Here is a 143,459-nt window from a genome sequence, read left to right as displayed (position 1 = left end):
CTCACCGTAGTAACTGTTGTTCTTCGAGATGTGTTGCTCCTATCCATTCCAGACCCGCCCTCCTTCCCCACTGTCTGAGTAGCCGGCAAGAAGGAACTGAGGAGCGGACGGGCCGGCTGGGGTATATATTCAGCGCCATACCGGCGCCACTCCAGGGGGCGCCCAGCCTGCCCGCCGGAGTTGCTAGGGTAAAAAAGTTCCGAGAGGCCGTGCACACGCGGCGCGCACACCTAACTGGAATGGATAGGAGCAACACATCTCGAAGAACAACAGTTACTACGGTGAGTAACAGTCTTTTCTCTGCCCTCTCCCACCATGTCCCTGTGCACCTGCTCACAGCAGGGAGTACTGGGTGAGTAGACCCTACAGTCCTTGATGCCCCAAACTCTGGCTGAGGAAGGCTAAGCAGGAGGGGCAAAATGGACAAAGAAGGGGCATGATAATTTCACCCTGTAGACATAATTAAAGTCGTATAACAGACCTCCTCAGGAACCTTGTGACCTTCTCTGCCTGGGGGAATCTAGCTTCTGAGTATAGTATATACTACGACTAGCCAGTGTTAGTGTGATACTGTCCTACTCCATTTATACATGTACTAATGTACTGCTGTTTCTGAAGGGAGAACAATACATCTCTGGGCTATAATTAATTTCCTTTTATCGTCCAATAACACATTTTGAGCCCAATCTCACATTGAAGTCAATGGCAAAATTCCCATCGTTTTTCAGTCTGAGCAGGCTCAAATCTTGGCTGCTTTCTGGGGAGGAAGGATGAGGAAGGTCTGAGAGTAGCAGGACACCTGGGTTCTGCTCTTGGCTCTGCTCCCCACTGGGTGTGTGGTTTTGAGCAAGTCATTTCACCACTCGAAGAGAGTGACACTTCCCTTATCTCACAGGGGCTGTTTACAGCTTGCATTAAATCGATGTTTGCAAAGCACAATGAGATCCTGCCATGTGTGCTGTATAAAACCAAACTTGTATGACAACAGACTGCATGATCATATTTATGTAACCTTGTCCAATCCCTTCGCTTTCTGTTCTCTCCCTTGCTTGGAATTTCCAATCTGAGACTGTCAGATCTTTGGTATAAGGAGCATATCTAAATATCTGTTCTACAAGGTGCCTATCAGATCTCTGGGCACTGGAAATAATAGTAACACTATTAAAGGAAGAGCTAATATTTTGCTGATCAGGAGACACGGATCAGTGACATCACCTTAGTTTAACTTCGGTCAGGCTGGCGGGGGAGTGGCACTATAGGTGAAAGAAAGCAGAAAGTCAAATATAGTAAAAATCTTAAATAATCAAACTGTACCATAGCGACAATATGGATAGAAATTCCATACTTGAATAATAAGAGTGTGGCAATAGGAAATACACTACCAACCACTTGGCCAGGATAGATATAGCCATTGTGAAATGCTCAGAGAGATTACAGAAGCTATACAAATAGAAAACTCCCTAATAATGGTGGATTTCAACTATCCCCATATTGACTGGGAGCATGTCACCTCAGGACAGGATGCAGAGGTAAAGTTTCTAGACACCATTAATGATACTATTTGGAGCAGCTAGCCCTGGAACCCACAAGGGAAGAGGCAGTTCTTGATTTAGTCCTAAGTGGATCACAGAATCTGGTCCAAGAGGTGAATATAGCTGAACCACTTGGTACGGGTGACCATAATGTAATTAAATTTAACATCCTTGTGTTGGGGGAGAAGGGGAATATCAAAGAAGCCCAACATAGTAGCATTTAATATCTAAAAGGGGAACTACACAAAAATGAGGACTCTAGTTAAACAGAAATTAAAAGAAACAGCCTGTGATACAGCAGAGCCAGGGCGCAGTGGGAGAGGGGAGATATATAAACCCTAGGCTAAATAAGGCGTGGTTCCCTGTAGACTAGGGAAGGTTACTACTGGTTAATTGGAGCACCTGTAGCCAATTAAGGCCCTGTCAGGAACCTGATAAACCCCGCCCTGGTTCGGGCAGACAGGGTGGAGTGAGGAAGGAGAGAGGGCTGGAGTTTGGAGGTGGGTTATGGAGAATTGAAAGACCAGAGAACTGGGGGATGTGAGACCCTGCCACAGCTTCAAGGACAGAGGGTAATGAGGGTAAGAAACCTGCTGGGATTGAGAGGGGCTGGGGCTCAGAGTGAGGAGCAAACCCAGATTGCTTCCTTTCTCTACCACCTTCCCAGGCCACTAGCAGGGCCCTTGGTGCCTCAAGAGCAGGGGCAAGGGGTGGTGTCCTAACCCAGCCTTTCCCCACCCCAAAAAAAAGCATGGAACCCACCATACCAATATTGGCCACTTTGTTACAAGAGTTAAATGCCTGTAAGCTGCATGGAAAATTTTTAACAACACCATAAAAGAGACTTAAATTAAATGTATATGCCAAATATTTAAAAAAAAAAAAGTTACAGGACCAAAAAATGCAACCATGGGTAAACAATAGAGTAAAACAGACAATAAGAGGTAAAAACACTTCCTTTAAAAACTGGAAGTTAGAGCCTACTCAAGAAAATAGAAAGGAACATAAACTCTGGCAATTCAAGTGTAAAAGTATAATTAGGCAGGCTAAAAATAATTTGAAGAGCAACTAGCAAAAGACTCAAACTAACAGCAAAAAAATGTTTTAAGTACATCAGAAGCAGGAAGCCTGCCAAACAATTGGTGGGGCCACGGACAATTGAGAAGGCCATTGTGGAGAACCTAAATTAATTCTTTGCATTGATCTTCACTGCAGAGGATGTGAGGGAGCTTCTCCACACTTGAGCCATTCTTTTTAGTTGACAAATCTAAGGAACTGTCCATGTTGAGGTGTCGGTAGGGCAATTTTGGGAATACATTGATAAATTAAACAGTAATAAGTCACCAGTACCAGATAGTATTCACCCAAGAGTTCTGAAGGAATTCCAATATGAAATAGCAGAACTACTACCTGTGGTATGTAACCTATCATTTAAATCCATTTCTGTAACAGATGACTAGAGGATAGCTAATGTGATGCTAATTTTAAAAAAAGGCTTCATAGGCAATCCTGGCAATTACAGGCCGATAAGCCTAACTTCAGTACCAGGCAAATTGGTTGACACTATAGTAAGGAACATAATTATCAGATACATAAGTGAACATGACTTGTTGGAGAAGAGTCAACATGCCCTTTGTAAAGGACAATCATGCCTCACCAATCTCTTAGAATTCTTTGAGGGGGCCAAACAACATGTGGATGTAACTGGAGGCTTAGAAGGCCAGGTTACCTAGTGGTTGGAGTACTTCACTTCCAGCCCCCTTATCAGATACCTCAGCCTTTAAGGCAGGGAGGGTAGAGGACCTCCCAGCAGCAAGTCTATACCCACTGCCCTGGGCTACTTCCTACTGCTGTCCCTTCAGTTTGGAGCATGGCCACTATAGTCCAAGTTGCTGTCTCTAGTAGCGCCCCCTGGTGGGCCCTGGGTAGCATCCTGCTGCGGTCCCAGATTCCTCCAGGTTGGGCAGCCATAAGTTTGACGGGGTTGGAACCCCCACAAGGTCTCTACACTTCTATCACCCAGGTTCCTCTTAGGCCAGGTGCTCCTAGGAATCTTTCTCAGTCTCCTTTGGCCAGGAAGACACTGCTTATTTCTTGGTGGCTTCCTTGGCTAGGCTGGTGATCCATCTCTCAGGTAGGGAGGCAGCTAGCGCCTGCCTCTTCGCCAGTCAGCCTCATACTGAGCCAGGCTCCATACTTTTCTCTCCCCTCCAGATCTGGCATTGCTGCAAATATAATAAGGTGGGGCTAGCTGGGCCCACAGGCTCTCTTTAACTGCTAGTGTGCTGGCAAGCAGTTTCTCTGCTTCACGACAGTGAACAAGAGTGATCCCATGGGCACAGTATACTTGGACTTTCAGAAAGCCTTTGACAAGGTCCCTCACCAAAGGCTCTTAAGCAAACTAAGCAGTCATGGAATGAGAGGAAAGGCCTTCTCATGGATCAATAACTGGTTAAAATACAGGAAACAAAGGGTAGGAATAAATTATCAGTTTTCAGTATGGAGAGGTAAATAGCAGCATCCCCACAGTGATCTGTACTGGGACCTGTGCTGCTGTTCACCATATTCATAAATGATCAGGAAAAAAGGGGTAAACACAGAGGCAGCAAAGTTTGCAGATGATACAAAATTACTCACGATAGTTAAGTCCAAAGCAGACTGTGAAGTGTTACAAAGGGATGTCATCAGGGGTGAAAGTAACTCACAGGACTTACCGGTATGGCCGGAGTCCGGAGGGGGCGTGGCCTCATCCGGAAGAGGCGTGGCCTCAAGATTTAAAGGCTGTGGGGCACCAGCAGTGGCTGGGAGTCCCAAGGCCTTTAAATCACCCAGGGGGCTCCCAGCTGCAGAGGTGGCTGGTAGCCCCCAGGGCAAACTAAAGGTCCCGAGGCTCCAGCTGCCGTGGAGCTCTGGGCCCTTTAAATGCTGGCCCCAGCCTGGCCGCCGGAGCTGCGGGCTGGGATTTAAAGGGCTTAGGGCTCCCCACAGAGCCCTTTAAATCCCTGCCACAGAAGTCGATGCAGTCCGGCACGGTGTACTGGCTCTTGCCGCTATGCCGTACCATACTGTACCGGCTTACTTTCACCTCTGGATCTCACAAAACTGGGTGCCTGGTCAACAAAATGGCAGATGAAATTCAATGTTGATAAATGCAAAGTAGTACACATTGGAAAACAATTGCAACTATACATATAAAATGATAGGATTTAAATTAGCTGTTCTCATTCAAGAAAGAGATCTGAGTCCTTGTGAATAGTTATCTGAAAACATCCACTCTATGCGCAGCAGCAGTCAAAAAAGCTAACAATGTTAGGAACCTAAGAAAGGGATAGATAATACGACAGTAAATATCATAATGCCATTATATAAATCTGACACACCACACCTGGAATACTGTGTGCAGTTCTGGTCATCCCATCCAAAAAAAGATATTTTAGAAATGGAAAAAGTACAGAGAAGGGCAACAAAATAAGGGTATGGAACAACTTCCATATAAACACAGATTAAAAAGACTGGGACCATTCAGAGATGACTAAAGGGGGCGATATACTACAGGTCTGTAAAATCATGAATAATGTAGAACAAGTAATTATTTGCCACATCACATAACACAAGAATCAGGGGATCACCCAATGAAATTAATAGACAACAGATTAAAACAAACATAAGGAAGTACTCTTTGCACTATGTACAATCGATCTGTGGAACTCATTGCTGGGGATGTTGTGAATGCTAAAAGTTATCTAATTCTTTTTTGAACCAAATTATAAGTTCCCGAAGGATAGGTCTAACAATGATTACCTAGGCCTTGTCTACACTACAAGACTATTTCGAATCTACTTAAGTCGAATTTGTGGATTCGACCTTATGAAGTCGAATTTGTGTATACACAGTAAATACACTAATTCGAATTTCTGAGTCCACAGTAACGGGGCTGGCGTCGACTTTGGAAACGGTGCATTCTGGGCAGCTATCCCACAGTCCCCGCAGTCCCCGCTGCCCATTGGAATGCTGGGTAGAACTCCCAATGCCTCCTGGGGGAAAAATGTGTCGAGGGTGCTTTTGGGTAACTGTTGTCATTGAACCGTCAATCACGCCCTCCCTCCCTGAAAGCTCCGGCGGGAAATCTGTTCGCACCCTTCTCTGGTCGGTTACAGCTCGGACGCCACAGCACTGCGAGCATGGAGCCTGCTGCGATCATCGCTGCACTTATGGCCGTTGTCAACTCCTCGCACCTTATCGTCCACCTCTTCCACAGTCAGCTGCTGAGAAATCGGGCGAGGAGGCTCCGGCAGCGCGGTGAGGACAGGAATTCACAGAGTGGCGCAGACCTCTCACAAAGCAGGGTACGCCGCGCCGTGGAGATCATGGTGGCAATGGGTCAAGTTCATGGTGTGGAATGGCGATTCTGGGCCCGGGAAACAAGCACGGACTGGTGGGACCGCATAGTGCTGCAGGTCTGGGATGAATCACAGTGGCTGCGAAACTTCAGGATGCGTAAGGGCACTTTCCTTGAACTCTGTGACTTGCTGTCCCCTGCCCTGAAGCGCCAGGACACCCGGATGCGAGCAGCCCTGAGTGTGCAGAAGCGAGTGGCCATAGCCCTCTGGAAACTTGCAACGCCAGACAGCTACCGGTCAGTAGCGAACCACTTTGGCGTGGGCAAATCTACCGTGGGGGTTGCTGTGATTCAAGTAGCCCACGCAATCGTTGAGCAACTTCTCTCAAAGGTAGTGACTCTCGGAAACGTCCAGGACATCATAGATGGCTTCGCCGCGATGGGATTCCCAAACTGCGGTGGGGCTATAGATGGGACTCACATCCCTATCCTGGCACCAGCCCACCAGGCCAGCGAGTACATTAACCGAAAGGGCTACTTTTCAATGGTGCTGCAAGCACTGGTAGACCATAGGGGACGTTTTACCAACATCTTCGTTGGGTGGGCGGGCAAAGTTCATGACGCGCGTGTGTTCAGGAACTCTGGTCTGTTTAAATGCCTCCAGGCAGGTACTTTCTTCCCGGACCACAAAATAACGGTTGGGGATGTGCAGATGCCTACAGTGATCCTCGGGGACCCAGCCTACCCGCTAATGCCCTGGCTCATGAAGCCCTATACAGGCGCCTTGGACAGAGAGAAGGAACTCTTCAACTACCGGCTGAGCAAGTGCAGAATGGTGGTGGAGTGTGCTTTCGGACGTCTCAAGGGGAGATGGCGGAGCTTACTGACTCGCTCGGACATCAGCGAAAAGAATATCCCTGTAGTTATTGCTGCTTGCTGTGTGCTACACAATCTCTGTGAGAGCAAGGGCGAGACCTTTTTGTCCGGATGGGAGGTTGAGGCAAATCGCCTGGCTGCAGTTTACGCTCAGCCAGACACCCGTGCCGAGAGAATATCCCAGTGGGAAGTGCTGTGTATCCGGGAGGCTTTGAAAGCAAGTTTCCTCGGAGAGCAGGGTAACCTATGACTCTCCACTTGCTTTCAAGAGAAACTGACCCTGGGCCTGTGTCTGTATGTGTCGATTTCGATCTGCGGTTACATACCCCGTTCTCCAAGTTTCCCCCACTTCCAAAGCACGTTTTAAAGCAAATTAATTGTTACACTCATTATTAATAAATCTTTGTTTTACTTTGCAGTTCTGTTCAGGTGTTGAAACATGGACGCATACTGTGCTGGGCACGGTGTGCACTGATGTACAGACCGCTTGTTCCATAGAGGAATGACATCCTCCTGCTCCTACATAGGTCTCTGGGGTGGGGGACGGTTGCAAGTGGTTGTGCATGAAGGGGAGGGATTGCAGGAAGGGGTGGGTTTGCAGGAAGGGGCGGGTTTGCAGGAAGGGGCGAGTGGTGCCTTCTTTGGATAGGGGTTTGGATGACGGCAGTGGGCTGCGGGTTTGGGCGTAGGAAGGGGTGTGGGGGAAGGGTGAGTATCTGTCCGTGGATGAGGGCTCTTGTTGGGGCTCAGGGCAGCGGAGAGGCTCGTTGCTACGGTGGAAGTGCATGGTAAGGGCAGCGTGCCTTAACATTAAGGGGGTGGCAGGTGCTAGGACCCTGGACAAGCATACACATCACAGAATGACCCGGGGCAGCATACACCACACAGAGTGACCCTGGTGCCTACTGACTGCAGTGTGTGTGTGCCCTGCAGTTGATCATGCCCCCAAGTCTGTACCCTGGTAATGTAGGCTATACCGTGCAATTATAAATCCCCTCCCCCCCATACACAAAAAAATCCTCTGACACGAAAGACGTGACCGAAACAGTGAATAACAGCAAACAGCTTTTAATAATCTAATACACAGTGGGGGGATGAAACTTGGATTTGGGACTGGGTGAGCCTGTAAGGGAAGCACTTCTACAAATTTATAGCGTGAGAGGTGTGTGGTACATTAGCGCTATGCAGTGGTGCAGTGACAGTTCTCACGGCCCCTACCGCCCCTCCATCTTGTTCTTTTGGGTGAGGGGGGGCAGGACTTCTTGGCGGGGGAGGGCGGTTGCAGATACACTGCAGGGGGGCTCTGTCCTCCTGCCTGCGGTCCTGCAGAACATCAACAAGGCGCCGGAGCGTGTCCGTTTGCTCCCTCATTAGCCCAAGCAGCGTTTGAGTCGCCTGCTGGTCTTCCTGCCGCCACCTATCCTCCCGTTCGATGTGTGTGCGATGCTGTTGACATAGGGTCTCCCTCCACTGTCTCTGCTCTGCCGCCTCGGCTCTGGAGCAGGCCATCAGTTCCGCGAACATCTCGTCCCTAGTCTTTTTCTTTCGCCGCCTAATCTGCGCCAGCCTCTGCGAGGGGGATGCCGGGGCAGTCCGGGAAAGAGCCGAAGCTGTGTGATGGGAAAAGTAACTGATTTCCTTGAACAGATACATGTTTGCGAACAGTGAACACAGTCTAGTCAGTTTCTCTGAACAAGACCATACAGGGCAACAAGTCTCACGAGATCTCAGGACAAGTTCGAGATTTCGGAATACGCTCTCATTGGCTGCGGCATTACACAGGAGAGCGGACAAGTGGGGAGAGACAGCTGAATCCGTCTAGCAGACAGTCCTGGTAAGCCTTACAGTACATTCTGCTTATCAGTTAATGGATAGCTGTGCCCTCCCGCTAAAGGCAATCTGGAAATCATATACTCTGACCCTTTTCCAGCCACTCCCGCCAGTGCACGGGAAAGATCAATGTATGCTTTTCCTATGTGGCCTACAACACGTGGCTGTTAAGCGAGGGTCATTGTTATGCAAAGTAAAAGTCAACCATTCACAACAGTAACAATACACTAATTGCCCTAATTAGATGCAGCATTTCATGAACGAGATCACCCTGATGCGGGTCCCTCGGAGTCACAAAGAGCGGATGCTAAGGGAAGCCCTGCAGAGACCAGGACCATATGCGGCCATGCTTGTGGAGGCGATGATTCCCATCTACATAAGGATGTCCTGGCGCGGAAGAGTGTGCTTCCACGGAGCACCCAACAAGGCACCTCTCCCCAGGAACCCTCCTGCGGAGGCTTTTCGAGGACCTAAATGAGACCTTTCTTGAATTGTCCCTGGAGGATTATTGTTCAATCCCTATATGTGTGGACCTACTTTTCATATAGTTTTTCATTGAAAATTTTATATATAGTATTTCTATTTTTTTATACCTGTTTTATAAAAAATAAATGTTTACATGTTTATAGCACTTACCGCCTGATCCTTCCCCTGATTCAGAGTCCGGGTTAACGGCCGGGGAGGGTTGGTAGGGGATCTCTGTGAGGGTGATGAAGAGATCCTGGCTGTCAGGGAAAGCGGTATTGTGTTCACTGTCGCCTGCGCCGTCCTCCACAGACCCTTCCTCATCTTCCACATCGGCGAACATCGAGGAGGAACTGTCCAGGTTCACTATGCCATCCACTGAGTCCACGGTCACTGGTGGGGCAGTGGTGGCAGACCCACCTAGAATGGCATGCAGTGCCTCGTAGAAGCGGCATGTCTGGGGCTGGGCTCCGGAGCGTCCGTTTGCCGCTCTGACTTTTTGGTAGCCTTGTCTCAGGTCCTTGATTTTCACGCGGCACTGCATTGCATCCCGGCTGTATCCTTTCTCTGTCATTGCTTTGGAGACCTTCTCGAAGGTCTTTGCATTCCGCTTGTTGGAGCGCAGCTCCGACAGCACAGACTCCTCGCCCCACACACCGATCAGATCCAGGACTTCCCGGTCTGTCCATGCTGGGGACCTCTTTCTATTCTTGGATTGGCCGGACTCCTCTGCTGGAGAGCTCTGCATCGTTGCAGGTGCTGCGGAGCTCGCCCCGATGTCCAGCCAGGACGTCAGATTCAAAGTACCCAGACAGGAAAAGGAATTCAAATTTTCCCGGGGCATTTCCTGTGTGGCTGGTCAGAGAATCCAAGCTCGGACTGCTGTCCAGAGCGTCAACAGAGTGGTGCACTGTGGGATAGCTCCCGGAGCTACTAAGTTCGATTTGTATCCACACCTAGCCTAATTCGAGCTAGCCATGTCGAATTTAGCGTTACTCCACCTGTCGGGGTGGAGTACCGAATTCGAACTAAAGAGCCCTCTAGTTCGAATTAAATGGCTTCCTGGTGTGGACGGTTGAGCGGTTAGTTCGAATTAACGCTGCTAAATTCGATTTAAAGTCCTAGTGTAGACCAGGCCCTAGCGACACCCCGTGACTGTCAATAGTGGAGGGACAGAGTGAGGGCACCCAACTGCATCTGTGTTACTGAGCATGCTCAGTCCATGTTAACATGCTCAATACAAGCCAAGCAGCAAGTCTGGTGGGACATGTGACACTCACTGCATGTCCCCCCACAGGTAATCTCTGCTGTTAGTCAAGATAATCAGGGATGCAGCCCCATGCTCTGTTTTCCTAGGCCTCTGAATGCCAGATGCTGGGACTGGACAACAGGGGATGAATCACTTGATAATTGCCCTGCTCTATTCATTCCATTCAAAGCATCTGGCATAGGCCAGTGGTGAAAGACAGGATAGTGAGCTAGCTGGACCATTGGTCTGACCCTTTATGGCCATTCTTGTGTTCTTTTGTTATTTCAGAATGAAATAGAGACTGCAGCTTCTGCATATTATGGGGTGAGGGGGAGGGAGGGAGAGAGATTAGCAGAAGGTGAGGGTTTTCTGTGAAGCAATCAAAAGGTAAATTGCCAGTGTGTGGTACAATCACTAAAGGCTTCCAAGGTCAATTCTCACTGAACAGAACAGAAGTTGCTAATGGATGTGTAATGAGCTGTCAAAAGTGAATTCCAGCTGGCAGTGTCCCATAGCGAGAGCAGCAGTGGTATGTGCCTGATCTCATGGATAATATAATGGAAGCTTTATTCGGCATACTTATGGCTTTTATGCATTAGAAAGGGATACAACAGGTGTCAAAACCAAAAAAAAAAATAGCCTTCATTACAATTCAGGCTTAGTGATTTACACTAGAAACTTAAAAGGAAGTTGGAAGCCTTCAAAGGGAGCCCAGGCCTAGCAGTCCAGGGAAACCAAGCCAGATTCCATCTAGCTTTACTATCGTATTCACAATCGCAAGAACTACAGTCCTAATACAGTTGAACCCTGTTATCTCGACGGCCTAGGGGTTTGCCAAAAGCCGTCGAGATAACCAATGATCGAGATAAACCCCTATCCACCCCCCCACCCCCTCCCTGCCCCCTTACCGCGCTGCCTGCACGTGGCTGGATCCGGCAAAGCGGAGCCGGGCGGACGGGCAGGCGGCGAAGCGGAGCCGGGCGGGCGGCAGGCGAAGCCGGGACCAGGTATGTGGGGCGGGGACGGGCAGGGACCAGGTATGCGGGGGCGGGCGGGGACAGGCAGGGACCGGGTATGCGGGGGCGGGGAAGCGGGGACGGGCGGGCGGGGAAGCGGAGCCGGCGGGCGGGCGGCAGGCGAAGCCGGGACCAGGTATGTGGGGCGGGGACGGGCAGGGACCAGGTATGCGGGGCCGGGCGGGCGGGCGGGGACAGGCAGGGACCGGGTATGCGGGGGCGGGGAAGCGGGGACGGGCGGGCGGGGAAGCGGAGCCGGCGGGCGGGCGGCAGGCGAAGCCGGGACCAGGTATGTGGGGCAGGGACGGGCAGGGACCAGGTATGCGGGGCCGGACGGGCGGGGAAGCGGAGCCGGGCGGACGGGCGGGCGGCGAAGCGGAGCCGGCGGGCAGGCGGCAGGCGAAGCCGGGACCAGGTATGTGGGGCGGGGACGGGCAGGGACCAGGTATGCGGGGCCGGGCGGGCGGGCGGGGACAGGCAGGGACCGGGTATGCGGGGGCGGGCGGGGAAGCGGAGCCGGGCGGACGGGCGGGCGGCGAAGCGGAGCCGGCGGGCGGGCGGGCGGGTACGCGGGGAACCGCGGGGCTGGGGAGCCGGGGAGCGGGCGGCTGGGGACACGGTGGGTCGGGGACGCGGGGAGCCGGGCGGCTGGGGACGCGGGAAGCGGGCGGCTGGGGAACCGCGCAGCTGGAGAGCCGGGGAGCAGGCGGCTGGGGACACGGTGGGTCGGGGACGGGCTCGAGATATTAGGGTTCGGCGAATCGACATAACGGATGAGAAACCCATAAGACAAAGAGGGAGTTTGGCGGTTCCACTTGTAAACCGTCGACTTAATAGGATTGGCAAGTTAACCGAGGTCGACATAAATGGGTTCGACTGTACAATACAAAACTGGTCACTTAAACAGTGACAGTAAAATTGTTCTTGGGAGTCATCAGTAAAGTCAAAGAGAAACCGAGATGTGTCAAAGGGTGTAATTTTTCAGCAAGATGGAAACTGCCAACAGAGTGTGCAAGAACTCCAGTCCTATGTTTTATTGGCAGTTTCCATTCAGACTCCATCCAGGGCATGAAGCATTTTTCACTTGTACCTTCTGATCTTTCCAAATGCTGGGTTCAAATCAAAAGGCAGAGATGTCTTAGGGCTTGGCTACACTTGCGAGTTACAGTGCAATAGAGGAGTCCCGGGTGCACTAGCTCACTCCCCGTCCACACTGGCAAGGCATGTAGAGCACTCTGACTCCATGGCTACAGTACTGCTGATACTCCACCTTGGCGAGTGGAATAACGTTTGGGCGCTGCGATGCCGGTGTGAATGCGGTGTTGCATTACTGAGCTGTGATCAGCCTCCAGAAACATCTCAATCCCCTTAAGTCAAGTGGCCACTCTTGTCATTGTTTTGAACTCACTGTAGGAATGAAGAGATGCCCTTTCAAAGCTCTGTTTCTGACAGCTGGCTGCTTATCCGCTCTGGGACAAAGGAACCATTACTGAGGAATGCTGCTTGCTTTGAGTGAGTGAGAGAAAGGCAGGGGAGGGAGGGAGGTCTGCTGCTGTCTGAACTTACAAGACAGCATGCTGACACACTCTCGGCCCCCCAAAAACCCTCCACATACACACAACACACTCCCTGTCACACTCCACCCCACCTCCTGCATTTGAAAAGCACATTGCAGCCACTTGCATGCTGGGGTAGCTACCACAATGCACTGCTCTTTGTGGCGTTGCAAGAGCTGCTAATGTGGCCATGCCAGTGCGCTTCCAGCTGAGAATGTAAACACAGGGTAGCATTTTCCCTGATGCTGTCTCCGAAGGCTGGTTTAACTCTCAGCACTCTACAGCTGCAAGTGTAGCCATGCCCTTAAAATAAAGCTTAAGACATTTTAAGGCTATAGTACTGAGCAGCAATAATATTTAGTAACACAATCTTCACTCTCACGTACATGAATAAGAAGCAGTAGCTTGTTTTTCAGGGCTGGCTGCAACATGCCCAAGCATACATGTTTGGAGGATGAAGATTCTATCCAACATCAACAATGATTATATCTGTTTCCTGGAGAGGAACAACAGAGGGCTGCTTTCATATGGTGAATTACAAAAGCCACAGCAAGAGGCAGCGATCCCAGGATGAAGAAGGTACACGGATGTTTAGTCTCCTCCAAACCACTGGTCTTAGTTCAGATGAGTAGTTTCACTAATAACGTGTGATTAGTGCTTCTAAGGACACTTGCTATTTATTTTGACTGTGGCAAAAAGAAAAAACACCCATGAAAATGATAAAACAGTGTTGTGTATTTGGTTGTCATGGTTTTTGGTTCCTATGGTAACTGAGTTAGATTATTAGGGGATAGCTCAGCCAGCTTCAGCCGGCTGGGTGAGTTCTCTGAGTCTGTAAATAAAATGGTGGTTTTGTTAGCTGTCTGCTGTCTGGCCTCAAGTGATTTCTTCCTAAACCGGCTGCCCCCAAGGATATAACAAGTGGCGATGAGGATGGAATCCTGGTGCTGCTCCAGTAACAGAAGGAAGTAGAAGTCAAGGTAAAGAACAAACAAACCAAAAAGCTGCTTGTTTGCACTGACTGTGAAAGTGAAACTAAAATCATGGCTACTCTGACCAGGCCACTGGAACCTTTTGATGAGAATACAGAGCAGTGGCATGTGTATACTGAGCGTTTTGAGCTTTTTTTTATTGCAAATGACATTACAGAAGCGAAGAAGGTGCCAATATTCTTAAGTGTTGTAGGGGCTAAAACCTACTCCCTGCTACGCAGTTTACTACACCCTGTTAAGCCAGCAACTAAATCTTACAGTGACATTGTGGAAATCCTGGGGTCCCATTTTTCCCCAAAACCACTGGTAATTGCTGAAAGATATAGGTTCCACAAAAGAGACCAAAAGGAAGATGAAACAGTTGTACAATTTGTAGCCATTTTAAAAAAGCTAGCAGAACACTGTGAATTTAATGAAATGTTAAATGATGCCCTGCGTGACAGGTTAGTGTGTGGCCTCTACAGTGAAGCTATACGGAAGCGCCTACTGACAGAGGCTCAGCTTACCTTACAGAAGGCTGTTGATATTGCTGTCTCCATGGAACTGGCTACAAGGGAGGTGCAATACATCGGTGCATCCCCTAGGGTGCAAAAAGTGTCACAAGAACCGACCCACAAAACTGTGCAGAGTCAAGAATGTTACTGCTGTGGTAAGCCGGGTCACCAGGCATCAGAATGCTGGTGTAAGGACCTGGTGTGTCGACACTGTGGCAAAAAGGGACACATTGAGTGTGCCTGTAAACAAAAGAAAAAGAGGCCTGTGGTCTGGCCGACAAAAAGAGGAACCTTGCATACCCTAGAGCAGACCCAGGATGATCAAGGTGACACCTCAGTGCAAGAGAAAGTGCCACTGCATGTTTTGTCTTTGGCAGTGGGCTCACATGAATACTGGGTAACCCCGTTATTGGATGGCAAACGTATACGCATGGAACTGGACACCGGTGCAGCCGTCTCACTGATCTCCGAGACTGTGTATAAAGAAAAGCTACAGCATCTTCCGCTTAAGGCAACAAAAACTGTTCTGAAGACGTATACGGGAGAAGCTGTGCCTGTGCTGGGCAATATTGATGTTAAGGTGGAGCTCAATGGACAGGTGGCTAAATTGCCACTGTTTGTGGTGAGAGGTAACTACCCAGCCTTAATGGGTAGGTCTTGGCTTGGGAAGATTCAACTGAACTGGGCAGAAGTGCACCGGATGACTAAAGAAGAAACCAGTCTAACCCCTATACTAAGGAAACATGCTGCTGTTTTTGGAGATGATTTGGGAAGTATGAAGGGAATCACTGTGACATTGAACATTAAACCTGACAGTCCACCAAAATATCTGAAAGCCTGAACTGTGCCATATGCCATCAGGCCAAAAGTTGAAGCAGACCTGGAGCGCCTGGTCACCAATGGAGTCCTAATACCAGTTACCCATAGCTCATGGGCCACTCCTATCGTTCCAATCGTGAAGAAAGATGGCTCTCTCCGGATTTGCGGTGATTTTAAAGTCACTGTCAACCCAGTGTTGTGTGCAGAGCAATACCCGCTTCCCCGCATCGATAACCTCTTCGCAGGCCTGGCTGGGGGACAAAAGTTCAGTAAGATTGATCTGAGTCAAGCATATTTACAGATGCACGTCGATGAAAAGTCCCAAGAGCTGTTGACTATTGTGACTCATAAGGGGCTTTATCGATACTGTCGCCTACCCTTCGGAATAACGTCTGCTCCCGCCCTGTTCCAGAGGGCTATGGACCAGATCTTGTGTGGCTTGTCAGGAGTTCAGTGCTATCTGGATGATATCCTGGTCACTGGAAGAAATGAAGAGGATCACTTAAAGAATTTAGAGGCTACCCTACAAAGACTGGAAGAGTATGGCCTACGAGTTCGCAAAGACAAGTGTGAATTCTTCAAGCCCTCTGTTGAATATTTGGGACACATCATTGATTCTGCAGGTCTTCATAAGGCCCCTGCAAAAGTTAAAGCTATTGTGGAGGCTCCCCCACCTCGAAATGTAAGCCAGCTGCGCTCGTTTCTAGGACTCCTGAACTATTATGGAAAGTTCATCTCACAGTTAGCCACACTGCTAAAACCGCTTCATGAGCTCCTTGGGCAGAAAAAGGCCTGGAAGTGGACTGAAGCATGTGATGTTGCATTTAACAAAGCTAAGGATGCATTGCTAAATTCTGAAGTTCTAACGCACTTTGATCCATCCTTACCACTGCAATTGGCCTGCGACACCTCCCCTTATGGAGTGGGAGCAGTCGTGTCACATATTATGCCTTCAGGAGAAGAGAGACCTATTGCTTTTGCTTCACGCACTCTAAGCAAAGCAGAAACTAACTACGCCCAAATCGAACGTGAGGCATTAGGAATTGTTTTTGGAATTCGGAAGTTTCATCAGTACCTGTTTGGGCGAAAGTTTACTCTTCTTACAGACCATCGACCTCTGACGTCAATTTTTGGACCCTACACAGGCATTCCCCCATTAGCTGCTAGTCGTATGCAACGTTGGGCATTGTTACTTTCAGCACACACACATGAAATCAAATATCGGAAATCCACTCTACACGGCAATGCAGATGGCCTCTCAAGGTTGCCTTTGCCGATCAAACATCAAGATAGTGCCCAAAAGGAAATCTTCTACTTTGAACAGGTAGAGAATACACCCATCACTGCTACTCAGATAAAGAAGGCAACCCGCGTTGACCCAGTATTGTCCCAAGTTATGGACCTGGTGATGCATGGAAAATCTTGACAAACCTCTCCGGTCTCATCTGACCTTGTTCCCTACATGTCCAAGCGGACGGAGTTATCGGTCCAATCTGGTTGTTTGTTGTGGGGAAGACGTGTCATTATTCCACCACCACTGAGATCACAGATGTTAGAACAGCTACATTCCGGTCACTGTGGAATAGTGCGCATGAAGGAAATTGCACGAAGCTATTTTTGGTGGCCTGGATTGGACAGCGCTATTGAAGAGAAGGCAAAAGCTTGTATGTCATGTCAGGGTGTGAGGAATGCACCCCAGTGGGCACCCCTACACCCATGGGACTGGCCTGAAAACCCGTGGCAACGTATTCATGTTGACTTTGCTGGCCCCCTTGAAGGAAGCATGTTCTTGATGGCAATAGATGCCCATTCTAAATGGCCAGAAGTCTCTATAATGCAGTCCACTACTGCAGAGAGTACTATCCAAAAACTACGAGGACTCTTTAGTTGTTTTGGTCTGCCAGAACAACTTGTGAGCGACAACGGACCGCAGTTTGTCTCTCAGGAGTTTCAAAATTTTATGAAGGCAAATGGGATACACCACATCACGTCAGCACCATATCATCCATCCACCAATGGATTAGCGGAAAGATTTGTGCAGACAATGAAAAACGCTTTGAAATCAGCAAGGGGACAACACTCCATTCAAAAGCGTCTGGATACCTTCTTACTTTCCTACCGAAACACACCTCATGCTACGACCCAGGCATCTCCGGCCTTTCTAATGATGGGACGACAGCTGCGCACTTGCTTTGATCTGCTGAAACCTTCTGAACCCAGACAAACTGTGCAACATCAGCAGCAATATCAAGTCATCAGACGGGCACCCAGAGCAAAAGACCGAACCTTTAGCCCGGGACAGACAGTTTTGGCTCGGAATTATACTTCCAGAGCTAAATGGGTCCCGGCCACAGTCATCACTCAAACAGGACCTGTTTCCTACACAGTCCGGACTGCAGAGAATCTTACCTGGCGGCGACATGTAGATCAGCTGTTGCCAGGTCATGCCAGTCCTCAGGACACATCTGCAATTGAGGGGTCTGACTTCACTTCTTCTGGTGAGACACCGAATCACGAATCACCTATTCCTGACTGTCCTCCTCCATTACTGCCGGCGGCTGAGATGCCCCTTTGCCCAGCACGAGCTGATACCACCTCCTCACCCGTTCGTGCTGCGGACCCTGAGCCCATGGTACTTTCGGGTGCAACAACACCAGAAGTTCGCCGTAATCCACCTAGAGACAGAAGGCCTCCTCATCGGCTGGATCTTTAGCTAGGGCGAACCCATGGTTATGGGGCAAAATAATCCCCAGGGTTTAGCCGGGAATGGAGGCAGTCTACCCTCCTTCTCTAGTCTAGTGTGTGTTTTATTTAGGGGATGTTCTTATTAGGGGGGAGGAATATGTTGTGTATTTGGTTGTCATGGTTTTTGGTTCCTATGGTAACTGAGTTAGATTATTAGGGGATAGCTCAGCCAGCTTCAGCCGGCTGGATGAGTTCTCTGAGTCTGTAAATAAAATGGTGGTTTTGTTAGCTGTCTGCTATCTGGCCTCAAGTGATTTCTTCCTAAACCGGCTGCCCCCAAGGATATAACAAACAGCTACTCTCAAAGTGAGATACATCCTTCTACAGAGAATTTGACAGAGTCCACCGTGGTATCCAGGGTTAAGGAAATACTTTGCACTTATAGAGCACCTTTCATAGGCCTGACCCTACGTCACTTCAATGGAGCAGAATCAGAACCTAGCTGAGGAACTTCACGTATTTTACACACTAATGGATTAAGCCTTACAATACCAGCAGTAGGGCAGAACAGTATCACCCCGAAAGAGGATGAAACAAAGGCTGAGTGACTTGTCCAAGGTCACACAGGATGCCAGATTTCCTGATTCCTAGGCCTGTGCTTAAACCAGAAAATCGTTTGTCCCCTGCAGTGATTCTTTGTGATAAGACTTATGTTAGGCTTAGTCTCAAACAGAAAATCATTATTACTCTATATGCTATGCTATTCGTTACTATGGCAAGGAATGCCAGACAGTGCAGAAGAGATTGAAATGGAAGTGTTGGTGTATGCTGGGAAGTAAATAAACCACAACAGATGGCAGGATGGGTGAATGATACTGTGATGGGGTATACAGGCCCTGCACTGGAGATGAAGGGGTTAAGGCAGCACTCTTAACAGCGGAAGCTCCACCCCCCTCATCCCTGCTGAGAATGTGCCAACTTCTCTAGCAGTATAAAAGGGAGAAGCCCAGTCAGGGCTGACTGCAGAGGAGGAAGGATGCACCTTGTTGGGTCCAGCTGAGGATCACTGGAAAGCCTGGACTTCAAGAGCCAGAGGGGCCGTGCCCTAGACTGATGCCCAAGTGTCAGCAGCTGCCCCAGGGAGGTTGCAGCTGCCAGGAGCAGTGCAGCCTGCTGAGCCCAGAGACACTGACACCCAAATCACGATGCTAGGACTCATAGTAGGAAGTAGCCATCGGGGGACTAGGCATTGTCCCCTGAGGAGCTGCTGTGTTTTGCTCGGACCCACCCACACCGACTCAGTAGTTAACCCATTCACCACTGTCAGGGCCCGTGGGAGTTGGTGGAGTTGGATGGGCCTGGGTTCCCCTATCCCTTGCCACCTCACCCCTGGGGTGGCAGTTCCCCTATCTGAGGCTGAGATGCCTGCATTGGTCTGCCATCCCTCAGAGATAGGATGGCAGACTGTTTGCATTCTTCCCCACCAGAGAACTGATCTCCCTCGAGGGATTATGGTTCTGCTCAGACTGCAGGCTGGGGTCTCTTTCCCCCCCTGCCCCACAACTGTTTGTGGTGGCAGCCCACCAAAGCCTGATTGCCTCCGGCCACTAGGCCCGCATCCCTGAGGCAAAGGCAGCTCTAGTGATGCGATTGTGGGGCCCGAATGCCCTTCCCCCCACCCCCACCTCAAAGGGTGACAGAGTATACAGGCCCCACAACAGATACAGAGAGAGACAAACACACATGTTAGAAGCAGATATAGTTAGGCTGTAAGATAGAGGCAGATAGTTAAGGCAATGGACACAGATTCTCCAAACATCTGAATGCAAATGGCATATCTCCATGATATCACTTATCTCACTGTTCCACACACAAAGAATGTTTTGCCTAATAAAGGAAACTATTTGTCAATAATAAGTTAGTTCTTTACTGTAAGGAATAATGCAGAAGTGCTGACTGTGGGGAAGCTATACAGAAAGGTATAGGAGCACTGGGGAAGCTATACATGATGGTATAGGAGCAATGGTTATGGGGAGCTGTAGGGACTAATTTAAGAGCATGGACTCTGCAGGGGCTGTACAGGACGGTATAGAATCTCTGGGGAAAATGTCAAGACTAGTACGGGAGTACCGATTGTGGAGCAGCTGTGTAGGATGGTACATGAGCATTAGTGGTGGAGAAGGAGTCGGCATAGGTGCAATCTAAAAAGAAATATTTTGGGGTGGGTGAATGAGAATTCATGAGTGCTTCAGCCAGTACTTCAACATGACAGTACAAAACTAGAGAACCATGTTCCCTGTATCACCCCTGCGAGTGGTGTGTGTGTATAAGAGCAGCGGCTGTGATGTAGTTGTAGAAGATTTAGGGGGCTGTATGCAGCTACACAAGTCCTAATGTCTCCTAACTGGAGTCTATGTAATAGGAGTGATGGTGTTCACAATTATTCCAGTGCCGTCCCTTTCCAGAAGGAGTCGTTGTGGTAGATGGTGTAGGATTGCTAGTGGAGGGGAGCTCACTAATATCCTTGTTCCAGCCTAAATGTAACCTCTCTGTCTGGTGTTTTCCCCTTACCGGTCTAATTCAAACTTGACACTGGACCAGCAAATATGTCCTGCCTTTTCCCTCCCTCCTTCTCTCTAAGACACTCAGGGTTTGTTCCGGAGCTGTCCTGGCACTGCTAGGTTTGCCATAAAATGGACTATTCTTGTTTAAGTTGGCTTCAGCAGCAGGTTCTGGAGAAAATTCCAAGGATCCTTCACCTGCAGGAAAAATATCAACAGCCATTTAAAAAAAAAAACCACCTCATTAAATGATTTAACGAGACCATGCAGCTTGGAGAACATTAGCATTTTCCTTTCCTTTCAAATCCAAGTCCAATTTCCTCTCGGCTTTAAACTAGGAGGATATTTCTTTCGCTCGTGTTATTTATTGTTTGAATTCCTTTCCTGGTCTGAAATTAATAAGATGAGCCAGGACTCTAGTCTACACACGCAGGTAAAGTAAGTACAACCTAGGGAGATCAGCAGGCACAGGGATGAAGGGCTAGCTAACAGCAAGTCAGCCAGACAACTGTCTAGGTGCATAGAAAAATACAGAATACAAATACATAATAGTAAATGGACAGAAAGGGAAAAAAAGGTGGAGACAGGCATATTGTGCACAGTTTGGGGATTCTTATCGAGGGGAGGATATTGGAGAACTGAAAGGTACAGCTGATGTTAGGGGTGATTCAGGAGCTTGGGGGTTATAGTCATGGTGAGAAGTTAGTGGGGGGAAAACCAGGCTTTTCCATCTTTTAGACTAGAGGAACTGAAAAGAGCAGTTGGGAGATTCTGAGCTGTATAGGGAAGGTGGATGATGAACAACAGTGTGAGAGGGGAACAGGGTCATAACCAAAACAGTTTAGGTGAAAGCTAAGTAATCCTTGATCAAGAAAGGAATTCAGAAGAAGCTGCTTTAGACAGAGGGCAATTAATGTGTGGGAAGCATTCTGCCAAAAGCAGCAACTGTGCATAAAGGAGTTATGCAAACACATAGGGAAAAAAAAACATTAGAAGGTGCCTACATTAACTTTGTAGGATGAGAGACCTACATGGACTGCTCTAGGCATAGAGAAATATTGTCTGGACAATGGGTCAAAACAGCTCGTTGACTCAGTTATACTGGATTATTAATGGTATCACTTCAAAAAAGGGAGATGTCATGGTTCATAGGGATTTGTGCTGGATTTAATATTATTCACCACAGCATGGAGGAGTATGTAAATACAACAGTGATTGCGTGTGCTGATGATATACAAAGATGCATGGCAAATACCAAAGATGATTATTTCATTGGAGGTGTGGTAACATTTTTTAACTTTTAAATGATGAATTTTTACAATTAAGTGTTTGTGTTTGACATACTAGATGGTCAAAAAGAGGCTGATCTGGACAAGTGGGAGATTTCGCCAAATTTCTATGAGATAAGCTTTCAGAGAAAGAAGCACCTCCACCCCCTCTCTCCCGTTTGATTAAGAAGGATGGCCTAGTTTAATTCTAGGTCCCTCTCAACATTATCAAGGTGGGTTTCTATATCAGGCAGTTTGATAAACACTTTTGAGAAGCAATTTATTTATTAGCATCTGCCTGAAGCATTGGACATGTCAGATCCATAATACAAATCCAGTCCTGAGGACCTCCACTCAAGTGCCAGCATGAGGCCAGGGGAAGATGGAGGTTTAGCCTGAGCCTTTTCTTTTCCAACACTCATCCTGCTTTGGCTGCCACACACAGGAAGTGACCTTGGAGGCACAAGAAATAAGGGATATTGAACACCATGCGACAAGAAGTTGGGCAAACAGTTTTCTTTCAATGCCAACTGTTCCTAGTTAAGAAGTTAAGGTCTATCTGGGCTGGAGTATCTCTTTGTTTCCCACACTGAAATCAGCTTTTCCCACTACCCACTCTAGAAAGGAGGAGAAGAACCATTGCATGTTGGCACTGCCCTACCAAGCTATATTTTCTATTCCTTTTGGTTTAAAAACATAAAGAGCATGCTAAGCAATGTCTGAAAGAGGAGCATAAACTGCCTCACTCGCTCTTGGGAATAGCTAGGCATTCCCGGGCAGAAAACATTTTAAATGTGCATTATCCTGACTAGAGTTCATTTATTTATATAGTAACACCTACCTCACTGGACTTTTGCTTCCTCCTGTGGGCCAGAGATAGTACCTTTGGGCCAAAGAGAGACTAGTGGCTGCAGCACGCAGGAATATGCCAAAATTAAATGGCAAATTTATCTATTTAAAGAGACTGCATGCCTCACCAGACCATGTTTCTTGGTCAGCATCCCATATTTATCCTGTAATTACACCTTCACACAAAGGACATCTGTAAGGCTGCTTTTTTTTTTTTAAAGGGCACAGTTTTATTATATGCCCTGTTTTCACTGTAATGGAATGCTGGGGGAAGGGCGGGGGGGGGAAAGAGAGAGAGAAGAGATCCCTTAACGGGAGTGCTCTCATTGGAAACTTTCCACATGTGGAGAAGAGAGTGCAGCAGGTACCCCAGTCCCCCCTCATCCCACTTCTCTACTCCTTAGTGAAAAGCACCCCCTGACACACCTTCTAGCTCTCTACTTCTTAAGGATAATTAATAGCTGATATTATCTTGCACCTCCAGTCAGTTCTCTGTCCCTTAAGAAGAAACATCAGCTAACTAGTCTACCTTCTAGTTCTTCACTCCTTAAGCAGAACCATGATCAGAATTTCTTCTCACCCCCACGCTCAACCCTACTTCTAGTCCTTAACCCCATAAGAAAAATTAGCTCATCTCCCTACGTATCCCAATCATATGGGGCCTGATGTTCAGCCATGTCAAGCACCAAACTCCATTTGAAGTCAATGGCAACTGCAGGGGATCAGCACTTCTGAAAATCATAGTATTCGGGTAAAGGAGCTTCTGTAGGCTTGTGTGTGTGCACACGCAGTACGTTGGCACGGTTTCCCTCCTTTGTGCTCTCCATCTGCATGTGTTATGCCATGTCCTTCTTGCATCTTAAAGCACGAGCTGCTCCCGCCTGAACTAAAAGACCCAGGTCTGTTTGCCAAAGCTGTAGCAGGCTCATCAACTTGTATACAAGTTGAGCAGCATCACTAGTGTGGGTACATATGACCTACTCACATTTTGCAGGCCCTTGAACTTATTTCCTTCCCTCCATACCATGCAGTGTAGGGCCACAATAAGTACTGGGCTTCATCTGCAGCAAGGGAATTTAGGTTAGATATTAGAAAGTTTTTCCTAACTCTAAGAGTAGTTAAGCTCTGAACTAGTCTTCCGGGGGAGGTTGTAGAATCCCCATCACTGGAGGTTTCTAACAACAGATTGGACAAACACCTGTCAGGGGTCACCTAGGTTTATGTGGTCCTGCCTCAGTGCAGGGCCTGGACTTGAGGATTTCTCAAGGTTCCTTTCCAGTCCTACGTTTTTATGATTCTGTGAAATTGTATGCTGCTGCAGTAAGCTCTGGGAATGTTCCCACAGAGGAAGTGTCCTTCTCATACATGGGAGGGAAATTCTACTCCATGGTTTTATACCTCTGGGTTTCCTTAACATGATACTTTACCAAATGCCAGTCTTGACATGGAGAAACAAATTCTTGCTGGAGTGAAAGGGGTTTCCCTCTCCAATCTCCATGTTCATTCCATCTTCAGCTTCCTCACTTTTTCAGCTCTTTTCAGAAACACCAGCCTTTCTTTGGTGACTGGGAAGGACTAGTAGGCATCTGATTTGATTCAGCGTAATATCGGAATATAAACCAAAGAGGGCAGTCCTATTCTGTTTCTAATGCAGATGGCCACAGGCAGGGTTCAGCTGAATTTGGAAAACTCATCACATTTGTAACAGTGGGTTGGATTGAAACTCAGATGCTCAGTCACAGCACAAGGAAAGCTAATACCCATAAAAGAGCTATCAGCTCTCCTGTTTTATATAGGGGAAACAGAAAATAGGAGCTGAAGGGCCAAGGTAGGGAGAGGTGTTTGATTTTATAGCATGTGTTTTGCACACAGAGTGTGGGGAGAAGTGGGGAGAGAGACAGGAAGAGTGTAGGAACTTCTTAAGAGCCCTTCTGTCTCAGCAGTCTAGGCCAGCCACAGAGTGTACAGTGAGCTCCTTCCTCTGTCCATCCTGCTGCACAAAGCCTTTTTTATAGCACTGGAACAGGGAGAATAGTCTTGTGGTAAAACTGAGGACAAACTGGACCCCCTGTTGGCAAATAACCCAGGCCATTTTTTTCACTGCATATTAGACACAAAGATTAGTTCAATATTTTAGAAGGGGCTTGATTCACCCTTTGGGTTTTTCTGTGTCAGAATCCCTTTTCCAGTGGGATTTCTGCAACCCTGTATGATCTCTCACGGACACACATGCGATCAATAAATAGATGTACTGTTCCTAACCTCACCCAACAAATATAGGACTATTTTGGCCTAGGAGTGTGGGATGTGGAAATGAGCCTATGACTAGGTCTCTCTGGCTGATGTCACAGAAAAAATGGAAATGAGAAGTGAGTTGTTTGGAAAAAGAATAAATAAATGAAGTTTGTTGGTTTTTGTTAAAAGTGGGATTTATTTATAAAGCAAAAATAGCCAGTGTTGTTTTTGAGAGAACAATCAGAAACTAGGCTGAACTTGTTTTTTTCCAGAGAATTTTCTGTCCTGCTTTAACCTGATTCGATCCCCCAGAATATGGGCACAGATGCCAGAGATAGCAAAGATCTATTAGATCATCACATCTATTCCCATGCAAAAGCAGGGTATAGTCTCCTGACAGTTGTATCAGACAGTATCCGTGATCACAGCTAACAGGCCAAGAAAAAACAATGCAGTTGGTCAAACAAAATTAATCATTACTTGGTTGATCTCCATCCCCAGACACACAAACACTCCTTGATCGATTTCCTCAAAGATATCTACATGCCACAAAATGCATAGCTAGACTTTCATACAGTCCCCTGTTGTGGTGATGAACCTGACATTGCAGTTCATTAACAAATTGATCACTAGAAATGGGTCAAACATTTGTACTCTATACTGGTGAGTGGGCTTTTTTCCTTTCCTTCTTCGAGACCGGAAATGATGTCCATTTAAAGAAGACCCTTTTGTTCTTCTTCGAGTGATTGCTCCTATGCATTCCAGTTAGGTGTGCGCACCGCGCATGCACAGCTCTTCGGAAGATTTTTACCCTAGCAACTCTGGCGGGCTGGCTATAGCGCTAGATATATACCCCAGCCGGCCCGTCCGCTCCTCAGTTCCTTCTTTCCACCCGTGACGGCCGTTGGAACAGTGGAGCGCAGCTTAGCTGACCTCCACTTCCCTAGCTACTCGTAGTTTTCTCTCGTTCTGTTTATAGTTGTAGTTAACTTTGTTTGTTTGTAGAATAGTATAGTGTATTTATTTTACAGGGGTTCGGGGTTTATCCCCTTCCCCTCACCCGGTGCCGGGTCCGATGCCCAGTCCACAGGGTTTTCTAATGCTCGGCCGGCCACAAGCCGCTGCCGACAAGAGATCCTCTCCTAAGTGCCTCAGGGGATCTCCCCTCACAGATAAGTGCCGCATTTGTGAGGCCTTTAACCGTAAACAAAGGGGAGCGGGGCTTTCATCTTAAACAGCTCCTGAGGGAGGCAGCTCTTGCTCCTCCGCTCTCGGCGCCGAGCGCTAGTTAGTCTTCAAGGCGCGCTCCCTCGGCACCGGATCGCCGGTACCGCCAAGGCCTCCTGGCACGACCGTCGCTGGCTCCGACGTACCCTCGGCATGGACCCCTCTCCTGGAGGATGAAGAGGCACAATATCCTTGCTGCATCCGAGCCGCCGGCTCCACAGCCGAGCGCTATGCTCAGTCGGATCGTCCGGCACCGATGTCTGCCGCGGCACCGACAATACCCGCACATTTACTCCGGCCAGGCAAGAGCCGTCGAGTCCGGTGCTGGAAAGCTCCCCGGTATGGACCGTGGTCGAGCTCGCTCTGAAGCTGCGTCCGAGATGCCTGCTCCGCAGCCGAGCGCGATGCTCCGTCGGATCGCCCAGCACCGATGTCTGCCGCAGCACTGACAATACCCGCACCAATAACTCCGGCCAGGCAAGAGCCGTCGAGTCCGGTGCTGGAAAGCTCCCCGGTACGGACCGTGGTCGAGCTCGCTAGGAAGCTGCGTCCGAGCCGCCTGCTCCGCAGCCGAGCGCTATGTTCAGTCGCATCGCCCGGCACCAATGTCTGCCGCGGCACCGACGATGCCCGCACCATTAACTCCGGCCAGGCAAAAGCCGTCGAGTCCAGTGCTGGAACACTCCCCAATATGGTCCGTGGTCGAGCTCGCTATGAAGCTGCGTCCGTGGTGCGAGCTATGGTCGAGCTCACTATTCCCTCCATGCCGGAGACAGTGGCCACGGCGAGGGAGCTGATTGCAACGACAGCGTCTGCGCTGCCTGAACCCCCGGCACCGCCGGTGCGGGTTACATAGTCGATGGGCAAGCCTGCCTTGATCAGACCACCCTCTGTCGGCACCGCAGAGCGGCACCGTTCACGATCGCGGTCCCGCAGATGTTCTCGGTCCCGTCACCAATCTAGGTCCCGACGCCGCTCGCAGTCTCGGCACCGTTCTCCATGTCGGTACCAGTAGTACTCGCGGCACCGGTCAGCGTCCCGTTCGCCGGTCCGGGACAATCAGCACCAATCCAGCTCCCGGCACCGCCCCAGGCAGCGGGACGCCCGTAGCCACTCCTGATCATCGAGCCTCGCACTCTCGGTCGACCGCCCGGCACAGCTCCAGTGGCAGGTCCCGTTCTTGGTACCGGTATGTCTCCCGGTACCGATCCCTGGTGCCGCATCGAGCGACGTCAGTTAAAGACGGAGACTCTACCAAGGGCTTTTCAGCTCCTCCAGGGCCATCCAGCCATGCATCAGTGTCGTCCCGTGCGGACACGTCATATGCATAGTACTCTGTTTTCCGATGTGCCCTCCAGAGCAGGGGTCTCAAACTCAAATGACCCCGAGGGCCGCATGAGGACTAGTGCATTGGCCCGAGGGCCGCATCACTGACACGCCCCCTTGCTGCCCCTGGCCCCATCCCCAATCCACCCCTTTCATGAGGCCCCGCCCCTGCCCTGTCTCTTCTCCACCTCCTCCCCTAAGCGCGCGGCTCCCCGCTCCTCCCTCCTGGAAAGTGCTAAGCGCCACCAACAGCTGTTTGGCGGCTTGGCGGCGGGAAGCGTCTGGAGGTAGGCAGAAAAAAAATGAAGAGTAATATAGTAGTATAGTATTAAAATATAGTATGCTATTAAAAGTCAATTTATTAACTTTTTTTATTAACTTCTTTAACTGTAATGTGAAACATCAGTGTTAATTTTGACAGTCATTTCATTTTTGGCCACTTAGCTGGCAGCGTTTTGCATCAACCAGAGCATCAATATTAGGTTTGATATCCTGAGACGAAACCAATCTCAGTGTTGCTTGCAAATGTTCATCAGTGAGCCTTGACCTTAACACAGATTTGTTAATCTTCATGGAAGAGAAAAACTGTTCACATATATATGTACTTCCAAACATTGCCATTATCCTTGCAGAAGCAGAGAATAACATGGGAAATCTTTCTTGTGAAAGAAACCTGTAGAATTCTGGAATTCCAACATCTGTATACTTCTGCTTCAAAATCGTGTCACACTGAAGCTCCACTAACTCCATCTGCATTTCCTCTGCAACATTGTCAATTTCAACAGCAAATGGTGTGGGAAAAAAGTTGAAAATGTGGTTCAAGTGCCTTGAAATCTTTAAACTGCACATCAAACTGTTTGTGTAAGTTAGAAATGATCTCTGCATATTCTTTCAAGGATTTGGGTTCAACTTTTCCTAAGGAATTCAGAGTTGAGAAATGGACCAAATTGCCAGCAGTCAGCTGTTACCCCCATAAAGTAAGCTTGACTTTGAATGACTTAATACTGTCATACATCTGTGTTATCACCTGTTTTCTACCCTGAAGTTTCAAGTTCAGTGCATTCAGGTGATCAGTTACATCTGTTAGAAAAGCAAGGTTGCAGTTAAAAGTGGAATCAGCAAGCTGTGGAACCTCCTTGCTATTCAGTTTCATGAAGGAATCAATCTCCTCTTTAAGTGCAAAAAAACGCTTCAAAACATTTCCACGACTCAGCCATCTAACTTGAGTGTGATACAGAAGTTCCCCATATTCACTGTCCATACTTGCTAGAAAAGAAGTGAACTGTCTGTGATTCAGCCCTCGTGCACGTATAAAATTAACAGTTTTAACAACTACATCCATAACTTCTTTCATTTGTAGACTTTTACTACACAGGGCTTCTTGGTGCAAAATACAATGTATACTGGTGAAGCTAATTCCTGGTATATTGAGGCTGTTCAGTTTGGTCTTCAATAATCCAACCACACCAATGTTTTCAGAGCACATTGATGGCGCACTGTCCGTAGCCAAAGATACGAGTTTGTTCCATGGCAGCGCAGCTTTTTCAATGCACTCTTCCAATCCTTGAAATATGTCACGTCCCGTTGTGGTACCCTTCAGTGGCATTAAGTCTAGCAATTCTTCAGTTATATTCAAATTGCAGTCCACACCTCTAATGAACACTGCACACTGTGCGGTATCTGATACATCTGTACTCTCATCAAGAGCAATTGAAAATACTTCAAAGTCTTTTGCCATTTGAATCAATTGTTTTTGCACATTATCAGCTAAATCTGTTATCCTGCAGGCAACTGTATTTGCAGACAAGCTTATGCCTTCAAAAACTTTCCTCCTATCAGGACATAAAATTTCACTGGCCTTCATAAGACATTCTTTTATGAATAAGCCTTCTGTAAAAGGTCGCGATGATTTAACTATCATTTCGCTTATCACAAAACTTGCTCTTACTGAATCTTCGCTAGACTTGTTAATCCCTGAAAATAAATTTCTTTGCTTGGCAAATGCTGCTTTAAGTTGCTGAACTTTTTCCTCTCGGATTTTTCCGGTGAATGCATCATATTTTTCACGGTGCATCGTGTCATAGTGCCAACGCACGTTATACTCCTTGGGAACAGCAATCGTTTACTGACAAATAAGGCATTGAATTTTATCTTTTACCTCTGTGAAAAAATATAAATTCTCCCATTTGTCTTGGAAAACTCTCTTTTCTTCCATGAGTGTTCTTTTTTTTGACGAAGTCATTTCCAAGCAGTTTTAATAAATATATACACTCAGTAATGCACCTCACTCAAAGGACAAAACACGCACTTAGATTTACTGCCTAAGGCTCTGGGCTGGAGTTTGGGTGAGGGAGGGGGTCTGGAGTGCAGGCTCTGTGCAGGCTCCAGGCTGCGGCAGGGGGTGGGGGTGCAGGCTTTGGGACGGAGTTTGGGGATAGGAGGGGTGCAGGGGTGAGGGCTGTGGGGCTGAGAGTGAGGGGTTTGAGGCATTGGAGAGGCTCGGGGCATTGGAGAGTCTCAGGACTAGGGGGGAAGGGCAGCCTGCCCTGGCCTTAGTGCAGGGGGGCGCTAGGACCCTGCGGCAGCAGGTGATGCCGGAAGCCGGCATAGCGGAGGAGTGGAGTCAGCGTGAGCTCCGGGGCGGTGAGGGGGCAGCAAGTGGGGGCCGGGAGACACTGGGGGGAGGCGCGTGGGGGCGGCAGGTGGGGCCAGGGGAGAGACCCGGCCCCAAACATTGGGGAGCAGCGCGCGGGGAGCTTAGGCACAGAAAATAACTCGGGGAGGGGGGCGGGGGTGAGGGGAGTTTGGCGGCGACAGGAAGTAACTGGGGGAGCTCCGCGGGCCGCAGGGAAGAGCTCCGAGGGCCGCATGCGGCCCGCGGGCCGCATGTTTGAGACCCCTGCTCCAGAGTCTTCCAGGAGACCTATCAGTGGTCATTCTGGACGCCTTGGGTGTACTACAACGCCAGAGGCATACCGGTGATCCCATCTCGCTCCGTTCCCTCGGAGCTCTGGGTGCCAGAGGCGACAATTAGTCGTCCCCCTCCGACCGGTACAGAGCAACCCCCGGTTCAGCACCGGGCTCCCAGATCCCACCGGATCAGGAGGTCGTCCAGGAGCTCGAGCCCACACAGGACCCGCTTGTCCCTGGCCTTTCTTCTTCCTCCTCCCCAGATGAGGCGGGGGCAGGAACATACCCCTCCGGCCCTCCTCTAATCGAAACGCAACCAGCCCCTAAATCCAAAGAGGCTGGGCGTGTGGTCTTACTGGGCCATAAGATGTACCCGGAGGGGGCCCTGCAACTTCGCGTAGCGAACCAGCAAGTCCTGCTTAGCCGCTGCTATGGGTGGCGGTGGGCAAATTTACAGAATCGGTTCTTCGGAACTCCCGTCAAGAGTTCGATGCCCTCCTGCATCAAAGGACGGAGCTGGAGAGAGCTTCCCTCCAGGCCTCGTTGGACGCAGCTGACTCTGATGCCACGACTCTGGCCTCGGGTGTTGCCACGAGGCGCGTTTCATGGCTCCAGTTATCGAGCCTTTCCTCGCAGCTGCGGCACACTATACAGGACTTGCCCTTCAACGGCACAGGCCTGTTCTCTGAAAACACTGGCCCTAGGCTGCAAAGCCTAAACGGCAGCAGGGTCACTTTGCGCTCTCTCTCTCGGCATGCACACGCCGGTGATTCAGCGCCGACGTTTTCGTCCCCAGCCTCCGCTCTTACCCTGCGCCTTGACAAAGTCAGGACTTTGCCAGTGGGCATGGCTTACACGGTCGTGGGCATCAATCAGGACCCCAAAGGGGCCGAAATTAGGGTCCTTCTGACCACCAATGCGGCAAAAGCCTACCCATCCTCGTCCCTCCTAAGGACCCCCTCACGAGCGAGTCCTCTGGCAAGAGGTGCGGACGCTCCTCTTCATCGGAGCTATACAGGAGGTACCTAAGGGCGAAACCTAATCCCCTAGGCGAAGGGAGGTCTCAGACCTATCCTAGACCTGCGGGAACTCAACAAGTCACGATGCAGATAAGTTCCGCATGGTACCCGGGGCGACCGTCATCCCATCCTGGGATCCCGGAGACTGGTACGCCGCCCTCGATATGAAGGGCGCGTGGTTTCATGTCGCCTTTTCTCCTCCACACAGAAGGTACCCTCGGTTTGGGGCCTACCGTCATTATTCCCAGTATGCGGCCCTCCCGGTTGGCCTCTATACAGCCCAGGGGTATTCAAAGTGCATGGCTGTAGTCGCCGCCTTTCTTCGCCACCGTCGGATACACGTCCTCCGTATCTAGACGAGTGGCTCATTCAAAGGACCACCGGGCCCAAGTTACCAGTCATGTGGGCATCAACACGAACCTATTCCTGTGTCTAGGCCTGATGATCAATAGAAAAATCCACTCTGCTTCCCACACAGGGAAGGGAATTCATTGGGGCCGTCCTGGACTCCAGACTCGCCAGAGCCTGCTTACCTCAGCCTTGGTTTCAGGCGAGGGTAACAATTGTACAAGGTCTACGGACCTTCCCGCCAACTTTGGCTCGCACTTGCCTAGGTTTCCTGAGTCACATGGCTGTCGGCACGTTTGCAGCCAAACATGCCAGGCTTCGCCTCCGTCCACTTCAATCGTGGCTCACCTGGGTGTGCCACCCGGGCAGACATAGCATACTCGTGGTCGTCTCGTTCCCCCCGAGCATCCTAGGCTCCCTCGACCGGGAGTCAGCGCCCTCCCTGGTGTATCCAGGGATGCTGTTCCATTCATCCCTCGGGGTCCCTCAGGACAGACACCCCAGCTCTCGGCTGGGTGCGCACCTGGCGTAGTTTCGCACTCACGGCCTTCGGTCAGCGCAAGAGCTGGCCTTACACATCAATGTCCGAGAGCTGAGAGCAGTCTGCCTTGTGTACCAGGCGTTTCAGCTGGCGGGTCGTCTCAGCAGATCCTTCCTGTCTCACAAGTGGTAGTTTCCTCCGGACTTTATCCATTCCGTTTCCGGAAGTGGGTCTTTCCCCGCATAGCCCTCCTCGCTCTCGCGAGAACGGAAAGAGAGAGAAATTCTCCTCGTTCCAAGGCCTCTCCCCAGGCTCGGTCTTGGCTGATCCACGGCCTCAGGAAAATCCTCCATCTGCCATACGCTCTTCCACTGTCCCCGCTGGTTCACAGGGTCCTGCTAAAACTCTGCAGGGACAGAGCGCCCCTGATCGTGATCGCTCCAGCGTAACCCGGGCAGCACTGGTACCCCATGTTGCTACACCTGTCGGTAGCAACCCTCTTGGCCCAGACCCCATGACGCGGGATCACGGCAAGCCTCACCACCCGGTCTTGTAATCCCTGCACCTCACAGCAGGGCTCCTGCGTGGCTAAACTGATCCGAGTTACGTTGTTCTGCCTCGGATCTACAGGATTCTCCGGGGTGGTAGAAAATCTTCCACTCGGTTAAACTATCTGGCCAAGTGGAAGCGTTTCTCCTGCTGCTCCAAAACACGCTATGTTTCTCTCGCCAAGGTCCCGCTCCATTCCATCTGGTTCCTCAGGGCTTGGAGCGTTTATACCCCCCCCCCCCCCCCATTGGGGCCCCGCTATAAACCTGGCTCTTCACTCTGGTTCTAACCAGTTTTATGACTGCCCTATTCAAGCCAATGTCAACATGCTCATTGATATACCTGTCCTGCAAGGCAGTTTCCTGTAGCCTTCCCGCGGCCAGACGAGTCTCCGAGCTTCAGGCTCTCACAATAGGCCCAAGGTATACTGTGTTCCTCAAGGACAAGGGCAGTTATTACCACGTCCGACCTGCCTCCCTAAGGAGGTGTCGGCCTTTTATATCTACCAGGATATCTTCCTTCCGGTCTTCTTTCCGAAGCCGCTCTCTTTGCAAGGGGAGCAACAATTGCCCTCCTTCGACATCCGTAGGGCATCCGCAATCTGTATCTAGCGGACAGAGCCCTCTCGTAACGCCCCCAAACCTTCGTCGTACCGGCATACCGGACGAAGGGCATACCTGTCTCCTCCTAGAGGATTTCATCTTCAATGACTTTGTGCATCTGCACCTCCTGTGTTTTGGCCCATGCTCCACAGAGCCACCTTACTGCACATTCCACCAGGGCTCACGCTTCTCTGCTGCCTTCCTGGCTCACATACCCTTTCAGGGGATGTGTTGTGCACCTATCTGGTCCTCAGTCCACACCTTTGCCTCATTGGTCCAAGAGTCCAGAGCTGATGCAGCCTTTGGCTTAGCAGTTTTGCATTCTGCAACATCTAACTCCGACCCCACCGCCTACGTAAGGCTTGGGAATCACCTAACTGGAATGCATAGGAGCAATCACTAGAAGAAGAAAAGACGGTTACTCACCGTAGTAACTGTTGTTCTTCGAGATGTGTTGCTCCTATCCATTCCAGACCCGCCCTCCTTCCCCACTGTCGGAGTAGCCGGCAAGAAGGAACTGAGGAGTGGACGGGCCGGCTGGGGTATATATCTAGCGCTATAGCGGCGCCACTCCAGGGGGCGCCCAGCCGGCCCGCCGGAGTTGCTAGGGTAAAAATCTTCCGAAGAGCCGTGCACGCGCGGCGCGCACACCTAACTGGAATGGATAGGAGCAACACATCTCGAAGAACAACAGTTACTACGGTGAGTAACCGTCTTTTTTTGTTGCAGTGAGGTCTATAGGTCACCAAGCATGGACTGCGATGGTTCAGTCTTAGCCAATTCTAGGACGTGGCATTATAGGGGTGAGGGCAGGGCCAGTGCAAGGAAGTTTCGTGCCCTAGGCGAAACTTCCATCTTGCGCCCTCTCCCCCGCCCCCGCCCTGAGGCGCTCCCCCCGATGGCAGCTCCCCCCCCCGGGGAGCCATACAGCACCTCCCCACCCAGCTCACCTCTGCTCCGCCTCCTACCCGAGCATGCCACCCCCACTCTAATTCTCCTCCCAGGCTTGCGGCACCAAACACCTGCAAGCCTGGGAAGCGGGAGAAGTGGAGCAGCGACCGCGCGCTCAGGGAGGAAAGCTGTAAAAAAAAAATTTGGGGGGCACTGCTTTTTGGCGCCCCCAAATCTTGGCGCCCTAGTCAACCGCCTAGTTCACCTTAATAGTAGCACCAGCCCAGTGTGAGGGAGACCAATCCCTTGAACATTAACAACAATGCCATACAAAGGTGGTAGCTCATTTCAACACTAGGAAAAGAATCATAGAAACATAGGGCTGAAAGGGACCTTGAGAAGCCATCTAGTCTATCCCTCTGAGCTGAGGCAGGACCAAATAAACCTCGAGACCATCCCTGACAGGTATTTGTCCAAAATGTTCTTAAAGCCCTCCAGTGATGAGGATTCCACAACCTCCCTAGGTAACCTATTCCAGTATTTAGAAATATTTTCTTAATATCTAAATGAAGAACATTTGATCACCATCCTCTTTATAACAGCCCTTAACATATTTGAAGACTATGAGGTCCCCACTCAGTCTTCTCAAAACTAAACATACCCATTTTTTATAAAAACCTTTCCTCGTCAGTCAAGTTTTCTAAACCTTTTATCATTTTTGTTGTTCTCCTCTGAACTCTCACCATTTTGTCCCCATCTTTCCTAAAGTGTGGTGCCCAAAACTGGACATGGTGCTCCAGCTGAAGTCTTGCCAGTGCTGAGTAGAGTAGAACAAGTATCTCCCATGTCTTACATGCAACACTTTTGTAAATACGTTCCAGACTGATATTAGCCTTTTTCACAATTGCATCACATTGTTTACTGATACACAATTTGTGATCCAGATCCTTTTCTGAAGTACTACTGTCTAGCCCAGGGGTCGGCAACCTGCGGCTCCCGGCTCGCCAGGGTAAGCACCCTGGCGGGCTGGCCCGGTTTGTTTATCTGCCGCGTCGGCAACTTCGGCCATCGCGGCTCCCACTGGCCACGGTTCGCGGTCCCAGGCCAATGCGGGAGGCAGGAAGCGGCGCGAGCCGAGGGATGTTCTGGCCGCGGCTTCCTGCCTCCCGCATTGGCCTGGGACCGCGAACCGCGGCCAGTGGGAGCCGCGATCGGCCGAAGTTGCCAACGCGGCGGATAAACAAACCGGGCCGGCCCGCCAGGGTGCTTCCCCGGGTGAGCCGGGAGCCGCAGGTTGCCGACCCCTGGTCTAGCCAGTTATTCCCTATTTTGTAGCTGTGCATTTTTTTTCTTCCTAAATGTAGTACTTTGCACTTCTCATGATTGAATTTCATCTTGCTGATTTCAGACCAATTCTCCAATTTATCAAGGTCATTTTGAATTCTAATCCTGTCCTCCAAAGTGCTTGCAACCCCAATCAGCTTGGTGTCATCCTCAGATTTTATAAGGATACTCTCCACTCCTTTACCCCAGTCATTTATGAAAATATTGAATAGTACTAGACCCAGGACAGAGCCCTGTGGGATCCCCCAAGATACATCCTCCCAGTTTGACAGAAAATCATTGACAACTACTCTGAGTATGGTTTTACAACTGGTTGTGCACCTACTTTGTCATTACATTTATACCTCATTTCCTTAGTTTGCTTATGAGACTGTCATCTGGAATGGTGTCAAAAGCTTTATTAAAATCAAGATATTACATCTACTGATTCCCTACATCCATTAGGCCAGTAACCTTATGATAGAAAGAAATTAGGTTGGTTTGGCATGATTTGTTCTTGACAAATCTGTGTTGACTATTCCTTATCACCCTATTATCCTCTAGGTGCTTACAAATTGATTGTTTAATAATTTGTTCCAGTATCTTTCCAGGTGTTGAAGTTAGGATGATGGGTCTATAATTCCCCAGGTGGTCTTTGTTCCCCATTTTTAAAAGGTAGGTACTATGCTGCTGTTGTTGTTAACAACAACAATAATAATTAAGAATAGTAACACCTAGCTTTCATAGAGCACTTTTCATCAGTAGATCTCAATGAGCTATACCAAGGAATTCAGCATCATTTCCCCCATTTTACAGATGGAATTTGTGTAAAAGAAATAGACAGAAATATGTTTATCTAACAATGAGCAGATAAGGAAAATATGGCATTTAGCAACCAGAATGAAAACAAGGATGGGAAGGGGCAAAAGTGGGGTAACCATCCTACTATACACTACAGTGTATTCCTGTGTGTGCATGTTCATACATCACCGGGGCTGAACCTAGTAAAAAGAATGAAGCAGACACTGCTTGCTGCAGAATTTGGTATTTTATTAGATTGCTAGTCAGATATTTTCATTGATTTGTAGATTATAAAGACAGAAGAGACCACTGAAATAATTTAATCTGAAAAGACGGTTACTCACCTGTAGTAACTGTTGTTCTTCGAGATGTGTTGCTCCAATCCATTCCAGTTAGGTGTGCGCGCCGCGCGTGCACGGCTCTTCGGAAGATTTTTACCCTAGCAACTCCGGCGGGCCGGCTGGGCGCCCCCTGGAGTGGCGCCGCTATAGCGCTGAATATATACCCCAGCCGGCCCGTCCGCTCCTCAGTTCCTTCTTGCCGGCTACTCCGACAGTGGGGAAGGAGGGCGGGTCTGGAATGGATTGGAGCAACACATCTCGAAGAACAACAGTTACTACAGGTGAGTAACCGTCTTTTCTTCTTCGAGTGATTGCTCCAATGCATTCCAGTTAGGTGATTCCCAAGCCTTACCTAGGCGGTGGGGTCGGAGTGAGACGTGGCAGAGTGTAAAACTGCTGAGCCGAAGGCTGCGTCGTCTCGAGACTGCTGCACCAACGCATAGTGGGAGGCGAAGGTGTGGACCGAAGACCATGTGGCCGCTCGACATATGTCCTGGATGGGGACCTGGCTCAGGAAGGCGGCAGACGAGGCTTGCGCCCTCGTGGAATGAGCGGTGAAGCGGCCCGGGGGCACGCGAGCCAGCTCGTAGCATGCTCTGATGCACTGAGTTACCCAGGAGGAGATGCGCTGGGAAGAGACCGGCTCGCCTTTCATGCGGTCGGCGACTGCTATGAAGAGTTGTGTAGAACGCCGAAAAGGTTTTGTACGCTCGATGTAAAAAGCGAGCGCTCTACGGACGTCGAGGGTGTGGAGCTGTTGTTCCCGAGGCGAGGCATGGGGCTTCGGGAAGAAGACCGGGAGAAAGATGTCCTGATTGAGGTGGAAAGCCGAGACCACTTTTGGCAGGAAGGCCGGATGCGGACGAAGCTGCACCTTGTCCGTGTGGAAGACAGTGTATGGCGGACCTACCGTCAGCGCCCGGAGCTCCGAGACTCGTCTGGCCGATGTTATGGCGATGAGGAAGGCCGTCTTCCAGGAGAGGTAAAGAAGAGAACACGTGGCCATCGGTTCGAATGGCGGACCCATGAGTCTGGACAGGACGAGGTTCAAATCCCAGGTTGGGGCCGGACGCCGCACCGGCGGGTACAATCGGTCCAGGCCTTTCAGGAAGCGGGAGACCATCGGATTGGAAAAGATGGAGCGACCTTCCAGGGAAGGACGAAAAGCGGACACCGCTGCCAGGTGTACCCGCAATGAGGAGACCGCTAGACCTTGCTCCTTAAGGTACCAAAGGTAGTCCAAGATGGTAGGGACGGGTACGATGAAAGGGTTGAGCCCTCGTTGGTCACACCAGAGCGCGAACCTCTTCCATTTCGCCAGGTAGGTGGAGCGAGTGGAAGGCTTTCTGCTCTCAAGCAGGACTTGCTGCACGGCCGCCGAACAGTCCCTTTCTGCGTGGGTCAACCACGCAGGTACCAGGCTGTAAGATGGAGGGACTGCAGGTTCGGATGGTGGAGTCTGCCGAAGTCCTGCGTGATGAGGTCCGGCCATAACGGGAGGGAGATGGGATCCCGAACGGAGAGCTCGAGCAGCAGGGTGTACCAATGCTGTCTCGGCCAGGCCGGAGCCACGAGTATGACGGTGGCTCGATCCCTCCTCAGCTTCTGGAGCACTCTGTGCACGAGAGGAAAGGGAGGGAAGGCATAGAGGAGGTGAGTCTGCCAGGGATACAGGAACGCGTCCGACAGAGAGCCCGGCGAGTGACCTCGGAACGAGCAAAACTGGAGACACTTCCTGTTCGCCTTGGAGGCGAAGAGGTCGACCCGGGGAAACCCCCACCTCTGGAAAATCGCATGTGCAACGTCGGGACGAAGGGACCACTCGTGGGAGAGAAACGACCTGCTGAGATGGTCGGCCAGCGTGTTCTGCACTCCCGGAAGAAAAGACGCTTCTAGGTGAATGGAGTGGGTCACGCAGAAGTCCCACAGGAGGATCGCTTCCTCGCAGAGGAGAGAAGAGCGGGCTCCGCCCTGCTTGTTCACATAGTACATCGCAGCGGTGTTGTCCGTGAGTACTGTTACACAACGGCGTTGTAGGTCGGAGCAGAAGGTCCGGCAGGCGAGGCGGATGGCACGGAGCTCGCGGACATTGATGTGTAGCGCGAGTTCCTGGGGCGACCAAAGGCCTTGGGTGTGAAGCTCGCCCAGGTGGGCCCCCCAACCGAGCGCTGAGGCATCCGTCGTCAGCGTAACGGATGGGCGAGGAGGATGGAACGGGACCCCCGCACACACGACCTCCGGGGTGAGCCACCAGCGGAGGGAGTCGAGGGCCTTCCTGTTGACCGTGACCACCATGTCGATGGGGTCTCGATGAGGCCGGTACACCGTCGCGAGCCAGGACTGGAAGGGGCGAAGATGGAGTCGCGCATATGCGGTGACATACGTGCAGGAGGCCATGTGACCCAGAAGGCGTAGGCAGGAGCGCACGGTTGTGGTCGGGAAGGCGACGAGATTCCGGATTATGGAGGTCATTGTCTGGTGCCGGGCGCGGGGAAGAGAGGCCCTGCCAACCGTGGAGTCGAGAACCGCTCCGATGAACTCCAGCCGCTGCGTTGGGAGCAAAGTGGACTTCTCGGTGTTGATGAGAAGACCAAGCCGCTGAAAGAGAGACAGAATTTCTGCCATCTGTTCTATCACGAGCTGACGGGACTGAGCTCGGACCAGCCAGTCGTCGAGATAGGGGTAGACGTGCATCTGACGACGGCGGAGGGCTGCTGCTACGACTGCCATGCATTTTGTGAATACCCTCGGTGCCGTGGAGAGTCCGAATGGCAACACGGCGAACTGGTAGTGGGCGTTGTTGACCACAAACCGAAGGTAACGCCGATGAGGAGGATAGATCGCGACATGGAAGTAGGCGTCCTTCATGTCGAGGGCGGCAAACCAGTCTCCTGGATCCAGGGAAGGAATAATGGTCCCCAGGGTGACCATACGAAACTTGGGCTTGAGCAGATATTTGTTCAGCTCGCGAAGGTCCAGGATAGGACGTAGCCCGCCTTTCGCCTTGGGGATGAGAAAATAACGTGAGTAGAATCCCCTGCCCCGCCTGTCTTGAGGCACTGCTTCTATGGCACCCACGCTCAACAGAGTCCGAACCTCTTGCAAGAGGACTTGCTCGTGAGAGGGGTCCCTGAAGAGGGACAGGGAGGGTGGGTGGGAAGGCGGGGGCGAAACAAATTGAAGGCGGTATCCCGACTGGACTGTTTGAAGCACCCAGTTGTCCGATGTTAAGCGGGACCACGCCGAAAAGAAATGGGAAAGGCGGTTGTAAAATAAAGGGGAAGGATCCGGTAGGGAGAGTGATGGGCCGTCCTCGATCGTCCCATCAAAAGGCCTGCTTAGCCCCCTGCGGGGTCTTGGAAGCGGCCTGGCCCTGGTTGCGGCGGTTGCCGGACGGACGACGGCGATTTTGGGTCGGACGTCTGCTGGTGTAGGGGCGATAACGCTGTTGATAGCGGGAGGGCTGCGGCCGGAAGGGCCTGCGCTGCGTCGCCGGCGTGTGCATTCCGAGCGTGCGGATGGCAACACGCCCGTCCTTCAGGGTCTGGATCCGAGCATCCGTCTTTTCGGAAAACAGACCCTGGGTGTCGAAGGGGAGGTCCTGGAGTGTATGTTGCACCTCCGGCGGCAGGGTGGAGGACTGCAGCCAGGAGATGCGCCTCATTGTCACGCCGGATGCCAAGGTCCGAGCCCCGGAGTCCGCGGCGTCGAGGGCGGCCGTAATAGATGACCGAGAGGACTTCTTCCCCTCGTCCAGCAAGGCGGAGAACTCCTGGCGTGATGTGGAAGGCAGGAGCTCCGAGAACTTCGCCAGGGACGTCAGAATGTCAAAGACGTACCTGGCGAGGAGGACCATGATGTTTGCGATCCTCAGCTGCAAACCCCCGGCGGAGTAAATCTTACGGCCGAGCAAGTCCATGCGCTTGGCTTCCTTGGATTTAGGCGCAGCGGCAGGTTGGCCGCGCCTCTCCCGGTCGTTAACAGATTGGACCACGAGGGAGTCCGGGGTTGGGTGAGAGTAAAGGTACTCATAGCCTGATGGTGGGGCTGAGTACTTCCGCTCGACCCCGCGTGCTGTGGGAGGAATAGAAGCGGGAGTCTGCCATAGCGTAGTAGTAGCGTTCTTTTGAATGGTCCGGACGAAGGGCAACGCCACACGGACGGGCGCATCCGCACCCACCACGTTGGTGATTGGGTCCTCATCCTCCTGGACCTCCTCTACGGGAAGATTCATGGATGCCGCCACCCTGCGAAGCAGGTCTTGGAAGGCCCGGAGGTCAATGGGCGGGGGTTCGCTGGTCGCAGCCCCTGCCACCGCCTCGTCCGGCGAGGATGACGAAGATGCACCCTGCAGAACCGGCTCCGGCTCTACGTCCGGTGGGTGAGCCTCCTCCGAACCGTGCAGCGTGGGCGATTGGCGGACCGGGTGAGCAGATGGCTCGTGCGGAGGAGAGGGAGGCGGCCGACTAATAGTCGCTTCAGGGACCCTGGTGCTGGTGGTCACATCCCTCCTGGGAAACGGGATACCTTGACCTTCATGCTGTCCCCACGGGACCCAGTAGCCCCACTGCTCATGTGGAAGTCCTTGTGGGGTAGGCCACCGGTGGGTAGTATCATCGGCACCGGAGGCTACGGAAGCCGTGCGGGATGGCCAAGGCGGTGCTGTAGTGCCGACGGACTGAACCGCTGACGGCGGGAGGCCATGCACCGACGGCACCGAGGGTCGATACGCCGAGCGCCGACGGGACGGTGACCGTGAGCGTGGACTCCGACGGTGCCGGGAGCTCGACCGGCGCCGGGAGCTCGACCGGGACCGGGATCCGCGGTGCCGAGACGACCTCCGACGGTACCGACGGTACGGTGACCTGGATCGGTGCCGGGAGTGCGACCGGTACCGAGATCGAGAACTGTACCGGGACTCAGACCGGCGTCGGGATGGTGCTCGGTGCCGCGAGGAGGAGCGGCGACGAGACTCCGAGCGGCGGGACGGGGACCTGCGCCGGGACCGGGACCGGGACCTCGACCGTCTTCCGCGCCCCTCGTCAACTGAGGGCGGTCTAGTCATCCTGGCTGGCTTGCCGAGAGAGACAACAGCCCGCACCGGCGGTGCCGGGGGCCGGAGGCTCGGAGCCTCTATGAGCCTGATGAGGTCTCTGGCCGAGGAGAATGTCTCCGGCGTTGAAGGCAGCCTTGGCTCCACCTCGGTCGGTGCCGGGGAGCGTGGCGGTGCCGGACTCGACGGCGCTTGCGGAGCCGGAGTCGAGGGCTCAGGGCCCGTTTTACGCACTGCCGCAGCCACTCTCGTAGTGGACTCTGTGCGTGCCTTCGCCACAGCCTTCGCCAGTCTCTGCTTGCGTGCAGGCGAGAGCGAGCGGTGCCGGGTCGTCTTCGGCGGCGGTTTAGGTACCGTGGCCACGGTGCCGGCGCCGGTCGGTGCCGCGGGTGCACTCTGCACCGAAGAAGCCCTTGGTGCCGGCGCTGACGGTGCCGGGGGCTGGAGGGACGCCTCCATAAGGAGCTGCTTGAGGCGACTGTCTCTGTCCTTACGCGTCCGCGGCTTAAAAGCCGAACAAATGGCACACTTATCTGTACGGTGTGCCTCGCCCAGGCAACGAAGGCAGGAGCCGTGAGGGTCACCCACTGGCATAGGCCTCTGGCACGTTGAACAGGGCTTAAAGCCCGGTGCCTTGGGCATGAGCCCGCACCGGGGAGGGGGAGGGAGAAAATACTCCCCCTATCCTTATCTAAACTAACTAACTATTAAAACTAACTATACTAACAGTAAAAAACTATATACAAAACCAGTAGAGAGAGCTAGGGGTGTGGAGGACTACTGAGCACTCCACAGTTCCGACTGCCGTCACGGGCGGGAAGAAGGAACTGAGGAGCGGACGGGCCGGCTGGGGTATATATTCAGCGCTATAGCGGCGCCACTCCAGGGGGCGCCCAGCCGGCCCGCCGGAGTTGCTAGGGTAAAAATCTTCCGAAGAGCCGTGCACGCGCGGCGCGCACACCTAACTGGAATGCATTGGAGCAATCACTCGAAGAAGAACTTTTGTATATCACAGACTATATATAGAAACTCACCCAGTAATTTCTGCATCAAGCTCATAACATAGGCATCATTTGCATTTCTACTGGTTTGGTGCCAGTTCATAAATTCAGGCTATGGTTAAACTGGAGCTGGCTTGAGAACCTAGAGTAGGATTAGTGCCAGTTCATGGGCTTGGGCTAGTTTGAGGGCCTGATCTAATCGCAGAGTGGGGACAGGATTCTGGGTCTGGCTAGAACTGAAGTTGGAGCTAGTCTGAAAGCCCAAGGTAGGGTGAAGATTGAGACCATCTTGTCGGGTCAGGCGAAGATAAGGGTCGGGCCAATTTGAAAGTCAGGGTGAGGTACAGAGTTGGGACCAGATTGTTAGCTTAGGTAACTTTTAGGATTGGGTCTCGCTCGTGGACTCAGGCGAGGGTGATGGTGGGGTCAGTTTGTGCCTCCAGGCTTGGGTTTGAACCAGTTTGTGGGCATCGGCTGTGGTTAGAGTTGGCACCCATTTGTGGGTCTGGGCAAGTGTTAGCATTGGGCCTGGCTGGAGATCCCATCCAATGTTTAGGGTTATCACTCAGGAGGGTTGAGGCTGGGGCCAGCTCATGGTCTCATACAGTGTTCACACTCCAGCATATGTCACATGTGTGTACTCACAGCAATCTGCATCACACAGCTTGAAGCAGAGAGGAAGGGAGTGGGGTGGCACAACATTCTTCCTCCTTTCATCTGAGTTCAGCATGGAAGCAGAGGTGCTATGCAGCCTGTTGCACCAGTGCTCTTAATGTCAACAAAAAAGGGGACAGGAGTGCTCCAGATATAGCCCTTCCCTTTGCCCCGCTCTGTATCTCTGGTTCAGATCAGTGCAGTGAGGAGCGGGGGGAGAGGAAGCAGGCAGCCCTGTATTTTACTTTGTGGGTGTGACCAGTCCGGGGTTCTGAGCACAGCAAATGTGAGTCAAAAATAGATGGCTACTCATTTCTCCCAGACTGTTTCTGATCTCACTTGAAGTCCAAAAATGTATTTTTGCAGTACTACAGACCACTGAAATAAGACAAATCTCTCTCTGAAGCAGACTGGCCATTACTTAAGGTGTCTTGTTTGCCGACTGTAGGAAAAATAACATCAAAACAAGGAGGTATGCAACAATATTTGAAAAAGCATGGAAACATACCTACAGAGTGCACATAAGTCTTCAATCCAACCACACTGTTTTCTGCATTCTGAGTTTCTTACCATTTGCCTGTAGTTTGATGCTTTGCCTCAGAACCTGGGGTTCCTATTCCTTTCATAAAGACTCTTTTTACATCAGCTGTTGTGTTTGGGCTCATTTTTTTACATTGGCCCTGTCTCCCATGTTGGTTGTGCTCCAGACCTACAGCACGCAACTTTCATAAGGTTGTTTTGACGCAGCAAAAGTTGACCTTTGCCAAGTGCTGAAAGGGGCACTGTTGAGTAGTTTTGGTTTAAAATTTGATCTACCTTAAAAATATTTATTATCTGGTTGGAGAAATGCATTCTGGGTTCTAAGGATCTATTTATTTTCACTTACATTGTATTGACTTTAAAGGCAGGTTAAGAAAAAAGCATTGTTAATACACAAGCACATTTTTTGCCTTTCTGAGAGTTGATTATTGGCTTACATAAGTGTTCCCAGGTTGGAGAAGTCTGCCATGAGTTTAGTTAATAGGATTACAGGGATACAATTGAATTAGATTTGAAAACTCTGTGGGGCAGGGATTATATCTTCATGTAAAGTCAGATCCTCTTAGCTAGTGTACTTTGTCAGATGGAGCTATGACAATTGAAACCAGCTGAGGATCTGCCCTGTAAAGTGCCATGCCATACATGGAGCTATATAAATATTAAGATTAAAGTCTTTAAAGTAGCCAGTGAGTTGGCATATCTCAATTTGTAGGTGCCCTTCTCGAGCAGGAGAGCCATTAGCAGAATTCTGAACAGTACACACTTTGGTGTTCCTGCCAGGAGGATGGACATAATGACAAGTGCTGTGCACTTGGGCACAGGAGTATTAGGATAAGGGGAATAGTTAGCTGTCAAGAAACTGCAGCTTCTTCCCAAACCCTCTCATCCTTACTGACCAAGCCTTAGGATGTCATGACCTAACCAGTTTCCCCAGCCTGGAAAGATTACAGCAGGGTGAAATGTTAGATGGGTGTTTTTGAGGGTAAAGCACAAACCTCTTGTTAAAGGGGATGGGTTAAAAAACACAGGGTGGAAAAACAAATGTATTTATTCTCTTTGCAGGAAATGATTACATCATGCGTAAGATGTTAAGCTACTCGTTCAAAGCTCTGAAATGCTTCAAAAATAGTTAGTGTTGGGTTTTTTCCCCCCAATTATTCAGTAAAAATCAGAGTCAAATCTTTGCTTTCGGTGCTCCTTGACACTTTGTTGTATACCAGTATTTTTTAAGACTACTTCAAAAGCCTCCCTTCACATAAATCATAGATCACACTAAACAGACAGACAGATAATAGAGGTATTCGTAGTGGTGTTTTCCTGGTCATGTCAAATCCCTTTTGCACTCAGGGGAAATTCTAGGATGAATTTGTTATTTCCAATTGTAGCCGGGTGGCATGCCCCATGGCTTGAGGCTAAGCCAACCCTGATTACACCATGAGCCCCCCTTGAAGAGAATAAGGTAATTCAAATATAAAAGGCTGCAGAAAACTATGGGGAGGGTGTGGTTGAGACAAACTCAGGAATTAGAAGATGCAGGAGAAGGAAGCAAGGTCAGACAGCTGAGTTCTCTAGCCAGAAAGGGCTGCTTCAGACGGAGCAGACTGATGGAGAAAGAGCTCTAGTTGTGGCTGAAGAACTGGAGCTAGCTCTGAACTGTTGAATTATGATTTTGGACTTTATGCTGAGGACTCATTGAGGATTGGTTGGATTATTTTGTGATTCAGGACTCCGAGGTCAGAGCTTTATTTGATATTAAACCAGCCCCAGCATGGAGTGCTGTGAGCAACAAGAAAGACTGTATGGAGTGCTTAAGGGGCCTCCAAGAATGGGCTAACAGGCAGGGTACCTGTGATGTGACCCCTAGCCATGAGGAGCACTCGCTAAATGGCCATGGTGCTACACCTGGGAGCTCTCACCAGAAGTGACTCCTCTCTGAGACACAGCTCAACCCACTCATACAAATACCCTTGCTTACAGAAAGCACAACTCATCTCTCTTCCCTATGGGAACATGCTGCCTCAAGGGCTTTGTGGAGAGAGGGAGGAACCCTGTTCCTATAAAGCCTGCTCTTTGTGGCTCACAAGTGTCAATGATGAACCAAGACCATGCACTTACACCCCCACTCCCCACTTTGTGTGTGGCAGAATATGGAGGAAAGATAAGGAGAGAGAAAGTGGGGAGAGGAGAGGGCCTGAGGTGCCTTGCTTACTCAGTAACTAACAAGGAGATTTGGGAAGTTGAATTCAAAGGCTTTCACTTGCTCTGAAGTTCTAATATATGCATTGCCTCCAATTCTCCATCTTTATTATTTAAAAAACCAACCAAACAAAAAAAACCCTCCACTGAGCCTAGACACCAGTTATACACCAGATTTTGATTTTTGACTGACAAACACAGACTTGAGCTGCCCTCAACTCTCCTTCCCAGGCTGAACCTGCCAAGAGTGTGATAATTCTGCTGCAGATGGGTCAGTTATGCCCCCTGGTGGCCATGCTCCTACAGCTCTCCTGACAGCACAAGCCTCCCTGTATTGTGTCTGGCATTTTCTCTTGTTATTCTCCCCCGCCGCCCCAAACTCCTAGGGACTCTTGTGATACTCAGGTTCCTCCTCCTCTGTGCAGTAAGACTCACTTCTCCATGAGCAGTAGTTGTCAGAAGAGGTCTGCAGAACTCCCAAGAGGCCATATGTGGCCATGACCCTGTGCAGAGACACTGGGCCTCCATGTGACTTGCCTTGGCTTCCAATATATTCCCCCAATATCCACAGGGATCTTGTGGTTTGGGGAATGGGGGAAGTGAACTGTGTTGCATCCAGGATGCAGGGTCAACCCTATCCCCTGACAGAATGAGGGGCAAGCTCAGTTGCCAGCCCTTTATACAGGTGCAGCCCACGTAAGGGAACACAGGAACCTAAAGAAAGACATTACTCCTGTCACTTCTCCAGAAGGAAAGGAGCAAGTCAGGATCCACAGTTTCACCAGCTGACTTTTGATTCCAGACTTCTTAGACCATAAGCCCAGAAAACAAACTGCTGTCTGGCTAAAAGGGGCCCCCTAACAACAGGGTTGAAGCATCAAGGTAGGAAGCTTCTTCCACATTGTCCCTTCTCTGTGGCAAAAGAACTTCTGTTCTGAGGGGCTTATCAATCCACTGCCACTCTTCTCTAGCACAAATGAGGAGGAAGGGGTCAGAAAAGAGGAGAAATGGGAGCAGGAGGAAGAGCCAAATTCTGTACTGACTTAGACTTTGTGCAGCCTTCTTAAAGATAATTGGTCAAATCCTAGCCCCATTGTAATCTATGGGAATGTTGCTGTTGCCTCAATGGTGACCAGGGTTTGGCCCAAAGTTAGTGGGTTTGCACAAGGTGTAAGAGCAGAACTTGGCCCTTAGAAATTGGAGAGAGAGAGCACCTCTGTAGAGTGATTCATATTTAGAATTATCAGCCCACAATAACTACAGTGTGGAGGAAAGCTATGTTTATCCAAGCGACTGGCTGCATTTATCTGGAATGCCATAGGACCTGGATCTCTTATGGATAATTTCTGTGCTGCAGAACAACATCACAGACCCACATTTAGCACTTCAGGATCTGATTATACCCTTTTATTGTAAATGTCTCTCTCTGCTCCTGCCACATCCTCTCCAGAGGACTGAGTCCCCTGTCAACACTGAATGTCTTCAAGGCCCTGCAGAACTCTGGCCTTTCCTCCTTATCCACTCTTGTTTCTTATTGTAAAACCACATCCCCTCTATTCTGTCAATGATGCCAGCCTCACTGCCCTGTTTGCCAGTGTCAGAGTTCCCTCCCCACTCTGAAGTACAGATGTGGGGACCCGCATGAAAGACCCCCTAAGCTTATTTCTACCAGCTTAGGTTAAAAACTTCACCAAGGCACAAATTCTTCCTTGTCCTTGGACGGTATCACTGCCACCACCAAGTGAGTTAGACAAAGATTTAGGAAAAGGACCACTTGGAGTTCCTGTTTCCCCAAAATATCCCCCCAAACCCCTTCACCCTCTTTCCTGCGGAGGCGTGAGAATGATAGATAAACAAGGTGAGCACAGGCCAGACCCTTTAGGACACTAAAAAACAATCAGGTTCTTAAAAACAGAACTTCATTATAAAGAAAAAAAAGTAAAAAGTGCCTCTGTAAAATCAGGATGGAAGGTAATTTTACAGGGTAATAAGATTTAAAACACAGAGGATTCCCTTCTAGGCAAAACTTCAAAGTTACAAAAAACAGGAATAAACTTCCCTCTTAGCATAGGGAAAAGTCACACGTTAAAACAAAAGATAAGCTAGCGCATTTCCTTGCTATTTTACTTACAATGTTTGTAAACCTAGATGCTTTTTTCAGGTAGAGTTTTAGGACATGGTTTTTCCTGCCCTGGTCTCTCTCTGTCCTGGAGAGAGCAACAAAGCAAGCACAAATGAAACCTCCCCCCACAGATTTGAAAGTATCTTCTTCCCTTATTGGTCCTTTTGGTCAGGTGCCAACCAGGTTATTTGAGCTTCTTAACCCCTTACAGGTAAAGGAGGGATTTTATGCTACCCTTAGCTGTATGTTTATGACAGACAGTTTCTTCCACAACCCTCTCTCTGCTTTCTTCCCTAACTCTCCTATGCTTGACAGGCCTTTCCTGAGATGGTCTACAAAGGCTCTATATTCTCCTCATTTAAATCCCTCTTGATGCCCCAGTTCTTCCAGGATGCCTGCAAGGAAATCCTCTGATCCAACTCTCATTGAAGTCAATGGGAAGACTCGTATAATGTCAGTGGAAGTAGATAAAGAACTGGAGACTTGTTCCAATCCGCAGTGAACTGTTCCTCTGTGTGGAGGAAGGAGGCTGAAGTAGGGAATTAGTGTGAGAGAAAGATGAGAACTGAATTGGGGGGGGTGGGGGGGAAGAGGAAAAGCCAACCCCAAGATTTAAAAAAACCTATCATACCCTCATTGCTTTGCTTGTCCATTGCAACCTTAGCCCCATCCTCTGCCTGCCTTATTGTTTTGCTCCTCAGGATGTGATGTCTCCATGGTTGGAACAAATTTAGCACCCAAAATTGTGCTACCACAATCTAAATAACAAATTGTCGGATTGTTGTGCATGAGAGTGTGGGAAACTGATATGCAAGTTTCTAGGATGAGGCTAGTTCTTATCTGCTGGTAGGCAGTAATAGGATAATAAATTAAAAGGCTGTCTAGGATGATGTTACCCAATGAAGTTACAGCTGCTGCCTGTGTGTATTTTATTAACCAATTAGCAATTGCTTGATTGCTTGCTTTAAGTGTATAAAGATGTATGCTGGAGAGAAATAAAATGACTCTGCTTCAAATCAAATTGGTTGTTGAGCTTTGTCCACGCACGCCTGCGCTGCAACAAATGGTGACCCCGACGTGATTCGTATCGAATGAAAGTGTCGGTGGCCTGACCCAGGCGGAGAAGCCCAGAGGCGAACGGCCAGGAGCCTGAGCCCAGAGGCGGGGAGGAGCTGCGGCGGGGAGTGCCGGAGAAGCCTGCGAGCGTCCGAAAAGAGAGACGCACCTGAGCCCTGAGGAGAGCGGCTATAAGCCGCGGAGGAGAGGGGCGGCTATAAGTCGCGGAGGAGAGGGGCGGCGGCTACAAGCCGCGGAGGAGAAGGGCGGCGGCTACAAGCCGCGGTGGATAAGGGCAGAGCAGCTAACGTGAGTACCGCTGTATCAGCTGAAGAAAAGATAACACAGAAGCCTTTGTTGTACATTATGAACCGACAGGGGAAAAGAATCTCCCCTGCTGCACTATCTTACTTATTAAGAAGAGAGGGGGAGTTGTGGAGGCTCCTCCTGACCGGCCTTCGGGCACAGGACGAGGAGGTGCTCCGCTGGAAGCGAGCCCTGGACGGGAAGACGTTGGAGTGCATGGCGCAGGCAGAGGCTTGTGCCGTGGCCCCGGAGGTCGTTCGGACCTACAGAAGCCCGGAGAAGGCATCCTACGCTGGCTGGTCTGAGCCTGGGACAGTGCCGGGAAAATCGTTATGCTTCTCCGGTATGAGCAGCAACAGCTGGATGTTCTGACACAGGTATGGAGAGCTGCCCAAAGATCCTAGCAGCCCTGCCATTTTTGCAACCAGGAGACTGACTGCCTGGACCCATGATTCTTACTGCAAAAGACCCCTTTACATCAGGAGAAGTTTCCTACTGATGATTGGCTTAATTTTTTTTTAGCTCCATTGTGCTTTTAAACAGCAGCAAAAAAGGACAAGGTAACGTGCTGGCTAATTTTTTCCTTGTCCGCTGCAGCCCCCACGTTCTGATTATTTCCCCCGTAGAAGCTGAACCACGACGGTGGTGAAAAAGGAGAAAAAACACTTACAGTATTGACATTGCCAAAGTCCAGAAATTTCTGACTAAAAAGACATTGAGAACTGATCCTGGTGAAGAGATAAAGAATTGTACACTGGCAGGAAGAAATTTGGGACTCCTGCTGAGAAATGTGATATTACTTGGATTTTGGGATTTATTTTACAGGCTGTGCCCTGTGTTTTGGATAAAATTTTTAGCATATATTGCCCTCCCTAATTGGATTGTAAATAATATGTCCTTATTTTATTGAGGCTGAGAAAGCATTGCCGTGGGAGCTAGTATGTTTGAATTTTTGAATGGCCAGCTGATGGCCATTCGGAGTGATTTTGAGCACCAGGATAGCCCACTGCCCTTACAAATATATTAGGAGTGCCATTTGATCTGGAGTTGTAAAAATATATTTAGACACTGTTTAAGTAAAAGTGTAAATATTTGCAGTGCCCCTCCCCAGCATGTAAACCAGTTGAGTTGGGGGGTGAGGGCTTTTACATATCGAACCCTGCCGGGTTCATGGGGAGGATGAATGTGAAATTATTTACCCCAGCTTTTTAGAGTTTAATTGTTTGTTGTTTTTCAAGTTTGAGAAAACTCAGCCAACGGGTTTGTTGAGTATTCTCAAAGGGGGGAATTGTGGATTGTTTAGGCATAAATTTAGGTAATTTGGGAGAATGGCTTTGAATTTATGTGACCCTAAGAATTTTTATGTAAAGTGTTTTTGTTAGTCTGTTTAGACTTTTTGTTAATTTTGTATTATGTACTGATTATTGGCAGTTGTATGATTGTTTGATATTTGATGTAGCCCCCACGGTGGGAAAGTACAGATAGTTGTTCACAGAAGATACCAGAAAGGTAGGGGCTAGTATGGTTTAGCAAGAGGAAATATGGATCGGGCCCAGGCAGGCACGCAATAGATAGAGAACTTGAAGAGGAAAAAAGGATCGGGCCCAGGCGGCGGGCAACAGACAACAAGCTTGGAATACTGGTTGATAACCTTGAGGGTGTAGTTGATAGAAAAGGTAATTAACTACAAGTGAGTAATGTTAGGCAGAGTACAAAGTTAACTCTGTGGTTGCTGGAGGGAATAGCAGTTGAATTTTGTAAAGATGCTAAAGAGAAAAGTTTTTGGTGTTTTTGAAATGTTTGTATATAAATTTAGGCAAAGAAATTAGTTTGCAATTGTTTGGTTATAAATAATTTGTTGTATTAGTTGAAGATTGTATATTGTGCTATGTTATTGTAATTGTATTAGGCTAAGGGTATATAAGTGGTGAATTTTTTTTTGGGTTTAAAAGTAGAAGTTATTAGTAAGAACCCTTAAGCTGTGATTAGCTTTGAATTTTAGGAGTAAGCTAGGATGCAATTGTATTATGTAAATGATTTACCTGATGAAGTAATTTTTTTGTTTTGCCTGCTAGCTATATAGGGTTTTGGTATATTTTAAGTAATGATTAATTGCCCAGTAGGGGTAGTTTTGTTTTGTTTTTTAGATATTAAAGAAAATTGGTGTTAGCTGTATAGCATTTAATGTACCATGTAATTATTTATGAATTGCATGGTTATGGATAAGCCTTATAGATTGAGGAAGTATTATTTGGCTTTTAGTTTTGTTTTGTTTAATTGGTTATTGTTATTTTTTTATGTGTTTTTGGAATAGAGGGGAGAATTTCCCTATGCTGCCTTGGTGGAAAATTACAGCAGCGTGGTCACAAGAACAGAGGGATGAGATAAAGTTGTTATGAGAAAGTAGGGAACTGCCAGAGCGAGGCAAATGCCAGGTGGCCTAGCTGAGATTGTTTTCAAGGTCCCAGATGGATTCCGGCGAAGTGGGTCCGGCCTTGGCTGATTTTGGCGCAGAGTGCCATGAATACTACGGCCTTTTGCTTGCCCCATGTTGCTGCAGTGGAAGCCCTTATTGGAAACCTGCTTTGTGGGTGTTTGCATATTGGCAGAACCCTCCTGGCCCCTTGGGCCACTTGCGTTACCTGGAGGAGGGATGTATAGGTAAAAATAGGGCATTGCGGAAGATATTGTTACGGTTTAGTTAGGCAGCTGGTGTTTAGATTTGCTTTTAGTTTTGCTGTGTAATAGATTGTAGTAATGTGATGCTATAAGTTGAAAATGTTTTGCTGTGCCTTCCTTTTTTTTTATTATGAGAAAAGGGGGGAAGTGTCGGATTGTTGTGCATGAGAGTGTGGGAAACTGATATGCAAGTTTCTAGGATGAGGCTAGTTCTTATCTGCTGGTAGGCAGTAATAGGATAATAAATTAAAAGGCTGTCTAGGATGATGTTACCCAATGAAGTTACAGCTGCTGCCTGTGTGTATTTTATTAACCAATTAGCAATTGCTTGATTGCTTGCTTTAAGTGTATAAAGATGTATGCTGGAGAGAAATAAAATGACTCTGCTTCAAATCAAATTGGTTGTTGAGCTTTGTCCACGCACGCCTGCGCTGCAACAAAAAATTATTATAACAGCATTGGGACTGCTAGGGCTCACCTCACTAAAAAGAGGTTCACAACTTCTCCATTACAGGTCCGGCATTAGAGATTTGTGTTTGTTGCCTGCAATGGCCTCTGGCAAAATCCTTGGTGGTGGTTGACACAGCTAAATGAGAATTCCCCCAGGAGCTCAGCACATCCTTCTCAAGGTACACATGACTTGCAGGTGTGGTGCCTGATCCAACTGCATCAGGAATTTACTTGTGTTCTCTAGCTTCTGAAGAAAGCCTTGCCCCTCCCAAGTGCATGCATTACTGCAAACTCCCCTGCTCCCCATAGTTTTCCTAAAGTATTATTCTTCACATGAACTCTTGGCAAGCCACATGACTTCAGTATTAATGAAGCCTGTTGTTTCTTCCCTTACCCCTCCAGCCAACATAGAGCTTTGGGCAGAAAGTGAAATAGCTGCCCATTGCACAGCAGGACAGGAAAACAAAGACATGGCTCTGGCTCAGCAATTGTGCTGAGTTAGCAATCTCTCCTGCTGGGCAAGTACAATGCAGAAAGCTTCAATACCAGCAGTATTTGGGGACTACTACTCGTATATGTCAATTGGCTCTTAACTACAATGCATAGTTTTTAACTGTAGATGTCTCAGTAGGATGTCAGGCTGCTTGTCCTTGGATGTTCTCATTGTCACTCATGTAAAGTGGGCACTTCCCTACCTACATGCTCCTTTGAATGTCCCAGCTGTGGGACATCCTATTAAAGATAATTTAGAAAGGTACAGAAACTATTTGTACCCTTTTGGTTTATTTATGCTGCATAAAGAGGACTTGAAAGGCCTTAACACTTCTGGCTTGACTCTTACAACAGGAGTTCAGATCTTATCTATGCCGTCTTTCCTGAAAGATCGGGGTGAAAGTAACTTAAAGGACTTACCGGTACTCCAGAGTCCTTAGGAGGGGGCATGGCCTCTACTGGAAGAGGTGGGGCCTTTAAATCCCCGGGCACTTTAAATCACCATCAGCGGGGTCCCCAGCCTCTGGTGGAGCTTTAAAGGGCCCAGGGCTCCGCTGCAGTAGCGGCAGCCCCTGGCCCATTAAATCACCACCAGAGCCCTGACGCTGCTACCCCAGGGCTCCAGTAGTGGGGCTCAGGTGGCAGTTTAGAGGGTCCTGGAGGGTAGCAGCAGTGGGAGCCCCGAGCCCTTTAAATCACCACCTGAGCTGCGCTGCTGGAGCCCCGGGGTGTTGCATTACTGTGCTGTGACTGGTCTCTGGAAACGTCCCATAATCCCCTGAAGTCAAGTGGTCACTTTGGTCATTGTTTTGAACTCAGCTGCCTGCAGGCATGTGGATATCCCCTTTCAAAGCTCTGTTTCTGACCCGGCATGCTTATCTGCTCCTGGACACAAAGCAAACCATTACTGTGGAATGCTGCTGAGGGATGTGTGTGTGTGTGTGTGTGTGAGAGAGAGAGGGAGGCAGGGGCATCTGCTGCTGTCTGAACTTAGAAGACAACATGCTGACAAGTCTCTGCCCCCCAAAATACACTGTTTCTCCTGCCACATACACACAACACACTCCCTGTCACACTCCACTCCCCCACCCCATTTGAAAAGCACACTGCAACCATTTGCACACTGGGATAGCTACCACAATGCACTGCTCTCTGTGGCAATGCCAGAGCTGCTAATGTGGCCATGCCAGTGCACTTGCAGCTGACAGTGTAAACACATGGTAGCATTTTCCCTGTTGCTGTCTCTGAGGCTGGTTTAACTCCCAGCACTCTACATCTGCAAGTGTAGCCAAGACCTATAGACAAGGGAAAATCAGGGCTGGCAGTACTTGAGTTAATCCTGGTTAATTAGCTCATCTGATGCACACTTCTGCATGCCCTTGTCTATACTAAGAGGTCAGCAGTGCACCAATGCAGCTACAATGATTGCTGAATCAGGGTTGCTCCTAATTGGCTGCCTACATTTAAGCAAAAAAGGTCACAAACCCAAGCTTGCCTCTTTTGGTCACCTTTAAGGTGCTCAAATAGCCTAATGACACTATTGTAGAGAAGATTGCAGAGCCCACAGCTGTGTGGTTTGGCCTCTTTAACATGCAAGCATTTTAAAAAGCAGAGGCTGTGAGATAAAGATTCCACTCCAGGTATCCTGAAAGGCCATTACATGAGGCAGCCTGTTCACTTTCCATTTTCCCTGGGGCCTTTCCAGAGGGGACTCAAAAAGGCCAAAGTGTCTGGAGAAATACTTAATATACAAGATTTCAGTATTTGCCAGATGGTTTTGTTTTCACTGAAAGCAAGAGTGAAGCATCTGTTTATGTTCCTTATCTCAGGTTATCCTGTCTTCCTTGAGAGAGGTCAGATTCCCTTTGAAGGCCAGCCTCACAGTTGGAGAATTAAGTCTGCTCTAGCCTTTAGCATTGTAAAAGAACTGCTGTGCCAGCTGGCTAACCCTGGGAATGTAACAATAGTGGCAAATACAACATGGGAAAGAAAAACCAACAAATCCAATCAAATAGAATTAATCTGTACAGAGCTGTGGAGGGATGTGCTTGAGCTGGCTTGCTGTTTGACCTGCTGCCTTCCTAGGCAGGCTCGGAGCAATTCCTGCCTACCTGTTCGATAGGATGCCATTCACAAGACTGTATGCGTCATGTAACAACTGCTCTTCTAGAATAGCTTGTGTTGCAGAAGCCCAAATTACCTGCACTTAAATACAATTGCTAACTGCACAAATGGCCTCTGTGCTCTGCCTCTGTCAAAGGAAATTTAGGAGCCCAATTCAGCCCTGGTGGTGGTAGTTTTACAACTCACAACTGAAGTAAACAGCAGTTTATTCTCCAGCTGCTCACCAAGATCTACTAAAAAGGCAGATGTTTGGTGTTTTTAAATGTTTACTATGGTCCCTGAAGGCTTCCAATATATTCTTCTTGCACTTTTACCTACTAGAAGTGCCATTAGTATGATACAGATCAGAATGGTGATAGACATCAAATACCTCCCAGTAGTTTGGGCTAAATGCTTTCTGCACACAGGCAGTTTAACTTGTGGACATTCTGAATACTGAGTTTTGGGGAGTGGTTTATCAGGGCAAAGCTAAAACTTGGGCATGGTAACTGGCAAAAGTCACACATTCAGAATAAATTACCATTAGTCACTGACTGAATTATTTTAATGAAAATATCCTTTATTTGCAATGGAACAGCACAGCATAAATGCATGTACTGGCATTCAGTTAGCAGTGTAAAATCACTCCAGACTGGGGCCAGTGGATTTAGCCCCCAGCAGCAATGCAGGAGATAGAGGCAGCTGCTTTTGCTTCACTGCTACTTTCCTGTCTCAAGCGGCCTTTGCAAGGTGCAAGGCCATGCTGAACGCGCCTTGTGAGTGCTGTGACTTCCCCCTTGAACCCAAACAGCATACTGCCTAACCCCACTGCCACGTGACAAACCACCAGCAGGACTCAGGCACCCCCACATTGCTATAACTCAGCAGCTGGTTCCCTTGTTTGCTACCTTAACCCCATGCAAAAGTAACCAGCTAGCTTAGACTAGTGACCAGACAGCAAATGTGAAAACATCAGGACAGGGAGTGGAGGGTAATAGGTGCCTATATAAGCAGAAGTCCCCAATATTGGGACTATCCCTATAAAATCGGGCCACCTAGTCACCCTATCTTAGACTAGTGTTGGGCATCTAACCAAGCAGCCCACGAACAATCCCGGGTGGAACCCGCCACTCTCACGTGCCAGACCAACAGGCAGCCGAACTCTCTCTCCTGCAGGCGGAGGAGGAGGAGGAGGAGGGTTGGGCTCCCTCACGGCCTCTAACACAGCAGACGGTGAGTATCTGCGGCCTCAGCTTTCCCCCGAGGCCCTGCAACGCGCCCGGGGCTCCCGGAGCGGGCGGCAGGAGTCGGCTCAGTAGGGGAGGGAGCGGGGCTCCGTCCGGAGGCTCCGAGCCGGGTTTGCCGAGTCACCGAGAGAGGCTCGGCTCGGCTCGGACCACGCCCGCCTCCGTGCCCCGCGGAAGCTGCGTGGGAGCCCAGCTGCCCCGCCTGTCTCCTGAGCCGTGTTGCCGGGCATGAGCGGCCAGGCGGGGACGCTGGCTGGGCTTCCTCCGGCGCCCTGCCGCGTCCGCAGTGGGGCGAGCCGGGGGTGAGTGGAGCAGTCAGAGGCTGGGGCCAGCCCTTGCTCTGCACGCCGGGCAGGCTCAGCTCCTCTCGCTTCCTGCAGCAGAGGCGGGGACTCCAGTGAAGACAGACGCTGCACCTGAGCGCTGGCCCGTGGCCGCGTCGTGCTCCACAGGGCTTTCCCCGGAGGTACTGTGCTGGTTCCGGGGGTCGGCCCCGCCGGGCTGGCCGAGCGCTGCGTTATGCAATGTACTCGGCGGAGAAGTGGGAGGAGTGGCATGTTTTGTTTAAAAAAAAAAAAAAGTTGCCTCTGACTCCTAAAAGTGTGCGGCCTCCGGCCCCCTCCATTCTGAATGGAGGTGCAGCTCCCTTGGAAATTTTAGACATACTCTGAGGCCCCCCCAGGGGTCTGCAGACCACAGGTTGAAAACCATTGACAGAGACAGTTAGGAAGTGCTCTTCTAGCACAGTGGTCCAAAACCAGGGGTCTGGAGCCCTCTGGGGGGCCACGAACAGGTTTTAGGGGGTCCACCAAGCATAGCCGGTGCTAGACTTGCTAGGACCCAGGGCAGAAAGCCAAAGCCCTGCCACACAGGATTGCAGCCCTGGGACCCCCAAGCCCCACCACCCAGGGCTAAAGCCAAAGCCTGAGCAACTTAGCTTAGCAGTGCCCACTGTTGTATGGGGCCCTGCACAATTGCTCTGCTTGCTACCCTCTAACGCCAGTTGTTGTGAGGCTGCTGGGCTGTAGAGTTTTTATAGCACGTTGAGGGGGGCCTCCGAAAGAAAAAGGTTGAGAACCCCTGTTGTAGGAGATATTGGTACATTCAATTAAAATATTTTCTTACAAACATATTATTATCCCTCTCAAAACAGATTTCTGTTGACTACAAATCTCTAGCATATAGGGCCGATTCGATTCCCCTCTGCCTTTTCACAAGGTGCAGAGTGATGACTTTTTGGAGGAAGAATAAAACTCGTATCTCAAGCAACTTAATTTCTGTGTTGCTGTTTCCATCTGCATGTTCCTTGCTGCACTCCTATCAGCTATCTGGGAGGCAAGAGATAGTTTGTAAGAAGCTGAGCTGTAGAAGTGCCTGCTTCAAACTGTTCCGAAAGTTTGTCTTCAGACCATACGTATTTTGGCTTCTGTTTTACACATTGTTAGTGCTTTGAGTACATGATTTGTCTCAGTGACTTCAATGGGACTACTTAAGTCTTTGCAGGATCAAGTCCTTACTTTCCACAGGTAAGGAGCTCTTGTGACGCCTTTATTGTTTGCCTTCGTCTTAGCGTGGTGGTTTTTTTTTTCTTTTATTCTCTTTTTTCCCGAAGAAGCAGCTCTGCTATCTAGGATGGGATCCAAGCTCTCAGTGAACGACTCGGTGTGTGTTGTGATCGTTGGAGGAGGTTTCGGGGGAATTGCAACTGCCAGACAACTAAAGTCCTGGGGAATCCCCTTTGTTCTTGTGGACATGAGAGATGCATTCCACCACAATGTGGGTGCTCTCCGGGCCTCTGTACAGAGTGGTAACTTATTTGCTTTTTCCTAAAGTCTGTGGACCATCTCTGGTCCCTTGTGATATGTTTACCTCACTAGGATATGTGGAGCTTCTTTCTGAAAGATGAAATGCACAGATTTCAAAAACTCTTGTAAGATTCCAAAATAGAAAAATATCTCCAGCTGTGGTTAAACTAAATTATTTCTGTATTCTGATAAAACCTGAGACCATTACTGCCTTCTGAGAAACCTGAGCTGCAGACTTCTGAGTCACCTGCACAGTGACAGCACAAATGCAGTTGTTCCCACTAATAGTTATGTGCAAAGGCAAATCTGTAAAGTTATGCCAGCTGTGAGTTTCCCCAGGCATAGGGAACACTGTTTGCTCAGGCATTTGTGAAGATTTAAAGATACCGTAAACAAGAACGTGAAAGATGACAGCAATTTAGAGTAGCAATCTTAAGCCTCTTAGAGTAACATTCTAAGTATCAAACAGCAGGAGCATGAGCCTTGTTACTGAGATTCCTCAGGATCTTAGGGCTCATCTGCACTGGGGTTTTAGTGACATGGTTTTGCTGAGGGCCCTGCAATATTAGGTTTTTTCCTTTAGCACCCCAGCTCCAGTAGTAATGGAATTACGTGAGAATCTCAGTTTAATTACATTGCGTTTTAGCCCTTCAGGTTAGAGAGATGCTTGACAAAGTGACACCAAAAGCTCAACATCCCAAAGGCAAATAAGAACTTTCAGCTTAACTTCTAAAAAAGGCAAATGATTTTAGAGCCATTCTTCTTTAGTTGGTTTTTTGGTGGCGGGAGGAAGGACAGGGTAGGGTGTCAGCTGACTTGTGTAGCTTTGTGTGAGTGAGTGAGAATGCTTGGGACTGGCAATACTGGTGTAGCTATGCCTGTTCAATCCCCTACTAAAGACATGCTGCACGGGTATAAAATATGACTGGTAACATACTGACTTTCTCTTCTCAGTAGTGATCAGTTAGTTTAAAAAACAAAAATCCCTTCCTCTCAGCCTGCCGCAGTGTTCCAGTACATATCCTGGTCCTGGACTTAATGTAAAAAGTCATAAAAGAAATGCTGTCAAATAGCATGAGACCAAATTTAGATCTACATTAAAATGATATGCCTCCCAACATCTAATGTCTTTGTCTAATACATTACTCTGCAGCTGAGACCGTTTAAGGGGAAATAGCTCCTGTTGTGGCCCATGATTACCCTGCATGGTTGTTCTCCAGCTCTTTCATTCTAAATCTGACTGCACACCTTGGGAGAGACTTTCAGGGGCCTACCCCACCTCCAGCCAGTGGTCTGGTGTCAATATTTATTCTGTGATTCACTGTACAAGGTTCTACTAGAGGTCCATGGACCATACTCTGAAAATTGCTGAACTATCCCAAAAGTTAAGATGGCTTTGCCTTGTTGGCTTGAGTTATGGTTTTCTTATGAGACACTTCTTCCCTTGATTCCAAATGAGATTTCTGACTTGGCTACATGAGGACTTCCAGGAAAACTAATGCAAATTAAGTAGAGGTGTGAATTTGAAGTGGATTAGTTAAACAGCAGTAAACTTCTGTGTGAACATTGTTATTGAGGCTAGGTCTACACTCCAGACCTATATCGATTATAAAATGGATGAAAAATCCACACTCCTGAGCAACATAGTTATACCAACTGAACTTCCCTATATAGACAGCATTATGTCAATGGGAGAGCTTCTCCTGTGAATGTAGCTACTGTCTCTCAGGGAGGTGGATTAACTATGCTGATGGGAGAAGCTCTCCTGTCAGCAGGGGCATCTTCACGTACAGAGTTACAGCTGAGCCAGTGCAATTGCACCACAGTACGTGAAAACAAGCCCTCTGAATTAAACTAAATTAAAGGTACTTTAATAAAAGCATGCACACAGGGATTTAATGCAGTTTAACTAATCCACTTCAAATTCAGACTTTACTTAATTTGATTAGTTTTCCAGGATGTTGCTGTGTAGATACACCCTTAATTGTACGTCTGCCTTTTTCAGTTCTTGTCAACTGAAGCAAAAACTTTCTGGGTTCTACTGTGTGGCAGAGAGAATAGATGTCAAGATGCTAGTGCCCTGGAGCAGGCCTTTATTCTGTGTAACAAGAAAGCAAATTCTTATAACCAAAGGAGGGCCATTTGAATAGGACTTCTGGAAACATAGTGGAAAATGGGGTTTCTAGTCCCCCTACTTTCCTTTTTTCTTAACCAGTATATAGGTGGCATTAACCTCCTTTCATTGCAGGATTTGCCAAGAAAACTTTCATCTCTTACGCTGTGACCTTTGGGGAGAGCTTCCGACAAGCCAAGGTGGTTGGAATAGACCTACTGAGGCAGAAAGTCTTGCTGAATGATGGTGAGGTGAGTGCATTGGGGACAGACTGACTAAATGACTTCCCATGAATAATTTTACTCTGCATATGCAGCAGTGAGCAGATGATTTTCTACTCTGTCATGTTCAGATTTACTGTTTCTTTACAGGGTTTATCTCTTTGGACTGATTGCAGACTACTAGCTGAGGGCATACCACCTGAAATTCAAGGGGTGTTGAAGTTCCAACTCTTTTGAATTTCAGACATATCACCTGGATAATTGGGGTTTGTCTCTGTACCCATGTGTGGTGCAAATACTCACATAGGCACTGACTTACCGAGTTGCCAGGGGTATGTGCTCAAACCCTGCTCCGCCCCAGGCCCAACCCCCGCTCCACCCATTTTCCTCTAAGCCCCGACCCTGCCTCTTCCCGCCCTGCTCTGCCCCAGGTCTCACCCCTGCTCCACCCCTTTTCCTCCAAGCTCACGCGCCCACCCCTCCCAACTCTGGCTTGGTGTCCAGCCGCCTGACCACATCCCTGCTAGCCCCCAAATTTGCACACTCAATGCACTGGGGCAGCAGCGTGCAGCGCCAGCAGGAGAGGGACATAGACAGGTGGACGGACACCAAGCCAGAGTCAGGAGTCCCAGCCTGTGGATTCGGCGGGTTCCGGCCCCGATTTGGGTGGGCCTGGTTGGATGCCAAGTGGGTGGGCTGCGGCCCCCTGGTGGTTATGCCCCCCTGCCTCTTTTCACCCCTGCTGCTCCCCCTCTTTCCCAGCGCCTCTTACACGCTGCGGAACAGCTGTTCTGTGGCAGGCAGGGGGGAGGTGCTGACCTGGGGGGCTGCCAGTGGATGCTGAGCACCCATTGGTTTTTTTTTTCTTCCCATGGGTGCTCCAGCCCCAGAGCATCCATGGCGTCGGCGCCTATGAGTACTCAGATGTTCAAGCTAAAAACTCACTTTATGTGAGCCTCTGCAATAACTCCCTTGTTGTGCAAAGTGACCATACAAAAGAGGGCAGGGCATGACCCAAGCAAACTCTCTTTAAACCTCAAGCCATTGATTACAGAAGAGTTCAGAGTATTTGCCCAGCTTTAATTGTAGTGTTTCACCAGGGAGACATCTGCATCCCTTCGTTCCCAAAAAATGCCTCATGTGGCAGCTTCCTACTTATCAAAGTGACAGGGCGTAGGGTTGAGCTGGGAAGCGGCGCACAGCAACTATGCAGTAAGGCAGGACTGAATGCTGCACCACAGGTCCAGTCAAGCCCTCAGGCAAGCTGTTCCCTCCCTTGTTGCTGGTAAGAAATGCTGAATTAACTGTCCAGAAGTCTCTCAATCACAGGATAAACATATATGGACAGCAGCAGAGTAAGCTTCCAGGACTGCCCTGCCAAAGCATTTTAACCCTGTTCTGGAGGGACCACCTTTAAAAGGAGAGAGTAGCTATGTCTGCACCATTTCCATATGTCTGCACCATTTCCATTCAGTGTCTAGACCAGGGGTAGGCAACCTATGGCATGCATGCCAAAGGCGGCACATGAGCTGATTTTCAGTGGCACTCACACTGCCCAGGTCCTGGCCACTGGTCTGGGGGGCTCTGCATTTTAATTTAATTTTAAATGAAGCTTCTTAAACATTTAAAAAATCTTATTTACTTTACATACAACAATAGTTTAGTTATATATTATAGACTTATAGAAAGAGACCTTTTAAAAACATTAAAATGTATTACTGGCATGCGAAACCTTAAATTAGAGTGAATAAATGAAGACTCGGCACAGCACTTCTGAAAGGTTGCCGATCCCTGGTCTAGACTCTGCAGAGATGGCCAGTAAGAGGGCCAGCTCTGCTGGTAACTTGTCATGTACATATTTGTCTGTCACAACTTGGACTGAAGCCACAATACCCATTTTGCATAGTGATTGCACCTAGAAAAGAGGCTGTGATATCCCATTACTGAGACTCACCCAGTCCCCATTCATATCTTCAGATTCAATACAGGCAAACAATTACATGAGTCATTTAGTTCTGCAAAAGATGTTTGTTTTTGAACTGAGCGTTGCTATTTAATTCCAGGGCAGGGGGAGGTGTCAGAACACCACCTGCAAAGCGACTCCAGTGTTCGGTATCCTTTACCTTGGACTTCTCAAAGTGATGTCTGATCCCACTCTCTCCCCTTGTAGGAGCTTTTCTATTCTCACCTCATCCTTGCTACAGGCAGTGATGGGCCTTTCCCTGGGAAATTTAACCAGATCATTGACATGGAAACTGCCATTCAGACTTACGAAGACATGGTCAAGGAGGTGAGACTGAAAACCATCAGTGGAAAAAGTGGTGGGTGGCTCCTTTCTTTTGAGAAAGATACAAGAAATTATAGTTATGGAGAGAGCTCTTATTGGTATCCAGATGAGGGAAGATGAAACTAACAAGTGCTGGCAACATCCAAATTTGTAGTTCAGGGGTGAGTGGGGTGTTATAATGCAGTGGCACTTGGACCAGAGAGGGGGCTGGCAAAATAGATACATTTTATTTAAGTCAGATTGAAGTTTTTTTTCTTTTTAAAAATGAAACTTGAATTATTATAATTTTAGACCTTAACATATTTTGCATTAGTTTCAAAACTTTTAAATAAATGCTGAATCCATGATCCTCCATCAAAAGTTGAGTTAAAAGCTGCTTTTTAGAGGGAACCAGGGGAAAAACATTCTGACTTTTGAGATCAGCCTTTATAAATATGGCACAATGGTCCATGTAGTGTATTAAGGGATTGACCTTGTGAGGAACCCTGTGTGTGTGCTGATGGGTGTGAGAAACTGGTAAACTCATCACAGGTGTTGGGATCCGGCCTCACTCATTCTCCAGGAGACACCATCATGTATCTCATCAGGATCATCCACTGAGCCCACCTGGGTGGTGGTTTACTCTTATTTATAGTGTCTCCTTACCTGAGTGCTGATAAGCTCCGATCTCAAATTAGGAATACGTATGACTCCCACCCACCATCAAAACTTTCCAGCTCATGACAAAACATGGATCTGCCCTGTAACTACCAGCCCTTGCTTCTGGATGGTTCTGGGCACTTTGAGTAAATGGCCTTGCTTATATATGCAGACAGATATAAATCCATTAATTTCTCAACTGCCTCCTCCTGTCTCTAAACAAATAAAATATTGGAGTGCAAAAGAGATTTGGGTTACACAAGCAGAAGTCTTGGATTGTAAATTTTTTGGTTTGTGTGGGGATGGGGCACATCTAATTGAAATTAGATTTGAAATGTATTTACAAGTCTGGATAAACCAGTTTCTCAAAGACAAAGGACAAGCTGATGCCTCTAGATGGGTGTCAGAGTTAATGTGCAATCTCGTGTCAAGTGGCCATTGTATGGCAAGAAAGGGGAAGCAGGAATAAACAGATCTGGAGCTTAGAAAACATGAAACCTTTCACCATGAGACTCCATAACTCCAGCCTCACATCAGTAATAAACTTTATGTTAAACCTCAGGAAAATGCATTTCAGAGGGGAACAGGACTACAAAGTGAGGGGCAAAACACCCGAAGAGATCTTTTCCTGTAAATTTCTTTTTTTCACTTAAGACAACAAAAGGAACAGCCTTTGGGAGCAGATCCAGGCCTGAGAATTTGGTCGGCAATGTTATTGGGAACATGTAGTAAGGGACTTCACCTTGAACCAGTACTAGGAAGTGTTTTATCTTATAACCCTTTGAGTTTGAGCCCTTATACTTATACTCAAAACTTAACTACAATGAGATAAACTTGTTTTATTTTTTAATTAAACTAATCCAGTATTGGCTAAACTGAACTGTGTGGGTAACTCCATTTATGGTAGCAAATTGTTTAATATTGATCCCTTTACTGGGGCAACAGATCCAGTATCTGGACTGTTCAGGAGAGCACTAGACAGGACAGAACATATATTTTGGGGGAAAATCCAGGACTGGGATTGTGCTGGGGTCACTCTGCAAGTGGGAACCGCAGCTGGTGGAAGCCAGAGCGTGACTGGTGTGATGCTGACAGGCTGCAACTACACACAGACACTTAGGGTGTAATCTGCATACTAGAAGGCTGTTTGTGAGTGGCTCAGGTGGGAGCGCTACAGCAGCAGAGCACTGTGAGGCACCCAAGTTTGCAGGGCAGGGGTGACACAGCCCCTCACTGGTCTGGAGGGTATCCTGGAATGTCATGAGGGGAGTTCTATAACGAGGGAGAGAGAGCAGTGTGTGCAATCAGAAAGGAGCAACACCAGTGTCAAAACAGGATGGTGGTGGGGGGGGAAGGGATAGCATTCTTCAGCGTGCAGTCTCTAGTGTTGATTTCAACGCCTGAGAACTGGGGGGGGTGGGGAGAATAGTGAAGGCCTGCCATGGCTGCGGATCATAAAGAGATCTTAACTGGGAAAAATGTCAAGAAATTCCTGTACTCTGAGTAAAAAGGAACGTGCCAAATGTAAACAGAGCTCCAGGGCGATTGTCAGAACGAGACACTGAAAAATGCTCTTCAGAAGGCAACTTTGTTTAGCATGTCTACATCAATTTGGATCAACTGGTTAGCAAACTTTATTTTTGCCTCAATCTTATGGACTGCCCACCATGTCTTACTGTGCTAGTAAACACAGATGGTCATAAGCTTACCTTTTGAATGGATTACTTGTGCATTTCAAAATGTTAGCTTTCAAAATATAATTGGTATGCTAGTTTTTTGTGGGAATATATCAATTTCACTTTTACTGTTACTGCTGGACTTCTGAAATGATCTCTTATTGCTCAGTATAATCCAACATCCTAGTTTAACTATTCCTGTTTAAAGTTTTATTAGCATTTATGAATTTAAACCTATTGAAATACAAGATTTTTTTTTTGAGGGCCAAAACTGCCAAGGGTGTTTCAAGGGTAGGATGGGATTTAGAAGGTGCTTTTGGTGGGACAACTCCATCTCTCATTCCAGAGGGTAGAAGATAAAGGGTGTTCTATTGATAAGTTTCTGTGTGGACTCCACTTTAATAAGGTCTTCCTATTAAGTTGGGAAGGTGCACGGCTGGTGCTGCCAGAATGAGTGTTCTGGCTGAATGCCTCATTCTAGGTTACCTTATGCATAAAATAATGCAACAAAGAGATATGATTTTGTTTGTTTTTTGGTTTTGCAAGGTCCAGAAATCTCCACGTATCGTGATAGTAGGCGGTGGTGCTGCTGGAGTGGAGATGGCTGCAGAGATCAAAACAGAATATCCAGCCAAAGAGGTACAAGAAACAACTTACACAATAATTAATGCTCCACCAGCTGCTTCCTTCATCCGGTGACTTAAATGTGTTCTTCCACAATGCCCTTCCTAGAGCAGTTTGGGATTGCCATGGCTAAACTCCCTCACCACCATTTTCCATAGAGCCTCTCATTCAGCAAGGTTGGAAGTGGAGCAACTGTGAGCGCCCTCACAGCCAGCATTGCTGCAGTGCATCCTGGTGCTGGGGTTGGCTGTAAGCAGACTAGCTTAGTGTTCTTCCCGAGATCCTCCACTCACTCATCCATCCTACTCTGCCTTTGTTGCCAAGAACTGCATGCTGAAAGCCAGAAGGCTTGGCTATTGCTTTTGCCTGCTTGCTGGGACAGCAGTCAGACACAATCCTGTTTTAAATAGTATTTGTTCCTGGCTGACTCGGGTTTGTTTTTGTTTTCTTTTTTGTTTTTCCCCAGTTGGCTGTAGTTATTTTGCATTTGTCCGCAGGTCACCCTCATTCACTCAAAAATCGCACTGGCTGATGTGGAGCTTCTACCAAGTGTCCGGCAGGTGGTGAAGGAGATTCTTCTCAAGAAAGAAGTGCGTCTCTTGTTAAGTACGTCTTAACCAATTTCATTTAATATTTCTCTAACTCAGATCGAGACTCTAAAAATCCTCAAAGCTTCCTCCCCTACTCCCTCATCTCTAACTCCTTCTCTTATAAGGAACTATTGTCTCTGATGCTTGTTTTTGGTAAGGAAGACTGAACAGGGCTCTCATAGACTTTAAGGTCAAAAGGGACCATTATGATCATCTAGTCTGACTTCCTGCACAACGCAGGCCACAGAATCTCACCCACCCACTCCTGTAACAACCCCCTAACTTATGTCTGAGTTATTGAAGTCCTCAAATCGTGGTTTAAAGACCTAAAGGCAGTGATGAGCTGCCAAAATATTAACAACAGGTTCCCTCCTCCTCACCCCACGAGGGGGTTGTGGCTGCCCCCCCCCCCAGCCTCCTACCCCAGCCAACCCTCCATGTTCTTTGACGCCCCCCTGGGACCCCTGCCCCATTCACCCCCCCCTTCCCTGACCCCTGACTACCCCCTGCTGCCCCATCCAACCCCTCCTCTCATTCCTGATTGCCCCCTGAGACCTCTGCCCCATCCAACCACCCCTTCTTCCTGTTCCTGACTGCCCCCCGCCACCCCATCCAACCCCTGCTCCTTCCTGACTGCCCCCGAGACCCCTGCCCAGTCCAACCACCCCTTCTCCCTGTCCCTGACTGCCCCCCGCCACCCCATCCAACCCCTGCTCCTTCCTGACTGCCCCCCCCAGGACCCTTGCCCCCATTCAATCCCCCTGTTCCCTGTCCTCTGACCGCCCCACCCCTATCCACCCTCCCCCACGACCCTCCAAACTCCCCTGCCCTCTTCCAACACCCCCTCCCTGCTCCCTTACAGCGCTGCCTGGAGCCGCTCCCCCGGGACCAGCACCAGCACCGGCGCCGTGGGGCCCGAGCCGGGCCGGGCCGGAGCTGCGGCGCCAGGACCAGCACTGGCACTGGCGCTGCGGGCCCGGGCCGGAGCCGCAACTGTGGGGCCGGGACCGGGACCGGCCGGGCCGGAGCCAGCACTGGTGCCAGCGCCGCGGGGCCCGGGCTGGAGCCGCAACTGTGGGGCATGGGCCCAGCACCGGCACCCGGGACCGGCCGGGCCAGAGCCAGCACCAGCGCCCGGGACCGGTTGGAGCTGCAGCGCCGGGCCCAGAGCCGGAACCGCAACCGCGGGGCCGGGCCCAGCGCCGGAACCGCGGGGCCGGGCCCAGCACCGGCGCCCGGGACCGGCTGGGCCGGAGCCAGCACTGATGCCCAGGACCGGCTGGAGCTGCAGCGCCAGGACCAGCGCCAGCACCCGGGGCCTGAGCCGGGCTGGAGCCGCAACCGCGGGGGCTGGGACCAGCACCGGCACCGCGGGGGCCGGGCTGGAGCTGTGGAGCCGAAGCTGGGGGCGCTCGGTGGGGGCTGGGACCAGGCTGGGGCTGGGGGCGCTCGGCCGGGGGGTGCCAGGCTGGAGGGAGCCGCGCTCCAGGACCAGGAGTTGTGCTGGAGGGAGCCGCTGAGCCAGCCGCACCACCCCTCCCCCCCCCCCCCGTGCCCCAGCTTGCCTGCCTGCCTGCTGCTTGTTCAGGCTTCCTGCGAACATCTGATTCGTGGGAAGCAGGGGAGGGGGAGGAGAAAGGGGCGGAGCAAGAGAGGAGAGGGAAGTGAGCTTGGGCCGGAGCTTTTGTTAAATAAAGCCCTTTTAGAACCCGTTGTCCTGGAACAACCGTTTCTAAAAGGGCTGCTAAATTTAACAACCGGTTCCTGCAAACCGGTGCGAACCGGCTCAAGCTCACCACTGCCCAGAATCCTCCAGCAAGTGACCCGTGCCCCACGCTGCAGAGGAAGGCGAAAAACCTCCAGGGCCTCTGCCAATCTGCCCTGGAGGAAAATTCCTTCCTGACCCCAAATATGGTGATCAGCTAAACCCTGAGCATGTGGGCAAGACTCACCAGCCAGACACCCAGGAAAGAATTCTCTGTAGTAACAGATCCCACCCCATCTAACATCTCATCACAGGCCATTGGTCATATTTACTCCTAATAATCAAAGATTAATTAATTGCCAAAATTAGGCTATCCCATTATACCGTCCCTTCCATAAACTTATCAAGCTTAGTCTTGAAGACAGATATGTCTTTTGACCCCACTACTTCCCTTGGAAGTCTGTTCCAGAACTTCATTCCTCTAATGGTTAGAAACCTTTGTCTAATTTCAAGTCTAAACTTCCTAGTGTCCAGTTTATATCCATTTGTTCTTGTGTCCACATTGGTACTGAGCTTAAATAATTCCTCTCCCTCCCTAATATTTATCCCTCTGATATATTTATAGAGAGCAATCATATCTCCCCTCAGCCTTCTTTTGGTTAGGCTAAACAAGCCAAGCTCTGAGTCTCCTTTCATAAGACAGGTTTTCTATTCCTCGGATCATCCTATTAGCCCTTCTCTATACCTGTTCCAGTTTGAATTCATCCTTCTTAAACATGGGAGACCAGAAGTGCACACAATATTCCAGATGAGGTCTCACCAGTGCCTTCTATAATGGTACTAACACCACCTCATCTTTACTGGAAAAACCTGGCCTCATGCATCCCAAGACCGCATTAGCTTTTTTAACGGCCATATCACATTGGCGGCTCATAGTCATCCTGTGATCAACCAATATGCCAAGGTCCTTCTCCTCCTCTGTTAATTCCAACTGATGCATCCCCAATTTATAACAAAAATTCTTGTTATTAATCCCTAAATGCATGACCTTGCACTTTTCACTATTAAATTTCATCCTGTTACTATTACTCCAGTTTACAAGGTCATCCAGATCTTCCTGTATGATATCCCGGTCCTTCTCTGTATTAGCAATACCTCCCAGCTTTGTGTCATCCGCTGGTTTTATTAGCACATTCCCACTTTTTGTGCCAAGGTCAGTAATAAAAAGATTAAACAAGATTGGCCCCAAAACCGATCCCTGAGGAACTCCACTAGTAACCTCCTTCCAGCCTGACAGTTCACCTTTCAGTATGACCCTTTGTAGTCTCCCCTTTAACCAGTTCCTTATCCACCTTTCAGTTTTCATGTTGATCCCCATCTTTTCCAATCTAGCTAATAATTCCCCATGTGGAACCATATCAAATGCCTTACTGAAATTGAGGTAAATTAGATCCACTGCATTTTCTTTGTCTAAAAAATTGTTACCTTCTCAAAAGAAGGAGATCAGGTTGGTTTGGCATGATTTACCTTTTGTAAAACCATATTGTATTTTGTCCCAATTACCATTGACCTCAATGTCCTTTACTTTCTCCTGCAAATTTTTTTCCAAGACCTCCTTGTATGCTACAGATGTCAAACTAACAGATAGCTACCTGGATCACTTTTTTTCCTTTCTTAAAAATAGGAACTATGTTAGCAATTCTCCAGTAATACGGTACAACCCCTGAGTTTACAGATTCATTAAAAATTCTTGCTAATGGGCTTGCAATTTCATGTGCCAGTTCCTTTAATATTCTTGGATGAAGATTATCTCCCCCCCCCCCCCATTTCGTCCCATTAAGCTGTTCAAGATTGGCTTCTACCTCGGATGTGGTAATATCTACCTCCATATCCTCGTTCCCATTTGTCACCCTACCATTATCCCTAAGCTCCTCATTAAAGACCGAGGCAAAGTATTTGTTTAGATATTGGACCATGCCTAGATTATCCTTAACCTCCACTCCATCCCCAGTGTTTAGTGGTCCCACTTCTTTCTTTGTTTTCTTATTTATATGGCTATAGAACCTTTTACTATTGGTTTTAATTCCCTTTGAAAGGTCCAACTCTATATGGCTTTTGGCCTTTCTCGCTTTATCCCTACATGTTCTGACCTCAATAAGGTAGCTTTTCTTGCTAATCCCTCCCATCTTCCACTCCTTGTAGGCTTTCTGCTTTTTCTTAATCACCTCTCTGAGATGCTTGCTCATACAGCTTGGTCTACAACTCCTGCCTATGAATTTTTTCCCCTTTCTTGGGATGCAGGCTTCTGATCGTTTCTGCAACTTTGACATGAAATAATTCCAGGCCTCCTCTGCCTTTAGAGCCACGAGTTCTTCAGTCCAATCCACTTCCCCTAACTAATTTCCTTAATTCTTTAAAGTCAGCCCTTTTGAAATAAAAAACCTTAGTCCCAGATCTGTTTTTGTTTATCCTTCCATCTAGTTTGAACTGAATTAGCTCATGATCACCCGAACCAAGGTTGTCCCCTACAACCATTTCTTCTATGAGGTCCTCACTACTCACCAAAATGAAATCTAAAATGGCATCCCCTCTTGTTGGTTCTTCAACTACATGGTGAAGGAATCCATCAGCTATCGCATCCATGAAAATCTGAGCCCTATTACTATTACTAGCACTTGTCCTCCAGTTATATCTGGGAAGCTAAAGTCTCCCATGATCACAAAATTCCCATTAGTATTTACTTCATTAAAAACATTAAAGAGGTCTCTATCCATATCCAAATCGGATCCCGGTGGTCTGTAGCACACCCAAAGCACTATCCCAGGGGAGGCTCTAGTAGCTTTCTTTTCCAATGTGATTTTGCCCAGACAGACTCTTATCCATTCCATCACTTCTTATTTCTTTACAGTCTACCTCATCATTGATATACAGTGCTACTCCACCACCTTTGCCTTTATTTCTGTCTTTCCTAAACAACACATACCCTTCAATACCTATACTCCAGTCATGACTACTATTCCACCATGTTTCTGTTATCCCTATAATATCTGGTTTCACTTCCTGCACCAGTAGCTCTAGTTCCTCCATTTTGTTACCTAGGCTCCTTGCATTAGTGCACAAACATCTTAATTTTTGCCGTTTGCCTTCACTGACATTCTTTACCTGATTAGGCACAGACATTCTACCACCAGTATCACCTATTAGACTGGTATCTACACTACCCTTCCTCCGTATGTCCATTCTCCTGCCCACGGCTGTATCCTCTCTTTGTTTTTTCCCTCTCAATGTTAAATTACGGCGTGGAGATTACTTGGACATCTCCCAGCTATCTCCCTCAAATTCCTAGTTTAAAGCTCTCTTAATCAGTTGTGCTAGTCTCCATCCTAGAAGTCTATTTCCCTCCTTACTCAGGTGAAGTCCATCCCGAGAGAACAGTCCTCTGTCCATGAATGCTTCCCAGTGGCCATACATCCCAAAGCCCTCCTTATAGCACCACTGCCTGAGCCATGTGTTGATCGCCATAATCTTGTCACACCTGTATTGCCCTTCTCTAGGAACAGGCAGAAACCCACTGAAACCTGAGCCTAAGCCCATCTCAAGCCAATTAACTCTCACCCTGTCCCTGCTTGCACTTCTGCAGCCTTAGCACCTTTCTGAGCTCCAGCCCTATCATTTCAGTGTCTCCATCTCAACTGAGCTTGCTTTGCCATACCAACTCAGTGCCTCCCTCTAACCCTAAACCTTGTTCCTGCTTGTGCCACATCAGCCCCGCCCTCTCACCCCCAACTCCTATTCCCACTTCTGCCACCTTAGCATCTCCCTTGCACCTTCCTTTATAAAGAAAATAAATATTAATATTAAATGAATAAGAAACTAAATCTGAATGGCTGGGACAAAATTTTGACTATCTGTGACTTCTTGGGTCACCCTCACAGTGACCCAGCCATGCAAATGTTGTATGTTGTGAAGTAGATGTGACACGACATTCTCTAACCCAAAGGTTTTATTTCTACATACCGGTAATATGCTGCTACATACCATGTATCCCTCCACACCTTCTATTTTACAAATGGCACTTGAATGAAGAAATGGGTTTTGAGTGGCTATACGTGATAAAATACCTCTTGGGTCACCTCAGGTGGCACACCCTAACTTTTAGGGTGTGTTTACACTTGGAGCTGAGGGTGTGATTTCTTGCTTGCATAAACATAGTTGTACTAGCTATCAATGAGCTAGCCCTCTACATACAGCAGTGTAGCTGGGGTAGCATGGGTAGCAGTGAGCAGCAGCATAGGCCATGCCAAGTACAAACCCGCCTGAGCCCCCTGGGCATGTAGTTGGCGTGCCTATCCCATCCTGCTGTTCGCCAGGACTCTCACTACCCTGGCTACACTACTATTTTTTTAGTGCAGGGGTTGGCAACCTTTCAGAAGTGCTGTGCTAAGTCTTCATTTATTCACTCTGATTTAAGGTTTCGCGTGCCAGTAATACATTTTAAGGTTTTTAGAAGGTCTCTTTTTATAAGTCTATAATATCTAACTAAACTATTGTTGTATGTAAAGTAAATAAGGTTTTTAAAATGTTTAAGAAGCTTCATTTAAAATTAAATTAAAATGCAGAGCCCCCTGGACCGGTGGCCAGGACCCGGGCAGTGAGTGCCACTGAAAATCAACTTGCGTGTCGCAGGTAGCCTACCCCCGATTTAGTGCACTAACTCAATGGAATTGTTTAGTCTGCAGAAGAGAAGAATGAGGGGGGATTTGATAGCTGCTTTCAGCTACCTGAAAGGGGGTTCCAAAGAGGATGGATCTAGACTGTTCTCAGTGGTATCAGATGACAGAACAAGGAGTAATGGTCTCAAGTTGCAGTGGGGGAGGTTTAGGTTGGATATTAGGAAAAACTTTTTCACTAGGAGGGCGGTGAAGCACCGGAATGGGTTACCTTGGGAGATGGTGGAATCTCCTTCGAGGTTTTTAAGGTCAGGCTTGACAAAGCCCTGGCTGGGATGATTTAGTTTGGGGATTGGCCCTGCTTTGAGCAGGGGGTTGGACTAGATGACCTCCTGAGGTCCCTTCCAACCCTGACATTAAAAAACAAAAAAAAAACCACCAACTAAGAAACAAAATGTAGAGATGAAGTGCATGTGTCTCAGCCTACAGTTTTGGGGGTGAGAAGCAGCTAAGATGGGGATAAACACCTCCAAAATACGTGAGAGATCTTATGTTGGAAAAAGGGAGTTGTTGCCACAGGCAGTGGAGAGAACCATTTTTGCACTGGCAGAGCTGGTCCTGTGAGCCACGCATGCCTTCACCATTTCTCATCTCTCTGCATTCAAATCAGCTGCTTCCTCCTCCTTTTCCTTTCTGCCTGGGCTCTAGAAGAATTGAGAGCACAGGAGGGACAGTCTCTTTGCTCAGTTTCCGTCTGGCACCACAGTATCCCATGACAGCTGGGAGGAGCAATTACAGGAGAGTCCTGCTCAGCCCCTAAAGGTTTGGAATGGAGCATGTCAAGAGCAGATGCATCAGAGAATTTAACTGACACACTCTTAAAGCTCTACTGAGTATATGCAAACTGAGTTTTTCAGCATGGAGGGTCTAGAGTGTCTCAACAAAACAGGATGATGATTTTGTTTTTAACACTGACAAAACAACGTCCGCTCCTCAGTTCCTTCTTGCCGGCTACTCCGACAGTGGGGAAGGAGGACGGGTCTGGAATGGATAGGAGCAACACATCTCGAAGAACACCAGTTACTACGGCGAGTAACCGTCTTTTCTTCTTCGAGTGATTGCTCCTATGCATTCCATGTAGGTGATTCCCAAGCCTTACCTAGGCGGTGGAGTCGGAGTGAGACGTGGCAGAGTGTAAGACTGCGGAGCCGAAGGCTGCATCGTCTCTTGATTGCTGCACCAACGCGTAGTGGGAAGCGAAGGTGTGGACAGAGGACCAGGTGGCCGCTCTACAGATGTCCTGGATGGGAACATGGGCCAGGAAGGCGGCAGACGAGGCTTGCGCTCTTGTAGAGTGGGCCGTCAGGCGACTAGGTGGTACACGAGCAAGCTCATAGCATGTTCGAATACATGCCGTCACCCAAGAGGAAATCCTTTGCGAGGAGACCGGCTCGCCCCTCATACGCTCCGCAATCGCGACGAAGAGCTGGGTCGAACGCCGGAAGGGCTTCGTGCGCTCTATATAAAAGGCGAATGCCCTGCGGACGTCCAGGGTGTGAAGCTGCTGCTCCCGAGGTGAGGCGTGCGGCCTTGGGTAGAAGACCGGGAGGAAGATGTCCTGGTTAATATGGAAGGCCGATACGACCTTAGGGAGGAAGGCCAGGTGCGGTCGAAGCTGTACCTTGTCTGCGTGGAAGACGGTATACGGGGGGCCAACGGTTAAGGCACTGAGTTCGGATACTCGTCTCGCAGATGTTATAGCGACGAGGAAGGCCATCTTCCACGAGAGGCAGAGCAGGGAGCAAGTCGCCAGAGGCTCAAACGGCGGTCCCATAAGCCTGGCCAGAACCAGGTTCAAATCCCAGACCGGTGTAGGGCGCCGTATTGGCGGGTACAACCGGTCCAGGCCCTTGAGGAAGCGAGAGACCATCTGGGCGGAGAAGATGGAGCGGCCTTCACCGGTGGACGAAACGCAGATACGGCCGCCAGGTGCACCCTCAAGGAGGAGACTGCGAGGCCTTGCTCCTTAAGGGACCAGAGGTAGTCCAGGATAATCGGAATAGGGACGAGAAAGGGATTAAGGCCTTTCTGGTCGCACCAGATAGCGAAACGCTTCCATTTCGCGAGGTAGGTGGAGCGCGTTGAAGGCTTCCTGCTTTCAGTTAGGACTCGCTGTACCGCCTGCGAACAGTCATGCTCCGCGTGGGTCAACCAGTCAGGTACCAGGCTGTAAGATGTAGGGAGCGGAGGTCCGGGTGGCGAAACCGGCCGAAGTCCTGCGTGATAAGATCCGGCCACAACGGAAGAGGAATGGGTTCTCGGACGGAGAGCTCGAGCAGCAGGGTGTACCAGTGCTGTCTCGGCCAGGCCGGAGCGATCAGGATGAGGCGGCCCTTGTCCCTCCGAAGCTTGAGTAGCACCCGATGAACGAGCGGGAACGGAGGGAAGGCGTAGAGGAGGTGATCCGTCCAGGAGCAGAGGAACGCGTCCGACAGGGAGCCGCGGGAGCGCCCCTGGTAGGAGCAGAACCGGTGGCACTTCCTGTTCTCCTCGGAGGCAAATAGGTCTAGTTGGGGAAATCCCCACCTCCGGAAGATCGTATGCACCACGTCTGGACGAAGGGACCACTCGTGGGTAAGGAAGGACCTGCTGAGGCGGTCGGCTAGCGTGTTCTGTACGCCTGGAAGAAACGACGCTGCCAGGTGAATTGAGTGGGCTACACAAAAGTCCCACAGGCGTAGCGCTTCCGTGCAAAGCAGGGAGGAGCGGGCCCCGCCCTGCTTGTTGACATAGAACATCGCCGTCGTATTGTCCGTTAGCACTGTGACACAGCGCCCGCGGAGGTGGGCCTGAAAAGCTTGGCACGCCAACCGTATCGCCCGGAGCTCCCGGACGTTGATGTGCAGGGAGAGCTCCGGAGGCGACCAGAGGCCTTGGGTGTGAAGGTCGCCAAGGTGTGCCACCCATCCCATGTCCGAGGCATCCATGGTCAAGGTGACGGAGGGGCACGGCGGGCGAAATGGGACTCCTGCACACACGACCTGAGGGGCTAGCCACCAACTGAGTGTATCGAGGGTAGGCCTCGGGACAGTGACGATCAAGTCCATGGGGTCGCGATGCGGGCGGTACACGGAGGCCAGCCAAGTCTGGAACGGGCGAAGGTGTAACCTGGCGTAAGCGGTCACGAAAGTGCAAGACGCCATGTGGCCCAGGAGCCGCAGGCAGGACCGCGCCGTCGTCATGGGAAAGGATTGGAGATCCCGGATACAGGCCACCAGCGCCTGGTGCCGAGTGTGTGGGAGGCAGGCCCTGGCCAATTGAGAATCCAGGACTGCTCCGATGAACTCCACCCTTTGAGACGGAGTTAAAATGGACTTCTCGATGTTCACGAGAAGGCCCAGTTCTCGAAATAGGGCCAAGATATCGGTCACTTGGCCTGCTACCAGCTGATGTGATGGGCCGCGAATCAACCAGTCGTCGAGGTATGGATAAACATGCACACGACAACGACGGAGGGCTGCGGCAACAACTGCCATGCATTTGGTGAAGACCCTCGGGGCGGTGGAGAGGCCGAAGGGAAGCACCGCAAACTGGTAGTGCATGTTGTTGACCATGAAGCGGAGATACCGTCGATGGGGAGGATAGATCGCAACATGGAAATATGCGTCCTTCATGTCGAGGGCGGCAAACCAGTCTCCCGGATCCAAGGAGGGAATGATGGTCCCCAGGGTTACCATGCGGAACTTGAGTTTTAGCAGGTACCGGTTGAGCTCCCGGAGGTCTAGGATCGGACGAAGACCTCCCTTCGCCTTGGGGATGAGGAAATATCGGGAATAAAAACCCCTGCCCCGCCTGTCGGGCGGTACCTCCTCTATGGCACCCAAACTCAACAGAGTCTCAACCTTTTGTAAGAGGAATTGCTCGTGAGAGGGGTCCCTGAAGAGGGACAGAGAGGGTGGATGGGAGGGAGGGGGCGAAACAAACTGAAGGCAGTACCCGGATTGGACCGTATGCAGTACCCAGCTGTCCGACGTTATGCGGGACCATGCCGGGAGGAAATGGGAGAGGCGGTCGGAAAATAACGGGGAAGGATCCGGTGGAGAGACTGGAGAGCCGTCCTCGGGCGTCCCATCAAAAGGACTGCTTAGGCCCTTGAGGGGCCTTAGAAGGCACCTGGGACTGGTTGCGCCTGCTGCCTGATGGTCGGCGGCGAGTCAGCTTGTTCCGGCGAGTATTATAGGGCCGAGACCTGGCCTGGGTAAACGGCCGGAACGGCTGCCTCCGGAACGACTGCCTCTGGGTCGCTGGCGTGTGCATTCCAAGGGTGCGGATAGCAACACGACCGTCCTTGAGGGTCTGTATCCGCGAGTCAGTCTTCTCGGAAAACAGACCAAGCGTGTCGAATGGCAGGTCTTGGCGGGTGTATTGCACCTCTGGGGACAAGGTGGACGACTGCAGCCATGAGATACGCCGCATGGTCACCCCGGAGGCCAGAGTCCGGGCTCCAGAGTCAGCCGAGTCCAACGCGGCCTGGATGGAGGAGCGCGCGGACTTTTTACCGTCCTCAAGGAGGGCGTTGAACTCCTGGCGGGAGGCTGATGGGATGAGTTTGGCAAATTTAGATAGAGAGAGCAGCATCTCATAAGTGTACCGGGCTAGCAGAGCCATCTGATTAGCAATGCGGAGTTGCAGGCCCCCTGCCGAATAGACCTTGCGGCCCAAGAGGTCCATGCGCCGTGCGTCCTTGGACTTGGGCGCCGCCACAGGTTGGCTGTGCCGCTCCCAGTCGTTTACCGACTGCACGACTAGGGAGTCCGGAGCCGGATGAGTATACAAGTACTCGTATCCCGTGGGGGGAACCGAGTACTTGCGCTCTACGCCGCGGGCTGTGGGCGGGATGGACGCCGGCGTTTGCCAGATGGTAGTGGCGTTACGTTGGATCGTGCGTATAAACAGAAGGGCCACTCTCACGGGGGTCTCTGACCCGATCACATTGGTAACCGGGTCATCGTTTTCCACGACCTCTGCTACCGGGAGGTCTATCGCCTGCGCGATCTGACGGAGCAGGTCCTGATGAGCCCTCAAGTCGATCGGCGGGGGGTCTGCCGTAGACGACCCCGCCACAGCCTCGTCTGGTGACGACGACGAAGAGAGACCTGGGACCGTTGGCTCCGGTGGTGGCTCGTCCATCGGGTGAGCAGCCGCGTCAGTATCCGGTTGCTCCGCAGGGACCGGTAGAGAGGTCTCGGCTGGTGGCGACGGGGGAGGCCTACTGATGGTTGCCTCCGGCACCCGACGTTCGGAACCCGGCGGCCGTGGGGGCAAGGGCAGGCCCTGACCCTCGTACTGTGCCCACGGAACCCAGAAACCCCACTGTTGTGGACCATAGTTTTGTCCCCGGGGTTCAGCCCTGAGATCCGTGCCGCTGCAGACTTGCGAAGCGACGGAGGGCTGGCGCGACCACTGGGGGGCAGAGGCGCTGAATGAGTGCCCTGTGGAAGGCCCTTGCTTGTCCGCTGGCGGCGCCGTGGGACGGTGCCGGTCGTCGTGGTATCGGGAGCACGACCGGGACCATCGGTCGCATCGGTGCCGGGAAGGCGAACGACTGTGGTTTCGGTGCCGGGAAGGGCTGCGGTCACGGTACCTGGAGCGGCTGCGGTCACGGTGCCGAGAGGAGCTACGGTCGCGGTGCCGAGAGAGGCTGCGGTCGCTGCGGTGCCGTGAACGGGCCCTAGAGGCGGACCTCCTTCGGTACCGCCGACTTGGGCTTCGGGATCGGTACCGTGAGGGAGACCGGCGCCGAGATGGTGAACGGTCCCAAGGTGTCGATCTACGTCGGTACCTGGCTTGGCGGGATGGTGACCGGCTGCGGGAGTGGGAGCGAGACCTGAATTCCCTTTGACGCCGATCGTCGGCACCGGGGTGCCTCATCATGGCTGGCTTCCCCGTGGAGGGCACAGTCCGCACCGGCGGTGCCGGGGACCAGAGGCTCGGCGCCTCTGTCATGGAGATGAGCTCCCTCGCCTGCGAGTACGTCTCGGGCGTAGTCGGGAGACCGAGCTCGACCTCGGACGGTGCCGGGGAGCAGGGGGGCGCCGGGCTCAACGGCTCTTCAGGTGCCGGGCCCGTGCACTGCGCGTGCACATCCACAGCCGGTGCCGGAGGTGTTGGCAGAGGCTGGGTTACCGGTCCCGGGGTCGGAATCTTCGCAGCCGCCGGCGCAGCTTTCTTTCTGCGCGCCGGAGAAGTGGAGCAGTGCCGGGACGCTGGTGCCGGTTTTGGAGGACGGGACGCGTCCGTGCCGGGTCAACTCGGTGCCGCCGGTGCGCTGCGGACCGAGGACGGTTTCGGTGCCGCTGGGCGAAGCGCCGACTCCATGAGGAGCTGCTTCAACCTGGAGTCCCGCTCCTTCCGAGTCCGCGGCTTAAACGCCGCACAAATGGGGCACTTATCCGGGCGATGGGACTCCCCGAGGCAACGAAGGCAGGAGTCGTGAGCGTCCCCAACGGGCATCAGCCGCTGACAAGCCGAGCACGGCTTGAATCCCGATGTGTGGGGCATGAGCCCACACCGGGTGAGGAAAAAAGGAGGGCGAAACCCCCTTAATTCCTTAAACACTAACTAACTGTCTAAACTATGTACAAACTGACTAACTATATACAGAAATTTGGAGAAAACGCTAGGGGTGTGGAGGACTAAGGGAGCACTCCACAGTTCCAACTGGCCGTCACGGGCGGGAAGAAGGAACTGAGGAGCGGACGGGCCGGCTGGGGTATATGACAGACGCCATAGCGGCGCCACTCCAGGGGGCGCCAGCCGGCCCGCCGGAGTTGCTGGGGTAAAAAAGTTCCGGAGAGCCGTGCACGCGCGGCGCGCACACCTACATGGAATGCATAGGAGTAATCACTCGAAGAAGAATCTGTGTTCTAAATGTACAATCTTTATTAAAAGTATTTTTGTTAAAAATGACACACTTTGGACTCCTTAGGCTTTGGTGCCCAAGGAAGCAGCTTACGCTGCTTAGAGCAGTGGTTCTCAACCAGGGGTACACGTACCCCTTGGGTACGCAGAGGTCCTCCAAGGAGTACATCAACTTATCTAGATATTTGTCTAGTGCTACAACAAGCTACATAAAAAGCACTAGTTAAGTTAGTACAAACTAAAATTTCATGCAGACAATGACTTGTTTGTTCTGCTCTATACACAGAAATGTAAGTACAATATTTATATTCCAATTGATTTATAATTATATGGTAAAAATGAGACAGTAAGCAATTTCTTAGTAATAGTGTGCTGTGACCCTTTTCTATTTTTATGTCTGATTTTGTAAGCAAGTAGTTTTTAAGTGAGGTGAAACTTGGGGATATGCAAGACAAATCAGACTCCTGAAAGAAGTAAAAGGTTGAGTCATTGGCTTAGAGGGTAGCAACATCACTGCTAATGATCACAAAGACCTATATGCTGCTTCTTATGACAGGTGACAGAGTCAGCAACCTGCATATGCTGACTTTAAACCGATTCCAAGAGAATATGGCAGTCAAGACAGAAAAGGGCAGAGAGGTTGCTGCTGACATGGTGATTCTCTGCACTGGTATAAAGATCAATTCATCAGCATACAGCAGTGCATTTGGTAAGTTAAAACCATAGGACAGGGTGGGGCTAAGGTTCTTCAGCTCAGGTAATACAATGTTTTAAACTTTATCTCAATTCAATATTTTAGAGACGGTATACAAGTGGTATTGAAATTTAACTTGGTATAGTTAGAGCACATTTAATCTCTGTGGTTAAAGCTTATACTTCAAAAAAGAAAGTGGCCCTTCGGTGGAAGTTTGTGAAAGAGGACGTATATTTATGTACTAAGTGGTTTGTATTATTTCTTCACCTTTCCCAACCATTAACTTTAGCCAGACACCCAATATATCCTACTATTGTAGTCCTGGGTGAAATCCTGGCCTCATTGAAGTCAACGGTAAAACTCCCCCTGACTTCAGTAAGGCCAGGGTTTCACTCCTGCTGCTAAACTCATCTGTCAGTGCACTACGGTCTTGAGCCCCCCATCCCATTGTTCCAGTCCTGGAGCTATCCTATATAGAGAGTGCCAAATGTGCTAAATTTCAGCCTAACAGTTCAGTTCAGTGCTCCATGAGCGCGATGAATCCATCAGTGTGCTGGTAATACCGTGCTCTAGAGACACAGCATTTGGAGGTGAATGGGGGAAATTAGGATGGAACTTTAGTAGCTGGTGCACTTAGCAGTGGGCCTGTAACACTTGTAGGACTCTCCACCTAAATGTGAAGGGTTAACCCCTACTAAAATGCCTTGGGTGCAGATCTTCAGCTGTTATAACACTGTCACTGCAGTCAGTGGAGCTATGACACTTTACACCATTTAAGGATCTGTGCCCTGGTGTTCAGCTAATCCTACTTGGTGAATTATTTAAAAACCTATGCAATAAAATATTTCCAAGGGGATTATGTTTCAATTAAAGTATTCTACATTTTAAAATTAAAAGCCAATTGTATTATATAGTAAATATCACTCACCTGTCTTCCGTGTTTTCAAGGGGAAGACAAATAAAATGTGAGCGTTAGTGCAACTGCACATGTGAATGTGCATTTTCTTAAATGTGTGATTTAACAAGTGCACATCTAATTCAAATTTTAATGCCCTTAACCCGCTCTTCCCTTAGACAGCATTAGAAAGGACGTAGGAATTTTATATTGTACGAGTTGCACATTCAAATGATCACCTTCTGATAGAAATGGTAAAAGGGATTTGAGGGGAGCAAATGCTGCCTATTGTGCAAGGAGGATCCAGAATAGTCTGGCTCAAACTGCATTTCAGTTGTGTATCTGGGGAATTGTATCCTATGTGGCCAAAATAGAAACTAGTGTACTGTACACATACAATGAACAACTTTCAAAGGAAATTCCTTCAAGCATCTGAAAGGCACTAGTACTCTGAGGATGAAACCCATTCATTATTTACTGTTTTAAAAGGGTAATTGAGTCATCCAGGTGGAAAAAAGTTCAGATGCTTTATTCATTTTTTTTAAAACCAGTGAAAATCACCCTTTGTTCATGGAAAAGATATTAAAATTTCTGCTGAGAAAATTCATAAAAAAATTTCAAGTCCAAAGTGTAACTTATCACTTAGAAGAATATATAGTCGCCTGAAAATCGGAGCAGGGATATGTATGTGTATGAGAATTAATGTGCTATAATATAGATTTGAAATTCTGTAATTCTCACTAGAATGACTTGTTACCATTTGGCAAAGCTACGAGTGGTGTTGTTCCTCAACAACCAAATCTGTTCAGGCCACCCTTTGACTCTAGCCCTGAAAGTCAATTCAGAGAGCCTGATACTGAGAACAAAAGTTAGCATTTTCAGATCAGATTCTTGACTTGTGTAAATTGTCAGAGCTCCACTGACTTCAATTGAGCCATGATTATTTACAGTAGCTGAAGACTTGGCCCATTCTTTTCCTGGTTTGCAGACACTGTTGGACTCTCAGGTGATATTACCAGCTGAAGTATCAATTAAACATGATTTATCATGCATCACATAGGAGTGACTTCTTACAAGGCGAGTGTCATTCTCTTGCTGTGGCAAACATAAGTTAAACAACTACTTTACTGAATAGTTAATGATATAGCTTTTGGTAGTGATTCACCTGAATGCTCTGTGTCACTGGATTTGCATTGTTTTTCAACTCCTCAGGCCGTACGGTGATGCACTTTATTTTTAAACAGGGGACAAGCTGGCTAGTAATGGTGCTTTAAAGGTCAACCAGTACCTCCAGGTGGAAGGGTATGATAACATCTATGCTATTGGTGATTGTACTGATGTGAAGGAACCGAAGATGGCATACCATGCTGGGCTCCATGCCGATATTGTGGTGACAAACATCATCAACAGTCTGACACAGAAACCTCTTAAAACCTACCAGCCAGGTAAAACTGGGCTCTGCTCATAACAAGCCTTAGCTGATGAGATTCTTTCTTCATCTCTATATAGAATTACTTTGTAAGAAATCCATAACTTGCACAGGACTGTATTGAGAGTTGAAGGAAATAATTTGGATTTGAATATTGTATCACTGACATTATTCTTACTTCCTCTTAAAAAAATATTTTTTAAAGATTAAAAAAGATTGCCAACTCTTCAGCAATCCTTTTGACACAGAAACAAAACAAGCACACTATTTGATTATTTTGTACTTTGAAATGTTCTTTCCCTTCGCTGCTGATTGATTACTGTTATATTGGTAGGAGGATATGGTGGTTACAGTTTATAAAGGAAACCATTATCTTAATGAGTTGTTTATCAAACTATGACATTAAATCCTTGGAACGGCAAAATATCATGACTTAAAACTCTTATGACCCAAACCTGCAAAATCTTAATCACATGCATCGTCTTTTATTGTGCAATTTAAGTCAGTGGCATTTCTTGTGTGAATATTTACCAGTAGCCTTCCTTGCTAGCTGCTGTAGCAGTGGGATAATAGGACATCCAGAGTGCATTGCCCACTTGCTTTTGATGCCCGTCTGTGTACCTATTCTCTGGAATAGCTTTCCAGATCTTCTTAAATTACATTTCAGGGGGCTTGGATTGACCCACTCTATGCACCTCTTGTCTTAAGCCTTGGCATTACATGTCATGATGCCATGTGCCTAATTTTCCTCTGATTTATATTACTCTAAATCATGAATAATTCCATTGAATTCATGGAGGTACAGCAGCATAAAAGATAAGAATCAGTCCTCTATAAATGGAAACATCTGTTACCTGAAGGTTAACTCTGGTTTAGGAGAGAGGGAGAAAACAAGGTTCTCTTGTTTCATCTCCCACCCTTATTTCCAAATTATAAGAATAAAGGATATAGCTGTGCAAAAGCATCATCAGTCTTGTGTATTCTATGGTTCCTTGGCATTTGCAGCAGAACTTGCCCTTTGTTGAATCTCAGCCTTTCATAATAATAACAATAATAATAAAAAAAGGTGTCTACCCCGTGGTTGCAAAAACATTACAAATGTGAATCGAGTGCAACTGATGCCCATTTGAGTCTGAAAGGAGCCTGAGACTCTGATTGTGAGGTGAATTGACCAATTTAGTTAGGGCCGGGCCCCATGGAGTTTGAGATTCCACAGCTGTGGAATTTAGCATTTGTCCAAGATACTATAGAATTAATTCAGTTTGCTGCAGCCTGGTACCCAACATTTTGTTTTCTCCCTCCTGGCCCTTAAGGACCTGTTTGGAAGTCCTTTTGCTCTGTACAAGGGGGAAGTAACTGGATAGCAGTGCATGCTTCCTTCATTGTTATGTAGAACCAGCCAGCGTGGGATCTGGGAGCCAGAAGTGCTGGCTGGACAGCTAGACTACCCAGAGAACAGAGCAGTGGCTGAGGCCCACGGAGATGAGAAAATGAATTGCTGAAGCTGACAAGCTTCCCACTTCCCTGGCATGCATGGGGGAGGAGATTCTAAGCCAGGCTGCCCAGAAAACACTATGACTGAATCCCACAGAACTGGGCATTCTAGAGAATCAGCAACAAAAATCTTTTATTTCTTGCCATGTAATTTGGTCCCATTGTGCTATGAAGCACATGGGTGCTGATTATGCTGTTTGATCTCATTTGCAACTTTTTTGATGGCGAACTGTGTATGCTTCCCACTTCTAGGATCACTAACCTTCCTGCTGTCGATGGGCCGGAATGATGGGGTAGGCCAGATTAATGGATGCTACGTGGGACGTCTTTTGGTGACTATTGTCAAGAGCCGGGACCTTTTTGTTTGTAAGAGCTGGAAGACTATGGAACAGACTATGCCCTGCTAGATAGAAAGGATCATGATGAAGTAGCAAGAGAGTACATGTATCAACTGGCATGAATAAAGCTGGAAAAGAGTGTAAGGTGCATCATTACCAAAATGACACAAGCTATATGGCTATTTGACTGATATCAATACTGCACCAAAACATCATGTATTACGAATGCCATTCTTTAGCATGGTGCATAATAATAACATAAAGCCCTCTTTTTAAAGTGGCTCTCAGTTATGTTAAGTGGATCTGCACAGAAACTGTATTTCTTGCTGAAACTTTTTCAAAACACAGTTCATGTGCTAAGAAGGAGCTGAGAAAGGAATTCAGTTTAAATGGATTTTAAATTTAAAATAAGTAGCAGAATAAGCTGTTTTCAAAAGTCCATTCATTTTTGTCTACCAGTCCTCTTTTTGAGTGAAATGTGTGATATGTTATCTCTGCAAGTCCACTACCCTCATTTGCTATTTTTGCTCAGTTTGGTTTAACAGCAAATCCTATCTCTTCACAACATAGAGAGCTGCTTTTGCAGAATTTATAGTCCAAGTGAAGGCCTTGGGTTGCCTAAGTCTTCAAGACAATAATACTCTGAGTCTGGCCCTCAGAACAGATGGCTGCCATCCTGAATTGATGCACAGCATTGCACCTATTACCTGGCAAAAATTCCACACACGGTCTAATTCAGTGTCTTTTATATGGCAGTATTTTGTGGCCACATATTTGGTACTGTCTGTACACTAAGTATTCACATGTCAAATATTTCCACACGAGGTATTGTTGACTTTCATTTTAAGGCAAAAGTGTCTGCAGTTAGGGTACGGTTTATAATAAATACACTTGACACATTTTCTTTTCTTTTTTCTTATAAAACAAAAAAACAAGATGAAATATTCTCAGTAATTACAGAGATTATTATGGGGTAAAACAAAATAGAAGGTCCTAGTACATCTTTAAAATTCTCTCTTCAACATGGAATGTAGACAAAAAAAATTAACATTTTGCCATCCACCGTCGAAAAAAGAAAGGGGAACAAAGAATTGTGTGTGTGTGTAAAATTCAAAGCTACAAATCTAAAATGAGTCCTAAACTAAAAAAGCAAGACACATTTAAACAAACTTTTGAAGAGAGCTGGCAAATTAACTACTCAAGATTTCTTTAAGGTGATATAAAATGGTAGGGGGTATCTATAGCAAGAATTAATCACAGACTAAACCCTCTCCTCCATAGCAAAGTTCTCCATTAAGTCACAAAACATCAAACTACTAACATTCCCCCTCTTCACCACATTTTAAAAATAAAACCCACCTCTAATTCTTTAATGCTACTCAAATTTATGTTGAAAAATAAAGCTTCATTTGGCTGCCATAGCTACTTGGTGTCTAGCTTTGCCATTTCTTGCACGTAGATTCCGATGCTCTCACTGTCAAAGAGCAGAAAGTAAATGTTCTTCAGGGAGGAAGAACTAGTGTCATCAAAATGGGTGGAAATGGCTTTGAGAGTCACCTGGGCTGCGGTCTGTTTTGGGAAGCAGTTTCTATGCAGCAGAAGAAAAGGAAAAGAGGAAGTTAGTCTCAAATTTAGTCATTCTAATTGTGCATGGAAACACTGTACTCATGACACTGAAAAGAACAAAATGCATTTTCAAAATGAGTGTATATATACTATTACATGAGAAATCCTGCATTAAGGCAACGCTAATTGCAAGTATAAAACACACAAGTCAAGAAATAAAACACTAGTTTTTCACAACATGAACTCAATGACACTGTATTATACTCACCAGCAGCAGTTACTATAACGTTGCAAAACAGTTTAAATTATTATTAGTTTTCACACATCTTTCTGAAATGTTCATTTTTAGGGTTGACCTTTTCCATCAATGGTCTATGCCTACATTTTTTTTTTTTTCAGGCATAGAAGTTCAAGCAACTCACCCCCCCACCCCCCACTCAAAGGGGAGTGCAAAAATATTTTCTCATTGTAAAACAACAAACCCAAACACCCCCTCTCTTCTCCTTTTAAAAAAAAAGCCAGCAAAAATCCCTAACATTCTTTTGAACAAAACTACAACAAAAATGTTTGAAATCCGAAACTTGGTATGGATATAATTCTCAGGACTAGTTCCTTTGCTTGTTTAGCAAGATGTATTCTGAAATTTATTGTAAGTGAAAGTAAAAGTTACTTACCTTTTCAGTAACTGAAGTTCATTTGAGATGGTTTGTCCATATATATTCCATTCTTGGTGTGCATGCTCCCTATGCAGGTGAGATTGGTGTCTTGGCCAGCAGTGTCTGTGGGGGCTGCGCCTGTGCCCTGCATGTTCTCATGCTCACATACGGAGGACGTAAAGGATGGTGTGGGCCCAATCGTCACTCAGATCCTTCGCCACTGAGTTCCTTCACCACTGCAGAATCCCAGTGCAATAGGACTCCATAGTAGTGGGAAAGGAGGGTGGGTCAGGCAATATACATATGAATAATACATCTTGAACTCCAGTTACCTGTAAAGGTAAGTAACTTTTCTTCTTCGAATGCTTGTCCATGTATATTCCATTCTTGTTGACTTCCAAGTAGTGATCTGATGCGTGGAGGTGGGTGCTCATAGTCCATTTAAATAAAGATTGCAGCACAGCTCTGCCAAAGGAAGCATGAGACCTCAATGCTTCCACTATGAAGTAATGCTTGGTAAAATTATGTACTAAATCCCAAGTAGCTGCCTTAAAGATGTCCAAAGTGAGTGCTTTACAAGGAAGCAGCAGAGGCTGGCTGTGCCCTAGTAGAGTGGGCTCTAATATAAGTGGGGGTTCTAAACTAGTTAACTCCATAATAAAGCTTAATACACCCTGAAACCGGTACACTGGCCTGAAATCAGTTGACCTTTTCATTCTTTCAGCTAATTCTATCAATTATTTTGGGAAAGTTCTGAAGGGCTTGGTCCTTTGAAAGCAAAATGCTGATGCCATGCAAACGTGTAAAGTGTGCAACCTAGACCCTCCTTGATTAAAATGCAGTTTGCGAAAGAATACTGGCAGACAGATCATTTGATTCAAATGGAAGTCTGAAACTACCTTGGGTTGGAACTCGGGAACTCTTTTGATACCAGGTGTATGAACCCTAAGACAGTAAAGTGTGATTTGGGAATCTTTCCACGTGTGAAGCATATCGGCAGTCTTAAAGCTAAGACAGTCTGAGCCCTCAGAAAGAAGATTCTCCACAGTTGTCTGCCAGAACTTTGGAGCCAGGGTGCCCATCCCATAATTTCTGGTGTTGCTGTGGATTGTAAAGCAGGGTCAGAAGCGCCTAGAGGTACCTGTAAGGATGTTCTAGCTATTAAGTCTCCTTTTGTAACTAAAGATTTAAATTCCTCTCTGCTTTTCTGAGGTAGCTTATCAGTAAAATCCAAAAATTTGTTTTAGTTCAAAAAACCATAACCATCAATGCTTGATAATTCAAATTTCTGAATTGTAAGATGGTAGAGAAACACTCATGACCAAATAAGTCAAGGGATTTTGGGTCCTTTTCACTTGGAGCAATTCTTGGTTGATACTCGGTGCTCAAGTAACCTCTGATGCTCTAGTCTGAGTACCTGAGGCAGCTAACTTTAGGTTGCCATACAATACCAAAGTCTCACACCATTCTCCCTCTATGCTCCCACAGTACCCAATTTGGGCCATGGAGCCTCTTCTGAATCGGAGCAGTACGTAGACTTAGACATCTTTTAGACTTTAGAAGTTCCCGGAGAGGATCTATCTTTCACTTTAGCAAAGCAGCAATGCTCCTTTTCCTCTGAGGACTTAATAATCATCCTACTGGAATCTGAAGATGGAACCTCGAATCTAGTGGATCCATAATTCACTGGAGCACTTCTGGATTATGGTGGAACTTGTCCATCTGTGCCCAGATCAGAGGTTGGTCCCATGGAGCAGTCTAATAAAAACATTTTTAGATTTGCCTCCCTAGATTTGAAAGTCCTTTTAGAAAAGGATTTGTACACCAAGCATTTACTGGAGATACGGGATTCCCCAAATAAAAACATCAGGAGAGACAGGAATTGCTGCCTCACAAAAGAGGCAATATTTAAAATCATGTGCTTTAGGATGAGACATCCCTAAGTGCCACTAACAGGAAAAAGATTTCAGTGAGGAAAATAATGAAGAAGGAACATAAAAACTTCCTAAACTATCAACAAAAGAAAGCCTATTCAGAATGTTCCAACAGGTAATTATCCAACTAATCCCAAGTATCCTAATGAACACTAATAAATACGTATTACATTTAGAGATTATGAAAGAAGTGATACATTGAGAGGGAGACACTGGGGGCTCCGTCTCACAGCCATGGATGGTGAGATGTGGCAGTTGGGCCCTTCCGCCCCTTACGTCTTTAGGACAGAAGCACCAGGACAGTTGGCACATGTGCAGCCCCAATAGACTCTACTGGCCAAAAACTCCAATCTCGAGTGCATGGGGTGCGTGTGCACCAATCATGGAATATATATGAACAAGCACTCTAAAGAAGAGGGTCATAGTGGAGATTACACTAATTTGAAAACTAGAAATCTAATTTATTTTAAAAGCTACAATTTAATAATAAAAAGAGAGAATACTAGTGACCTATCAAACCTAACTCTGACTAAAACACAGTCAAACCAAGGATGGAAACAGTGAATGAAACAACACATGCATTAACATGATATTCTATTTCCATTTACATTTATATCCTGATCCCTTAAAAATATGATCCTAATTTGAAAAGTGATTATGTAAAAATAGCATATTACTTATCAGATCAGCTCTTTCTGTGCATTCAGCGACACATCTGCTCATTTTAGGAGTAAAAATAAGGGTTTTTTTAACCTTTTTTATTCCTATTAACACAGTAGAGCCAACACAATGAGAAAGAGTAAGATAGATACTCCTTCTTGTAAGTAACCAACAAAATCATTTACTTCGATCCAATCATTTAAATCTCTACAAACTCAAACATAAAAGATTGTGCAAGTGTAACTAAGGGCATCTGCTGCAGTCAGCAGGGTTGCATAAGTGTAAATGAAGGCTTAAATTGGTTTGCATAAGCTTTGTTACTGACAGAGTCCAAAGTGGGTTAGTGGGCAGGCAGTTAAAAAAATAACAAAACACTGTTTTTACTTGTCAACCAAGCACATCTGATCTGCAAATTATTGGGATACAAACCTGCAATCCCACAATGATTTTTTACAGTTGCTTTTCAGAGCAGAATCACACTCCAAAAACAAAACAATTTTTATCTAAAAGAAAAGATTTTGAACAACGATCTTGTTTAATGAGTGTTCTTGGGAGAAACCTATATAAACAAACCAAAATTTACCATCTTCTATCAAACTGCTTAGGCATAGACTAGGTGCTTGGTTCATTATTATTTATATCCAATTTTATGCTGGCATTGAAGCTAACAGAGTTTTATAGTGAGAAACATCATTGTGAGATTAGGTAGCATAAAAAGGAAGTAACAGTCGTAAATTAGGCCCAGAGCTTAAAAGAATTATTCACCAACAACACAAAACATAGTTGGTAGGCCCAATTTTTGATCTACCAGATTTGACACTCCTTTTTATTAGATTATGTTCTACATAATTTATTATAAAGTGTTTTTTATTGATATCTTCATGCAAAAATGACACTTCATATCATTTTACTCAAGAAGAGCACTTTGTGCCTGAACCTGCACCACTGAAGTCAACTGGAGTTTTGTTACTGACTTCAATGGAAGTGGAATCTGGCCTCTATAATAATCCCCCTTCCTGCCACAGATGCCATTTACAATAGTCAATTTGCAATAATATATCAGCCTCTTCTGGATAAAGATTCGTACCTGCCACTGGGGAGAGGTGGGAAAGCCACAGATTTCAATTTCTTGTCTTCTGCAGCTGTTAAGCAGTTCTTAATAGTCTCCTCAAGTTGCTCTTCACATTTGTCTGAACCCCACTGTGGGATGTGACAATGGATCACAAACTTTGCTGCTAATCCACTGGACTGGCTGAGGGCAGCTAATACATAAAGAAAAGGTGATGATTAGTTTCTAATATAATCATTTTACAATTTATCACACCTTCCATCCCAAAGCACTTCACTCACAACACTAATTATTGTTCACTCCAGAAAACTTACAAGAACATTAAGGCTGCAAAATCAAGCACTCAAGAATTAGGATATGTTCCAGAATTAAGGTTGCACTTGCAACCTTAACTGCCCCCCTTGTGCTATACGTTAAGATACAGTTGTTTAATTACATGATCAGATACTTTCCCCACAGGATCCGTGCCTCATTCAGTGAATGGTTAGTTATTTAATATTTGTCTTTATCCTCATTCTGTGTGTGGTCTCAGGCCTTATTTAACACACATTCAAACTCTGTACTGAATACAGTATTACTAATTTTCTGATGGGCATTTCTATGGTATTCTCTCAATTATATCTGAAAGCTCCACAGATTTTTAATGAATTTATCTTCACAGCACCTTATTATTCCCATTTTACATATGGGAAATAGAGGCACAAAGAGATTAAGATCAAAAGTATCCAACAGTTTTGAATGTCCAGCTTGAGGCACCTGGGAGGTGATTTTTCAGAGTACTTAATATTTTGATGGCATTTTATATGTTGAAAGTACAGTTCCAATCAACTTCAGTTGCAGTTGTGAGTGCGTAGCACTTCTTCAAATCTGTCATCACGTGTCTCACATTGGCCACCCAAAAAACGAGGAACATACAATTAGTGCCCAACTATGAAAAGTATGGTTTAAGTGACTCGCCCAGGATCACATAGGAATTTGGTGGCAGAGGATGCAATAGACTCCAATTCTCTGGGGTCCCACTCAACTTCAAGGAAATGGATAAAGTTTGGCAAAGTTGTAAGCAACTGAAAACAGGGTCTTATTTGTAGATTAGAAGGCCAGATGAAACCATAGTTATCATCTAGTCTGATCTCCTTTATAACACAGGCTATAAAATTTTTGCAAAATAATTCCTGGACTATATTTTAGAAAAACATCCAATCTGGATTTAAAAATTGCCAGTGATGGAGAATCCACCAGGACTCTTCGTAAGATGTTCCAATGGTTAGTTATGCTCACTGTTAAAAATGTACACCTTCTTTCCAGTCTGAATTTGTACAGCTTCAACTTCAAGCCATTGGCTCGTGTTATACCTTTCTCTGCTAGATTAGAGATCCCATTATTAAATATTTGTTCCCCATGCAGGTACTTATACATGTAATCAAGTCACCCCCTAACCTTCTCTTTGTTAAGCTAAATACATTGAGCTCCTTGAGCCTATCAGTATAAGGCACATTTGCTAATCCTTTAATTATTCTCGTGGCTCTTCTCTAAACTCTCCAATTTATCAACATCCTTGAATTGCAGACACCAGAACTAGACACAGTATTCACAACAGTGCCAAAAACATAGGTAAAAAAACTTCTCTGCTCCTTACTCATATTATAATGGAAATTATTGAGAAACCTTAACTATAAGTGGTGCTATTTAAAATATACACAAGAATTTTCTGATCTACCACTTTAACATACAGTCAGTCACCTTTAGGATGGAGCACAGTATTACAGGAGAGCTCCAGCCATTTAAAAAACTTTTTGTGTCATACATTAGCATCTAAAATAATGAAAGTGGCAATTTTAAAAATACCAACATAGCATGTGACAACACAAATGGTAAAATACATTCATTTCATTATCTTCCCTGGCAACAGGTTACCTGTATGAAGACCATTTATTGTCCATTGATGTTAATGGGTAAAAAAGTAGTTTACTCCAAAAGCGTTTAAGAATTAGTGTGATAGTGAGGTAAAATAAGTTGTAGCAAGTCTCCCAATGGTAGTGGTGGATGGCCCTTTGCTTTTAAAAAAGATGGTTACTCACCGTTGTAACTGTTGTTCTTCGAGATGTGTTGCTCCTATCCATTCCAGTTAGGTGTGCGCGCGCCGCGTGCATGGCTCGTCGGAAGATTTTTACCCTAGCAACACTCGGTAGGTCAGCTGGGTGCACCCTGGAGTGGCGCCGCTATAGCGCTATATACCCCAGCCGACCCGTCCGCTCCTCAGTTCCTTCTTGCCGGCTACTCCGACAGTGGGGAAGGAGGGCGGGTCTGGAATGGATAGGAGCAACACATCTCGAAGAACAACAGTTACAACGGTGAGTAACCGTCTTTTCTTCTTCGAGTGATTGCTCCTATGCATTCCAGTTAGGTGATTCCCAAGCCTTACCTAGGCGGTGGGGTCGGAGTGAGATGTGGCAGAGTGTAAGACTGCTGAGCCAAAGGCTGCATCGTCTTTGGACTGTTGCACCAGTGCGTAGTGGGAAGCAAAGGTGTGAACGGAAGACCAGGTCACCGCCCGACAGATGTCCTGAATGGGGACATGGGCCAGGAAGGCGGCAGAAGAGGCTTGCGCTCTTGTAGAGTGAGCGGAGAGATGACCAGCCGGAACCTGAGCGAGCTCGTAGCATGTCTTGATACATGCCATCACCCAGGCCGAAATCCGCTGGGAAGAGACCGGCATGCCCTTCATGCGATCTGCTACCGCCACAAAGAGCTGAGGCGAACGGCGGAAAGGCTTCGTTCGCTCTATGTAAAAAGCGAGGGCCCTACGCACGTCGAGGCTATGAAGCTGCTGCTCCCTACGAGATGCATGCAGCTTCGGGAAGAAGACTGGGAGGAAGATGTCCTGGTTCACATGGAAAGCCGACACCATCTTAGGTAGAAAGGCGGGGTGTGGCCGAAGCTGCACCTTGTCCTTATGGAAGATAGTATACGGCGGGTCAGCCGTTAGGGCACGAAGCTCAGAGACTCGTCGCGCCGAAGTAATCGCGGCGAGGAAGGCCGTTTTCCAGGACAAGTAGAGAAGGGAACACGTGGCCAAGGGCTCAAAGGGGGCTCCCATAAGCTTGGCTAAGACCAAGTTCAAATCCCAGGTAGGAGTAGGGCGCCGTACCGGAGGGTATAAGCGTTCTAGTCCCTTTAGAAAACGGGAAACCATGTGATTGGAGAAGATGGAACGTTCCCCTATGCTGGGCCTAAAGGCGGAAATTGCCGCCAGGTGCACTTTCAAGGAGGAGATCGCGAGGCCTTGCTCCTTGAGGGACCAGAGATAGTCCAGGATCTTGGGAATAGGGATCAGGAGAGGGTTGAGACCTTTCTGACTGCACCAGAGCGCGAAACGCTTCCACTTAGCGAGGTAGGTCGACTGAGTGGAAGGTTTTCTGCTCTCTAGGAGCACCTGCTGCACTGCAGCGGAACAGTCCCGCTCTGCTTGGGTTAGCCATGCAGGAGCCAAGCCGTCAGGTGGAGGGACTGCAGGTCCGGGTGGCGAAGCCTACCGAAGTCCTGCGTTATGAGGTCCGGCCATAGCAGGAGGGGAATAGGATCCGCTACTGAGAGGTCGAACAGCAGGGTGTACCAGTGCTGTCTCGGCCACGCCGGAGCAATGAGAATGAGGTGGGCCCTGTCCCTCCGGAGCTTGAGCAGTACCCGGTGTACGAGGGGGAACGGAGGGAAGGCATACAGCAGGTGATCCTTCCACGGGAGGAGGAATGCATCCGAGAGGGAGCCCTGGGAGCTGCCCTGGTAAGAGCAGAACAGATGGCATTTCCTGTTCTCTCTGGAGGCAAAAAGGTCTATCCGGGGAAAACCCCACCTCTGGAAAATTGTGTGCACCACATCGGGACGAAGCGACCACTCGTGGGAGAGGAAAGACCTGCTGAGGCGGTCTGCCAGTGTGTTCTGCACTCCTGGGAGAAACGATGCTACTAGATGGATGGAGTGGGCTATACAAAAGTCCCACAGTTGCATCGCTTCCGTGCAAAGCCAGGAGGAACGTGCTCTGCCCTGCTTGTTGATGTAGAACATCGCTGTCGTGTTGTCTGTGAGGACGGACACGCAGCGACCTTGGAGTTGGGAGCGAAAGGTCTGGCACGCCAAGCGAACCGCTCGCAGTTCCCGGACGTTGATGTGGAGGGTCAGCTCGCGGGGTGACCAAAGGCCCTGGGTGTGTAGGCCGCCGAGGTGCGCACCCCACCCCATGGCCGAGGCGTCCGTAGTTAAAGTGATGGAGGGGTGAGGGGGGCGGAATGGAACCCCGGCACACACCACCCCATGGTCCAACCACCCGTTGAGCGAAACGAGGACTGGTTGCGGAATCGTGACCACCGTGTCTATCGAGTCCCTGTGTGGGCAGTAAACCGACGCCAACCACGTTTGAAAGGTGTGAAGGCGGAGTTTCGCATATGGGGTCACGAAAGTGCACGCTGCCATGTGGCCTAGGAGGCTGAGGCAGGTGCGCACCGTTGTCGTCGGGAAGGACTGCAGGCTTCGGATGATGGAAGCCATGGCCTGGTGTCGAGGCAGAGGGAGGCAGGCCCTGGCAAGATTGGAGTCCAGGACCGCGCCGATGAATTCTATCCTCCGCGTTGGAGTCAAGGTAGACTTCTCGGCGTTGATCATAAGGCCTAGGTGTTGGAACAGGCCTAGGATCTCGGCCATTTGCTGCGCTACGAGCTGCTGGGATGTTCCGCGGACCAGCCAGTCGTCGAGATACGGGTAAACATGTATCCGGCGACGCCACATGGTTGCGGCGACCACCGCCATGCACTTGGTCAAGACCCTCGGTGCCGTGGAGAGGCCGAAGGGGAGCACCGTAAACTGGTAGTGCTGGTGGTTGACGACAAAGCGCAGGTAGCGACGATGAGGAGGGTAAATGGAAATATGGAAATACGCGTCCTTCATGTCGAGGGCGGCAAACCAGTCTTCCGGATCCAGGGAGGGAATAATGGTCCCCAGGGTTACCATGCGGAACTTGAGCATGACCAGAAATCTGTTGAGCTCTCGGAGGTCGAGGATTGGTCGCAGACCTCCCTTCGCCTTGGGGATTAGGAAATATCGGGAATAAAATCCCCTGCCCCGCATGCCTTCCGGCACCTCCTCTATGGCACCCAAACTCAACAGAGTCTCGACCTCTTGCAAGAGGAATTGCTCGTGAGAGGGGTCCCTGAAGAGGGACAGCTAGGGTGGGTTGGAGGGAGGGGGCGAAATAAACTGGAGGCGGTAACCAGACTCCACCGTGCGAAGTACCCAGTCGTCGGTTGTTATCTGGGACCACGCTGGTAGGAATTGGGAGAGACGGTTGAAAAACAACGGGGAAGGATCCGGTAAAGAAACTGGTGGGTCGTCCTCGGGCGTCCCATCAAAAGTTTTGTTTGGGTCCCGAGGTAGGCTTAGAGGGCGGTTGGGACTGGTTTCCCTGATTGCCTGACTGCCTGCACCGGTTCACTCTGCCCCTGCGCCTATTATCTGGCCGCGGTCTGGGCTGGTTGAATGGGCGGTACGGCTGTGGCCGGAAGGATCTCCGCTGGGTAACAGGCGTGTGCATGCCCAGGGACCGAATGGTGATTCGACCATCCTTGAGGGTCTGCAGTCGTGAGTCTGTCTTTTCAGAAAAGAGACCCTGGCCATCAAACGGCAAGTCCTGGATGGTGTGTTGGACCTCCGGGGGCAGCGTGGAGGCCTGAAGCCATGAAATTCTCCGCATGGTCACTCCAGAGGCCAAAGTCCTGGCTCCTGAATCTGCAGAGTCCAGAGAGGCTTGGAGGGCCGAGCGGGACGCCTTTTTACCCTCCTCAACAAGGGCCGTGAACTCAGGCCGGGAGTCGGATGGCACAAGCTCAGAGAACTTCGAGAGGGACACCAGGGTGTTATAGGTGTACCTACTGAGGAGAGCCAGCTGGTTGGCGACTCTCAACTGGAGGCCTCCGGCCGAATAGACTTTACGGCCCAAAAGGTCCATACGCCGCGCTTCTTTGGACTTGGGCGCTGGCTGGCCATGTCGCTCACGGTCGTTAACGGATTGGACCACCAACGAGCATGGAGCTGGGTGCGTGTAGAGATACTCGTATCCCTTGGATGGGACCGAGTATTTTCTCTCCACCCCCCGAGCGGTGGGCAGGATGGACGCTGGTGACTGCCAGACAGTGTCCGCATTCCGCTGGATAGTGCGGATGAAAGGCAGGGCCACACGAAGAGGCGCATCTGCTCCGATTATGCTGACGACGGGGTCATCATCCTCTGCCACCTCCTCCACTGGCAGATTTATGTTTTGGGCCACCCGTCGTAGCAAGTCCTGATGGGCCCGGAGATCGATTGGTGGAGGGCCCGAGGAGGACGCCCCAGTGACGGCCTCATCCGGCGAGGAAGAGGATGATAGACCGGGGAGCAGCGTGTCCGGTGGGGGCTCGTCGAGCTGCTGCGGGGCCTCAGTGACAGGGGGATGCTCCGCATCCGTGGATGCCAGCGGCTCCTCTACCACGGCTGTGGGAGGAGGTCTGCTGACCGTAGCCTCAGGCGCTCTGTGGTCGGATGCCCTGGAGCGCTGAGTGGAAAAAGGCACTCCTTGAGTCTCATGGTAGGCCCATGGAGTCCAGAAGCCCCATTGAGGAGGACCCTGGTCTTGCCCTTGAGGCTCTGTGCGCTGATCAACTGCGCTGTCTGCCTGAGAGGAGACGGACGGCTGTCTCGAAGGCCACGGCAGTGCTGAGAGACTTTGTGACTGTGCCGTCGACGCCGCCGGTCTGTCCCTAGGCGGTGCTGGGGAACGGTGCCGGTCTTAGCGGTGCCGGGAATGAGACCGGGACCATCTACCGTGCCGGTGCTGGGAGGTCGACCGGGATCTTGAGTCCCGATGGTGGGAGCGGCTACGGGAGGACCGGTGCCGGGAACGGTACCGAGAGCCGGATCGGTGCCGATAGCACCTGTCAGGAGACCGGGACCGGGATCGTCTCCGCGAGTACGACCGGTACCGCGATGGAGAGCGGTACCGGGACTGCGAGCGGTGCCGAGATCTGGAGCGGCGAGAACGGGAACGCCTCCGGGACCGGGACCTGGAGTAGCGTCTGTCCTGCCTGTCAGGGGAAGGAGGCTGCATGATAGCCGGCTTGCCCACTGACTTAAGAACCCGCACCGGCAGTGCCGGGGGTTGAGTATGCGTTGGCTCCGTCAACGCTATCAGCTCTCTCGCCGTCGAAAAGGTTTCCGGAGTCGACGGGAGAGCGAGCTCGACCACGGTATGCACCGAGGAGCAAGGAGGTACCGGACTCGACGGCCCTTGCAGTGCCGGAGTCAATGGTACAGCGCATGGTTTATGCGCTGCCGGAGCCGGTGGTTGGGCGATAGGTCCTGGTGCAGAGACCTTGGAGGACGTCTGCGAAGGCTTACGTTTCCTCGAGGGAGAGAGGGAACGGTGCCGGGGTGCCGGTGCCGGCTGCTGCTTCTTCATGGCCTCGGTACCGGAACGGCCAGGAACCGCTGGAGCGCTCCGCACCGAAGAGGTCTGTGGAGCGGCTGGTGTCGGCACCGCAGGGCTAAGTGCCGACTCCATCAGGAGCTGCTTCAAACGAAAGTCCCGCTCCTTCTTTGTCCTTGGCTTAAAGGACTTGCAAATGCGGCACTTATCAGTAAGATGAGACTCTCCTAAGCACTGCAGGCTTAGGAGTCGTGAGGGTCTCCAATTGACATGGGCCGCTGGCAGGCTGAGCACGGCTTAAATCCCGGTGCCTTGGGCATGAGCCCGCACCGGGTTGGGAAAAAGAAGGGCTAAGCCCCTCGATTTCCCCTAACTAACTAACACTAAATACAACAAACTGTTTAAACTAATCTAACTATTTAAGAACTATATACAACAAGTATGAGATAGAAACAGTGAGAAGCTAGGGCTGTGGAGGTCAACTAAGCACTCCACTGTTCCAACGACCGTCACGGGCGGTAAGAAGGAACTGAGGAGCGGACGGGTTGGCTAGGGTATATATCTAGCGCTATAGCGGCGCCACTCCAGGGGGCGCCCAGCCGACTCACCGAGTGTTGCTAGGGTAAAAATCTTCCGACGAACCGTGCACGCGGCGCGCGCACACCTAACTGGAATGGATAGGAGCAAACTTTTTGTGTCATACATTAGCATCTAAAATAATGAAAGTGGCAATTTTAAAAATACCAACATAGCATGTGACAACACAAATGGTAAAATACATTCATTTCATTATCTTCCCTGGCAACAGGTTACCTGTATGAAGACCATTTATTGTCCATTGATGTTAATGGGTAAAAAAGGTAGTTTACTCCAAAAGCGTTTAAGAATTAGTGTGATAGTGAGGTAAAATAAGTTGTAGCAAGTCTCCCAATGGTAGTGGTGGATGGCCCTTTGCTTTTAAAACTAGGCTATTTATTTGGAGGATTTTTAAAATGAGACTGTTTACAGCATCCAGTCTCTGTGGTTTTGAGACACTAGATTGGACAATGTATTAGCAAATGTATTGTAGGGAACATTGGATATAATCTTTTTTCCATCTTCAACCCCTGTAAATCGGTTAATTTTGTTCACAAGTCAGATGCAACCTCTACAAAGTAAGCTCAGAGCTATACATTGCCACAGGTATTTTAAAATTTCCACAAGTATTTCTTTCATAATTATATTTTTGATAATATAGCTGTTGTGCCGGGGTGGGAGAATAGCAATTTAAGGAAAAAGATAATCACAAGATTTACATCTATATTTATATTCAAACAATTAAAGTATAGTTAGGGAAAACTTCTGCTTTGATTATTAGTTCTAATAAAATTGGTTTAATACAAGGTAACTTATGAACTACTGCTCTTTTTATACTGAATATATTATACTGCGAGCTAGATCCTTAACTATGGCTGAGGAACACCCAATGTGCAAATCTGGGGGTGGAGGATAGGTCAAAAGTCATAAAGCTCACCTTTGCATTCCCCCAATCTTGGGGCTGCCATGGGCAGAAATGGTCCCCTGGTGTAAGTTAAGGCAGCCTAACTACTGCCATGGGGCTAAAAACCAAAGCCATGTGATGGGCACAGAACAGGGGGATCCTAGCCTGCTCCGTGTCATCCAGGTATATCCCCTATACCAGCACCAGTTAGGAGGAAGGCACAGGAGCCTCTGCATCACCAGAGAGATTTTTAAAAAAATATTTCCTAGTGTAGACAAAGCTCTAGATTAACCCAAGAACGGATCAAAGTGGCAGGAGAAAGGAATGAGTATTTGGGAGGAGGAAAAGCTGATATATTAAAAAAGATAAAATAGCGCCTTTTTTACCTTCAGCAACTTCCAAAGGTCCTTGTGATTTGCGGAGCTCCTTTACTGTTTCTAAAAATTCTTTCCCTCCAGCCTTTTCCAAGGCCTTGCCTGCAAGGAAACAAAGCAAAAGGCTTTTATTTGAAACAAACAAAACAAACTATATTTCTTTTAAAAAGAAAATACAACTGCAAATTGTTTCAAGAACAAAAGTTATACATGTATTATCTTGATTCACTCTTATTCGCCAGGATTTATTTATCAATCCTAAACTACTTGTTATTATTAGCACTTATTTTTATTAACATTTATGCATTTTACAAGAGCCAAATGAATAAATGTTTGTTAACATGTGTGAACTAAAAATGTACAAAAGAAACGTATGTTTAAACCATGTGGAATGATCACGTATTCTTCACCTTGAACAAACTAAAAAATTCCCTCTTTCCTACTTCACTCAGCAAAAAGAGGTTAGTATATTAAACAACCAAGAGGAAATAATGTTGTATTTAACCTTTTAAAAATGCATTTTTGTAAGTGAAGCCTGTTCAGTTCTCCGGATATATCATAAAAATGAGATTCTGACATCGCAAACAGAAAGCCAAGTCTATTTTTTTCCCTGATATAATAATAATGAAAAAGTGAGAGGATATACGTGAATGGAAAATTTAAAAGGTTTAAATTTGCTAAATTTTTCTAAATGCCAGTTACATTTGACCATCATTGTTCTTAATATGCATAATTAAATTGTCATCTCCCGATAATATGAGATACCAGCAGAATGACCTTATTGTTAAAATCTTGAAGTTAAGGTATGCTTTTTTGTACTGTCCAACACATCTGCTTATTATTTGAGTTCTTGAAAATAACACAGCATGTAACACTTTTTTTTTACTGGTTTTGGTACATTGAGTTAGTATCTCATTATTTGAAGTACCTGAATTTTAGTTCTCTATAAAATATGCCATCTTTTTTATAGTATAGGTTTAAAGAAAAGTGTATAGTAGGCTTTGCTGTACTTGCTCCTCAGATAGCGCTGAGAAGGATGAAAGCATGGGAACCAGATCTCTCATATAGTAACTCCTCCCTTAACATAGTTATGTTCCTGAAAAATGTGACTTTAAGCAAAACCATGTTAAGCAAATCCAATTTCCCCATAAGAATGAATGTAAATGAGGGGGTTAGGTTCCAGGGAATTTTTTTTCATCAGACAAAAGACTATATTATATATATACTGTGACAGATCCAGACAAGTGGGGTACAGGAGTCTGTTAGAGGGCAAATATACTGGTCACTGGCTGAGTAGTTTTCTGTTCCCTGAGTGACCAGAGCAGAGGCTGCACTAGAGTAATCAGGAACCTGCTAGAACCAATTAAGGCAGACAGGCTGATTAGAACACCTGCAGCCAATCAAGGCAGGCTAAACAGGGCACCTGGGTTTAAAAAGGAGCTCACTTCAGTTTGTGGTGCGTGTGTGAGGAGCTGGGAGCAAGAGGTGCAAGGAGCTGAGAGGGAGAGGGAGAGTGAGAGGGTGTGCTGCTGGAGGACTGAGGAGTACAAGCGTTATCAGACACCAGGAGGAAGGTCCTGTGATGAGGATAAAGAAGGTGTTTGGAGGAGGCCATGGGGAAGTAGCCCAGGGAGTTGTAGCTGTCATGCAGCTGTTACAGGAAGCGCTATAGACAGCTGCAATCCACAGGGCCCTGGGCTGGAACCTGGAGTAGAGGGCGGGCCTGGATTCCTCCCAAACCTCCCAACTCCTGATCAGACACAGGAGGAGTTGACCCAGATTGTGGGTTCCACCAGAAGGGAAGACCTCTGAGGCGAGCAAATCTGCCAATAAGCCCAGGACCCACCAACGTAGAGGAGGAGCTTTGTCACAACACACACACACACACACACACACACACACACTCTATAAGTTTTAAACAAACAATTTAATACTGGTACACAGTAATGATGATTGTAAAGCTTGGTTGAGGTGGAGGAGTCAGAGGGTGGGATATTTCCCTTACTGCTAAATGATGCACTAGCAATTGGCTGAGCCCTCTCTCACTCTGCAAGGCAGCAGGAATGGAGGGAGATATGCACATTTCCCTTAAGTACACTGCCTTGTTCATTAGATCAGTTTGCTGAGACCACAGTTGCTGCTAAAAAGCTCCCTCTCTCCTGAGCCCTGCTCTATGGAAGATGGGGTAAGTGGGGTGCAGGAGCAGGGGGACACCCTGACATTAGCCCCCCTCTTCCTTCCCTCCTCCCCAGCACAACAAGCAGGAGTCTCGGGGAGCAGCTCCAAGGCAGAGGGCAGGAGCAGCACGTGGCAGTGGGGGGAGGGACACAGCTGAACTGCAGGCAGCTGCTGCACAGGGAACTTAGGGGAGCGGGGAGCTGATGGGGGGGCTAGCCCCACCAACTAGCTGCAACGGGCTGCTCTTCCTGCAAGCAGTAGACAAAGCAGGCGGCTGCCAAATGACTTTAAAAGGGAGTATTACATAACTTTAAATGAGCATGTTCCCCAATCGATCAGCAACGTAACAATGTTAACCGGGATAACTTTAAGTGAGGAGTTACTGTACTAGAAACTATCGTAAATAAGATGTGCACAGGGTATGAAAAAATTCTAATCAAAATACAAAATGTGCCTTGCAAGAATTTTCCAAGAATACCCCAAAACTGCTAACCTAAAAGCCAGGTTCAGCAATTTAGAAGATGACACACAGTGCTTATTGGCAGAGAGATCGCTACTCTGCAACTTCACTTCAGTTCCCTGGTGAAGAAAGTGGACAATCAGGAAAATTATGCCAGCAGAAATTGTATTTTATTGGACTTCCAGAATCAGCTGAGGTAACTGATCCAATTGCTTTTCTGCAATCATTTATAAAACAAACAAACAGTTGAGATGCCAGTGGGGATGAAATCCTTGCTGAATGATTATATAAAGCCCTGATCCTGTGCCTATTTCCGGGATCCTGACTGCAATTGATCTTGGGCAAGTAACTTCACTACCCTGTGCCTCAGATTCCCCACTTATAAAATGGGGATAATGGTACTTCCTTATCTCACAGGAGTGGTGTTAGGCTTATGACACTGATGTTTACAAAGCATGTGAGATCTACAGCGAAAGACATGATAAGTAGTATTATAAATACATTTCATTTCCTTCTGAGCTTTTTCAAATGCAAATACAAAATAACTGTAATACAGAAAGGGATATATGAAGAGATTACTCACCTTATGCAGTAACTGCATTTCTTCGAGATGTGTGTCCCTATGGGTGTTCCACTTCAGGTGCGCATGTGCCTCTCAAGCCCTTGATCGGAGATTTTTAGTTAACCGCATCCGTTCAGCATGCATATGCACCCAATGCCTCCTCATGCTGAACACCGAGGCTATATAGGAGTGTGCAGGCAAACCAAAATGAGTTCCTTCTCCACCCAAACATCCCTTATGGAACAATCTGAAGCAGAGGGGGAGGAGGGCAGGCAGTGGAGCATCCATAGGGGGACACATCTTCAAGAACCAGTTACTGCACAAGGTGAGTAACCTCTTCCTCAAGTAATGTCCCTATCGGTGCTCCACTTCTGAGCAGTATCCCCAGATGGAGGAGGGAATTTCAGAATAGAGTCCAGAACTGAAGACAGTACTGCAGAACCTAGTGCTATATGGAATCTAACAGTTTGGATCAGGGCCTAATGTTTCAAAAATGTATGTATTGAAGCCTGTGTAGTGGCTCTACATACAGTCGAACCCATTTATCTCGACCTCGGTTAACTTGCCAACCCTATTAAGTCGACGTTTTACAAGTGGAACCGCCAAACTCCCTCTTTGTCTTATGGGTTTCTCATCCCTTATGTCGATTCCCCGAACCCTAATATCTCGAGCCCGGCTCCCCGCGTCCCTGACCCACCGTGTCCCCAGCCGCCCGCTCCCCGGCTCTCCAGCCGCGCGGTTCCCCAGCCGCCCGCTCCCCGCGTCCCCAGCCGCCCGGCTCCCCGCGTCCCCGACCCACCGTGTCCCCAGCCGCCTGGCCCCGCATACCCGGTCCCTGCCCGTCCCCGCCCGTCCCCGCATACCTGGTCCCCGCTTCGCTTGCCGCCCCCCCGCCCGGCTCCGCTTCGCCGGTCCCCGCTTCGCCGCCCGCCCGGCTCCGCTTCGCCGCCCGCCCGCCCCCGCATACCCGGTCCCTGCCCGTCCCCGCCCGCCCGCCCGTCCCCGCATACCCGGTCCCTGCCCGGCCCCGCATACCCGGTCCCTGCCCGGCCCCGCCCGCCCGCCCGTCCCCGCATACCCGGTCCCTGCCCGGCCCCGCCCGTCCCCGCATACCTGGTCCCCGCTTCGCCTGCCGCCCGCCCGCCCGGCTCCACTTCGCCGGTCCCCACTTTGCCGCCCGCCCGTCCGCCCGGCTCCGCTTCGCCGCCCGCCCGGCCCCGCATACCTGGTCCCTGCCCGTCTCCGCCCGCCCGCCCGTCCCCGCATACCCGGTCCCTGCCCGTCCCCGCATACTCGGTCCCTGCCCGTCCCCGCCCACCCGCCCGGCCCCGCATACCCGGTCCCTGCCCGTCCCCGCCCGGCCCCGCATACCCGGTCCCTGCCCGTCCCCGCCCGGCCCCGCATACCTGGTCCCCGCTTCGCCTGCCGCCCGCCCGCCCGGCTCCGCTTCGCCGGTCCCCGCTTCGCCGCCCGCCCGGCCCCGCTTCGCCGCCCGCCCGGCCCCGCATACCCGGTCCCTGCCCGGCCCCGCCCGCCCGCCCCCGCATACCCGGTCCCTGCCCGTCCCCGCCGCCCGGCCCCGCATACCCGGTCCCTGCCCGTCCCCGCATACCTGGTCCCCGCTTCGCCTGCCGCCCGCCCGCCCGGCTCCGCTTCGCCGGTCCCCGCTTCGCCGCCCGCCCGTCCGCCCGGCTCCGCTTCGCCGCCCGCCCGTCCCCGCATACCCGGTCCCTGCCCGTCCCCGCCCGCCGCCCGGCCCCGCATACCCGGTCCCTGCCCGTCCCCGCCCGCCCGCCCGCCCCGCTTACCCGGTCCCCTCTTCGCCTGCCGCCCGGCCCCGCTTACCCGGTCCCGCTTCGCCTGCCGCCCGGCCCGCTTACCGGGTCCCGCTTCTTTGGCTGCCCAGCTCCGGGTCCCCGTCCCGCTTCGCCGGATCCAGCCACGTGCAGGCACCGCGGTAAGGGGGCAGGGAGGGGGTGTTGGAGAGAGGGCAGGGGAGTTCAGGGGTGGGGGGGTGGATAGGGGTTTATCTCGATCATCGGTTATCTGGACTATTTTTGGCAAACCCCTAGGCCGGCGACATAACAGGGTTCAACTGTATTTCAGATATTGGTACATTCTTCAGTAGTGCCATAGAAGTTGCTTATGATCAGGTTGAATGTGCTATAACCCTCTGGAGGGATGAACACCTGCAACCTTATAACAAGCAATAATACATCCAGAAATCCACTTCAATAGTCCTTGACTAGAAATTGAGGCTTCCTCGAATCCATCTCCAAAAGAAATGGTGACTTTCTAAATTGCTTGGTCCTATCTAAGTAAAACACCAATGCCCTTCTAACATCCAGGTATGTAAGCAGGATTCCTATAGGGAACTGCGGCTTCGGGAACTCCAGTAGAACTTCAGGCAAGAATTTATGGACGTTAAGAGACCTTGTCCTTAAAGAATGCCGTGAGATGGCAAGAGGCCTGCCATCAAAGCTCCAATCTCCTTGACACTTCGGGCCAACGTGATGGCTACTAAGAAGACCGTCTTCATAGACAAATGCAAGAGTGAACAGGTTGCCATAGGTTCAAATGGAGATCTCATAAAGTACCAGGTTGAGGTCCCACATTGGGATGGGGTCCCTAATCTGCGAATAGAAATTCCCCAGACCCTTACAAAACTAGATGACACAGGGTGAGCAATATGGAGAACTCTTCTACTGGAGGTTAAAAGGCTGATATTAAGGCCAAATGGTCCTTAATTGAGCTAACTGATAACCCTGATTTCTTTAGATCCAACTGGTAATCCAGGATGACTGAAACTGACACAGATTCAAGCAGAAGGCAGCGACAACACAAATGGAAGAGTCTCTTCCATTTCTGCAGGTAAGTAGTACAGATTGATGTCTTCCTACTATTCAGTAATACCTGCTGTACTTCTGAAGAGCAGGAGGATTATAACCCTGTGAACCATCAAGGAGCCACGCTCTGAGGCAGAGAACCACTAGGTTGGGAAGAAGCATGTGACCCACATCCTGTGATAGCAGACAAGGAATGGTTGCGAGCTTGAATGATGATTGGGCACATGGGTGAAGCAGGTAAGAGTACCAATCCTGTCTCAGCCAGATCAGCACTGTAAGGATAACTCTGTCCTATCACATAGGACCTAATCGCATCAGCCACACTATCAGAGGCTCGTTCACCTGCACATCTACCAACATGATATGTGCCAGCAATGCCCCTCTGCCATGTACATTGGCCAAACCAGACAGTCTCTACGTAAAAGAATAAATGGACACAAATCAGACGTCAAGAATTATAACATCCAAAAACCAGTTGGAGAACACTTCAATCTCCCTGGTCACTCAATTACAGACCTAAAAGTCGCAATATTACAACAAAAAAACTTCAAAAACAGACTCCAACGCGAGACTGATGAATTGGAATTAATTTGTAAACTGGACACCATTAAATTAGGCTTGAATAAAGACTGGGAGAGGATGGGTCATTACACAAAGTAAAGCTATTTCCCCATGTTTATTTTCCCCCCCTACTGCTCTTCACACCTTCTTGTCAACTGCTGGAAATGGGCCATTTTGATTACCACTACAAAAAGTGTTTTTTTTCTCTCTCCTGCTGATAATAGCTCACCTTAACAGATCACTCTCATTATAGTGTGTATGGTAACACCCATTGTTTCATGTTCTGTGTGTGTGTGTGTGTATATATCCCTACTGTATTTTCCACTGCATGCATCCGATGAAGTGGGTTTTAGCCCATGAAAGCTTATGCGCAAATAAATGTGTTAGTCTCTAAGGTGCCACAAGTAATCCTGCTCTTTTTGCTGATACAGACTAACATGGCTGCTACTCTGAAATCTGTCCTATCTGATCTTGTTCATCACCCTTAATATAAGTGGCATTGGAAGGAATGCACAGAACAGTCCCCTTCTCCAGGACAGAAGAAAAACATCTCCCAAGGAGTGGTGGCCTTCTCCGGGGACAAGGATGAAATATGTATTTGAGTGGTAACCTCCTTAGCCTCCTGTTCCTCAATTGTTTCCTCCAGTGGGGGAGACAAGTTGGGGATGGGAGAGTCAAACAACTCTGGCCTCCCTATGAGATGGTACCAGTGGTCTGGCAAATTGCTTTTAACAGGCAGCCCAATATGCCCCATTGCGGGGCCCATACAGAAGTGGGTGTGGCATACAGGATTGGTTCCACCACCCTTGATAGCAAGCGTGATCCTCCCTATAACTATCAGACAAAGGCTTCCTGGAGAGACATGTCTGAGAACCTTGAACAGAAATAGAAGAGACTGACTGAAAGTCTTCCTCATCTTCCTCCATCAAGTCCAATGGGGTAACACCCACAGAAAACGGTGGAAAGTCCTGCAGTACCAGAGGTGGTAATCCAGAGATCAGGGTCTCAGCACCTACAGATGCTCAGTACCCAAGAGGAGTGGGGACTCTCGCTCATCTGTTATTGAGAGGTCCCTTGTATACCTAAACTCCTGCGATCCTGAGTAGGAGATCGGTACCAATGCAGTAGCTGCACTGACAGAGTTGCTGATGGTACCATTGGTGGGCATAAAAAAGTTGATGCTAATGATACCTGGCACTGTTACATGCTTGGTGCCAAGGGTGCCGGTACCGATGGCTGGGCAGAATACACAGGTAACAGCTGGGATGAATGCAAAGGTACCAATGGCTGGGCCAAACCCAATGGTTCCCATCCCAAGTGTCTATGCTCGCCCTCCTTGCTCCAAGATGGTAATGAGGTCTTATCAGAGCAATGTCTCTGGGACTCCAGGACTTCACAGACCTGCCGGTACCAGAGGAGGAGTCCTTTGAGTCAATGGTACCAAGCTAAGAAGCTAAGGCTTCAGAGACTGTAGATCTCTCCAGAGACCTGGTCATTTTTGGAGCTGGCTCCTTAAGGTAAGAGTCTGTGCTCCTGTTTTTGGAAGTTTTCCCTGACACTTCCATCTCCCCTTTCTTAGGAGAAGGTTGTGCTAAGATAGAAGAGGTGCTGGATCTATCCTGAGATAGATGAATGGGGGTGACTGCAGAGCGGGAGAGGTTGGGAGTCTCCTGACCTGGCTCAGACGATGGTTGAAGGAAGCACTCCATGATTAATTTGATCTTAATCTCCCTGTTCTTCCTTGCCCTGGGCTTGAGGGCTAGACGGAAGTTGCACTTCTTTGTGATGTAGGACTTCCCCAAGCAGTGGAAGTATTTAGACGGGCTGTTGCTGACCAGTATAGTCTCTGAGCAGGAAAGGCAGCGTTTGAAGCCTGGAGAAGCCAGGCATGTCCTGCCAGGAGGAAACAAGTCCCCTAGAGGGAAAGAGAGGAGAAATGATCTTCTTCCCTACTTAACTGTACTAACTAACTATAACAACACTGAAACTAACAACTAACTACACTAAGTATTCTAAGAAAGATAAAGTGAGGCATGCTCAAGGGGGACACATCAAGGCTCCGTCTCAGATCAAGGCAGTTGAGAAGGAACTGAGGGCAGTTCATCTGTGCACTCCTTTATAGCCTCAGTGTCAACACGAGGAGGCATAGGGTGTGTGGGCTGAACAGGCACTGCTAACTGAATCTCTGATCCAGGGCTACAGAGGTGCATGCGCACCTGAAGTGGAGCACCCACTGAGAAAATACTTGAAGAACAATTGATTATTTAACTGCGTTAGCACCCATGGATTCTAAAAAGATGAAAACTTTTAAAAGGCAGTAATAAAGGATCACCTAGGTCCACAATTAGGCTGTTTATACTACAGCCTATGTTGGTATAACTTATGTCGCTCAGGGGTGTAAATATTCCACCCCCTTGAGCGACATAAGTTGCACCAACATAAGCATTCATGTTCACAGCCCTATGCTGGTGGAAGAGCTTCTCCTGCCAACGTAGCTTATAGCACTCACAGAGGTGGGTTTTTTATGCTAACGGGAGAGCTCTCTCCCATCAGCATAGAGCATCTTCACCAGATGCACTGAATCAGCGCAGCTATATTGGTACAGCTGTGCCGCTGCAGCGCTGTACGTATAGACATACCCTTAGTCTTAATACTACGGACCACAGAAGATTTAACAAGTCTTGACTTGGAAGGGAGAATGATAAGATATCAAACCTATCCTGTTTTAATCATGGCATTTGTCATTTCATCTGTATGTTAGCTATTATTCGCAATTCACCGATTAGCTGCAAATATCTGGAGCGGCCATCCCTGCTCAATTCCAGCTTGGTTTTCAGGACAGAAATGAAAGAGTATTAAATTTCAGCAGTCAGCCAGTAGACCAGATATCAGTCCAATGCTAGATTTGCCTTTGCTGCTTCCAACAGAGCCTTACCTATTTCCTCCTTAAGGTCTATTTCAGCAGTTGTTGGGTGAACAATGCCTTCTACTTTCATGGAGCCAATATGGCTGACATCACTTTGTGTCAGAGAAAGCTGCAAGATGAGAATGAGAATATAGAAAGAATTAAACTAATAATTTTAACCGTGAAACCATTTTCATACCAAATTACTGTAAGAGAAGACAGATGGACCCCACTTTCATGGGTCATTCATTTTACTGTAGTCAAGTTGTCTGATTCCAACTTTTAAACTTTACTTTTATATGCTCTTGGAGTAGACCAGGCCTAATTCCCCACCCACACATCAATCACAGAACTGGAAACAACCAATAATTGAAGCCTTAATGAGAGTTCAAAAAGCTATTCTACAGACTCTACAGTCTCATTTCTCTTTTTGTTCAATCTCAACAACAGAAAAAAGGACAGAAATATTGAGATTATCACACAAAAAATGACATCACAGCTCTATAAGCTTTGGAAACTCATCATTTGCACGTTAAGTAGAGTTTGCTGGAAATTTGCTCTTAAATTCTGTGAGTACTTCATGTGCAGTGAGCATGCTCCCTAACCTCCCTGAGTCTCCCTACTTCATTCTGAAGCAGAAATACAGACCTGAACTTCTGGATGATACACAATGGAATCTTCTGCTATTGAAAATGCCCTTTGGTCTGGAGAAGATATGTGGGGCTGGTAGCCAGAAAACAATGAGTTTTACCAATTCCACTGAGTGGAATTCTGTGCACTTCACAACTGTTATTATTGAGCAAGGCCTAATAGCTCTATTCTAGGAGCAGGCTAAGTATCAGCCCTCTCCATTTTACAGAAGTAAATGGGAGGCTGCACAAAGTCACATCTGGTGGAATTGGGAACCAGGACCCATATCTCAAACACAGCAGACCCAATGCTCATCCACTTAGCTACACTATTGCTCCAAAAGAACCTGCCAGATTTATGTGCTGTGGTATGCAATCTGTAAATTAGGGCTACTCTTTCATATGCTAAAGCTTGGCCCAGCAGGGGCTGAAGAACCAGGAGTGGGGGCCAACATGTCCAGTTTCTGGTGAATCAAACCAAACTGACGCTGGAGTACTGAAACCTGAGAGAGCTGCTGTTGGGTTGGTGCCAATGCCCAAGTCTTGCACATGGTCCTTGTGCCTAAGGGGTCCAGGCCAACAGCTGTAGGTGCTGATCTCAAATGGAGCCAGCGCCAAAGAGGGCCTGATAAAGCATACATATGGCTCCAATTATTGAGTATTTTTAAAAGGTTCTGAGATTCATAAGGCAGGGCATGCAACTGCTACGGGGGGGATCTTCAGAAGAAATTTCATGAAATATATTTTTCTTTGAAACATCCTACCCTTTAAAATGAAAAAGCTTGAATGATGTCTCCATAGTTAAGTCTGTAAGAAATTATGCAGTATCTTTCAAATAGAATGATAATAAGAGGTTAAGGAAGCTAAAAAAAATCCTGACCACCATGCAAAACAAAAGAGGAAGGCGAGAATTTTGTTAGACAGTTTAGCTGGACAATGTGGACATGGCAAAATCCTGTTAGAAACATCTTAGAATTCTGGCCAGCCAAACTGTTAGAAATCATTTTAGCTGGAAGATTAAACATGGTTTGTTAACATAACGAGAAGCAGCGTAGCTAGGCCTTAACTAAACACAGCCCCCTCTTCTCCTATCGCCATACTGGGAGACCCAAATCATCATTTCACTCTCACCAGGAAGAAAGAATATCCAGTCTTGATCTTGAAAACCTTCAGTCTGCAGACAAATCTTATAAGGGCCTAATCCAAAACCGACTGGCGTCAATGGGGTTTGGATCCAGCTTTAAATCCCAAACAACTGAGCCAGAATGCTGGGGGAGAGCTTGTGTTCATGCAGGATGGGAAATAGTCTCTTGCTGATGTTAGACTCCATGGTGCGATCATATCTTACAATATAACATATGTTCTCTGACTTCTATTACCTTCTGTCCTGGAACGAGGCTCTTAGAAGACAGGATGGTGAATCCATCCCCAGGTCCATCCTCAGATGTTGAATTTGAGGCCCCTTCTTTTTCATTCTCCTTCTGCTTGCTCTATTGGGGGAAAGAAGGCAAAATGAAGCAATAATAGTCAGGAAAAAGAAGTCTGTGATTATAATTTTTCAAAAGATAAAAGCAATGGTCTCCATCTAAACTTCATAGGATGACAACCAAACCATAGCTTTTTACTATCCCAAAGTTATTTATTAGAAGAGTTTTCTACTATTTATTAAACATAGTAAAAGTAAAGGTGGAGCACAGTGGAGGTATGTGGTACTGTAAGATTTAGTAATACGTACATATGTCTGCAGCTTATTGAGAATTTTTGTTTTTGTAATTTTACTTATGCTGCATTAATTTGTGAGTATTCAAACTAAATAACAGCTAAATGCTCTAATTTATATGGAAAAACAAACAGGGAGCAGCCACTAGAACTTGAAAATAAATCATAATCCAATGGCACTTTTATCACATAATTACCCATCAGACAACCACTCAGATGACCTAGATGAAAAGTTACTCACCAGTAACTACAACGAGGAGTCCTTGTGGCACCTTGGAGACTAACAAATTTATTTGGGCATAAGCTTTCGTGGGCGATACCCACTTCATCAGACGCATGGAGTGAAAAAAAATAGGCAGGTTCAAATATACGGCACATGAAAAGATGTGTTATGTGCTGTATATTTATACCTGCCTACTTTTTTTCACTTCATGCATCTGATGAAGTGGGTTATAGCCCACGAAAGCTTATGCCCAGATAAATTTGTTAGTCTCTAAGGCGCCACAAGGACTCCTCATTGTTTTTGCTGATACAGACTAACACGGCTCTGAAACCTGTCACCAGTAACTGTAGTTTTTCAAGAGTGTTGCATCTGCAAATTCACACCTGTGGGATGCACCCCTTGGTGCAGCCTTGCTTCAAGAATCTTCTAGGGAAAAAACCATGCCCCTCACAGCTCTGAACATTCAGACCAAAGGATGTAAGAGGCCAAGTAGACCAACACCTCAACTCCTCCTGCTGAACCCCAGAGTTTTGAGAATGTAGAATTCCGAATAAGAGGGGAAGGTGGCTAGTAATGTGAATATGTATAGTTATTATTCTCAGATACCTACAGTTATTGTTAAGTAATTCTACTTTCTTCTTAGAGGTGGTCTCTGCATTTTCTCAGCTGTGGCAGTATGGCAAGCAGTACAAACCCAGAAAGACAGGCTGAGCAACCCTAATTAAGCAAGGATTGCAAAGTAAGTATTGTATCTAAGTGCCAAGTCAAGAACATAGTACTGCATAAAGGTGTAAACAGAACTCCAGGGAGCAGCTCTAGTAGTTTTCTATGATGAAAACATTATAGAAGGATGAATTGATACCACTGTAGCCTTTGTAGAGGGAGCCCTAAAGTGCTCAGGTACTCTAGCTAAGACGTAAGTGCATAATCTCATCCATTTCAATGGATGATGTACGGAAATGGCATTATCTTTACATTTATCCCCCAAGGCTTCAAAAAGTCTAGGCGATGACCTAAATGATTTAGTCCTATCCAAACAAAATCTCATAGACCTCTTAATATGCAAAGTTTGTAGTCTCATTAGGTTTTGGAAAGAAAAACCAAATGAGACTACAAGAGTAATGTTTTGAGTTAGGTGGAACTCAGAACCCCCTTCAACTTCTAGCAATGGGGAAAAAAAAAACCAATTAGATACGTGCTCCGCCTGAGGGGTGATTGACTGATGGCCTCCTGCTAGACAGGGACAGAGGTAGGTGATGATCCATTAGATACCTGGACCTTATAAGCAGACTAAGGAAGCTCAATAGGGGAGAGACTGCAAAGAAGGCAGGACTCTCCTGCAGGACATACAGGAAGCAGGGTAGGCTCCTATGGTGGAGAGCCTTAAACTAGGGCCTGCAAGTAGCTGGGAGATCCCTAAGGGAAGCAACTAGAGACCCCAGAGAGAGGAGTCAGTGGAGAGAAAAACTTGCTAGACAAGAAGCAACAGAGAAAGAACTCTGCAGAAGGTTAGGGTCCTGTCGGGGAGGCCCTGAGGTAGGTCCAGTAAGAGCACTTCAGTGGACCCTGAGAGGGGCGGAAAAGTTATTAAAGATTTACTTGGCCTTTGTTGCACCTTTTTGCTACCTTGGAATGGGTTTTAAACTTCTAAGTGACCTGACTAAAGGACCAAGCCAAAGAAGACCCTAGAAGTGACCAGTGTGCAAAGACTAGTGGTCTGCAAGGAGTGTTAGAGATAAGGATCTCTGGCAGCACTGCACTCTAACAAAAGGGTGAGTTACGGTGAGTACATTTACTACTTTTGGTAAAAACTTTGGCTGGGGATACAGGACAGCTTTGTCCCCATGGCCTAGAGAGTGAAGGAAAGTTTAGCAGTCAAAACCTCCAACCCATTCATTCTTCTCATAGATGTAATTCCAATTAAAAATATATATATTTTAAAAGCATTGAAATCATGTCTCCACCAAAAGGTAAGAGGAGAAGATGGAGACTGATGTGAATATGTGGAGACATTACTCTGAGAGAATTACAAAAGGCTGATATAATGCATCCTTTTCAGCACCAAGTATATATCCCATGTCAGGACAAGTTCTCTGACCACTGGAAATCTGACCACTGGAAACCAGAAAGCCTGTCATAGTAGTGTGGCTGAAAACTTTACAGTTGTTAGCTAGCAGGTGGTGATGGTCTGCTGCTTTGTTGTTGGACTTCTTGGGAAGCAGGGTGGAAAAAATAAGGGTGGGTGATGAGGAAGTGTGTTTTATATGCTAGAGCATCCTTCCCACAAAGCTGTTGCAGGATCCTAGTTACAGTATGGGTTTTTGTAAAGGTATCGTAGAAGGTAATGTGAAGGTACCTGTACCTGAAAAGTATCCTTTAAGCACTGACTGCCACAATTCTGGATGCTCATTACAGAAATAATCCGATGGCTCATTTCTCCACTACCTTCTACTATTTTGAGAGAAAATCCTGGACCATGTACTTCTCACTCATTATCAACCCCTACCTCCCACTTCCAGTTGTCACAAACAAGATATCAATCAACTAATAAGCAATGGGAAGGCATCCATCTAATTTCTCCTATTCCCCTGTATCATTCTTCATTCAACCAGTCTCTCCCACTTCCCAAAACACCAAATCTAGTTTTTGCTTACCTTTTTGGGTGCACGGGCTTTGGTAGCCTTTGCTTTCTTTCCACTCTTCTTGCTCACCAAGGATTTCCTCCCTCTCTTTTCGGGAGATGGGGAAAGGATAGTTTCAGATTTGCCTTTAGCACCTCGTTTTTTGGCAAGAAGCTCTGGTTGAATTCTGGGCAGGACCCCTCCACTTGCAATGGTCACTCCTTTTAGCAACTGCAGGGAGAGGCAGTGTAAAGAAGCATGACTTATCTGATTAAAATCCATCATTCTTGACTAGAACTGTCCTCATAGACTACACTGCACAATACACAAGTTGAGTATACAATATTTAAAATGCTCATTTTATTCTATTTGTTGCATTTGTACTGTAACGCTCATACAAAAGTAACAATGCACTTCACAATAATTATTTAATAGTAAAGGTAAACAGCCTGAAATTAAAGGATGTTGGCTAGGGATACAGAATTACAGACATAAAAGCAATTAAGGAATTCTCCATCTGCCAAGCCTAGTATAAAAAATAACTCAGCTATGGATCAGATTAATTAACTAGAGATAGAGTACTGCTGAAACTCTAAGTGACAATGATAGATTCTGGCATTATTTATGGGAGCACTGAAGGAATGGGGTCCTGAAGTACGCCCAATAATATCTCTCCCACAAAGTCAACTACGCATTCATATATTACTGACAAATCACTTGACAGAACATGCAGGTGCCCATTTAAGACATAAAGAACAAGGGATTACCTACAGTGTCCTTTTCCATTTCTTACACAAATAAGAGTCCACGGCATAAAAGTCGTTTTTGTTCTTATGTTGGCGGGCAGATTCTTGTTTCACTTTCTGTTGTAGGAACCATCTTGGACTCATCTGAATACCACACTGGACTGTTTCTAAACTTTAAGTATGGCAGCTGTACTTGAGCTACAGTGTACAGACAACCAAAAACTAAAAGCATACCTGATTCAGTTCCTCATCATTGGCAACTGCCAGGAGGATGTGTCTGGGGGCAATTCTTCCCTTTTTGTTGTCTCTTGCTGCATTCCCCGCTAGCTCTAGTATTTCAGCTGCAAACACATTGGGGGCAAAAATCAGCAACAGAAAAGCAACAAATCTAACAAAATTGGAGTGCAGGCTTTCTTCAGGGAATAATGAAGCATCTTGTTCCCCACTCCAGAATCTGATGTGCAGTATCACAGCATCTCTCTAACCAACTTCTGTAAGGTATCGTTTCCAGATGTGGGGGTTTTTTTGGCTTTAAAGGGACAACAGCAAATAACTGAAATCCCAGGTTTGACCTACTTAGAAATTATCCTACTATGGTGGCAAATGTTCTCAAGATAAGAACAGCCTGACTTTCATTTACAGTAATGCCACTTTATATCGCCAAAGCAGTGTAAAGTGGCTTCAGTGTAAAGGAAAATCAGGCTAAAAATCTTTTTATTACAAATCTACCAGGCCTTACTGAAAAACATAGAAACAAAACAATAGTCAATGTTTATGTCAAATTACAAAACCTATTTTGTGATCCTTTACTACTTCTCTAAACAGACACTGTAAAAAGCTAGGGTGCTAAAAACTGGTTCATGTAATTCTATATTGCTTTCTTCAAATGTCAAGTTAAAATGCTCTTTCAAAAAATGTCAGCAGCCCAAAATTCACAAGTAATCCTACAACAATAAAACAGTGTGAGCAGCCAATGGAAAAAACAAAAATTTAGTAGAGAGTCTTGATGGTGAGGATTCTTAGGACTAGAGAAGCAAAAATGCTGCTGGCAAGGAGTGAGGTGCATTGATAGAATTATGGTGAAGGCCAGCAGAATAGAACAGAAAGGAAATGCTACGGGTCTAGATTGAGGGGCACTGACAAAGCTGTGTGAAGATTCATTTTACATAAGGAAGAGTTTTGGTTTGGATGCAAGTAGGTAACTTGCTACCCAGATTCTGACTGCATGAACTGTTGGTTGTGAATCCCTTCCAGAAACTCCAGGGACTGATGGTCATGCCATAGTTCATGTGAAAAGTAGTGTCTCTAGATTTGCAATAAGGTTTCAGCTGTGACCTGCAACCTCAGTTACCTTTTTTGTGATTTATCTAGATGTAACACACAGGCAGATGTGATTTTTCTTTATTTGCTACAATTTTTTTAAAAACAATGTTCAACTCAATCAGTGGGACTCATTAACTTCTCAAATTTAACCTTGTATATAGTGAAAAACAGGAAGAACCTGTTCCTTGGGCAGGTACCTCTACTAGTATATTAATGGGGAGGGAGGGTTGTTTGGTTGGGTATCTTTTTGCATTAAGCAAGCATCAAAATAATATTGGAGCACTGATTCATTTTAAGAATGTCTAATGTCCCGCTCTTCCCTTGCTTTTTTTTCTTTTGGTAACTGGGGTTCACGTCACAATTGCATCAGTCCTTCATTGATGACACTGTACTTTTTTCTCATAAAAAAAAAAAAACGGCAAGAGGTACAAATACAAAAATCTCCAAGGAAAACTCACTGGAAATCTATAGAAAACTACTTGGCTTATCATCCAGGGACAAGAGCAAAAAGCACAGGTGCTGGAACTAGGGGTGCTGCCACACCTCCTGGCTTGAAGTGGTTTCCATCATATACGGGTTTACTATTTCGTTGAATGGCTCTCAGCACTATAAAAATTATTCCAGCACCCCTGACAGGCAGTTTAACTCCACAGGAGGAAAAGAGGCCTTCAATCCTGCAAACCTGTCCTCCAGTTTTTACTACTTAGTGTACAAAATAAACCCTAAGCAGCAAAATATGAATGTTAAAGCTGTAAAAGTTGTTCGAAATTATTAGTAATGAGTTATGTAAAAAACTATTAGCAGCTGTTTAATATATAAACTATTAAACACTACCTATGTTAAAAGAACATTATTAAAGTTGCAAAATCAAGCACTCAAGAATTAGACGCTAGAATTAAGACTGCCTGTGCGACCTTAATCTGGCTCCCTTGTACATATACATTCATCCCAGTGCAGGTTCATCTTGTGCACTGAAGGAGGCAGGGGACCTGTGGAACATTTAGTTTGCACAGGCAACCTTCATTTTGATGTTTCATAACTTTTGACTGCTTGATTTTGCAACTTTAATAATGTTCTTTTAAACACTGGCTGCCAGTCTCCTCTCACGGGGCTCCTCGTCCAATCCCAAACTCCCCCTGGCTCCTTGTCTCAGTAGCTCTGCCCAGCCAGTTTTATTTCCCCCCCAACACTCGATCGCCTTGTCAGATCTGTCTCTCCCCCACACCTGCCCATTCTTCCTGACTAGTTCCTAGCCCGTCTCCTTGTCCAGCCAGTTCCAGTTTCTTCTGTCCGATCTCAATGCTCCTTCCTCCCCAGCCAGATGGCTCCTAGTCCCAAACTGCCCCCCATGACTTCCAGTTTATCTCCTAGTTCAAGCAGTCCAAACCTCCCTTCCCCCAACTTCCAATCCCAATCTTTTGCCCAACTATTCCCAGTCTGCCTTCACTCCCCCGGCTCCTAGTCTCCTATCCTAACCAGTCCCAATCTCTCCCCTCCCCTCCAGTCCCAATCTCACCAGATTGCTTGTCCTATACAGTAGAACCCATTTATCTGACCTTCCATTATCTGGTTCTCCTTATTAACTGAACAACCAGTGCACACAGGTCCAGAATAGGACTGTGTAAGTATGGGTTTATTTACGTATGCAAACTTGAGATTTTGGAACAAACAACTTAATTGATAATATATTAGAAAATGAAAGAGAGGAAGGCACAATCACCATTTCAGACTTTGAGTCTGTTTCTCTGGAGGTTGGATCTTTTACCTGTGGCATTTCATTCTTAACTTATTTTTCTGGATTTATTATTTCTTGCAGTTGGATGAGCCATAGGTGAACAGAAGTGCTTTATTTAAACTTAACTGTATTTGTACCATATAAATGATATTTTTCCTTTTAACTTCAAAACCAGTGTTACATAAAGGTGAATTCTGATTCCAGAATTGCTTTATGGTGAATATGAAAGTGTCACCGGCATTTTGCTCCCTCCTGTTATACATAACCAAATGCCTGAAAACTAGACTTGCTTATTTCTTCAATGTCTCAAAATAATCCTTCTGTATTATGCATTTGAAAAGGAAACTTATTCCTTATGATTTTTTTGACAAGGAGAGGAGTTATAACAGAGGGTGCATCAAATATGTGTAAAAGGGACTAGATAGCAATTGCTAGACACATATGCTGTTACGTGGGCAGGCAGGCTCCATGCAAGTTTCTCCCATGCAGTTCTTGCAATAAACTGTAATTGTGAATTGCAGCACACTCAACTAGTCCAGGCCTCAGACTCCTCACAGTTCTCCTAATACACCTCAGTCATCAACTGTGACATCCCTGTAATTCCAGCCTGAGCCCTTCCCCCAACTGGTACAATGACAATTTGCTAAGGGGCTATTTTGTGATGTGGACAAATTTATATTATGGTGAAACTGAGGCTAAATTCTTCTAGATCTTAATAAAAATATGAACTTGAATGTCTTGATAGGGGAAAACCTAGTGCAGCAACAGCAACCTGCTGTGTCAGTTCCCCCACCCCAACCTTGGTACCTTATGTTCAATTTCATGGCACCACATAAAGCTTAGGTATTTACTAAAGTTAAAACACATTCTCTAACATCATTAAAGGTAGGTGTGGGTGGGTGGGGGGGCAGGGCTTGTGGTGGTTGGGTTTTTGTTTGTTTTCTGGACATGTAAGCAAGCAGAAACTGTTTCATAACAAAGTTGAACCACAAGCACATTTCACAGCCACTTTAACAAGTTTTGGGTTTTTTGTTTGGGGTTTTATTTGTGGGCTTTTTTTTTGGTAAGGGTAGATGAGGTTAAAGAGAATGTAGTTTAATTTAACTAGAACATGCTATTAGAGTAACGTGAATTCTCCTTTTTTCTCCTCTGTTATACTCATCCAACTCTCTTGGAGTCCTACATCATCACATTGGTCTCTCTTTTGTGAAAAAAGTACTCAATGCAACACCCTTTATGGCCCGTCACACTTTTAGATCAGGCAAAGAGATCATTGCAGAACAGTAACACAATCCTTCCACATAGAGATCAAGCATGCTGCCCCTGCTGCTCCAATATGTGAAGGAATCCACCTCAGCCCATTAAATGCATTTTGGTATATTCTATACTCTTTTAGAGCTTGTTCCCTCGCCCCACCCACCCCCTGCCAGTGTGCATAGCCCATGGACTGCACTTGGCTCTGTACATGATCAGCACTTCTAAAATGAAGCTCTTAATTTACCTGCTAGGTATTCTATGACAGCTGCCATGTAGACTGGCGCTCCAACACCTATCCGGTACTTGTATGTTCCTTTCCTCAAGTAGCGCATCATCCTCCCCACAGGGAAAATAACGCCTGCCCTGCTTGAGCGTGACATTTTGGACATTTTCTTTTTCCCACTTCGGGCAGACATCTTGCTGCTATATTCCTTTCAATTTGCTGACAGAAAGTTTTTATTTACTTGCACCTACACAAAAGCTGCAAGGGAAAAGAGATGGATTGACGGTGAGTATAGCAGAAACTTCTACAGAACAGTATCAACATAAACTTGCTTGTGCTTTCTCACAGAGACATTGATCTGGCCACAATACAGATATTAAAGCAGAAGCATCACTTATCAAACAGCATACAATCTGAGCACTCAAAACACTATAATCTCTGTTCTTTTGCACACTGTATATTAAGACAGAAATAGATCAGAAAGAGCAGTTTGGGGCATACAAGAAAACTGAATGCACGTTAACTGATTATAATAGAAAAAAATTGCTGCTATTCAATATATCTGTAAACATCTCTTTGTTGTGTATAGCAGGTGATGATGCATCTGCAGTGGAAGGATTTAATTCTTGCTAAATGTCTTAAAATCAATTTACAAAGTGAGGGGGATATTTTCAGCATACCATGGTGGGAGATAGGCATGTAACACTCATCATTATTTAATGAAGTTTCATTTGGTTCTGTTTGTTACGGTAAATAAAACTACATAAATAAACTACATTAAAAGAATGTTACAGTTGCAAAGTAAAACACTAAAAAATTAGGGAATGCCAGAAGTGAGGGTGCCCATGCAACCTTAATTCAGCTGCCTTAATTCAGCTGCCAGAAGTGAGGTTGCCCATGCAACCTTAATTCAGAATGTGGATTATACAGTCTTGCATTACATGACCACAGACTTCTATTTATTTTTTCCTTTACGGCCCCGTCTCATTAGTACACAAAAAAGGCAATGCTTACTGAATGGGTAGTTATTAATATTTCTTTTTATCCTCACCATTTAGTGTGTGGCTACATGCTTTAATTACTGTATAGCATTCAAAACCTATGTATGGACTTTTTTATGGCACTCATCATTGCATCTGAGTGATTCACAAATGAATTTCTTTATAAAACACATATCAGATGGGGTGGTATTATTCCCATTTAATTGATGGGGAACTGAGAGATTAAGGCCTATGTTGTCAAATACGTCCACTAATTTTGCTGCCCAAATTTAGATGCTTAAAATCTGATTTTTCACAGTAGTTGGTATTTTTACAGTACTTCGTATGTTCAAAGCATAGCTCCCATTAACTTCACTTGCAGTTGTGACAGCTCAACATTTTTCCAAATGAGGCCCCCAATGTCTCAATCAAGTTGGGCACTCAGATAGGGAGGAACACACAAGTGGCCACCTGTGGAAAATTTTGATTTTAGTGACCTGCCCAGCATTCCATTGGAACTCTGGCAGATGCAGATAAAATCCAGTTCTCAAAAGTGGCATTCAACCATCTTAACCATGAAAAAGACGGTTACTCACCGTTGTAACTGTTGTTCTTCGAGATGTGTTGCTCCTATCCATTCCAGTTAGGTGTGCGCGCCGCGCGTGCACGGCTCTTCGGAACATTTTTTAGCCTAGCAACACCGGCGGGCCGGCTGGGCGCCCCCTGGAGTGGCGCCGCTATAGCGCTAGTTATATACCCCAGCCGGCCCGTCCGCTCCTCAGTTCCTTCTTGCCGGCTACTCCGACAGTGGGGAAGAAGGGTGGGTCTGGAATGGATAGGAGCAACACATCTCGAAGAACAACAGTTACAACGGTGAGTAACCGTCTTTTCTTCTTCGAGTGATTGCTCCTATGCATTCCAGTTAGGTGATTCCCAAGCCTTACCTAGGCGGTGGGGTCGGAGTGAGACGTGGCAGAGTGCAAGACTGCGGAGCCAAAGGCTGCATCGTCTCTGGATTGCTGCACCAACGCGTAGTGGGAAGCGAAGGTGTGGACAGAAGACCAGGTGGCCCCTCTACAGATGTCCTGAATGGGAACATGGGCCAGGAAGGCGGCAGATGAGGCGTGCGCTCTCGTAGAGTGAGCGGTAAGACGGTTAGCTGGCACACCAGCCAGCTCGTAGCATGTTCTGATGCATGCAGTGACCCATGAGGAAATCCTCTGAGAGGAGACCGGTTTGCCTTTCATGCGCTCTGCAACTGCTATGAACAGTTGTGGCGAACGCCGGAAGGATTTTGTTCGTTGTATGTAGAACGCAAGGGCCCTGCGGACATCCAGGGTGTGCAGCTGCTGATCCCGACTCGAGGCATGAGGCTTCGGGAAAAAAACGGGAAGGAAAATGTCCTGATTTACATGGAAGGCTGACACCACCTTAGGGAGGAAGGCCGGGTGAGGCCGAAGCTGGACCTTGTCCGCATGAAAGATTGTGTACGGAGGACCGGCCGTCAGGGCCTGGAGCTCGGAAACTCGCCTCGCTGAGGTTATGGCAACGAGAAAAGCTGTTTTCCACGACAGGTGGAGCAGCGAACACGTAGCCAAGGGCTCACAGGGGGTTCTCATGAGCCTGCTCAAGACCAGATTCAGGTCCCAGGGCGGAGTCGGAGGCCGCACTGGCGGGAACAAACGCTCTAGACCCTTGAGGAAGCGGGAAACCGTCGGATCGGAGAAGATGGACCGGTGACCGACGGGCGGCCTGAAGGCAGATATCGCTGCCAGGTGCACCTTTAACGATGAGACCACGAGACCCTGCTCTTTAAGTGACCAGAGGTAGTCCAGGATCGTTGGGATAGGTACGACGAATGGATTCATGTCTCTCTGGTCGCACCATATGGCGAATCGCTTCCATTTAGAGAGGTAGGTCGAGCGAGTGGAGGGCTTTCTGCTCTCCAGGACTCGCTGGACCGCTAGCGAACAAGCCTGCTCAGCGTGGGTCAACCACTCAGGTACCAGGCTGTCAGATGGAGGGATTGCAGGTCCGGGTGGCGGAGCCTGCCGAAGTCCTGCGTTATCAGGTCCGGCCATATGGGTAGAGGGATGGGATCTCGTACCGATAGCTCGAGCAGCAGAGTGTACCAGTGCTGTCTCGGCCAGGCCGGAGCGACGAGTATGAGGTGGGCTCTGTCCCTCCGAAGCTTGAGAAGCACCCGATGTACGAGCGGGAACGGAGGGAAGGCATATAGTAGGTGACCCGTCCAGGGGCAGAGGAATGCGTCCGACAGGGAGCCCGGGGCGCGACCCTGGTACGAGCAGAACTGGTGGCACTTCCTGTTCTCTCTGGAGGCGAACAGGTCTATCCGGGGAAACCCCCACCTCCGGAAAATCGAATGTACCACATCTGGGCGGAGGGACCACTCGTGGGACAGGAACGACCTGCTGAGATGGTCGGCCAGCGTGTTCTGCACCCCTGGAAGATAGGACGCCACCAGGTGAATGGAGTGGGCTATGCAGAAGTCCCACAGTAGCATTGCCTCCGTGCACAGCGGGGAAGATCGGGCTCCACCCTGCTTGTTGACATAGAACATCGCCGTTGTGTTGTCCGTCAACACTGCGACACAACGCCCTTGGAGACGGGAGCAGAAGGCTTGACAGGCGAGGCAAATCGCCCGCAGCTCCCTGACATTGATATGGAGGGAGAGCTCTCGGGGCAACCAAAGACCTTGGGTGTGCAGGTCGGCTAGGTGCGCCCCCCCACCCCAGCTTTGACGCATCCGTGGTCAGAGTGATGGATGGTTGAGGAGGGCGGAAAGAGACTCCGGCACACACGACTGCTGGGTCCAGCCACCAGGTGAGCGAAGCGAGGGCTGGCTTCGTGGGTGTGACTACCATATCGATGGAGTCGCGGTGGGGCCGGTACACTGACGCAAGCCAAATTTGAAACAGGCGAAGGTGCAACCTCGCGTACTGAGTGACTAACGTACACGAAGCCATGTGGCCCAGAAGGCGGAGGCAGGAACGCACCGTTGTCCGTGGGAAAGATTGTAGGTCTCGAACTAGAGAGACCAGAGACTGATGCCGAGGTTGGGGCAGGCAGGCCCTGGCCAAATTGGAATCCAGGACCGCACCGATGAACTCCACTCTTTGCGAAGGGGTCAACATCGACTTCTCGACATTTATCATAAGCCCTAGACGCTGAAACAGGGCTAGGACCATGGCCATGTGGGACGCCACCAGTTGGCGGGATGGTCCTCGGACTAGCCAGTCGTCGAGATAGGGGTAGACATGTATCCGACGACGGCGGATGGCCGCGGCCACCACTGCCATACACTTGGTGAATACCCTCGGCGCTGTAGAGAGGCCGAAGGGTAGCACTGTGAACTGGTAGTGCGTATTGTTGACAACGAAACGCAGGTAGCGCCGATGAGGAGGGTAAATGGCGACATGAAAATACGCGTCCTTCATGTCGAGGGCGGCAAACCAGTCTCCCGGATCCAGGGAGGGAATGATAGTCCCCAGGGTCACCATGCGAAACTTGAGCTTGACAAGGTATTTGTTGAGCTCTCGGAGGTCGAGTATGGGTCGTAGACCTCCTTTCGCCTTGGGGATTAAGAAATATTGGGAATAAAATCCCCTGCCTCGCAGATCGCTCGGCACCTCCTCTATAGCACCCAAGCTCAGCAGAGACTCGACCTCTTGTAAGAGGACTTGCTCGTGAGAGGGGTCCCTGAAGAGGGACGGGGTGGGTGGGTGGGAGGGTGTGGGCGAAACAAACTGAAGATGGTAACCAGACTCTACCGTGCGTAGCACCCAGTTGTCCGATGTAATCTGGGACCACGCCGGGAGGAAGTGGGAAAGACGACTGAAAAATAACGGGGAAGGATCCGGGGGAGAGACTGATGGGCCGTCCTCAGGCGTCCCATCAAAACGCCTGCTTCGGCCCTTGGGGGGCCTTGGAAGGCGCCTGGGACTGGGTACGCCGATTGCCCGATGGTCTACGGCGGTTCAGTCTGCCCCTGCGTGCATTGTCAGGCCGTGACCTGGACTGATTGAACGGGCGAAAGGGCTGCTGCCTGAAGGATCTCCGCTGTGTCGCAGGCGTGTGCATGCCCAGCGTACGGATGGCAATGCGCCCATCCTTAAGGGTCTGGATTCTGGAGTCCGTTTTCTCCGAGAATAGGCCCTTGGTATCGAAGGGCAAGTCTTGCAATGTATATTGAACCTCTGGCGGCAAGGTGGACGATTGCAGCCAGGAGATCCTTCTCATTGTTACTCCCGATGCCAAGGTCCTGGCTCCGGAATCTGCAGAGTCCAGTGAGGCCTGAATGGAGGACCTGGTAGCTTTCTTGCCCTCTTCTAGCAGGGCTGAGAACTCCTGCCTGGAGGATGTGGGAACCAACTCTGTAAACTTAGAGAGGGCCACGAAATTATCATAGGCATAGCGGGCCAGGAGAACCAACTGATTGGCTATGCGTAGTTGGAGGCCGCCAGCCGAATAGACCTTTCGGCCCAACAGGTCCATCCTGCGCGCGTCCTTGGACTTCAGTGCTGGCGCGGGTTGCCCATTTCTTTCCCGGTCATTCACTGACTGTACAACTAGGGAGTCCGGTGCCGGGTGGGTGTACAGGTACTCATACCCAGTCGGGGGTACCGAGTACTTCCGCTCCACTCCGCGGGCAGTGGGAGGGATGGACGCAGGTGACTGCCAGAGTGTGGTGGCATTTCTCTGGATAGTCCGAACAAAAGGCAGGGCCACTCGCATGGGGGCCTCCGCTCCGACCACATTAGTGATCGGGTCCTCGTCCTCGATGACCTCTGCTACCGGGAGGTTGACAGCTTGTGCCACCCGACGAAGGAGGTCCTGATGGACACGTAAGTCAATCGGTGGGGGATCGGATGACGAGGATCCCGCCACCGCCTCATCGGGCGAGGAAGAGCCCTGATCAATGGGAAGTAGCTGAGGCTCGTCCATGGGGTGCGAAGCCGCCGCCTCCACGGGATGTTCCGCCTGCACCGGCGGCGGTGGAACCTCAACCGGAGGCGATGAAGGGGGCCTGCTGACGGTGGCTTCCGGCACCCTGTGGTCGGAGGGCCCCTGTCGCGGGAGGGAGGGGGCGCCCTGAGCCTCGTGACAAGCCCAGGGGGTCCAGAAGCCCCATTGCTGAGGACCAAGGTCTTGTCCTTGTGGGTCCGCGCGGTAATCTGCACCGCTGCCGTCGTGTGAAGCGACCGACGGTTGGCAGGAAGGCCACGGGGGGGCAGAGGCGCTCAGGGACTGCGCCATCGATGCCACCAGTCTGTCCGTGGACGGTGCCGGGTACCGGTGCCGATCGTCTCGGTATCGGGAGCGCGAGCGGGACCTTCGACCGCGAGAGTACCGGGAGGTCGACCGCGATCTCGACCGTCGTCGACGGGAGCGGCTTCAAGAACGGCGTCGGGAGCGGTGCCGGGATCTGGACCTTCCTCGGTGCCGACGGTCCGGAGAGTGGGACCGGGACCTGGAACGCCTCCGGGACTATGACCGGTACCGCGATGAGGAGCGGTACCGGGACTGTGACCGGCGCCGAGAAGGAGAGCGGTACCGGGATGGAGACCGGTGCCGTGACCTTGAACGGCGGGAAGGTGACCGTCTCCGGGATCGGGACCGGGAGCAGGACCTGGATCGCCTTCTATCCCGTTTGTCAGGGGTGGCAGGCCGTACCATGGCCGGTTTGCCCACTAACGGAACAGCCCACACCGGCGGTGCTGGGGGCCGGAGGCTCGGTGCCTCTGTTAGCTCTATGAGCTCCCTCGCCGTCGAGAACATCTCGGGCGTGGACGGGAGAGGCAGCTCGACCACGGTTTGCACCGGGGAGCGCGGGGGTACTGGACTCGACGGCCCTGCTGGCGCCGGAGTCGACGGTACCGCGCACGGTCCGTGCGCTGTCGAGGTCGGTGCCGAAGGCGCCGCTACTGGCTGCTGGACCGGCGGCCTCGACGTAGCAGTATCTACGGCTTTGGGCTGCGGCTTCCGTTTCCCCGATAGTGAATGGGAGCGGTGCCGGGGCTTCGGTGCCGGCTGCTTCTTAACAGTCTCGGTACCGGACCGGCCGGGGACCGCTGGAGCGCTCCGCACCGAGGACGACGGTGGAGCTGAAGGTGTCGGCACTGCAGGGGTAAGCGCCGATTCCATGAGGAGCTGTCGTAATCTAATGTCCCGCTCCTTTTTCGTTCGCGGCTTGAATGATCTGCAAATGGGGCACTTATCTGGTCGATGTCCCTCGCCGAGACAACGAAGACAGGAGTCGTGAGGGTCCCCAACCGGCATGTGCCGCTGGCAAGCCGCACAGGGCTTGAATCCCGGTGTCTTGGGCATACGCTCGCACCGGACGGGAAAAGAGGGGCTAAGCCCCCCTAATTCCCCCTAATCTATCTAATGACTACTCAACTAACCAATTTTAACAACTAACTATGTACATTAAACACAAAAGTAGAACCAAGGTGAGCTAGGTAAGTGGAGGACGACGAGCACTCCACAGTTCCAACTGGCCGTCACGGGCGGGAAGAAGGAACTGAGGAGCGGACGGGCCGGCTGGGGTATATAACTAGCGCTATAGCGGCGCCACTCCAGGGGGTGCCCAGCCGGCCCGCCGGTGTTGCTAGGCTAAAAAATGTTCTGAAGAGCCGTGCACGCGCGGCGCGCACACCTAACTGGAATGCATAGGAGCAATCACTCGAAGAAGAACCATCCTTCCTCTTCTTACAATTCCATGCCTCGTTCACTACACACCTTCCCACTATGACAACAAATGTGGTTGGGGTCCTACAGACAACAGCCTAATTCACTACTCAACCCTAATTCATTCCTTGAACTCCATCTACCTTGTGCACTAAATGAGGCAGGGTTCGGTCAAAGTTGGGTGGATTTTCAAAGGTCTCCTAGCACCATAGCAATCCTTCTGACACACCTCAAAGCATGGAGGAAGAGACGGTTACTCACCGTAGTAACTGTTGTTCTTCGAGATGTGTTGCTCCTATCCATTCTAGTCAGGTGTGCTTACCGCGTGTGCACGGCTCTTCGGAACTTTTTTACCCTAGCAACTCCGGCGGGCCGGCTGGCGCCCCCTGGAGTGGCGCCGCTATGGCGCCTGTTATATACCCCAGCCGGCCCGTCCGCTCCTCAGTTCCTTCTTGCCGGCTACTCCGACAGTGGGGAAGGAGGGCGGGTCTGGAATGGATAGGAGCAACACATCTCGAAGAACAACAGTTACTACGGTGAGTAACCGTCTCTTCTTCTTCTTTGAGTGATTGCTCCTATGCATTCCAGTCAGGTGATTCCCAAGCCTTACCTAGGCGGTGGGGTCGGAGTGAGACGTGGCGGAGTGTAATACCGCGGAGCCGAAGGCTGCGTCGTCTCGAGACTGCTGCACCAACGCGTAGTGGGAGGCGAAGGTGTGGACCGAAGACCAGGTGGCCGCTCGACAGATGTCCTGGATGGGAACATGGGCCAGGAAGGCGGCGGACGAGGCGTGCGCTCTCGTCGAGTGAGCAGTGAGGTGGCATGGTGGCACGCGAGCAAGCTCATAGCATGTCCGAATGCATGCTGTAACCCATGAGGAAATCCGCTGCGAGGAGACTGGCTCGCCCTTCATGCGGTCGGCGACTGCTATAAACAGCTGGGTCGAACGCCGGAAGGGCTTCGTCCGCTCGATGTAAAAAGCGAGCGCCCTGCGGACGTCGAGGGTGTGAAGCTGTTGCTCCCGAGGCGAGGCATGCGGCTTCAGAAAGAAGACCGGGAGGAAGATCTCCTGGTTCAGGTGGAAGGCCGAGACCACCTTAGGGAGGAAGGCCGGATGTGGTCGAAGCTGCACCTTGTCTCCGTGGAAGACAGTGTAGGGTGGACCCACTGTTAGAGCACGGAGCTCAGAGACTCGTCTCACCGATGTGATGGCGACGAGGAAGGCTGTCTTCCAGGAGAGGTAGAGCAGGGAGCACGTGGCCATAGGCTCGAAGGGCGGTCCCATGAGTTTGGTCAGGACGAGGTTCAAATCCCAGGTCAGGGCAGGACGCCGCACCGGCGGGTACAGGTGGTCGAGTCCTTTAAGGAAGCGGGAAACCATCTGGTTGGAGAAGATGGAGCGACCTTCCACAGATGGGCGAAAGGCGGACACTGCTGCCAGGTGCACCCTCAAGGAGGAGACCGCAAGACCTTGCTCCTTAAGGTACCAGAGGTAGTCCAGGATGGTAGGGACAGGTACTACGAATGGATTGAGTTCTCGGCTATCACACCAGAGTGCGAATCGCTTCCACTTCGCAAGGTAGGTGGAGCGAGTGGAAGGCTTTCTGCTCTCAAGCAGGACTTGCTGCACCGCCGCCGAACAGTCCCTCTCTGTGTGGGTCAACCACGCAGGTACCAGGCTGTAAGATGGAGGGACTGCAGGTTCGGATGGCGGAGTCTGCCGAAGTCCTGGGTGATGAGGTCCGGCCATAACGGAAGGGGGAGAAGATCCCGAATGGAGAGCTCGAGCAGCAGGGTGTACCAATGTTGCCTCGGCCAGGCCGGAGCCACGAGTATGACGGTGGCTCTGTCCCTCCGAAGCTTCTGTAGCACTCTGTGCACGAGCGGGAACGGAGGGAAGGCGTAGAGGAGGTGAGTCTTCCAGGAATATAGGAAGGCATCCGACAGGGACCCCGGCGAGTGACCCCGGAACGAGCAGAACAGGTGGCACTTTCTGTTCGCCTTGGAGGCGAATAGGTCTATCCGGGGAAACCCCCACCTGCGGAAGATTGTGTGCACGACGTCGGGACGGAGAGACCACTCGTGGGAGAGGAACGACCTGCTGAGATGGTCGGCCAGCGTGTTCTGCACTCCCGGAAGAAAGGACGCTTCCAGGTGAATGGAGTGGGTCACGCAGAAGTCCCACAGGAGCATTGCTTCCTTGCAGAGGAGGGAGGAGCGGGCTCTGCCCTGCCTGTTCACGTAGAACATTGCTGTTGTATTGTCCGTGAACACTGTCACACAGCGGCCTTGCAGGTGGGTGCGGAAGGTGTGACAGGCCAAACGGATCGCTCGCAGCTCGCGGACATTGATGTGCAGAGCGAGCTCCTGGGGCGACCACAGGCCCTGGGTGTGAAGGTCGCCCAGGTGAGCTCCCCAACCGAGCGCTGAGGCATCCGTGGTCAGAGTGGCGGACGGGCGAGGAGGGTGGAACGGGACTCCCGCACAGACGACCTCCGGGTCTAGCCACCAGTTGAGGGACTCGAGGGTTGGCCTGGAGACTGTGACCACCATATCGATAGGATCTCGATGCGGCTGATACACTGTCGCCAGCCAGGCCTGGAACGTGCGCAGGTGGAGCCGCGCGTACGCGGTGACATACGTACAGGATGCCATGTGGCCCAGGAGGCGGAGGCAGGATCGCACCGTCGTGGTCGGGAAGGTGACGAGGTTCCGGATGATGGAGGCCATTGTCTGGTGTCGAGAACGCGGCAGGCAGGCGCGGGCCAACGAGGAGTTGAGGACCGCTCCAATGAACTCCACCCGCTGCGACGGAATCAAGGTGGACTTCTCGGCGTTGATGAGAAGACCGAGTCGCCGGAAGAGGGACAGGATTTCTGTCAACTGGCCCATTACCAGCCGTCGAGACTGTCCGCGAACCAGCCAGTCGTCGAGATACGGGTAGACATGTATCTGACGACGGCGGAGGGCTGCGGCAACCACTGCCATGCATTTGGTAAACACTACGTACTAAACAAACTATATACAGAGAACAGTAGCGAGAGCTAGGGTGGTGGAGGACAGAGAGCAGTCCACAGTTCCAACTGGCCGTCACGGGCGGTAAGAAGGAACTGAGGAGCGGACGGGCCGGCTGGGGTATATAACAGGCACCATAGCGGCGCCACTCCAGGGGGCGCCAGCCGGCCCGCCGGAGTTGCTAGGGTTAAAAAGTTCCGAAGAGCCGTGCACGCGCGGCGCGCACACCTGACTGGAATGCATAGGAGCAATCACTCGAAGAAGAACTAGAGTTTCTCAATTAAAAGGCTGTAAGAATTTTTTTAACATAGGCAAAGCAACATATTTCTCCCCTAACCTCATTCTCTAAAACGGTTGAACCATTTTTGTTAAAAACCTAGCCTAAGGGCTTGGCTACACTTGCAAGTTAGAGCACATTAAAGCAGCCCCGGGCACTCTAGCGCACTACCCGTCCACACTGGCAAGGCACGTAGAGTGCTTTGATTCCAGGTCTATAGCACTCCTGGTACTCCACCTCAGCAAGAAGATTAACATTTGGTGCGCATTGGCTTAAACGCCCAGGCATCGGTATGAACGAGGTGTTGCATTACTGCGCTCTGATCAGGCTCTGGAAATGTCCTATAATCCCCTTAAATCAAGTGGCCACTCTTGTCATTGTTTTGGAATCAATGCAGGCATGCCGACATGCACTTTGAAAGCTCCGTTTCTGACAGCCGGCATGCTTATCTGCTCCGAGACAAAGCAACCATTAGTCTGGAATGCTGTGTGTGAGAGAGAGAGGCGGGGAAGGGTGGAGGGGGGTCTGTTGCTGTCTGAACTTACAAGACAGCATGCTGACATGCTCTCAGCTCCCCAAAAACCCACCCTCCCCCCCCATACACACAACATACTCCTCCCCACCCCCCTCATTTGAAAAGCACGTTGCAGCCACTTGCATGCTGGAATAGCTACCACAATGCACTGCTCTCTGTGTCCATTGCAAGAGCAGCTAATGTGGCCACGCCAGTGCGCTTGCAGCTGTCAGTGTGGACAGATTGCAGGACTTTCCCTACTGCGCTCTACGAAGGCTGGTTTAACTCATTTGGGAAACACTGACCTAGAGGAATCCTCTCTAAAGCCCTGTCCACGCTACATCTTCTAACTGATTTCGTAACCAATTACTGACATGGCTAAATGTAGCTTGTGTCCACATACAAGTACCTAAAAGTAACAATAGTCAGTATCACCCGCTCACATAGTTGTGGTTCCTATAACAAGTTCAGCACACTGTTTCTTTGCAGGATATTCAGGATACCCTCACTGGGCCCACTTACCCAGTTTGGCTGGTCCTCCTTCCTCCTAGCTTTTGGAGTGGTTTGAGCATTGGCCTGCTAAAACCAGGGTTGTGAGTTCAATCCTTGAGGGGGCCATTTAGGGATCTGGGACATAAATCTGTCTGGGGATTGGTCCTGCTTTGAGCAGGGGGTTGGACTAGATGACCTCTTGAGGTCCCTTCCAACCCTGGTATTCTATGATTCTAACTCAAAGCGCTCTACATCTGCAAGTGTAGCCAGGCCCTGAGGTAGACACCAGTATAGAAAATTGCAGCCCCAATGATTAAGTTTGGCAGTTATAAGCAATCAAAAGCAGAGTGTTAGGGTGGAAGGCAAGCTGAACTACCTGTAGTTCACTGTCTGTTCACTGTTCATAGTAGTTCACTGTCTGTTCTGCCTCTAATAACTATAGGGAGCTGGATCATCCCTTGTGAATGTGTACATAATTAAATTTCGAAGGATTAGATTTTTACTGGTTGATTTCAACATACACACGCAAACCAATGAAAAATATTTCTATCCATAATTTACAGATAGACAAAGTAAAAAATATGCTGCTGAGAACATAGTTTCATTTAAGGATATTTACCTTGTATATTCTGACATGTGATATTGACAATTTGTCTTTTAACACTTATAAAGCTATAACCTTTTAAATCTCAACGTCTACGGTCACTTCATAATTATTGTCTGACTCCTCCTCCCATAATTTCCTGCAATTCTGAACATTTAAATTGATAAAAATAAGTTATAAATAAGCATCGATTTTTATCCACTGAAATTATATTAAAAAAAAACCCTCAAATTCTGCCAAGGCTATATTTAGCATTCCTCCTTTCCATGTGGCAGAGAGTGAGAGCCACCTCTGTAACACTCCTACTTGCTATGTCTTATGTGAATGGAGGTCCATTAAGTTCAGGAGGTAGAACTGAGGTAAGATAGGGAGAAACAGGGAGCTGTACTCCACAAAACCACCCCTCCTTGTTCTGCTCCTAATTTTTCAGCTGGAACTCTGGGAGGCAAATTATATGGGTCAGAGGTATATTAACACCCTCCTCTAGGTCGCCTTCACAGCTGCTACTGAGCAGCCACAGGAGCCAACCTCCATGCAGCTGGGAGGAGGTCCCTCATCTCTCGCCCTAAAGGGAATGATTAACAGTTTTTCTGCCCCTCTGGCTTCCTTCTGCAGAAGTTTTCAATGGGAAGAGCCAATCTAGGCTAGGCTTAAGGAGCAAAGAAAATAAAACCTAGCTCCCTCCTTGCGTCTTCCTGTTTTGTGGAAACAATAAACAAGTTTCCCAGGTAAATGTCATGACGACTCTGGAATCAGCCATTTTACTTAAACGGTATAAAAGGCTTTTAGCTACAGATACAGCTTCAGCTATTAGTCAAGTAATTGCTACATTTTAATTTTGTAAAGATAGCTGTCCACTCTAATGCCTAATTCTGACCCCAGTTACACCACAGTAAGTCCTGTGTCACTCTACTGAAGTGTATGAAGAATTTGGCTGCAGCACCTGATGCTTCTGCTGATGAAGACATATATACAGAATTTCTCTTATATGCATTCACAGCAGTGGAACAAGAAAAAAGGAAAAGGTTAAGTTGAAAAGGATTGTGGTGACATGAAGTGAGGCACTGTGGGAAATCTATTCTATGGCCTTTCTGAGTTCCAGAGCATGATGAAGACACAACACAGAACTCTCTTCCCACTCCATTCAAATCTTTTTTATTTTTTGACACCCACATTTTTCAGCCTGCTTTCAGTTTTTATGCCCTAAAAGGGGGGTTGCCACAGACAACCTGATCTTTTCCAATTTTACGTGTGTAATTTCAAGGTCCTACATTGTCATGACCAAACTTGCTGAGGAGAGCTGCATGTGAAACCCCAGACTTCCTGAACTGAGGAGAGGGCACTGGTTTGTGACATGTGTTATTCACTCATTGCAGGAGCTAAGCTTCTTGCCTCAACAGCTCTTGCAATCCCTGACAGACTGGGAGTGAAGGACAAAACTATAACCGGGAATAACAACATAATATAGTGTGCTACTGTGATCAGGATCTTAACAGCCTTTGATATCACTGCATCACAAAGACACATTTAAAATCCATTTGAGAACACTGAAATCCAGGTCTAGTTCTTCTGTTTATTCCAAGCAAGTGACTATAAAAAAAGGCCCACCTGTCCAATACTAGTCTAGATGTTCAAAAAAATTACTCATCTTTAACAGCCATCAGGAAATCAAGGACACTTTCAATCTAAATTGAATTCTAGCTACACTTCTGCCACATTTAAGAAAGAAAAACACCAGACAGTCAACAGTGGTCTAAAATACCCCCCATTTGTCCTTATCCACCATGCTGCTGATTTTCCTTTCTGAATGTGTTTATTAATAGGTATAGTAACGAAAACTAAGGGAGAATAAACTAATAACCTTGTAGACAGACATACTAAGAATTCAAGAAACATGTGACCTCATTATGAATTCCTAAATAATTACCAATTTTGAATCAAGTGCTGTAGTATGGGAACTAATAAAATTGCCATTTGATCTAAAATCTAATTACTGGATAAATATTTGCTCTAAAATGTCAGTAGTGGGGCTACCGAATGAAAAATACCCCCCCCCCCCCAACAATGCTATTTTATTATGTCATTAGCTGCTTTTTCCCCTCCTGCCCCCTTTTTAATTCTGTGGCTAGATTTAACACTCTGGCAGCAAAGGATGAATTGCATTAGGGATATCATAGTAATGGATGCAATACTGTGATAAACACTATGCCAGGCTTCAGGAAACATCCATACACTGCCACACAACTGTACCAATGCACCTCAATCCTGAACTTTAGCAGTGCTGCAGAAAGGTTTGCAATTTTATTTCACAACATTTTAACAGAATTTCCCCTTGGTAACTCTTCTGTGTTTTCAGGCCCAGTGACTGTTAGTAAACTTTTGCCTTTTTACAAAATAATGATGAAAGCAAGTTCTCCGACAAGATGGAAGGAGTATTACATAAGCTACTTTACAAATAATGTTGACCAAAAGAGGACATGAGATAGCATACTGCAATAAAAACCAAAATAAAACTGCCAAACTTATTTAATTTGTCACAAGCCAATCTTAAACTCAGCACTTTATTTTATAACATTGAATAATCTCACTAACACATTCTTTTTAGTTCTGGTGATAATTGTCATTCAAATGGCTATCAAGTATCTATCTAGCTCAAACTCACACTAAATTAATCTCTCTTCCATTGTTTTTGAAGGACAAAATCCTGCTTTTTTCTAAGTCAACGACAAAACCGCAATAGGAGCAGTATTTGGGCCTATCAGAAATGTTGTGGTTGCATTCAGCATCTGTGTTAAAAGATCAAAGCGCATCGGTAGAGTTGTGGATATGAAAAAGTACTCGATTACAAAGTAATGAGAGAAATTATTACATTATATATGTTCTCTCGTTGTGCAATGAAATCATTTTCCTGACTCCTTCTTCCCTCACTGTTTCTAATTTTCCATCCTCTCCCTTTACCTGATCATTATTTTTCCTAATACTCCCAGAACTGTCACACACTTCTGTGCAACTGTTCCTTGCACTTCTCTCCAACTGCTGTTTCCCAACTGTCAAGGAACCTTTGGATTACAATACTCTTTCCTTCTTAGTCTAAAGAATTTTTTTTTATGAACTTCAGGTCAGGGCTGAGATACCTTAACACCGGGGTCGGCAACCTTTCAGAAGTGGTGTGCCGAGTCTTCATTTATACACTCTAATTTAAGGCTTCACATGCCAGGAATACATTTTAACGTTTTTTAGAAGGTCTTTCTATAAGTCTATATATTATATAACCAAACTACTGTTATAAGGTTTTCCAAAATGTTTCAGAAGCTTTATTTAAAATTAAATTAAAATGCAGATCTTATCAGTTTAGTGTGATCCTTGCCTTTGCTTTTCCTTGCTGAGTTTTCCAATGTCTGGCACGTATTTGGATACTTTAAGCTGCACACAGGCTTCTGAGTGATCACTTGTTAACCAGCTGGCAGGAGGTCAGCAGCTGGAACCCTAGACTGGCAGCTGAGATGAGTGGAGCTGGCGGCTGGTAGGGCTGAGCAGGGCCGGAGGCCTGGACCCTGTCTGGCAGGGGGCCTGCGCTGAAACTCCAACCAGAAGCAAGGTGAGTGGGGCTGCGGCGGGGACCCCAGCTGGCAAGGGGCCAGCAGCCGGAACCCCAGAGCAGCGACTGAGCGGCTCAGCCCGCCCCCGCTCTGGGGTTCTGGCCACCGGCTCCTGCCAGCCGGGGTCTCAGCCCGCTGCCAGCCTGGGATTCCTTCACCCAGGCCAGCAGCGGGCACTGAGTGGGACCAGCAGCGGGATCCCGGCTGGCAAGGGGCCAGCAGTGGGAACCCCAGAGTGGCAGCGGGCTGAGCCACTCAGCCCACTGCCGCGTGCCATCAGAAATCGGCTTGTGTGCCACCTTTGGCACGTGTGCCATAGGCTGCCGACCCCTGGCTTAACAGAACCTTGTGAGAACCTGAACATGAAAGAGGTGTTAGAATAGGTCAGGATTGAGGTGCATTGGCCAAAAGGAGTAAAGAAAGCTTAAACATAGGTTCTATGCCTGGCTCTAGCTAATGATATTACCCCTCAACAGCATGATCACTAAAACAAATCAACCTGATTTGCATGTGTGTGCACATATCTTTGTGGGACCAAAGCTTCAGTTATGAAAGTAACGAGGAGTCCGGTGGCACCTTAAAGACTAACAGATTCATTTGGGCATAAGCTTTCGTGGGTAAAAAACCCACTTCTTCAGATGCATGGAGTGAAAATTACAACATGCATCTGAAGAAGTGGGGTTTTTAACCCATGAAAGCTTATGCCCAAATAAATCTGTTAGTCTTTAAGGTGCCACTGGACTCCTTGTTGTTTTTGTGGATACAGACTAACACAGCTATACTTCTGATACTTAGCAGTTATGAAAGTAGGACTTCCCTTTATTTCATCCAGTCCCAATCAAAGTACACCGCTACCCTGATATAACGTGACCCGATATAACATGAATTTGGATATAACGCGGTAAATCAGCGCTCCGGGGAGGCGGCGCTGCGCACTCCGTGGAGCAAAGCAAGTTCGATATAACGTGGTTTCACCAATAACACAGTAAGATTTTTTGGCTCCCGAGAACAGCGTTATATCGAGGTAGAGGTGTATGTTAATTTAAGTGAGCTCTGAGTTTCTGTTTCTCAATCTGTTTTGCCAGCATGAGCTGAGTTTATAGGACTCTTACCCCTGACTGACATAAGTTTCACTGACCAAAGTGCCACTGTGGATAGCGCTGTCAGTGGGAGACGCTCTCATGCCGACATAGCTACCGCCACTCGTTGGGGGTAGTTTAATTACGCCAACGAAAGAGCTCTCTCCTGTTGGCATGGAGTGGCTATATGGAAGACCTTTTCAGTGGTACAGCTGTGCTACTGTGAGGTATGTAGTGTAGACATACCCTGAGACTACACTGCAATCTACAAAATTTGTGCTAAAACCCGTAGGCTCCTAAACTTGCATGGTATCTATATTTTTCAGGGTAAAAGTTCCCTTGACACCTAAGTTTCTGCCTCTGAGCATCCACAATGTTACCTCACTCTAGGCCTTTGGACACCTATCTTCCACCTAAGCACCAGAGCAATCCACAGGCCCAGGAAAGATAGACATTCATCTGCCTAACTTACATGCAGGACCCAATTCGGTAGGTGTGCTCAGAAGCTGCCTGCCAGATTTGGTCCCATATAAAATGTACTGGTAGTGGCTACTGCCACCCCCATTATAATTTTTATTCCAGTGGTTAAAGCACTCCCATGAGATATAGGAGACCCCTGTTCAATTCCCCCCTCTGGCTGAGGAGGATAGCAGATTTGGACAGGAATTTACCACCTCTCAAGACAGTGCTCTAACCACTGAACTATGAGCTTCCCATAGTCTTGCCTGTTGAAACTGTTCCACTGCAACTAAATAATAAGTTATGAGAGCAGTGGTACTGAACCTAGCTCTCCCACCTGCCAGGTGAGTGCCCTAACTACCAGGCTACAGAAGCCTTCTCTCCTGGTGGAAAAATGACCCTCTATTTATTCACAGTTGAGCAGCTTTCATAGGAGAGACTGAGGGAGCCACACACCAGAATATTTCACAGCTCTGTGGTTGAAACAGACTCCTGTTCAAATCCTTTCTCCGCCCTGAGTCTGAGGTGGGAATTGATTCTGGGTCTCCCACATCCCAGGTGAGTGCTCTAACCACTGGGATAAAAGTTAGGTGGTGGTGCCAGTGCCCATTTTCTCCTCTGGCCATTTTCTATGGAGGCAGATGCTTTGCAAAAGCCTTACTCATTCTCACAGCAAATGACTTAGGTGCCTCCCTGCAGCCCGGACTCAGGCACCTATCTCCATGAAAGGTAAGGTGCTTAGGACATACCCTTCTCCTCAGTATCTCACATTAGCTAGCTTAGCTACTGTGGTGGCTTTTGTGTATTACATTCTTAGGCACCTGCCTCTCCCCATTCATTGCACAGGGAGCCTAGGTGCCTAAAAGTCAGACATGGCAACACTGAGCGCAACACTAAGCGTTGCAACACCTAGGTCCCTTTGTGCACAGTACTGCCAACTCTAAAAATGATGAAGTGGAACAAAACGATATCTGGAATAGCATAAAAAATTGACTGGCAAATAGGAAAGAGTAAAGTGGAGAAGAGGAAAAGTTCAAAATGTATCTTGAATAGGGGGGAGATTTTGTAGTGGATTCTACAACAGACAAGAAACCTGTGAAAATTTAACAGAAAGGGAAGATATTTTCCTTTTTATAGGCACCAGTAAGAAAAAAAAGTTGTTGCATGTACAGGAAGGGGCTTGGAAAACTAGGACAACTAAAACCATTATTTGTCTGAAAAAATGTTTACCTACTACTGCTTCACATAACACCTAAGATTACCATATCTAAAAGTGATTCAAAATTATTGTGTTCATTTTGCTTAATTTGTGTACTTGGTAATATATTGTTTGTTTTTATCCGATTACTGAATTATTTCCCATTTTTGTTTAGGTATGCTTTTCACACAGCAACAACAGTGAGAGAAACTTGTAAACAAATAAGATTATAAATCCACACAAATCAGCAGTGGTATACAGAGGCAGATACAGTAACTGCAATTATTTCTAACTCAATTTTTAAAACTAACTGGATTTCAAATTGTGTGCCGTGTTTTAGCTGTGTCAATCCCAGGATGTTCGAGAGGAAAGGTGGGTAAGGTAATCTTTTATTGTATCAACTTCTGTTGGTGAAACAGACAAGCTTCTAAGCCAGGGGTCGGCAACCTACGGCATGCGTGCCAAAGGTGGCACACAAGCCGATTTTTGATGGCACGTGGCGGTGGGCTGAGCCAGCCCACCGCCGCTCTGGGGTTCCCGTTGCTGGTCCCTTGCCAGCTGGGGTCCCACTGCCAGTCCCACTCAGTGCCCACTGCTGGCCTAGGTGAAGGAACCCCAGGCTGGCAGTGGGCTGAAACCCCGGCTGGCAGGAGCTGGCGGCCAAAACCCCAGAGCAGGGGCGGGCTGAGCCCCTTGCCAGCAGGGGTCCCCACCACAGCCCCACTCACCTTGCTTCTGGTTCCAGCGCAGGCCCCCTGCCAGACAGGGTCCAGGCCTCCGGCCCTGCTCAGCCCTACCAGCCGCGAGCTCCACTCACCTCAGCTGCCAATCTGGGGTTCCAGCCGCTGACCTCCTGACAGCCAGTTAACAACTGATCACTCAGAAGCCTGTGTGCAGCTTAAAGTATCCAAATACGTGCCAGACATTGGAAAACTCAGCAAGGAAAAGCAAAGGCAAGGATCACACTAAACTGATAAGATCTGCATTTTAATTTAATTTTAAATAAAGCTTCTGAAACATTTTGAAAACCTTGTTTACTTTACATATAACAGTAGTTTGGTTATATAATATATAGACTTATAGAGAGATCGTCTAAAAAACATTAAAATGTATTACTGGCACACAAAAACCTTAGAGTGTATAAATGAAGACTCAGCACACCACTTCTGAAAGGTTGCCGACCCCTGTTCTAAGCATACACAGAGCTCTTCTTCAGGTTTGGGAAACATACTCAGTGTCACAGCTAAATACAAGATCTGAACAGATTGTTTAGCTTAAGTCAGGGGTCGGCAACCGGTGGCTCGCGGCTCGCCAGGGTAAGCACCCTGGCGGGCCGGCCCGGTTTGTTTATCTGCCGCGTCGGCAAGTTCGGCCGATCGCGGCTCCCACTGGCCGCGGTTCGTGGTCCCAGGCCAATGCGGGAGGCAGGAAGCGGCGCGAGCCGAGGGATGTTCTGGCCGCGGCTTCCTGCCTCCCGCATTGGCCTGGGACCGCGAACCGCGGCCAGTGGGAGCCGCGATCGGCCAAACTTGCCGACGCGGCAGATAAACAAACCGGGCCGGCCCGCCAGGGTGCTTACCCTGGCGAGCCGCGAGCCACCGGTTGCTGACCCCTGGCTTAAGTAGTTACTACACATTTCAAGGGACTACTCAGGGTGAATCACCTTGAACGGGGCATTTCACCCTGAATGGTCCCTTGAAATACGTGCAGTTATGTGCAGTACATTTCACAGACCTGTGTATGATCAAAAGCTTGTCTCTGGCTGTCTACACTACAGACCTTGCGGTGGAGAGAGCTCTCCTGCCAGCATAATTAAATCACCCCCAATAAGCGGCGTTAGGTATGTCGGCAGGAGAGCCTCTCTTGCCAACATAGAGCTGTCAACACCAGCGCTTTTGGCGGTGACACTTATGTCTGTCAGGGGGCGTGGGGTGTATTTATTTGACAGAAGTTGGTCCAATAAAAGATATTACCTCACCCACCTTGTCTCTGGATTTAAAGTTGACAGTATCCCTTTAAACAGGCCCTAAAGGAAGGCCTCTGGCCAAAAATGAGAGTAATCGTAAGAAAATATGGAGTTAGTAGGAGTTTCAGCACAAGAGTAACTGAGATAACTGAATGTTTGAGGTGTTTTGAAGTTGGTGGCAGGCAAATTTCTGACCCCAATGATGGAGATAAAGTGAAATGTGGGAGTTGAGGAAGAGATATAGGAGCTGATGAATGTGGTTGACCAGAGGGTAGATAATCAGCAGCCAGCAATGTGGCCTCCCTTTCCCCAGGTGAGTTTGTTGGCAGCTGGCAGCACCAGCGTGCCTGATGGCACATGACACATGCTAATCCAGACATGAGACAAGCGAGAGCAGCCGCCGCAGCTCTGCCACAAAGGGAAACTGAATCTGTACTAAGGGGGGGCATTTTCAGCCCCCGCGGGCGCCCCACATGCTGCCCTGGTGGAAAGGGAAGCCCAGGGCGGCCGGCTCCCTCGGGGCTCAGCCCCCGCAAGGTCCGAGCTCAGCGCAGGCGGGGCCCCAGTGGTGCGGGGCGGGCGGCGCTCTAGCCCAGCGAACGAGAACAGGCCCTGCCGCTTCCCCGCAGCAGTGTCGGGCTGCGATTGTTTTGTTTTCTCCGCGGTAGCCTCTGCGGCGCTTGTCTCTTTAAGGGGCCGGGCTCTTAGTCCAACAGCAGCCTTTTGTCAAACCTGAACCCGCCTTTTTTTTCAAATGCAAACTGCCAAGGCCCCTTCCCCGGCACCTCCTGCGCTCCTCGCCAGACAACAGACCCGCCCCCCAGCGCGTGGGACGCGCGCTCATTGGCCGAGCCAGAGATTAAAGCACCGGCGCGCACCGCGGGAGAACTAAGGGGGGGCGTGAAGTGATTGGCCGAAGGGCTGGAGACTCGGACATGCGAAGGACACCGTCTCTGACGTGGGTGGTGGAAGTCGCGCGCCGACTAGGGCATAAGGGGGCCTTGGGGAGGAGGCGCGCTCCGAACGGCTCGGGGCTATACAAGCGACCCGCTGGGGCGCGCGCCAGAGGAGAGGGGGCTGCTAAGGGCGCGCGCGTGCCCGCCCGCCGGAGGGAAGGAATCTTCCCGCGCAAACCCCCAAAGATCGAGCCTCCGGTGCCGGTCGGCTGCCAGCCCCGCCCCCAAAGCGCGGCTCCAGGGGGCTGTAGGCTCTGCTCGATGGAGGCTGCCATTAACCGGGCTCCGACCGAAAGGGCGTCCCGGAAAGGGAAGCGGAGGGGGAGTGCCCTCGCCTCGCCCCACTCCCCCGGGGAGAGTCACACAGGGAGGGAGAGAGCGCACACCCCCGCCGGGCCGCGCCGCTGGGAATCGCCGCTGGCGCCGCACAGCGCAGCCCACAGAGCCCCGGCTCCGCATCCCCGGGGGCCGGTCACCACCCTGCGCCCAGACCTCCCACAGCTGGGACCCGCCTCGGCCGTCGGTGCCGCCGGCCAGGCCTTTCCCTCGGGCCAGCCCGCGCCTAGCGCCGGCCCGCCCCCGTCCCTCGGAGGATTCCTTCACCCCCGGGCTAGCGGCTTGGGGCAGCCGCCCTGGCTCCGCCGCGGGTGGAGAGCCTGGGCAGACGGAGCGGCCGATCGTTCGCTTTCCTCGCCATGACCCCCCTCCCCCCCCATGCTCCGCACCCGCCGGGCCTCTCTCCTCACCTGCCCGGAGGTCGCCGCCGCCGTCCCCGCCTCGGGAGGCTCCTGCTGCCGCTGACTCCTCTAGGCTGCGCTCGCCTGCCGCTGGCTTTCTCTTGTATTGTATGTTTCAATGGCGGCGGCAGCTCTGGAGGGGGACGGAGGGGGGGGCTCCTTCTTCTCCACATACCGCCTCTAGGAGGAGTCACTGCAGCTTGCCTGCAACAGCCCCTGCCGCCCGCACACAGCGCGCTGCCTCTCCCTGGCCCGGCCCGCTGGCTCCTGTCTTCCAAAACCGACCCGCTGACGATGAAAGGGCTCCCCGGCCTTGGCTGCAGGGGTGCCGTGGGTCAGCGCATAAATAAAAGCGGGCTTGCCTGAGTGCAGGAACAGGCTGGCCTGGCGTGGGGGGGGGGGGCAGGGAGAGTTGGCGCCATTGTGAGGTTTAGGGGTCCTTTAAATGACATGTTTGGTGGGACATTAAGTAATATCCAGGACTGGTTCATAGCATCCAGGTCCAGGGTTTAATGCCCCAATTGGTATTAAGGGAGCCACTCTTCCCAAAATATGAGGGAGAGTGAGCTGCCAGCCTTTATAAGGTGCCACAAGACTCTTTGCTGCTTTTGGGCATTGCATGAGGTCAGTATGCAGTATTGTCAACCCTAAATGTTCAAATATCAAAATTGGCTTTAAAGTCATGAGCGTTTTTAAAAATAACATCTTTGGGGTTCTTTTTATTTGTCATATGGGGTTGGAAGTGTGTTCAAGCTTGTTGCCATAACCACAAAAGCTACAGACTTGCCTTTTTTCAAAATGAAAGCTGAGCTGTTCAGTCACACCAATTGAGGAGTTGGGGTTTTGAAAAAGCAACAAATATTGTGAGACCCCATGATGCAGTCACAAGAGTCGGCAATATTTTTTAACCATAATACAATACACACCTTTTGAAAATAAACAAGAAGGATTATAAAATACTATTTTGAGACAAGAAAATAGGAAATGTTTTCAAATGTTGTTATAACTGCTGTAGGTTAACATCAGGCAGGTTCTATGCAGTAACAATGGAAAAAGAGGGGGAAACTGGAACAGAAAAATAAATTTAGGCCTCCTATGTAGCACCAAAAACTTC

General features: G+C 48.7%; 2 protein-coding genes across 12 annotated transcripts; one reads left to right on the top strand and one right to left on the bottom strand.

Moving 5' to 3' along the window:
• Nucleotides 1–56,317: 56,317 nt before the first annotated feature.
• AIFM2 (apoptosis inducing factor mitochondria associated 2) lies at nucleotides 56,318–84,723 on the top strand. 6 transcript variants are annotated; one of them, XM_045023091.1, is made up of 9 exons: nucleotides 56,318–56,469; nucleotides 58,096–58,290; nucleotides 60,537–60,652; nucleotides 62,793–62,912; nucleotides 65,771–65,863; nucleotides 66,346–66,454; nucleotides 80,291–80,443; nucleotides 82,568–82,768; nucleotides 84,499–84,723. In XM_045023091.1, the coding sequence occupies exons 2-9, from the start codon at nucleotides 58,116–58,118 to the stop codon at nucleotides 84,651–84,653; spliced, it is 1,122 nt and encodes a 373-aa protein (XP_044879026.1). In that variant the 5' UTR covers nucleotides 56,318–56,469; nucleotides 58,096–58,115; the 3' UTR covers nucleotides 84,654–84,723. The 6 variants fall into 6 exon arrangements, with proteins under 6 accessions (XP_044879026.1, XP_044879030.1, XP_044879029.1 ...); XM_045023095.1 differs by having other exon boundaries at nucleotides 56,328–56,469; nucleotides 58,099–58,290; XM_045023094.1 differs by lacking the exon at nucleotides 56,318–56,469 and adding an exon at nucleotides 56,652–56,949 and having other exon boundaries at nucleotides 58,102–58,290.
• Nucleotides 84,724–85,313: 590 nt separating this feature from the next.
• LOC123373876 (core histone macro-H2A.2) lies at nucleotides 85,314–142,494 on the bottom strand. Of its 6 annotated transcripts, none has more exons than XR_006580913.1 (10): nucleotides 142,355–142,494; nucleotides 119,780–120,016; nucleotides 115,455–115,561; nucleotides 114,508–114,705; nucleotides 111,291–111,401; nucleotides 109,313–109,412; nucleotides 99,783–99,872; nucleotides 90,488–90,662; nucleotides 86,825–87,271; nucleotides 86,061–86,172 (listed from the first exon to the last, which is right to left on the bottom strand). XR_006580913.1 is itself a non-coding variant. In XM_045023088.1 (9 exons), exons 2-9 carry the CDS (start codon nucleotides 119,949–119,951, stop codon nucleotides 86,007–86,009), a joined length of 1,119 nt encoding a protein of 372 aa, XP_044879023.1. In that variant the 5' UTR covers nucleotides 119,952–120,016; nucleotides 142,355–142,487; the 3' UTR covers nucleotides 85,314–86,006. The 6 variants fall into 6 exon arrangements, 1 of the variants encoding a protein (XP_044879023.1); XR_006580916.1 differs by lacking the exon at nucleotides 142,355–142,494 and adding an exon at nucleotides 141,395–141,466; XR_006580914.1 differs by lacking the exon at nucleotides 142,355–142,494 and adding an exon at nucleotides 135,310–135,426.
• Nucleotides 142,495–143,459: the final 965 nt, after the last annotated feature.

This window comes from Mauremys mutica, chromosome 7 (assembly GCF_020497125.1).
Source record: "Mauremys mutica isolate MM-2020 ecotype Southern chromosome 7, ASM2049712v1, whole genome shotgun sequence".
NCBI classification, from domain to species: domain Eukaryota; kingdom Metazoa; phylum Chordata; order Testudines; family Geoemydidae; genus Mauremys; species Mauremys mutica.
The sequence above is the reverse complement of the archived record's forward strand: the minus strand, read 5'-3'. Positions and strand labels throughout refer to the sequence as shown.

Coding starts and splice junctions, on each gene's coding strand:
- AIFM2 (XM_045023091.1), top strand. CDS start 58,116: ATGGGATCCAAGCTCTCAGTGAACGACTCGGTGTGTGTTGTGATCGTT. Junction 62,913..65,770: donor ACGAAGACATGGTCAAGGAG/GTGAGACTGAAA, acceptor TGGTTTTGCAAG/GTCCAGAAATCTCCACGTAT. Junction 65,864..66,345: donor CAGAATATCCAGCCAAAGAG/GTACAAGAAACA, acceptor ATTTGTCCGCAG/GTCACCCTCATTCACTCAAA.
- LOC123373876 (XM_045023088.1), bottom strand. CDS start 119,951: ATGTCTGCCCGAAGTGGGAAAAAGAAAATGTCCAAAATGTCACGCTCA. Junction 109,413..111,290: donor GCCTCGTTCCAGGACAGAAG/GTAATAGAAGTC, acceptor CTCATCTTGCAG/CTTTCTCTGACACAAAGTGA. Junction 90,663..99,782: donor ACCTTTGGAAGTTGCTGAAG/GTAAAAAAGGCG, acceptor TTTATGTATTAG/CTGCCCTCAGCCAGTCCAGT.